Source organism: Vanellus vanellus, assembly GCF_965231255.1.
Source record: "Vanellus vanellus genome assembly, chromosome: 2".
Classification (NCBI taxonomy): Eukaryota; Metazoa; Chordata; class Aves; order Charadriiformes; family Charadriidae; genus Vanellus; species Vanellus vanellus.
This window is the reverse complement of record NC_138906.1, coordinates 46,086,479-46,212,816: the sequence shown is the minus strand read 5'-3', so window position 1 is coordinate 46,212,816 and position 126,338 is coordinate 46,086,479. Positions and strand designations below refer to the sequence as shown.

At 43.1% G+C, this 126,338-nt stretch overlaps 1 protein-coding gene across 2 annotated transcripts; it reads right to left on the bottom strand.

Annotated features, from left to right (window-relative positions):
• Window positions 1-8,394: 8,394 nt before the first annotated feature.
• TGFBR2 (transforming growth factor beta receptor 2) lies at window positions 8,395-74,835 on the bottom strand. 2 transcript variants are annotated; one of them, XR_014270554.1, is made up of 8 exons: window positions 74,471-74,835; window positions 46,720-46,891; window positions 44,891-45,081; window positions 27,613-28,412; window positions 22,571-22,712; window positions 14,445-14,572; window positions 10,026-10,929; window positions 8,395-9,531 (listed from the first exon to the last, which is right to left on the bottom strand). XR_014270554.1 is itself a non-coding variant. In XM_082499341.1 (7 exons), the coding sequence occupies exons 1-7, from the start codon at window positions 74,562-74,564 to the stop codon at window positions 10,750-10,752; spliced, it is 1,707 nt and encodes a 568-aa protein (XP_082355467.1). In that variant the 5' UTR covers window positions 74,565-74,835; the 3' UTR covers window positions 8,395-10,749. The 2 variants fall into 2 exon arrangements, 1 of the variants encoding a protein (XP_082355467.1); XM_082499341.1 differs by having other exon boundaries at window positions 8,395-10,929.
• Between the last annotated feature and the right edge of the window lie 51,503 nt (window positions 74,836-126,338).

Below are 126,338 nucleotides of genomic sequence, written 5' to 3'. Positions count from 1 at the left end.
ATTGGTCCTCAAGTAGTTGGACTTCGGGTTGGTTGTGGATGGAGCTGAGGCTGGAGGGTGCTGAAAGGTCTATTGGGGCTGCGTGCCCGGGTGGTGATGCTGTGGGAAAGCAGGGGTCCAGGAAGGCGAGGTTAGGCAAGCATCGAAATCTTGTCTCGTTACAGAGCCACGAGGTGGCTGGGATGCGTGTTTGAATTTGGAGCCAGACATGTACTCCCGTTTTATGCAGGAGAATCAGAGTAGTCAAAGACAAGCATGAATGGATCTGGGATTGTGAGGGTGAATTTCCTTCATATCAGTCAGGCTGAAAAAACACAATCTATCTAAGTGTTTTCCACCCTGTTCTTATCCTGTGCTAGTTTGAGAATTAAGCTTTTATTGCCTGATTGTAGTTAGAGAGGAGACTGATACATCCAAACAAGTACTAAACATTTTGGCCTTTCCAGCCACCCTTTTTTCAGTTGTGCAGTTCTTCCTGAAGGAATCTATTTTCTTTTCTTTCTTTTTTTTTTTTTTTTTTTTTTTTCACAAAAAATACTCCCAGTATTTAGTTTGCTGTGTTTCTTTAGCGCTGGAAGACAAAGACATAGTTCTGGTCCTGGAGTACTGAGCCCGATGAGACAATCATGTAGGAGATATTTGCATAGGACATTAAAAAAAAGAGCTCCTCCCCCTTGCCTGATTAAGAGCCCTTCCCCCATAATTATTTTCTTAATGAAGGCAATACTTACAGCTTACAATACCTATAATTTCATTTTAATTACTCCTGGAAGACAATTAAAGCAGTTATTTAAAAATGCAATTCTTACCATAAAGTATAGCAAAATGGAGTCACAAGCAGAGACAAGTTATTCATCAGAGCACTTAATATCCTCAAGTTAATAATTTTATTATTGCCAAGATGTGTTGTTCAAGCAAGAGATGTGGTGCTATGATTGTGAGAGCAGTCATTTGCTCTATAGCACTCATGGATTCCAACTGCTAATGTACTGGCTGCACGTATAGAAAAGGAGATGAAAAAGACGAACATCATCATTTGACCTCTCTGACCCTGTATCCAAAGTTTATTTCATGCATTTGTCCATGAGATAAATTTCCATCTCTTCTACAAGTTGATAATATTGATTTTGCCCATCAGGGCAAGTAGTGCAAAAACACAGAGCTCCAGCCTAACCAACCCACACGGCAATCAAGACTCACCAAAGATTGTCAAAATGCTCATGGGAAAATTGAAAGGCAAAAATTTCTTTCTCAAAGTCTGTTGTATTTCTCCCTAGGATTTTCGAGCCTGCTACTCTGTATCATGAGCAGCAACATGAAGGCACGTAAAGAAAAGAACCACCACAAGTTAAGCTAGTCTACGAGCACTTTCTGTATGTTGGCATGAACAGCACATTATCCATACTAAATATCTTAGAATCATAGAATCATAGAATGGTTTAGGTTGGAAAGGACCTTGAAGATCATCGAGTTCCAACCCCCCTGCCATAGCCAGGGACACATCCCACTAGACCAGGTTGCCCAAGGCCACGTCCAGCCTGGCCTTGAACACCTCCAGGGATGGGGCCTCAACAACTTCTTTGGGCAACCTGTTTCAGTGCCTCATCACCCTCAAAGTGAAAAATTTCTTCCTAATGTTTAATCTAAACCTGCCCTCTTCCTGTTTAAAGCCATCCCCCCTTGTCCTATAGCTATGTAAAAAGTCCTTCCCCAGCAATTCTGTAGGCCCCCTTTAGGTACTGGAAGGCTGCAATAAGATCTCCCCGGAGCCTTCTCTTCTCCAGGCTGAAAAGCCCCAGCTCTTTCAGCCTCTCCTCATAGGAAAGGTGCTCCAGCCATCCTTGTGGCTCTCCTCTGGACATGCTCCAGCAGGTCCATGTCCTTCTTATGCTGGGGACTCCAGAGCTGGATGCAGTACTCCAGGTGGGGTCTCATGAGAGTGGAGTGGAGGAGCACAATCACCTATCATCTTGCCTATAATCCGTAGACATAACAGGTCAAATTGCGGCAGTCAAACCCATTGACCTCAGCGTTGTTACAGTGGGACGACGGGATGGGCTTAATGTGAACCCATGGAGGAACATGGAGCAGGCTTCATCTCTCCAAGCTTCAGCTATCTGACTGTTCGCTGCCCGTGCTCAGCCTCCCTTGTGGCTCCCGACGGGGAAGGGCCTCCCCTGCTTTAGGAGCCAGTTTTAGGCCAAGCTGCTGACGTGGTGAAGGTGGCGAGACACTGCTGCATCGCTTGCTCGCTCTCGGGAGAGTTTTCCTGAGAATGTTTCACATTGAAAAGCAATCTGCTTTCTGCCAAAATGTTTTCCTCTAGAGCTAATAAAACCAAATCAGACTCTTTCCCAGATCAGGAATGAATTTTGTCTGGTTGTGTGTCATGGATATAATAAACAGTTTATACTTGAGCAAAGGCTGTGTTTAAGTATGGCTGAATCCTGTTTGGTTTACTGTGATTAACCTAAACAATTTCCAAATGGATGAAGTAAGTTAATTTAAATTCTTTCTTCCATTTCCTATGGCTTTGTTAAGATTAGGTTCTTAAAGCAACCATCCCAGAAATTATTTCAAGAGAAGCAAATTAATGTTAACATTCCTACATTAAAGTGAAATCGCCTTTTTTTTAGGGTTTTTTTCCTTATTTAATAAGGCTTACATATCCTTTCCAGAAGTACTTAGGCTAAACAACCTGCTGCTTAATGGGAGATGCCATTAATGCCTTAAAACACAGGAGCTTTTTGCTATGCTGTTCAAAGCATTACAAGAAAAAATTCAGTCTAATCCCCTGCAAATTCCTTCTGCAAACTCCTCCTCAGTGGTGAGGCTGAAGTGTCGGTGACGTTGTCATGTTACAGAAATATCGCTCCTGCTTCTCACATGGGGATTAGATGAGCAAAAGGAGTTGTGGCCAAAGCACATGAGCAAGTCTGTGTAAAAGTGTATGAGGCTTAACAATTGGAAAATTAAAATTCCTGCTATGAGATTTATGTCCTGTTCAAAACCCTTTAGCTAATTAAAGGTATGGTCTACTTTCTTCTGCCTCCAGGAGCACTGGGTGGCTGACGGAAAGCGAGTATCTCAGTTGAAGAGAATCAATACTCTGGCTTTAATTTCACCAAAGAAGGAAACCTCGGCTTTCCAGAAATAAGGCTGAATTCAAGTATCAGCAGTTATCATCTTTCACTTGCTAAGTGCCTCTCTTATGGACGGGCTGTTCCTGAATAAGCTGTCTGTTAACCCGTGTGCTGCAAGTTATAAGTCTCCTTGGTGGCAGCACCACGGAGCTGTTTTTCTTGGTAGTGTGGGCAGATGGGCTTTGTGTTTTCTTTTACCGGAGCCTTTCTCTGACAGCCTTTAGTTCAGTGCTGTCGCATCAAAGATGAAACACTGGTTTTGTTGTTCCAGGTATTTACATATCCTATATAAAATGCTTTGCTCTTTCAAAAAATAGTGTTTTGCTTTAAATGATTCTCAAACCGTCGTTGCAACGATGCACTAAAAGATCCCAGAGTAGGCCTTGTGTTTTCATCTCAATGTCTGAAGCAACAACCCTTGGCATTTCTGAGTCTGGGGAGGCATTTCTTTTATGTTGCCAAATGATGTATTCCCCATTTAATATCAATATTTTTGTAATCTTATTTTACTGGGTAGTCATAGCATCGACAGCCTCACTAGATGAGTGCAGAGATCCTCTCAGCATTCACATACATGTGTATGAGGAAGTCGGTAAATAAAGACCAGCTTTTGAAAGCTAAACATTTGCAGCCACAGACAGACAGATGTTTATCTCGGGAGAAGTTTGTACTGTCTTCTGTTTGAGAACTAGAAAGACAGTTTTCACCTTCCAGCAAAAGCAGGAATTAGCTGCAATCAATATCTTCTGTAAAACATTTTCTGACCTTAAATGCTCTCCTGCAAGGTTGGAGTGTGAAGACCCTGGCATATTTCTGACAGAAGGAAGTCTACTCTGGAGCTCTTTGTGTGAGACAGAAAGCGTCGGGTTTGGGCTTTGTTGGGGGGGGTGGGTGGTGGTGAGGAGCTCCGCTTCTGTCGCTCACCATACAGCTCTGATAACATGTCCTGCATCCCATGTCGGTGTAGCTCATCCTAAATAAAGCACTCCCCTAAAGCTTGCACGCAGGAAGCCGGTGGCTGAGGCACACTGCGAAAATCAGGACTTTTCAAAGGTCCTTACGATACGCTGGCAGGCAACTGAGCTGTACACTACAGAAAACCCTGCTGCAGCGGGGCTGTAAATGTTGTAGGGGTGGCTTGATTTCTGGCTTTTAGGGGTTGGCAGTTAGAATTGAGGGTGAAGTGAGGGGTGGGTAATGCGAGTCGCGTGTGTGGGTGACGCACTTCACCTGGGGCTTGTGGTGGTGGGGGACAATGTGGTTGTCTTCTCTTTCTGGAAACTAAGGAGACAGCCCTGGTCTGGGGACCCTCATGCAGCCACTCAGGCTGTAGCAGAAAACCAGTGAGCCTGGCCTGCGACCTGCCTGCCATCTCCGTACAAGCTGGTTAGAAGCAGGTTTGATGTGTTTGTCTTTTGGGTTTTTCTTCCTCTGCCTCGCTTCTGCCCTAAATAAGCAAAGTGACAGTGTATTAAACAGATATATGCAATGGGTTTATTTGGGCACTGTTTCCAGGGAAGGGCAGATCCTTGCAGTCAGGACAGTCCCTGTCGAGGAGAGGAGGCAGCCGGAGGGAGAGGGACGCAGGAAGAAGGGCACAGCTCCGGCCTGAGCAGAGGTGATGGTGAGGTGCCCTTCGGGAGGTCGTACAGGGCTGAGCTCAACACTTAAACCCCACTATTTGATGCAGGTCTTGTTCTGCAACACAAATACCGCGTGTTGCTTTCATGAGAGAAAGACCAGCGCCCCGATGCAAAACCAGAGGCAGGAGGGAGGGCACTGTGCAGCCCCCCATCAGGCACCTGAAGGTGCCTGGGAGGAGAAGAGCAGCAGAGGTGGAAAGGTGGTGGCCTGGGCTTGAAGCCACGGATGAAAAATGAGAGTGGAGTGAATCGCTTTTTGTTTCTTCTTCCACCGAAAAGCCTTGCTGCAGCGGAGGAGGAAGCGGGGGCGGGGGGGGGAGCGTTTTCAGCTGCGAGTGGTCCTGTGTGGACACACACGCAGTGGGTAACCTGGGAAGAAATGCCAGGGCGCTTTGCCCTACCTGCTTTCACGTGGCAGCACGTTTGCAAACCGGACATTTCAGCAGTGGGCATTTAATCTTGCCGACTTGATCAGGTGGCCATTTTATTTTTCAAGAATTTAGCTACATAAACGCAACTGTCTGAAGAGATTGGTCTGTCACTATTATAACTGAGCAAATCACTCACAGCAAAAAATTTATGAGCTGCCTTTTGCCTTTGCCTCTTCATGAGGTGATTAAATGGTGCTCAAAGCATTCATTAGGCAAGAGTTTTAAATCTATTTCCTGGGCTCGATCCTCCCAGGAGCCTCACAGTTTGGCCGTATTTCACAAAACCTCTGACTTTGTCCTCAGCTTTCCATCCGTGAGAAAGGCCTTTCAGCTGCTGGAGGTCAAAAAATAGGTGAGAGCTGCCAATAGGTCAAGGCACTGTGAGGAAACAGGGGCCGGAGAGCCGGGCTGGGACACCATGGGCTCAGGCCAACTGGGTCTTGTGGGTCACACTGGGAAATGTAACCCAGTAGGACGCAGGTGCCTGGCAAAACCCCACCAAAATCCTCCAGTGAGGTGCATCACTTATACCAGCCCAGGCTGAGACTGGAATTTTTGGCACACCCTGGCATGAGCCTTCTGGAAACACATGTGGTATGCACCCACTTGCATGAATGTTTGCCAAGAAATAAGTAGCGTAAGCACAGCCAAACTACATTCGGGAACAACAAGCAGACAGTCTGGAACAGAACTCGCTCCATCTTCTTTGTGGCCAGAGGGAAAAATTGCCATAGGCAGCGTTTTATTAAAAACATAATGCCAAAAAAAAAAAAAGCAAGCAAGAGAGAGTGAGAGAGAGAGACAGAGCTAGGGATCAGGAAATAAATTAATCCGTGTTCCCCTGGAAGAGAAGAAAGCCCTTGGGTCCCAGCACAGCTGGCTTGACAAGAGGACAATATTGCAGGTGCTCTACATGTGGCTCAGTTTTTTTATTTCCAGAAGCATTCAGAATAACGATGTCTTAATGCCTTTCTTTTTCCTTCCCTCCACCCCTCAGGAGCCGGGTCATGATTTTTTCTTCTTTTATAGTTCATGTCTATTCCGGTGGCAGTTGAGAATAGCCTAGAAGGGAGTGAAATCCCAATTATGCTGGGAACTGTATGAACTGGTAACACGAAGGCACTCTGCGCTGAGAAGTTTTGCCATCCAGTTTAGACCATTGCTAGGTTCAGTAGTAAAACCAGGGATTGCCTTCTGCATTGCACAGCTGGAGCCTCCTTGCTGTGTATCTTGGTGATAAAATGGTGATTGACATGTTAATAAAGAGCTGCTCACAGAAGGGTGTTGAATACCGTAGTTGAATGCCGTATACAGGGTAGGAAAGGTGGGCAAAAGCCTTTGTTGAAAAAATATTAGAAGGATATAGTGTACTTTATTTCAAGAATATTGTGTGCTTCGTTTCAGGACTGAAAGGTCTCTGGAATTTGCCTGCTGCAATTTCTTAACATGCTTTTTGTATTTCTTTTTGCAACGCTTGTTTGCCTTGTTATGCCAAAAGGCCTTTGCCTTTGAGCCAGCATAAACAGAATGTCAGGGCTTGAAGATCTCTGCCAATATGCGGCCAGTGGTGGGGACTGGTGAGGGGTGGCCACTGCCATCAGTGTGCCACCAAACGCTGGGGCTGACCACAGTGATGCTGGGCTCGCCTAGGGTTCGGCAGGGTGCTGCTGGAAACCACAGAGGTGTGGGCAGCGAGGCTTTGCATGCCTGTAGAGAAGCCAAGAGCTGTTCTCTATCTGGCCTTCGCTGAAGGAACAGCAGAGAAGCGAAGGCTGCACTCTTAAGGCTCGCTGGGGAGGGGGGAAGCTGTCGAGCATCCCACCATCCCTCAATGTCAGGGCAACTACAGCAAGGCTGGTGCTGGCAGTGCCACCTTGCAGCTGGCGGGGGTCCTGTCCTGACCCATCCCCACTGCATCCTCGGCAGCGGCGCTGCAGCACGGCTCCCTGCAGGGGCCTCCGTGCTGTCCCCAGGCAGCTGGTTTCAGCTGGCTGCGGAGCATCTTCATCCTGCAGCTTGATTTATAGTCTGGAGATATGGGGCAGAGGGTAGCTGGCTTAAAGGAAGAGCTGGTCACCTGCAGCTGCCTGCCTAGAGGGGGACACCTGGGCAAGGCCTGCTTCACAAAGCCCCCGTTTGCCAGTTTGAGGTTAGATATGGCCGTTGTGCTCTGCACCACACCTGACATCGGCTCTGTGTGTTGCTCTGTTTGGAGCACCAGGTGCCCGGAGAGGCTGTGAAATCATTAGTGTTGGACATACATACTCAAAATTCAGCGAGGTCTTGAGCAACCTGCTCTAAGCTGCCTGTTTTGAACAGGAGCCTGGACCAGATGAGCAGAGCGCCTGGACTGGAGGTCCCTGCCAGCCTCAGTTATTCTGCAGTTCTGCTTGACTGAATGAATGAAGACCCCAGGGTGCCTGTTTGGGGAGTCCCCATTTGAAGGTTCAGAAGCAGATATTCAGCACAGACAAGCTTGAGCTCTGGTGGAGGTTTTGGCACCAAAATACGTTCCCTGAAAAAAAATGGTGATGATTGGAGAGTCTCAGATGCCTACATCAGGCACTGGTGGACTGCATCCTGTGTAAAAACCGAAGTGGCACTCAAGGTGGGGAGGGGGGAGAGGGCGGTATCTCGCTCTTTGTTTATGTGGTGCTTGTGTTCTGCACATCTTCCATGGGAGCTTAAAAAGGTGAAAGCTCCAAGTGGAAGGCAGTAGCTGTAAGGCACAAGCACATTAATCACACGCTTCTCAGTGACACAGATTTAGTGGGCTGTCTTCTGGCTCACTTTAATACCAGCACCAAACCGGCTGAGGTTTTAACTAAGGCCTTATCTGCACTGAGAATTGAGCAACCTAAAAGTAGGAGAGCGTCAGCTGTGAACCCTCTTCTCCCTCCCCTCCCCTGAGACTAGTGAAGGTTTTACAGCACAGGGGCTAACGGGCCACCAAGTTTGGGTATCTGCTAGTGCTGTTCTGCTGAAGGGCAGGATGGAGACTGGGGAAAGTAGTCATCAGGAAAGCAGGACACATGCAAAGGCCACGGGACACACTGAGCATGACACTCACGCCTCTGGTGGGGAGGAACGGGCCTGAATCATTTTAGGATAGGGTTCATTTTAGGAAGAGCCGTCTCCCTATTGCGGACGCTCCAAAGATGAAAGACAAACTTGAGTCAGTGTTATTTTATTTGCTCCAATAAACATTTGATTTATACAAAACAAAACAAAACAGACCCCCAAATACCCCAAAACTGTTTACAAAGCAAGTTAAGTGCTTGAAACATTTGATATACAAGAGTATATATTGTTCACATTCCTATTTCATACATGATGTACAGGTGAAATATTCCTTAAAAGAATAAAAATTTTCCTTTACATGTAGTAGTGAAAAAAACAAACCAAAACAAAACAACAAACCAACCAAACAAAAAAACCCCATCAAAATGTCAGTATTGTTAGGAACTACCGGACGCCATTCCTTGACCTTCAGCGTGGATGGAGGAAGAGAAACGGGGCGCGACATTCCATGCCCCCCTCCCGCCTCCCCCCGGCGGCTCCGGGCAGCCGAGGCGGCGGCGCGTCGCTAGAGGGCAGCGGGCCCCGCCGCCGCCGCCGCCGCCAGCAGCTCCGCAGCACCGCTTCCCCGGGTTTTTTACCCCCCCAAAATAATCCCTCCCCTCTATAAAACTGGACATAGCATCCTCTGAATTCCACTGTAGTTGTTGAGGCTTTGCCACGTTCGGTTTAAATATTTCTGAGTAGTTTGGTTAAACTGAAAAAAAAAAAACCAAACAAACATACAAAAAAACCCCCAATGAATACAAACCAATTTCAAATAAAATATTTGCCACCGTAAACCTTAACTCCTATTTGAATAAGCATGATTCCTATTGGCTTACACAGCAATGTCTTCTAGAGCTATGTTTGTCTGTCAAAGGTGTTTAATAAATGGCGCCTGATACATCAGTACAGGCCTGGTTTGTACTGGCCGAATTTGTAATTTCCAAGACCCGCTTACATGCCGTGGGGAAAGAAAAAAGTGAAAAGAATCACTGCAAAACTCTTAAAGACAAAACTGTTAGCACTTTCTAAACACATTGCTGTCATTTATATAGGCCCAATGTGATGTCAACTGTCTTAAACATTCTGAAGAACTGAAAGAATGTAAGCAATGTCTGAGGGATCCTTTAGGAATAAAACATCTTTCTTGGGTTTGGGGTTTTTTTCTGTTAATTGCTGACTGGCTGAGGGCAGCCCTATATGCAAGCAGTGCCCAGGGCAGGATATGCCATTAACCTAATGCTACGGAGCCTTCCCTCACATCCAAAGTCCTCTTGCAAAAATAAGGGCACTGGCTGTCGTCTCTTACTTTTCTCTAGAAAGCATGGAACCGAGTCAGACTGTGGTGTGTCAAGCAATTAGACATGCTGTACAGGGAAAAAAAAATTGTTTGTTCTTCCCGTAACGCAATCAAGGTAAAAGGAAGGGGAAAAAAAAAATCGTACTGCCTGCACTGAGAATGCACAGCAAATATAAAACATCTGCTGGGATTATTGCTGGCCCTGGCTTGTTTTGTATGGTTTGGGGGTGGGGATGGGAGGAGGGGATACCTCATCCTGCCGCTATTTTGCAACCTGCTTGCAAGCAGCACGAATTCAAAGCAATAAACACACAACATTAATGACCTCTGTATGGAAACACAAATGGGGGGGGGGGGGGACGACGACAAAACCTCCTCGCACTCCCGTTCTGGGACACTGTGAGGACGTTGGGGTTAAGGTGAGAGGGCAAAGGCATCCCTGAACCTTCCAAAATGTGCTGCAGACAGGACCGCCTAGGTACAACTGCAAAGCCAAACTGGCCGGTCTGCTGCGAGACTGCTCCTGCAACTGGGAACTGCAGGGCCACAGCTGGGTGGTTACAGCACATGCTTTGAAAGCCATCTTCTTATCACATACTATTTCTATCTTTTTGGCAGAGCGCTTATTAGTGCACAATTGCTGGTGTCGTGCTATGCGGGCCTCCCCAGGCTCCTTCCCTAAAGGGGAGGGATCTCTAATGCACCAGTAATTTCCTGGAAGCACTTTTTTTTTGTTGGTTTTTTAAACTCTTTTTTTTTTTTCAGAGCATGGCTGTTTATAGAAATATAGAGATATATATACATACACACACACTTTTTATATATATATGTATATATATATAAAAATAGCAATTTATAGTTATATACAGGCATTAATAAAGTGCATAATGTTATTGGCTATTTTCAAATCTCATTTCCTGAGGAAGTGCTAACATACATAGCTCCTCCTACGACATGATGCCGGCAGCCAATGCTAGGGTATGACACCTACTCCCCAGCTTTTGATTCCCACGAATACATCTCCCTGTCCAGAGCCGGAGCCTAAAGGGAGTAGTGACAGCCTCAGTCCTCCAGGAAGCAAGTCAAGGCACCGATCGAGACTTCTTCCTTTGCCAAGGTGGATGCGTCTAGGAGCGACTTCCCTCTGTTTCGGAGCTCTCGGGTGCGCGCTACTTGCTGGTGGTCACGGAGCCGTCCTCGGGGATCTTCTCCTCCGAACAGCTTCTTCCTGAGAGCTTGTCGTGGTGCTTGAGCTCGCTGAAGCGCTCCGCAACGCACTGCGCCGTGAGTCGGGCCTCGGGGTCGTGGTCCCAGCACTCAATAAGAGTTTCACACACCATCTGGATGCCCTGCAGAGAGCACAGAGAGAGCAGCCGTGATGGGGGCAGTCACCACCAAAGCCCGTGGGTGTGAGGGTTTCTTTAGTGCCCTCTGAAGATTGGGGGGGGTTATTCACATGTGTCCTGGAGGTGCTTTATGGTCCCTGCTGCTATTGTCATGGGGCCATGCTTTTTTTTAACAAAGAAACCCTACTACAATATTTTCAGCACTTTGGTCGTTACTGTCATTGTTGGGCATATATTCTGATACTTTAAAACAAGAAAAAATGACGCTTTGGACTAGTGCTATAGAATCAAGTAGGGTTTGGTTTTTTTTTTAATAAATATAACCAGAATTCTTGGATAACGTGACTTCCTGCTCAAGCCATGCCTTTGCGTGCCTGAATTCTGTTTGGGTTTTTCGAACAAAATTCTGATTGCCAGCAATATCAGGCCCTACATCAGCCCTTTATGAATTCCTTGCAGACTAACTAAATCTAAGTGCAAATATGGGCCACAGTCCCACAAACACTTAAACATGTCACTCACAGATGTAACTATTTAACCTTCATTTCAATGCTGATGCACATGTTTACAGGAGCAAAAAACAGTTGCATCTTTGCAATGCATTTTATAAACATGAGGTATTTGCCAGGAAATTGTGTGCTTTGCTTTATGACACTGAAAGCCCATTAAGTAGGATTTATCTTAAACTTCTTATTTAAAAAAATAACATTTCACAACACTGCATTAATTGCATAATTTACCTAATTGGTGATGTTGACTGATGTCAATGTTAATAGCAGAACGTTATTGTCTGTATACAAATAACATTAGTTTTCTGCTGGCATTGAAATTACAAGCAGTAAATTAAATTAAATATTAAACATTAACTTGAAATCAATAGTGCAACAAATCTCATTAACTGGGGGGGGAAATTGTAATATGTAAATCCATTCCTGAATTTTATCATGATGAATAATGGGTTCATTACAAAAACATGACTGCAGAGGAAGGAAATGAATATGGAAGAGCTATTACAGTAAGAGCAACTTCTGTGGAGTTCAAAGCAGATCCTCGGCTGCTGCAAACTGTCACAGCCCGCAGAAGCCAATGCGTCACTGCATTTTAGATAGTGCAATGTGAAACACCGATGGGATTCAGATGAAGGGAATTAAATCCACCTTCATCAAATGTCCTGTGAGTGTGTTATCGGGCATCCATTTCCCTCCTTAGACTCTTAGCTGAACCCATTCGGAGCCAGGTGTGCCCATCCCAGTGACACACAAGCGCAGACATATGGTCCTCCCAGTCAGTGGGGTGCCCTGTACTGGGGGCAGACTGAGGTCTGGGTTTTACATAGGTAAGAAACCTCTGAAGTCGAATGCAGGACACCTAGGCCCACAGCTGCGACCGTTTTACTTGCTGTGTAAACCCAGAGGGGACAAAATTCACGGTGTATCTTACAGCTCTGCTCCAGTCCCTTGAGCTGCAGCCCTCCACACACTCAGGCTTGCTGCCACGACAGCAGCCATGGGTCTGCCCCGTGCCTGAGCACCACAGGGATCCCAAGCCTGGTCCTTCCCTACCCAGGCAACCCGGGCACGCCGGCACACCTACGCCTGCCGCTACAACTGGCTGTGCATGAAATAGGCTCCTGGACACTTCTCTCCAAGGCCTAACCAGCGGTATTGCCCGTTTCTGCTGCCCCGTAATGCAGTGCCCCACTGCAAGGTCCGCAGGAGTAGCCCTGTCCCGAACGTAGACAAGTTTCTGGGCCACCTAACACTGCCTCAGGCCTGCTTTAAGTGCCGATGACTTTTACTTTTAGGGGCCTTCATCAGCTTCTATTACGTGTACATCATCTAACACTTCCCAAATGCAGAACAGAAATACTTGCTGACCACTTCTGCCTTTGCATTAGCATATGCAGTGTCTTTCTTTCATATCCAGCAACAGATTGGTACTAAGATTTCCTTTGGCTCTTGAGAAAACCCTGATTATCCTCAAGTTTGCTGACCACAGATCTTCCTGTTGTTCCTCTGTTTCCCTAAGCAGTTCTCCACCCTTCTTTACTTTATTTTTTTTCATGTGTGAGACCATTTCTTTTGAATATCCCGAGAAATGTTTTCGCACTGTTCCTAATTCTAAGCATTTTCTACTATTTAATTTTTTTTCTCCCAAATGATCTGGCTCAGGATTCTTTTCTACTTTGCTAATTGGACTCTAGTTCTAAAGTACCACATATGTATTACCAGTTTGGACTTCATTTTGCCTTTGTGGAAAGCAAACAACTGCAGTCAACTCATGATCCCCTTTGCTAGCTCATCCACAATTTTTATAAAATTTCTGCAACGAGTTCTTTTCTATAAAGATAAGCATCAGTATAATCTCTCCTTCCCAGCTCAACTTGTCATTTAGAAGACAGTTGTATCTATCACTCCTAAAAACATCAAGGGCTTTTTAGTCCTGGTAATACCCGATATCCAGGCATCCCTCAAAATACAGCTTTCTTCCCCAGTTAAAGGCCCCTCCTCAATAACCCTACTCATCACAGATGACTATATAAGAAGCAAGTCCCTGTGGTCCAGGAAGGGGCTGCACTCTGCTGTAGTCATCAGGCGGCAGATGTGTTCTTGGTTGGAAAGATGATGGATTTTGGCCACTCACTTGGTCTTTCTTAAGTAGGTGTTAGACTATGATTTTAACATCTCAACTGGAATGAAAAAGGGAATGTTACATTGCTCCTGACGGAAATACTAGCTGATCTTGTTTGCCGGGACTTGTAGAAATGTTCACGATGCTGTCCTTTCGTCTGTAAAGACGACTCAATATATTTCATCGACAAGCGGAACTACCAAGCCTCACTTCTTCTCTGATATGATTCTCATTTCATCTCTACTGATAAAACAGCTCAGAGCAAAGGTGAAGAAATTCATGCCTTTGGCTTGTTTCCATTCAGTTTCATCTACTGTCGCTTAGTAAGTGCAACCATGGTGTCCGTGAATGGGGAAAGCTGACAGAGTGCTTCACGACATGCAAGGGAAATGGACTGCTAATGCGCAACCTGAATAAAAACAGACTGGCTTGCTGAAGACTCATTTCCTATTTTCTTAAAGCTGTCAACAGCTGGGATACAACTATGACTGGTGTCCATGATAAAGTACTGAGATTTGTTTTCTCTGCTGAAGGGGCCCATGTGCGAAGTTGTTCTCTTTGACCTTTCAGAGCCTGCACACAGTATGCTTTAAGGCTCTAATTATTCTGTGGCTGCCTAGATGATTGTCGGATCTCAGGTTTCCAATTGTTTTTTTTAGATCACTTTTAGATTACACTGGTGGGCAGCAGAAATCTCAGGGCTTTAGGGTAGGCACGGTGCAGAGCGCTGTGGTGTCTGAACCACGGCAGCACCGGTGTCACCATGTGACAGAGCTCTAATCCGGGCAAAAGAGAGGTCCAGCCTGTCGGGCAGGACACTGAGTTAAGGCTCAGGCTTCAGGCAGTGTATAGTGCAGGTCCCAGCTGCTCACATGTGGTGCTCTTACCTGATGGTTAAGCCAGGAGCTGGGGATCTCGGGTCGCCCTCTGTCTCTTAGGACATTGTCCTTCATGCTTTCCACGCAGGGGTGTTCTCGCACTTTAGAGCCGAACGGGGGCTCATACTCTTTCACTTCTGCCAAGAGAATAAGCAAACACAAGGGTATTCAGCTGGGCTGCGCTGGTGCCAAGTGAGAAGGGAGCTGGCTGTTCTCTGGAGGAGTAGGAGCTACTCATTAGCTGCTCAGTGCCACTGTTCTGCTTGACCAGCTCCAAACAAAGCAAAGCCAGTTGGCATTTTCAAAAATGTTTCAAATGCGTTTCTCCCACATGCCCTCTCCCTCCCCTTTTCTTTCCTAGCCAACTAAACGATTTTCATTTAAACCCTTTAGTCCATAATCATATTAGCAACAGTCAGAGCAGCAGAGTAACCGATAATGGTTTGTGAGCCTTTCAATCTGTGCTGAGGCAAAACACACAGGAGCTTCAAGGTGAGTTTTGCTTGAGCCAAGCTTGCAAGAACTGGTCGCCCTTAGGTCCCCTGTAGGCCACACACATTTACCAGGTGAAATATAAACTGCCATCTATCTAGGTCATGATAGATGTTAGTGTGCCAGATTGCTAGGAGGAAACAGTTGCTTGAAAAGGACAAAGATACAGTAAGGAGCAGTGCTGGAAGCTGCCATGCTGCCCTTGTTTATTACTGAGCCGCGTTCCTTTGTAGAAAGTAGTAGTCTGCTCTTATTTTAGGCTTCTTTCCCAAAATGGGTCAGTTTTGGCCCATGATGTGAGGGGCACAGCTTCCTGAAGGGGCTGCTGCCATTCTAGTTTTTGATTGCATGTTGCATATTTTCTTTGCTTTTCTTTGGAGAGAGAAAGGAAGAGGCAGACATATGGGACCTTTGGAGAAAACTCAAGAAATCTCTGAGAGCGGAAATATTATAGTAGATGCTGACACAGTGTAGAAAATGCTGTGGTTTCTTTGGGAACAGATGGAGACTTTACTCACAGGCCTAATGACTTGCTAGTATTAGATAAAGATTTATGAAGTTGGCCTGTTCTGCTGCCTCTTATTTCTTTCTAGGAATTAATTGAGGGCAAGAAAAACTGAAGTGTAATCTACAAGGCAGTCTGAAGAATGCATGTGAGTGCCCAGAAGATGTGTGAAGAGAGATGAACGAGACGGGAGACACAGTAGTATTGCGTAATGTTACAACTAAAGTTCAAATGCAGTGTCCAGTGCTGCTCACTCCTCTCAAGGGCCATTTTACAGTATAAAGAAGCTCCGAGAAGGGTGATAACAATGATTAAAGGCCTAGAAAAAATGGGAAGAACCTCTAAAGCTTGGCTTTGTTTACTTTGGAGAGAAAGGTAAGAGGTCATATGATAAAATATTGAAAATAACTAATGATCAAGATAACACAGGTCAGATCCTTCTGTCATGTCTCATGATAAAAACAAGATAGTATTGAACATTAATAAAAGGTGGAATTTTCTCCAAAACCTTAGAGTCAGGCTGTAGATCTCGCGTCTACGTGATGGCCACGAGATGAAGAATTTATCAGGCTACAGAAAAAGAATTTCTAATGCTTAAAAATAACAGCCAGGTTATGATAATAAACATTTTGGAAGGGATCATAGAATCATAGAATGGTTTAGGTTGGAAAGGACCTTGAAGATCATCGAGTTCCAACCCCCCTGCCATAGGCAGGGACACCTCCCACTAGACCAGGTTGCCCAAGGCCACGTCCAGCCTGGCCTTGAACACCTCCAGGGATGGGGCCTCAACAACCTCTCTAGGCAACCTGTTCCAGTGCCTTACCACCCTCAAAGTGAAAAATTTCTTCCTAATGTTTAATCTAAACCTGCCTTCTTCCAGTTTAAAGCCATTCCCCCTTGTCCTATCTAATACTAAAATATTAATTATATTAATATTAAGGATATTAAACCTTGTGCTTTAAATGTTCAGCGTTTAGAGATCCAGCTGCAAACAACTGCGTGTGCAGTGCAGCAGATGACCCCACAGATGCCTCCTACAGAGCTCTCCTTCCTTCTCCTGAACCATCCGGTGCCGGTGCCGGCTCCACACAATGCTCTGGAGAGTGGCTATAGTCCTGAAACACAACTCCTGTCTTCTCATATGTAAATGACTTTCTTTAAGACTCAAGGGCCAAAGTCTGCTTTGCTGTCTTTCCTCTGCAAGAAGGCATACCAGTTTCACCCACATTAATCTGAGTTAGAGATTACTCAGCCAAAGTAAATTTACAAGACTAGCCCTAGAAGTTAATTGGGAAGTTGCCATCCTGCTGGTCAGACCTGGATTACTATGCAGCGGATGCACAATGATTACAAAGCAGATACCTCTACTTCCAAAGTTAACCAAAATATTAAAGTTTGCTGGGGAAATTTAAATAGCATGACTTAAACGGCCGTTTCCTACACCATCTCCATCAGTCATGGTTTGATTGTGGTAGTGGTCATGAGCACCAGCCAAGGCTCTGAGATTTTTTTGCAGTATGAGTCAGAGGAGTCCAAATGTCCAAGAGAGGGGCGCCGGTGCTGCGGTCCTGACCTGTTCCCTCTTGATAAGCTTAATCTGAAGGCCATTCATGTTCATGGGACGGTTCAAGTCAGGGAAGGGAAAGCCTTCCTGCAGAATTGATAGGTTTGTAATACATTTTCCCTGTATGACAAATTCTTTCTATGCTATGATCATTCCCTTTCCAAATATAAAGATTGAATAGGTTTTTCAGGTTTGGGTTTTTTTTTTGTTTTGTTTGTTTGTTTTTGTTTTGTTTTTGTTTTGTTTGTTTGTTTTTAATGGCAAAGAAAGAGAAATTGAGGCCAGATGCCAATTCACTGTACTGACTTTATAGTAATACAGTTGTGCCATCCCTCAGATTGAAAAGCATGCAGCATTTTCTTGCTATTTATTATCTTGCTTCTCTTTCCCTTACAAAGAAAAGCCCACTGAATCCTCTCACAGTAAATCATCCTTATGCTGTGGAATCTCAGGTGTCAGACACATTTTGCAGTAATAGCTAGGGTTATTCATGGATCATGTTGACGTGCTACAGTAGATGTAACAGATGTCAATTCGAGGTAGGTTAAGATGTTTGTGCCCAGCTGCTTTTGCATGGCTGTATACAGGTGCTGAATCTATTTTTCATGCCTTATGTGTTTCTTTTGATGGTTTTTAGACCAGTCAGGCACTAAAAGTGACAACTGGCTGAAGTACCATAAATACCTCAGGAACCATGAACTACAGCACCTTTACCGTTCAGTAATGGCAGAGTTCTTTCAACTTTAACCTCCAGCATTTAATCTTTATGGTTGTGAGCTACCTTGCACTAATAATCACTGTACCTCTGGTTTCCTTTGACACTGGCCCGGCCATAGCTCTCAAAAAGGCTGGGACTCAATTTTTAGCCCTAAGCACAGACACTACTGAAAATCTATTTGTTGTGCCTGATGAATGCTTTGGAAAATTTGGCCATGGGTTCCTCATGAAAAATACACCTTGCTCATATGATCTTTTTCTACTCTAAGCTCTTTTCAGCAAGATTTTCTTCCTTTGGGTCAGAACAACATACCCACAAACCCTGTTGACACTCCCTCATGGGATCTGTCTTACTGATTTCTGTGGGACAACTTCTCATGCTGGAAGATGAAAGCTCATTTGTAGAATCAGAGCAGGAGTGAGGTGAAAGAAGGACAGCAAAAATCAACTGTGAAGCATAGTCCAAAGCAGTGGGAACTTCGAGGTCCTTTTGAAATGCCACTCCCTTTAGAATTTACAAGGGGAGAGCCACAGAAGGCATAAATCAATTGATGGGGGAGCTACTGTTACAGCTCATGCACACATACACACCTGTGTCTTTCTTCATGCTAGAGGAATTTGGGTGGTGGACCTATTTAGTTGTTGCACAAAATGCATAAAGCAGAAGCTCAAAAGCCATTTTATGGCCAAGTTTACGAAGTTGTCTAGCGCTTACTTCATATTTTCCCTAGGTTTCTCCATTCCAACCCTTCAGAATACGGATGCTAGCTGGGAAGGGTGAGGGTGTGTTGGGATGGGTGAACTCTGCAGTTTCCCTTGTACAGACGTGTTTTAAGTGACTTCGCATGTGATGACCAAAGACACAGACACCCTTCCAAAGGTTTGGGGGTGCATGAGCTCTGCCATCAGTGTATGGTTACAGGCTGCTTAGTCACTGTGTGCTGGATCCTGAGGTGGGAAAGTAGAGGAACACAGAGCACATCAGCACCCAACACAGAGTATAGTGCAGCGATCTTATCTACTGCTACCCGGGCTTGTTGAAGGACAGCACTTGTTGTCCATGTAGTACTGTGGTGACACTTAGAGAATTTCTAGGACATGAGCTACTGTCATGGGGTGACGCTGCACTGTGTGGATGTACCAGCTCAGGGTTATATGCCACCACAAGGCAGTGCAGTCCAGGCGTGCCCTAATTGGGCTCTGCTCCACAGAAGGAGAGGTTTAAATCAGGCCCCAGCTGCAGCCACCTCAGGGCCCAATGTGCAGGCACAGCTCCACCATAAAGGCTATCAAAATGCTCCCTGCTGCCAGAAACTGTCACCTCCTCCACGTCAGTATGATGAAAGCTGAGCATTTTACCAGGTACAGGATGCACAAATGTTTAGTTACCAAACTGTGGCTCTTGGCTGACTCTTCCCGGGTAAGCATAAGATTATTCAGTGATTTTAGTCACATTAAACACAGCTCTGGTAAAGCAAGGCTGCCATTTCGAACAAACTGATGCTATACCGAAGCCAGCCACCACTCCAGGCAGTACAATACTGCAAGAGCAACGTCGCCATTTTCTGAGGGCTTTCTCTTCTCCCTCTTCACCGACCCTGTGTATCCAGAAGCTCCCTTTCCTCTCCTTCTCCCTTGTCACCCCCAACAGTCCCCCACCCATAGCAGCTCCGATACAAAACAGATGGTTTTCTTTTCTTTCTAGGAGGCTGTCAGAGAAATTACACTTGCCTCAGTCACCAAAGCTGTGTCGCTCTGAAAGCAAGTGGTTGAGATGAAAATTATATTTCTTGCAACGTGCAGCATCTGGTGCACAGCTGTTGCGCTGAATGAAATACCAAGTTAACGGCAGCATGGAGCAGTTGAAGTTCTCCCCAAAGCAGTATTGCTGAGTTTCTAAATATGCCTCTTAAATTATACTCTGGTGAAAAATCAGTCAAACTCGATCTTTGCCTCTGTCTCCCTTTCCCTCGTGCCCCATTTCTGCTTCTCCGTATTTAGCACAACAAAGTAACAATGAACAGCATGGCCTTTCTCGAAAGCCGATCCCCACCTGCTTATTTACTACGGCGGCTTCACAGTATGGATTACGCTGCCGGGTATTTTTGTTTAAATGTCTGCTGACTGAAAAGGCCTGGCATAGCATGGAGGCCGTGTTTGACAAAACTACTGTAGTGAAAGGACCTGCCTCCATCACCTCCCACACTCACCGAACACCTGCGCGCTGACAAATGAATCCTGAGAGCTCTCTTTGTAAAAGAAATAAGTCACCATACCTTTAGGTGGCTGAACGGCAATTAGCCCCCCCCCCCATGCTTCCCTCCCTAATTAAAGTTGCTAATGGTGCTGCCTCAGCTTAGACTGCCACTCCTGCCCTCTAAACTGCCACAGGTTTCTCTAGGGACAGGGAGCTGAGACCACAGTCAAGCCTGCCCTGCAAAGGCAATGCCTGCATCTTTTGGGCTCCTTTGGGAAGGCTGGCCGCAATCAGGTCACCCTACTCCAGCTTATATGGGAGGTCATTTCCCCCAGTGTCCAACAGTTTAGGAAAAAAAGAGGGGTTTGCGTGAGGTGAGGCAGATCCTCGGGAAGGCTACGAGGAGAGGAGGGAGTCTCACGAGTGACAGATGGAGAGAGAAAGCAGAGGGGGAGCTGTAGCCATGAATCACCGTAAGGATATTTCACCAGCTGGTTGCAAAGATAGCTAGACTGCACGAACCAGGGGAAAATCTAAGAAGGAAACGAGAGAAATCGTGCAATGCTGCTGCAGCTCAGTACCAGGGACGAGTTAAGGGAGCTACATCCTGGGAGTTGCATTTAACTGGTCTGGATGAAGACACTAAGCCCAAGTTCCACGCCCTACAGATCTGCCCAAGTACTCCTGTGGTTTTGCTGGGGACTTCAACCCCTGGAAAGACGACTGAAATAGGGAAACGAAATTCAAGAAATGTGTTTCTGGGGATGAGGATGACTGAGGGATGAAACGAATAGGGGAAATCAGGATGTGGGCGGGTGTTAAGCTCCACCTTGAAAGCAAAGGGGATGCTGGGCCAGAGAAATCTTTCCTTTTCCTGAAATGACTTCAGTTCTTCCTCTTGAGGTTATAATGGGTCACTCTCTTCTAGCTAAACATGCTGGTGATTTTCCTTCCTTATGAAACTCCCTTTATATCCTCTTTTAGGCAGTTGCCTTCTGAGAACAGCAGCAATAAGGTTTGCTCCTGCCACAATCTCCATTTCACTGTACTCAGCAAATATGAACAGGAAGGGGCTTGGGCATCACCAAAGATAAAAGACTCCACAGTGAGCAGCTCATATTTATATTAATAAGGTGAGTTCCTAAATGCAAGAAACAGAGAGAGCTCAAGAGACAGGGCAAAGATCCTTTTTCTCGGGTTTTAAATCTCCTCAGCCACATTTACAAAGTGCTAATGAAAGGCTGAGGTTGTGCCAATGCATTTCGAAACAGGCATGACCACGACAGTTAAACGTGGATAGGTTTGCCTTGGAATATGCCAGACTGAGGTTCAGTTCCTGAAGCACCAAAGCCCTTTTCCCTGAAATGTTTGACTAGAAAATATTTTTTTTTTTTTCATGCTTTTATGCTAGCACTAGCTGTTTGCACACATACTGGCTTTGTAGCTTTCCCGGCAGGGTGCAAACAGGGGCAAATCTGTTGCCCACAGTCCAGCCCACCCAGCAAGACTAAATGCTGGTCAGACACAGGAGGAGACTGAGGTGGAGGCATTCCTCCCGCCTGCACATGGACACTGTGATGCAGCCACACAACTACTGTGCAGAGTGGCTTCACAGACCTTCACGGACACCCTTGTGGTACCCCACAAATGTTAGCAGAGAAACAAGGAGCAGCTATGCACATGTCCCCATGGGACATTGGTTTCCCTCCTGTACACTGTGTTCCCCACACTGTAGTGCTCTAGTCTGCAAGTTTGTCCTGTCTCTGTGGCAGCCCTTTGAGATGCAACCATGCCAAGTCCGCTGAAAAGGAAGCCTCTGAGGTTTTGGAAGAAGGGTAACAAATCAAATCATAGCCGCATATCTACTATAATATCCACATTAGTGTTACCTTTGACAGCCCCACTCTTTAGACTGCCTGTGAGAGTCCTGGACTGTGCAGCAGTTTTTGTTAGAATGAATGTTAGGTAATACCAGCAGACTGAAGAATTTTATATGTAACTTAGTCTCATTTTAGTCCCTGAAGTAAGGTGAAAATCTTCAAACATAGCAATATGTAATGCAGATATCTCAACAGCAACTTTTCTGATTTCTAGCACATACCAGTGCTGCACACTGGGAATTCTGGGGCAGCTTTAGGCAAAGCAGAAATGGAGATTTTGTTTCAGTGAACAAACTCAGAATATGAACAAGCACAGCAAAGATTCCCGGAGCTGTTCTGATAGTCAGTTCCAATCATTTTTATTTTGTTACTGCACTTCGTACAACAAACATCCCTTGATTTCTCATATGAATGACCTCTTGCAACATCAAAAAAATGATGAAGAGCAGCTGGGGATTTTGGGAAAGCAGCAACGTTTCTGTATCACTATGACGGCTCTTACTGAAATGATCAATTAGTAAATGTGACACTTAACTGGCCCTCATTAGGTTTCAGAATTAACATTCCATGAAAGTAAATGGGAGGCAGTTATCACTTCTTGGTCTGAGTATTTCAAATTTTCTTATGTTTCCAATCATTCTGGGTGACGTCAACCAGACTGAGTCAATCCATGGTTACTCAAGATGTTACAGGAAAAAACAGGCATTAATTATCTTTAAAAGTGGTCTACCTAACAGCAAACACACTTTTAGAGAGAAGAAAACCGATGGCACTTACCTCCAACACCGTTACAGCGAGATGTCATTTCCCAGAGGACCAAAGCCATAGAGTACACATCTGTTTGTTTGAAGGACTCCACATTCTCCAGGTTCATCCTGGATTCCAGAACCTCAGGGGCCATGTACCTTGCTGTGCCAACCTACAGAAGAGGAGACAGGGGAGAGCTCAGGAGCTGCAATTGTAATTCATGTTTTGGATTCTCCTGTGATTTAACTTCAGCTTTCACAGAAACGATGCCATTTGACATGTATCCAAAAATTCAGGCCATACTTGGCACAGGTCATACTTTCTTCTGCCAGGGGAATCTGGCATTGTCCCGACTACCAACTTACTCGCACCTCCCTTGGTAAATTAAAAAAAAAAAAAAAAAAGCAGCCCTTTTTAGTTCCTTAAGCAAATAATTTTGACATTAACAAGCTTTCTCGCTCTTTGGCTGTTCACAGATAAACTCTGTCCTTTGGGCCCGAAGCAATTGCTGCTGACCCGGTGCCTTTCAGACGAGCACGAAACACACTGTATTCTTTTGCGCTGCATATTACAGTGTTAGCTGTTTCTTTTCATGGTAGGCTTAAAAGGAAAGTGCTAAGTGCAGGCCTGGCAGAAGAAAGCAAATACACAAATACTGAATGCAGAAGCACACACTTGAATCAAACCCAAAAATCGTCCCCTTTGTTTGAAAAACCGTTCTCGTAAACTTTATTCATACCGAGCAATTTTCAGCAATGATTTTAGCAGCTTTGCTGAGATCTAGATTATGACCTTGCATTACAGAAAACAAAGTTTAAGTGGCTGGTTTTATCACAAGAAAGGTTTTAAGGAAGAATTTTTGGGTCACTCAACAGTTGCTCTCAAATGACAAACTCTTCACTGGGTAGGTACAAAAAATTTACCCCCCTTGAAAAACTGCAAACACAATACATCTTTGATCAGGCAAAGACAGTTTCAAATTGGAGACTGGTTAATCACAGAGATGAAAAAGCATAAGTGGGTGATGCAGTAGGACCTGTGATTCAAATGAGCTATTTGTAGACTCCACTACAGCAATCACTCCAGAGCCCAGCAGCAAGCACGACTGCAAAAGATCATTTCAGTTACTGAGTCTGCAATTGCAGGCAGCCACATAGTAAATGTACAGTCCCCGAGAAAGCCCTACAACACCCGTTTTACAAGCTTCTATAAACACATCTTATCACCCCAGGCTCAAGGCAAATGGGAAGAAGGGCCACAAAAAGTGCAATGCACCATAAGGAGACAGCAGGAAAGATCAAGGACATCGCTTTGTCATAGGATCCCGCAACAGCAGAGAATTTCTGTGCCAAAAATATCCACATGGTTGTAGGATCAAAGTCTTTATAAAGAGAGAACAGAAAAAAAAAAAACCAACCCTGTGCCATCAGTCCCAAAGTTAAATTCCCTATTACGTGGACTCTGTGATGAATTTAAGGCCAAGCATGTGAGCAACAGCCATACACTGAACAGACACTTGGGACAATCATGTCTCAGCACCACTGAGTTGACCAGCATCTCCCTCCCCTACAGAACATGAATGTATGGGAACTCTGCAGCAGAGGCTGTTCCTATCTCCCATCTGTTCCCCAACGTGCAACTTCTGTTGGCGTGCAGAGATGCAGTTAGAAAACAAAAGCTCAGCTTGAATTGAAATTGGCCAGAGATGTAAAAAACTACAAAAAGGGTTCTTCAGGTACATAAATAACAAGCAGAAACAGAAGGAAAATGTTGGCCTACTGTTAAACGGGAGAGGTGAAATAGTCACCAACAATGCTGAAAAGGCAGAGGTGTCAATACTTTCTTCACTTCTGTCGTTGCCAGCATAGTCGGGCCCCAGGCCTTGGGAACAAAAATCCAGGTGGATGCAAACACAGACCCACCACCAGTGAAGGAAGAGTTGGTATACAAACCATTACAGGAGCTTGATCCCTACAAATCGATGGGCCCTGACAATATCCACCTGAGGGTGTTAAGAGACCTGGCTGACATCGTTGCGAGGTGGCCCTCCAGTCTTTGAGAAGTTGTGGAGATCTTCCAGAAGACTGAAAGAAGGCTAATGTCACCGCCATCTACATGAAGGGCTTAAAGGAGGATCCAGGAAATTATAGGCCCATCAGTCTTACTTCAGCCCCTGGGAAAGTTATAGAATGACTCCTTCTGGGGACTATCACAAGTCAAATGAAGCACATGGTTGGGAAAAGACAGCACAGATTCACCTAGGGCAAATTGTGCTTGACAAGCCTCATTGCCTTCTATGACAAAGTAACCTGATCAGTTGATGAGGGGTGAGCAGTGGACGTTGTCTACCTGGATTTCTCCAAGGCTTTCGACATGGTTCCCCACAGCCTCCTCCTAGAGAAACTGATGTGTTCCGATCAGTTCCGAGTAGTCTGTGTGGTGGGTGGGGAACTGGCTGACAGGCTGCACCCGGAGGGTGGTGGTAAGTAGCTCCTTTTCAAACTGACCACCTCTCACAAGTGGGGTCCCCCAGGGATTGATACAGGGCCCAATACTGTTTATTATCTTCATAAGTGATCTGGATGATGGGACCAAGTGCACCCTGGTGAAGCTTGCTGATGACACCAAAATGGGTGGCGAAGTGGACACTTCGGAAGGGAGAGCCACCCTGCCTGAAGACCTGGATAGGCTGGAAGAGTGGGCTAACAAGAATCTTACGAAGTTCAACAAGGAAAAGTGTAAGGTCTTGCACCTGGGAAAACATAATCCAGGAGTGCAGCACAGGCTGGGATCTACCTGCCTAGGGAGTGGCTCTGCGGAAAGAGATCTAGTGGACAACAAGCTCAATATGAGTGAACAGTGTGTTGCTGTGGCAAAGAAAGCCAACGGGATGCTGGGTTGCTTCAACAAGGGCATCGCCAGCAGAGATAAAGAAGTCATTACCCCAATCAGCGCTTGTCAGGCCACACCCGGAATACTGTGTTCAGTTTTGATGCTCAATATACAAAAAAGATGTGGACAGGATGGAAAGAGTCCAGAGAAGGGCCACGAAGATGATCAAAGGACTGGGAAGGCTGCCATATAAGGAAAGGCTGAGAGAATTGGGCTTGTTCAGCCTTGAGAAAAGAAGTCTTAGGGGAGATCTTATCACCATGTTCCAGTATTTAAAGGGTGGCTACAAAGAAGATGGAGACTCCCTTTTTACAAGGAGTGACACGGAAAAAACAAGGGGTAACGGGTACAAGTTATTCCTGGGGAGATTCCGATTGGACACAAGAGGAAAATTTTTCATAATGAGAACAATCAGCCATTGGTATAATCTCCCCAGGGAAGTGGTGGATTCCCCGTCATTGGACACTTTTAAGGTTCGGTTGAACAGGGTGCTGGGCTATCTTGTCTAGACGGTGCTTTTGCCCAGAAAGTTTGGACCAGATGAACCTTGAGGTCCCTTCCAAACTGGTATTCCATGATTCTAAAGTTGGCATGTTGGGGAATTTAAGTGGGTTGTGCTTGTGTGCCCTGAAGAATTAAGGTGGAGGTTGAAGTGGAGTCACTTCACACCGTCATACTCCTTGTCACAGAGAAGAATGACACTGGCTGTGTCACCCCCAAACAGATTCACTAGAGCTAAACAAAATAAAACAGTGGGCCTCAAGACCGGTGCTCAAGGACACTGACTCCGAAGCAGTAACCTGCTCTGGGCAGCACTGTACTTTGTTGTCAGTGTCGGTGTGGACTGTGGAAGTGGCACTATCAATGCTGTCCTCCTACTTCCAAGTGTCTGTGAGCAATGCCAGAGATATCCACTTGAAATGTGGGTTGCCTTTAAGCAATCAAAGTATCTGTGGGGTTGAGTTTCAGAGCTCCTGCTTTACACTGCTGGATACTCTGTTTTCACTTTACTCCAAATGGGATGAGTCTTATGACTGACAATATGGAACTACTTCACTGAACTCCAAAAAGGTCTCGCATGCTGGAGAGAAATGCTATGCAACTGTGAGTGGGGTTCATGTTATTTTAAATACACCTTCCCTGGTTATCAATTCACTCCTGGCAATGGTTAATAAACCCTCTCAAAATGAGATCAGGACAGTTGCCTCTCACTAAGGAGACTTTCAAAGCCACGTCTTCATTAGATAAACAACAGCAAAGATTCCATGAACTCAACTGAGCTGTCCCTGAAAACATTCTAAACCAAAATATTAGTTCAATGTGAAGTAAAAGTCAGTGTAAACGGACAGGCTTTGATGGGACCTATGTATAAAAATATAAACATAAAAATACATGTATAAGTAATATATATGTATAACTAAATAGTTAGGAATTAATTAACAAATGGTCTGAATTTATACTACAGGAGTTTTCATTACAAAAGCCGATATTTAGAGGTGTACTTGAAAAATTTCATCTTCAAAACATTCATAAACATCCTCCTGGCATACCTGTGAAGTAGATCAGTATTATCCATGCTACTTAGTTGAAAAATCACAAGGCAATTATTTTTATTTGACGTTCTTACATTTACTTACATGTGGAGAATGTACCATAATCTTAAACAAGGGGGGGGGGGGGGTGTTGCCTTTTAAAGTGATTATTTGTCACTCTAGTTATCTGCTTACATCTCTTGAGGACTGAATACTGACTTCATCTTTGCTGGGGTACATCTGGAATGGGTTTACTCACACAAAACTGTAGCGCTGCGAGGCCTGAAAACTGTGGCACAACCTCATCATGTGAAGCACACCATTACCATGTATGTATGTGAGTGTGTATTGCAGCAGCACCACAAACAATCATTAACAAGCTTATACAGGCTTAGTATAAGTGTATAGAGAGGATGGTTGCATCGTATACATACGCAGCTCTCCAATCATAACACCACATTCATTGCACTGCTCTCACTGTTGCTTTAACGTTAAGTTTAAATCCTCTTTGCTTATAAACACTTTCACATTAATTTTTAATGATTTAATGATATAGGACAGCATAAGTTTGTTTCCTCTTTTCACCCCAGGAACTGACATACCAACTGGTACAACACTCCCCACCACCCCTTCAAAATTATCACTTACCTGCCCGCTGTTAGCCAAGTCATCCACAGACAGAGAAGGGTCCAGCCTTAGGGATAACCCAAAGTCACAGAGACAGCAAGTTAAATCATTTTTCACCAGGATGTTGGAACTCTTTAGGTCTCTGTGCACGATAGGTGTTTTGGGGCGACCACAGGGTGTGTGATCACTATGCAGATGGGCAATCCCTCGGGCCAAGGACCCACCCAATTTCCAGAGGTCCTCCCAGCTGATAATGTGCCGTGTCAGATATTCCTGCAAGTTTCCTCTAGCATGGAAGGCAGTGATCAACCAATACTGTTTACCAAGATCTGTCTTACGCTCCTCTGCTGTCAAGAATTGGAGGATGTTCTCGTGTTTGAGGTTTACATCTGAAAAAATGTCTTTCTCAGTTTTCCAGGATGCATATTCTTCATAGGGGAAAATCTTGACTGCCACAGTTTCATACTGCTCCGATGTGTTTTGCTTCAATTTGGCTTTATACACTTCAGCAAACCTTCCTTTGCCAACAACAATGTCCAACTCAATGGGCAGCAATTCTGTGTTGTGGTTGATGTTGTTGGCACAGGTAGAGCTGATGTCTGAGCGGTCATCATCTAACATAATGGCACAAACATCACTGCAGTCCTTATGTTTCCTGGGCTTAACATTCTTCTCCCATGCCTTGTTGAGCTTCCTCTTCTTATGAGTGCGGTAGGCATAAAAGATAACAATCACAGCAACAGAAATCACCAGTAATGGGACAAGACTTATGATTGTGACTTTGGAAATTTCATCTTTCTCCTCTGGCTTATGAGGGTCATCTGTAAAGAAGAACAGAAGGAAGGCATACATTAAATGATATCACAGCTTTATGTATACAGGAAGCTGTCAATAATTATAATTTTTATCTGGAGTGCAATATATGATGTCCTCCCCTAACAGTAAATAATAAAAATTACCACTGCTTCCTTACCTCAAAATGTTGTTTTGTATACAGGCCTCCACTTACCAGGACTTTCCTGTCTGCTTATTTTATAAAAAGCCAGAACCGAAGGAGCAAGAACCTAATGTAATTTAATAGCTTTGTTCTTCTCTCAGGCTCTTAATAAATTATGGATGAAACCGTCACTTTGCTGAATACAATAGCCAAAGTCTCCTGCATTTACCCTGTTGATGTATTCTTGACAGATCTGCCCCTTTAACCGGTAACTACTACAACACATTAATTTTTCTAAGAACTGGATTGATAAATAAATAGACAATGCCGCATGTGAATTCCCACCTACTCAGTTATCACTCCAGATCCAGTATATTTCAGTGGGATCCATGTAAATACATCTTTGGGAAGCCTGTCCACACACAACTACCGCAGGCCAATAGTCAGGCACAATACGTATGTCTGCATACACATCTGAAAAACAAAACTCATTCTCATACTTTGATGTATATGAAAGAGTGTTGCTAGAACAAATTAAAACACCTGCATGTATATGGGTGTTTGAATCCTGCGGGCACAATCAGGCATGTATGACACATCTTCCCCCTCCCATGTACTTTTTGCATGGATTTATGTAACTGAAAACATCCTCTGTGTGTCACTTGCTGGCTGCACACTGGCTGCCCTGTTGTAAAGCAGTTGACAGTTCACTCCAAACTCCTTAGCTGGTGCAGTCCACATACCACCATATTCTTAGGTGGAACCTATAGGGATAGGGGATAGAAGAACAACAGAGACATATTCTATAATCGGGAGATGTTCTGGGAATGGCACAGAACATTATTCTAGAGGCGAGAGCTGCCCTATCACCTCTAGATGTGACCCTTCTAGTTCAGTTTCGGGTATTTTTTAGGGAAGGTAAACAATTTAAAAGAGAACAGTTTTATTCTGAAAACAGATTAAAGAAGGAGGGTCAGAGTTTATCTGAACCCGATTTGATTGTACACATGGGAATGTACTCTCCCAGCCTATTTCTTCCTTTGAGTCAGAGCAAATGTATTACCTTATCTTTCCGTGAGGGAGGGGATTGATTGGAAGAAGCCCTGGGAGTCTAACCTGAATGGACTAAACCAACTGAAGCTGCAACCAGAGTTAAGTAAGTGGGTTGTGTTGGCAGCACGATGCTCTGGCGGATGCTTACGGCACTGTCACTGACTCAGGTTCTGCATATCAGGCCAAAAAAGCCAAGAAGAAAAAGAAAAGTTTAATAAGCTCTGAAGGGAAGTTGCCATTAACTACATTAGCCACAAACCTCTGCTTCCCCTACTCTGTGCCTCTCAAAACGAAGGTGAGCAATGCTGAAAGGGGTGGGGGAAAGGAGTTTACCATTAGAACAAGCAATACCTCTGACACTCCAATTTCACATATAATCACTTTTCCATTGGAAACACAGTTAGCTGGCAAGTAGCAGGAACCATCAGCTATTCAAAGGCAGGTGACGGGACATCCGAAGAGTATATTTTTCTTTATTTGGAAGAAGGCCTGAATCCTGAACCAGGATGCGCTTCCTCTGTTTGAAAGGTTCATCAACCAGATGTAAAGCAAGTAATTCAAGCCCTGCCTCTCTCATAGGGTTTCAAGGAAGAGGAAGTGCCTTTCTAGCACTGACATTCCCGGCTAGCACAGGTCAGTGGCATTCACTACCAGCACCTACAAAGAATGTATTTCCTTCATTTATGCAAGAGGACCGTTTAAGCCAAGCCCTTCTTCCACACCTATGCAAACCACAAGTCCTTATTCTCAAGTGATTTCCCTTGGCAGAAAATATTAGTAAATTTTAAACTTCGTAAATTTTAAACGAAAGAAATACGTAAAAGTTCATCACAGATTACAAGCACCCCTTCTTCTTCTCAGCATGTTGAAGAGGGGAAAACAACTCAGTTATTGCGTGGCCCTTACTGGAGGAATATATTTAGAAACTCCAATGTCACTGTCAGCAAACAGAAGATTTGCATTGTTTATTCCCATGTGCATTCTTCGCTCTCAGAAAATCTGCTTTGTAAAGAACTCAGGAAACACCCCAAAGGAAGAGAACTGACTACATTGTGGGACGGCTGTTTCGGAGTTTTTGCTGCAAGCAGGCCACAACTGCATGAATGCAACTGTGATCTGTAACAATCAGGTAAAATAGTTTTGATGAACATTTGGGGTTCTGTTTTGGTTTTATTTCCTGACCACAGAAAAGCATGCTTGAATTTTGGACTCTGCTCTGGGAACTGAGTATATGTCATCTATATCATACGGTGTACTTTTTAACGAAGATGAACATGCCTCTTAAGGGCCCTTTAAGCCGTTTCTCTTTGCCACAATGCTGCAGTGTGTAGCCCAGATATTTGAAATACAAATGTCTTTCTAAATGAGGAAGAAAAACCCCGAGATGTATTAGTTCTCTTTCAAATTTCTCCCCATGAGTCCAAGCAGTTCTGCTCACCTCTAACTGAGCAGAAACTCACCCGAAGCCTCCACTCCTTGGCTGTTACGGCCACCTGTCTGAGGGTCTCCGATCATTCCTATAATGCCCTAGAGCAGCCTGTATTATCTGGACCTACAGCTGAGAAGTCTCCAGCAGACTTCACTGCCCCTTTGGCTCTTCCTCTTTTTGCAGGAGAGAAAGCTCTGCTTGTGGTGCAGGGGGATTTCTGGGTGGAAGGGAGAAACTGTTGATGTTGCAAATGTCACTTGAAAAAGAAGGAAAAAAAAAATTAAATCAAAGCAGAAGCTGAGCTGTTTGGCCACTTCCCCTGAGCACTCTATCATCCTGCACCCCTGCTGCAAAGTGACACATCCGCTTTGGCATCGTCCCTTGGAGGAAGTAGGGAGGCAGGGGGAGAAAAGCATATGGCCGCACATCCCCACCTAAAGCAGCAGGGACGAAGGGTGTGCTCGTCTTCAGTTTTTAAGACACTAAACAAGTCCCACTCAAGGCTTGGGAAGGGCAAGAATGAGCGCCAACAGGGAGAACTGAGTGTCAGGACTGACAAGGCTGAACCCTGAGCTTAGGAGGGGACCATGCTGCCTGCCATGAGAGTGAAAGGGGACAGCAGCAGCAAAGAGCTGGTGGCACCAAGGGCTGGTCCCAGCAAGGCACTTCTGGAACTGCCTCTGATATTGACTGCTGGTATGAATAAAACAAAATCAGCCCTTCCTGCACAAGCTAAGGTTGGGGTATTTCTCAGTTGAATCTGTGCACAAAGTCAGGGCAGGATCAAAATTCAGAGCGTATCTGTGTGTTTGCATAATGGCTGGCCAACATTTTCTGGCTTGACTACAGGAATCTAAGAATAAATGTGTTCATTTGCTTATAAATAAATAGCTATGACTCAAACCCCCGAATTTCTAAAATGGGAGTGCAGCTTCCTCTTTTTTGAATGCTGCAATGAGCAAAACCTGGCTGTGCAGGCAGGCAAGGAAACAGTTAAATGAAACAGCCTTTCAGGTTTTGCAAACGTGCTCCTAAATAACTTTCCCCACCCAGAACTATTATTTAGGCAGGATCAGTCCTTTCTTAAGCTTCAAAAGAGCCTATTAATATAGCATAACAATAGAGAAGTTGAGCTAAAAGAAAGCTTCCTGTCTGTGGTTTAAACTAAGCACAAACCATCTGCACAACCCTTAACACCACCTAAGCCTTTGGGGAATATGGCTCAGGTGCCAAGGAAAATGGAAACACTGTACAGCCCCTGTTGGGTCAGGAAGCTTCAAAGCACAACAGGGCTCTGCCTGCAAATTCTCGAGGTTGGATCGGGTGCCTCTGACTGAACTTCGGTGTCGCTGAACTTTGGAAACAAGAAATGAAACAACGGCAATAAAACGAGGACCCGCACTCGAATGCACCGGGCAGCAGAAATGCACAGCCAGTCCTGACAGGACCACTTCGGTGCCGTTTGCTGCTCCCGACAGTTCTGAAGTGGCTGCCTGTTCAACTGCTAGTCGAAGCCACACAGCAGGGCAAGAATATATTTGATATTGGCAGAACTCAGCTTAAACGCACCGACGCACCGCAAGCTTGTCGAGCGCCTCAGAACGCCCCAGAAACACAGAGTCACAAAATTACGGGCCCAGACCCGGGACCGTGATCTAGTTATTTTGCAGGCTCCTGAGACACAAAGCAGCCATTTGAGCTGACTGGAGGACAACTCCGTTTTGCAGCAATTCTGAGGTTTCAAAGTTTGGTTTCAATTCCACACTGGAATGAAAACTAACGCTTTTTGAATGTTTTTGCATAAACAGAATTTTGTTCAAATGTTGCAATTTGGCAAGAGATGTGAGTGCTGAATCCCCACCAGTGAGGGGACTAGTCTGGGGTATGGGAGCTCCGAGTTCAAGTCCTGCTCTTGTTTGATTCGGGGAAGAGCTTTTCATCTCCGATTATTCTGAATCAGGCAAAATGTTTGAACCTTATGTGCGTACTGATTTCTGGGCAAGATACTAGGCAATAAAATAATGGAAAAGTCTGCCCATCTCTTTAGCGCTACTTTCTGGATGAAAACTAATTCCATAACATACTTCATTTTCAGTGAAATGAAGTTTCACTCTGAGCAGCTGTTTGGGGTAACTTAGTTTATCCCTATTGAAGAATCCTCAACTGACAATGAAATTTTGTAGTTCAGTGTCTCATATCAAAAACGTGTCATGACTTTGGTCTTTTTAGAATTAAAATGGCTTGAAAATTTTCAGCACAACATTTTTAGATGGGAAATGTTGATTTTCAAAACAGAAACTTTGTTTCTTACATTCCTGTACTTACTTTTCCCTGAAATCCTATCTTGAAGACAAAAGTTGCCTGAACTTTTGTGTTTAAAAACTTCTGCTAATCTCTAATTTTACAGGCACTTTTTTTTTTTTTGGCTTTGTGGATGGGGGTAGGGAGATTTTTTTGGGGGGGGGGGTTGGTGGTGGGGTGGGGGGGGGAAGAAGCTTTTTCCTTAGGAAAAGGGTTGAACCTGACACAAAATACTTGGAAACAATCAAACTCAACGGCTGCACCTCAAACTAACCTGCATTTTTTTATCTTGACAGTTTCCTGGAAACATTTTAATTTTCCATCCTTGCTGGAGAGGAAGAATTTTTTTCAACTTAATAGTTTTGTGGGGCGGGAAATCAGTTCCAACCCTCCCTCAGCTCTATGCTGAACCATCTGATGGCAGTAGACAGAGATTACTAGATTTTAAAACCCGAGTGGACTCTATCTTGCTATCCAGTGGAGAATAAACCCTGAGATTTCTCGTAGACCTTCCCAAAAGTTAAAATCCTGCAGCCAGTTCCTGAATTTGACAAGAGTAAACCAGGTCCGTCAAGGCCAGTAACTTGTGTTTGTGCTGTACGTCTTCATCTTTTAGCCTAAAGAGCATATTACCAGGGTATCCAAAGCATAGCATCTTCTGAAGCAGCCTCCTGGAGAGGCACGAGCTCCGGTAGTTAGCAGGTCTGCCAGGGCTGCTGTAGGGGCTCCAAGATAGTAGAAATTACAAGGTAAAGCCATCTCTAGAGCCTGTTTCTAAAGCTGTCTTTCTAAAGCACTGCCATCCTCATGGCTCAGAAGTTGGGCCCTAAGGACGTTTGGCGAAAAGTGTGGAAACTCATTCACTTGACCTTTTGGTTATTTGCCAGCCTGAATGTTGCTCTGCAGTCAACATACGGCTGGCAAACCAGACCCAGCCTTCAGAGCACTTAAGGCAAGGCATTGCCCAGTGCCACCACTCGCCTCTTTTCCTGGGACCTAGTAAGGCAAAGGTATGCGCGGTTTTGGAGAGCTGTGGCACATTCACTGCTGCTCTCCCCTGGGGGCCAGCAGCTTTGCCCTTGGCACGTGGCTACCCAGGATCAGGTAATCAGGACCCAAGACACCTCTGTTAGGCCTGGGGAAAATCCCCAGTTACATGTGTTACATGTTGGAAGAGTCATGCATAACGCATCTGTCACCTGACGGGAATGGCTGCATCTTAGTCACGGGGGCGGGAGGCAGGCAACTTGATTGCCTCTGGGTGCCTTACTTGAGTGAAAAGGCTGGGCAGCAATGATGTCATGGATATTTTATCTACTGCAAGCAGAATTTCATTTTTCAACTGATTGCCAAGTATGCTATTCAGCACCCAGGAGATTTAAGAAACTCTTAAGCTCTAAGACAGAACAAATAGTTTTGTTGCTGTTTTATTCCTTCACTGCTGGCTAGAAAGTGTAATTCCTCAGTTTGTTGGCACAGCACCCATTTGTTTAAAATCTCCCACTCCTGGATGCATTCCCTTCTTATCTCTCCCATTCTAACAGGCGACTTCACTGTGTGTACATGGCATCTCTCACACATTTTAACTTTTGTAGCTGAGCTTTCCTACACAGTGATTTGAAAGCCAACACGTTCTAACTTTACATGATGTGACTATGTTTCTGTGATACATGCCTCAGTTATACAACTCGGTGTCTGCTGCTGTTTGCTGGTGGTTTTCTGGAACAAATCAATCTCTCCAGTTTCAATATGTTCCAACAGATGCCACACATTAACCACTATTTTTATTCTCAGCCTGAGTTTCACCCCTCCAACCTTTCCCAAAATATTATGTTGCCAGTGTTAGTTACAGTTTGTTTCTGTCTGTAATTATTAAAGTCTCTTCCATGACAACCTGATAAAAGGTTGGCCACGTTCCCACACTTATTAAGCTCTCAAGTGATGCAAATTGTAACAAATATGCCAACCAGACTGGAAGAGTGCTGCCTAGTTTGTTTTTACACAAATCTGTAACTGAGCTCTGCACGGTTATTTTCGTAGGAAGCAAACAATATAAATAATACAGAGCAAAACAAAATTTTGGCTTCTTTTACCTCTTTCCATTCTACTTCCTTTCTATCCCACTAAGTGAATCAGACATTTAGTATTAGACAGCCTCTCCTTTGGTTACATACAGCTGCAGGCATTGGGTGGGACTCTGTGACTGGGAATACCTAAGAGGAAACATAGGGAACAACGCCAACGGACAAGCGGTGTGAGGCTCTGTGCAACATTCTGTAATGCCACTGACCTCTTTTACGGAGCAGCTGGAAGACAGTTACCTTCTGAACAAGTTAGCTGGGTAACAGAAAAACAGATTAATGAAAGCCTTTGTTAAAATCCACTTGGAAGCAGCCCAGCTGCAATCATCTCCCTTCTGCTGCTCCTTGAGCACTGGACAACTCATCACATGAGTATTTACAGCCTGGAGGCTGTTTGTAAGCAGGTCTTACGTCTGCTCTTAAGTCTGAGATCCTACTCCCACCTGTATGGGCCAGTGTCTCAGCTATTAGGAGCAAGCAATTCTCTGCTCAAAAGAAAGAAATAGAGAGGGTACACACCACAAGGCATCCTGTGGTTTTACCTGCGTGAACACGGGGATTACGTAAGGAACTAGGATGGACAACCTACCCCGATCCTACAGGCACAGGTACATGAGCTGCAAGGAAGAACAATTACAAATGGGGATCCCTCCAGGAAAAGTGCCACTCCAGCGTCCAGCGGGCAGTTCCCCAGACAGAGTAGAAGGCCTGATCTTACTTCCGATCCTCTTGAAGGGACTTTGAAGTCATTTTTGCAAGTAATGAGTACTATGACCAGGATTGGAGGGGCCCTGTCTCCAGCCAGGTGGGGGAAAGGGACAACTGGGTTTATTGGACTGTGTGGATCTGATGGCCTGGCACATCAGATCCACAGGGGTATAAGGCTCTAGTGGACACCGGTGCACAGTGTACTCTAATACCATCAAGCTATAGAGGGGCAGAAGCCATTTGTATTTATGGAGTGACAGGGGGATCCCAGGAGTTGACTGCATTGGAAGCTGAAGTGAGCCTAACTGGAAATGAGTGGTAAAAGCATCCCATTGTGACTGGCGCAGAGGCTCCATGCATCCTCGGCATAGACAACTTCAGGAGAGGGTATTTTAAGGACACCAAAGAGTACCGGTGGGGTTTTGACATAGCTGCATTGAAGAGAGAGGGAATTAAACAGCTGTCTACCTTGCCTGGTCTCTTGGAGGACCCTTCTGTTGTGGGGTTGCTGAGGGTCGAAGAACAGGTGCTGATTGCTACCACAATGGTGCATCGGCGCCAATATCGCACCAACCAAGACTACTTGATTCCCATCCATAAGCTGATTCGTCAATTAGAGACTCGAGGAGTGATCAGCAAGACTCTCTCACCCTTTAATAGTCTCATATGGCCAATGCAAAAATCTAATGGAGAGTGGAGGCTAACAGTGGACTATCGTGGCCTGAATGAAGTCACGCTGCTGCTGAGCGCTGCCATGCCGGACATGCTAGAGCTTCAATATGCACTGGAGTCGAAGGCAGCCAAGTGGTATGCCACAACTGATATTGCTAATGCTTTTTTCTCAATCCCTTTGGCAGCAGTGTGCAGGCCACAGTTCGCTTTCACTTGGAGAAGCGTCCAGTACACCTGGAATCGACTGCCTCAGGGGTGGAAACACAGCCCTACCATTTGCCATGGACTGATCCAGACTGCACTGGAACAGGGTGAAGCTCTGGAACACCTCCAATACATTGACGACATCATTGTATGAGGCAACACAGCAGAAGTTTTTGAGAAAGGGAATGAAATAGTTTGAATCCTTCTGAAAGTCGGTTTTGCCATAAAATGAAGTAAGGTCAAGGGACCTGCACAGGACATGCAGTTTTTAGGAATAAAATGGCAAGATGGACACCATCAGATCCCAATGGATGTGATCAACAAAATAGCAGCTATGTCTCTACCGACCAGTAAAAAGGAAACACAACCTTTCTTAGGTATCATGGGTTACATCCCAGATTACAGTCTGATTGTGAGCCCTCTATATCAAGCGACCTAGAAGAAGAACGATTTTAAATAGGGCCCTGAGCAACAATAAGCCTTTGAACAAATTAAACAGGAAATAGTTCATGCAGTAGCCCTGGGCCCAGTCCAGGCAGGACAAGATGTTAAAAAATGTGCTCTACACCGCAGCTGGGGAGAACGGCCCTACCTGGAGCCTCTGGCAGAAAGCACCAGGGAAGGCTCGAGGATGACCCCTGGGGTTTTGGAGTCAGGGATACAGAGGATCTGAAGCCTGCTACACTCCAGCTGAAAAAGAGATATTGGCAGTAGACGAACGGGTTCAAGCTGCTTTGGAAGTGGTTGGTACAGAAGCACAGCTCCTCTTAGCACCTTGACCGCCAGTGCTGGGCTGGATGTTCAAAGAAAGGGTCCCTGCTACACATCATGCAACTGGTGCTACATAGAGTAAGTGGATTTCACTGATCACACAGCAAACTCAAATGGGAAACCCCAATTGCCCAGGAATTCTAGAATTCATCACGGACTGGCTAGAAAGCAAAAATTTCAGACTGTCACCAGAGAAGGAGGTGATGCACGTGGAAGTAGCTCCACCACATAATAAACTACCAGAAAATGAGAAGAAATATGTCCTGTTCACTGATGGGTCCTGATGGATTGTGGGAAAGCATCAAAAGTGGAAGGCTGCTGTGTGGAGTCCTACACGATGAATTGCAGAAGCCGCTCAAGGACAAGGTGAATTCAGCCAGTTTGCAGAGATGAAAGCCATCCAGCTGGCTTTAGACATTGCTGAACGAAAAAAATGGCCAGTACTTTATACTGACTCATGGATGGTGGCAAATGTTCTGTGGGGGTGGTTATAGCAGTGGAAGCAGAGTAACTGGCAGTGCAGAAGCAAACCCCTCTGGGTTGCTGAATTGTGGCAAGATATTGCTGCCTGGACACAGACTCTAGTTGTGTAAGTATGTCATGTAGATGCCCACACACCCAAGAGTCAGGCCACTGAGGAACATCAAAACAACCAGCAGGTGGATTGGGCTGCTAAGATTGAAATGGCTCAGGTGGACTTGGACTGGCAATATAAGGGTGACTTATTCATAGCTTGATGGGCTCATGACACCTCAGACCATTAAGAAAGAGATGCAACATATAGACGGGCTCATGACCAAGGAGTGGACTTGACCATGGACATTATTGCACAGGTTATCCATGAATGTGAAACATGCACTGCAATCAAGCAGGCCAAGCAATTACAGCCTCTTTGGTACGGAGGATGATGGCTGAAACATAAATATGGGGAGACTTGGCAGATTGATTATATCATACTCCCACAAACCTACCAAGGCAAGTGCCGTGTGCTCACAATGGTGGAAGCAACCACTGGATGGCTGGAAACATATCCTGTGCCCCATGCCACCGCCTGGAACACTATCCTGGACCTTGAAAAGCAAGTCTTATGATGACACGGCACCCCAGAGCGAACTGAATCAGACAACAGGACTTGTTTCCAAAACAGCCTCATAACACTTTGACCAAGGAACATGGCATTGAGTCACATCCCCTATCACACACCAGTCTCTGGGAAGATAGACCAATACAATGGACTGCTAAAAGCTACACTGAGAGCAATGGGTGGTGGGACCTTAAAACACTGGGATACACATTTAGCAAAAGCTACTTGGTTAGTTAACACCAGGGGATCTACCAACTGAGCTGGCCCTGCCCAATCAAAATTTCCCCGTACAGTAGAAGGGGATAAAGTCCCTGTAGTGCACATGAAGAATATGTTAGGGAAGACAGACTGGGTTAGTCCTGCCTCAGCTAAAGCAAACCAATCTGCAGGATTGCTTCCACTCAAGGACCTGGGTGCACTTGGTGGGTGATGTGGAAGGATAGGGAGGTCTGATGCATCTCTCATGTGGATCTGATTTAGGGTGAGAATAGCAAATGAACCAAATTGTGTGATGTTAATTGCTAAATAACCCTGCCACTATACAACAAACAATTCTAATAATGATGATATCAATTGTATTACAGTAATAATCACTCAAACTAATGACAGATGGACCATGATGAAACCGAGGAAAATGCAGTGGTGATGGGATGAGAACTGACCTCAGCAGCTGGCACCCAGCAACTTCCTTGAGATCGACATCTTCAACCCGTGGACTGTGGGCATGGGACGCACCAGATACACCAGCCGCGAGCTCCCAGTGCAGCATGCAACAGGCCAGCACTACACACCATCTTGCCTGCCCTGAGAGACTGTTCTAACAGATGGAGCCCAAAGTCATGGATTACATGAACTCAACGAACATTTTAGACAGATGGCCCATAGACTAAGGGAATTATATTTGTATGTATATGTATGTACCTATATATAGAAGACAGGTAAAAGTGGCAGTAATTAACTGGAAACTCTAAGATCTGGGAATGACGTAGACGGCATAGAATAAGGGGTGGATAATGTCCTGGTTCTGGCAGGGATAGGGTTAATTTTCACAAGAGGCTGGAATGGGACACAGCAGGGAAGGGGGGGGTTGGCTGACCCAGACTAGCAGACAGGTATTCAATTCCATGTGCTGCCATGCCCAGTATATAGCCCAGTCTATAGCCAGGGGAGCTGGCCAGGGGAAGGGGCAGGAGGTCACTGCTTGGAGTGGGCTGGGGCTTCCTGGGTCTGGTAGGTGAGTGCTGGTACAGTAATCATGTTTTGTACATTCCTCTATCAGTATTATTGTTGTTTTCCTCTTTCCTTTGCCGTTCTGTTAAACTGCCTTTATCTCAACCCAGGAGTTTTGCCTTTTTCTTCCGATTCTCCCCTCATTCCAGCAGGGGCTGGGGAGGGGAGGTGAACGACGACCACATGGTTCTTTGATGCCAGCTGGAGTTAAACCACAACATAAGGAGAAGAAGAGGAGAGAAAGAAAGGAAAAGACAGGGGCAACATGTTAGAGACAAGCGAAAGACACCAAGTTAAGGAAATTATAAAACATTATCTGTATCTCCTGCAATCTGGGCACAGGACAAGGCACCATGCAGGCATGCTTGCGGTGGTTTGGGCAGCAGAACAATACTAGGTCTCCCAGGTAACAGCCGTACACAGTGAGCAATCAAAGCACTTCACACTGCAAATCCATAGGCTGTCATTTGTTTGGGCAAATGACTCACCCACAATTGATTAATCAAATACGCCTCTTACACTCTCAATTAGCAAACTCAAGTAAAACCACGATCGATGTGAAGATTATTAGCAGCACAACACCTTCCCCCCCTCCAACACATTTCCCCAATTAGCTTCATTATTCTCATAAACCCTTGCCGGCCTGTCAGTCATCTCTATCACTGAAGTTCTGACATTTCAAGGCAACTGTTTGAATGATTCAGATAATCATTAAAACTTGTATACACTGTTGCTGCTAAAGGTTTCTCCCATATTACAAATGGGTGCGGTGGGAATGACCTCGTCTTGCAGTACATGAGGAATAAACAGAGACTATCTGAACAATCCCAGAGGCACCTTGGCCGCAAACCGCATGGAGATCTGCATTGCATGGCAAGCCAGGTGAGGATGAAAAACAATCACCACATAAATTATTAGAATGAAACGACTCTAAACCAAATAGAGCTGGGCTACAGCTCTGCAAATCCTGTTTCCAGATTTTGAGATCTCTGCATTTTTGCTTGGATTTGAACTTGATGCCCAGGATAACAACTGCATATATAACAGCAACAGTATTTAAAGGATTTCTTTTCCTGTCTGCAGCCTCCAGTGCTGGGGTCACCCCTTTGCATGCTGCTGAACGAATGTGTCTGAATGAGCCCGCACAACAGGAAGAAGTTGCACTGAAGAGCAGGGAGGTCATGCACCGAATAACATGCAGGTATCCTGTTGCCCCGGCCACAACGAGTGCCTGGTCATCTCTGCTCGTGGAGAACAGAGAACGGGTCAGACATGAGGCTGGACCACAGTCCCTTTGGGTAGACAAGCCTTGACCAAGCTTAGGATTGTTAATAAAGAAGAACTTTGTTAGGCATTTGTCATGCTCACACTGGCTGACGAATAGAGGCTGGGAGATGGTGCGGCGAAGGGAAGGCTGAGGAACAAAGCTGCCCAAACACCAAGGGAGGCCTGGAACTGTGCAAGCAGCTACAGACAGACCTGGTTCATCACAACAGGTCAAAACATAAGGCGGCAAAGCAAGATACAGAAGATCCACCAGACATCAGGGAGGAAAAAACACTGGTAGTCCAGTCCTGCACTCATCTTTTCCATGACAGCAGGACCAGGCCCCTGTCTGCCACCTAGCCAACTTGTAGCCAGCCAGGGCCTTTTTTGCCCCAATTTTGGCTAATCTTTTCCAGTGGTTTTGCTTCCTGGCTTTGCCTTCTGGTCATACTGACATTAGACATTTGAATAAATAATAATTAAAACAGACTGGCATTGAGTTTTGCTGTGAGAAGCATTTTTCCACCACAGGGGTGCAAGCTGCTTGCCAGTCACCCACAATTTTGCTTGGCAAAAAAAGAGAGGGATTAAAAAATAAACACAGAGTAGTCAGATTTGCAATGGCTACCTGTCCCCTGTATATTATTTCTCCAAGAACCACAGAACATTGTTTGGAGTGATTCTGCACACAGTATTTTCCACCAGCTGCCTGTGGCCTGAAATGCCAGGGATCTCAATCAGGGTCAGAAGCCCCCTGACGGAGCAGAACTACAGGCATGTTTAGGTACATGTCTGAGTGTATCTTTCTTACTTTGCAGATTGGCAATTTAAATGAAAGTCCATACAAGAAACAGGCATTTGATTTGGATGCAACTACTTCAAACATTTCCAAAGCCACCCTTGGGTGAGTCACAACACCTCCCACTACCCAAAACCTTTAGATGTTTGTGTCTAAAACCAGAGGCAGCAGATTTAACCTTCACAGTCAAGACTGATACAAGCCAATAGTGCTATAAACCAATTTTTCTATAAGCAATAACAGCTCAGCTGTGAATCACTGGAAAACAGTGACTAACTTCTGTTGGAAATTAGAACTTGTTGCCTTACTCACAATTTTCTTTCTTACCTCAGAAACACCAGGAACAAACTAAATCTGGTCTGTCTTAAGTCTGCACCCAGGAAGAAGAAGAGCTAGAACACTGATCATTTATAGCAATAGCTTGAAAGGAAAGGATGTGATTAACAGGTGAAAAGTTACAACCTTTTTTATAGTCTCAGTTTCTGCTAATAAATGAGTAAAATCACTTTTTGATCAGGCTTTTTTAGACTAGCTTTTTTCTACTCTCTAAAACTATAGGATGTGCAAAAACACTGCAAAAATTCTTTCTCTGGTGGACAAGAAACGCAGAGAGAAAAAAAGGCAAGAACAATGTACAGAATAGATCTGGATGACAGTCATTCCAAAGGCAAAATTATTACAGGCTATTATCTAGTTGTCTGGAGGAGCCGTGGACCAGCTGGCTGTGATGTTCTGCTCAAAGTTAAACACAGACAGGAAACCGCATGTCTGATACTGTAAAAATCGTTTGTCTTCCTGCCATGGCTAACCAGGCAAGCAACCCAAAGGGGCTGTTTTCATTTAGAAGAAACACTAATCCACAACAATAAAAAAAGGAATGACAAAGCCTCAATTCTCCCTCCTCCCAACTGGAGTTAATGCTTGTGTTTGTGAATGAACTGCAAATGTTACAAACTGGAGTTTTACATTACTTTAATTTTTATCTGTAGTTATTCACTTAGTACATGTGAATGCAAGACAGTTTTCATGAGTCGCCTAGAGTACTTACAGCACATGACCTAGAAAGAAAAGCTCCACTCGGAAGACTGAAAGGAATTAGGGTAAAAAGACTGGGTTTTAATTTATACTACAGCTCCTTTTAGGCTGCTCTGGAAGTGTGAGGGGGGCTGCAAAGTTAATGGGAATGAAGGCACTTGGTGTTGAATTTATAGAACGGTTTTCATAAACGTACACACAGAAGACAGATTTGTCAGAGTGATTGTATTCAGCTACATAGCTTCAGAAGAAACAGCTATAATATGACTAATTTATTAAAATGTAGCCAAAATCCAAAAGGGTGTGGTTCGCTTTGTATAAAAACTCTAGACAGCCCACACAGAGTAAGATCTTTTCACTGGGAACACATTCTCTTCAATAAAATCAAGGCAATCTGTTAGAATTAGGTTCTGGGTCTACCACCTGTGCTCACATCACCACCAGTATTTACTCCAACTCCTTTAAAGCCTACCCAAGTAAGGGTTGGTCATACAACCATGGATCAGCAGTCAGGTTGTCTGGTTTCAAATGAAGCTTGAGAAGGAGAGGAGGAAGAGGGGAAGACGTGGCACCAGATATGGATAGCCTGGACCAAGGAAGGCAAAGACTTTCTAGCTTGCTTTTGGCTAATCTGTTGTGGTTTTGCAACCTAAATTAGTTAGCCTTCTGGGAGGGCTAGGAAGTGAGACCTAAAAGCCACTCACATAGTTGTCCACCTCAGTGCAGTCACATACCATGTTTCCCAGGAGTGGAAGCAGTGTCCCACCCCTTCGTTATCTCAGATAATGAGGATTTGATGATATCTTTTTCTGAGGAACTTACAGGTGATAAGGATGTGTGTGCCATATTCATTTAGAAGTGTGTGCACACAAAGTTCCCCACAGGAGGTATCACACTTGCCTGTGAGAGACATTACTTAGTCTCAGTAAAAGGATCATTGTGGGATCCAGCAGGTAGGAGAAAATAAAGCGAGGTGTGTGTGCGTGCACACATGGACATCTGTGTGCGCAGCATGAGGTCCACCAGCACTGTACACACCTGTACTGCTTTTTACTCTATTTGCAGTGGTCTATATAGGCATTCGTGAAGTAGAATGAGGACAGGTTAAGCACTTGTGATTTGGTCTATGCTCAGATTTCACTGGTTTAACTGAACTCACATACATGTCCTTGTGCTGTAGTAGGCATGAGGTAGCATATCCACCATTGAAGGAACCTTAGCTACTTCACGCCCACCACCGAACAAGTGCAGAGGGTCAGTTACAACAGAGAAGCTGACTTTAAATTCACATCCTGTCAAGTCAGTCAGTAGTATCTGCATATACGTATGTCACACTATGGCAATACATCCTTTTAGAAGAGGCAAGATCTTAAATGTGGCATTTGCCTCTTGTTTATGTTTTATAATGTAATTAGCATATGTTGCATTTTGGTGCGTCAACAGAACAGCTCTAAACATCTTGCTTTCATCTTTCTTTTCATCAACTTCTAAGTGCAATGTCTTGAGCTGAGTATCAGACTTACTTCAAAGGGAGGACAGGCTGGCAGGAAGAAATAACCCCTGAACACAAAAAAGGTTGAGATTTTGCAAGACTTGTAAAAGACCAAAATAGCTCCTGCCACTAGAAGTTTTTCTCCACAAAATGCGATTCCAAAGTCCATGGGTATGACGCAGTTGATACCACTTGCAAGGTATAGCCTAGGAACGCAGGGTAAATTATTAAACTTACCTGTTGGAAAAATGAGCATATCATTGCATTCTTCACCTGTACAGGAACACATGAACATCAATCCCCCATCTTCTTTCTTTTCCCTCATCAAACACTGCTCTGAGCTGGAGTCATCCAACATGTGACCATACAGTGTTGTCTGGGGATCATGGCATATTGTTTCTAACGTCACATTTTCATCATTCTGTCTCCTAAAAATGAAAAGGATAAAATTGAAATCAAAGAAGGAGTAGTTTACAAAGGGCACAGACAGGACTGTGCCTGCCCGAAAGTTGCCTCTTTAGAGAACTCAAATGGGATTTAAAGAGTATCATGTGTTCTTCTCTGGCTTTCCTGAATGGGGTAAATTTGGCTGTGTCTGGGCTTCTCACACTGGGGCATTTGTACAATGGCACAGCTACTCTTGTATAATATTACCACTAAGCTCCAATGAGTGCCTTTGAAAGTCTCACCCAGAATTATTCAACTAATGCTCAATGAACTGCTGTGAGCTTCAGAACATAGTTTTGGTTTTTGTGGCCACTGTGCAGACAGTAAAAATCTGTGGGAAATTATGATAAAAACTGAATTATTTCCTCAAAATCTGAGGAATTTCTAGTGAGTTGGCCTTTTCATTTTGCTTTTGGAGTCTACAATCAGCACAATTTCTGCACTGAAGGAGTTATCCTTATAATCTAAAAACAAAAACAAATCAATACCAACCAACAGAACTGGTGCAAGACAGAGTGGCCTCACTGTCAGGGAAATAGTTACAGCTGATCGTCTGGACCATATTCCTGTGGTTTGTCCTGGTACGCAGATTTCGTTTCATTGACAGAGGCAAAGAGCATTTTAAATACAGTTCTCAACTCATTTTCCCTTTGGATAAATTGGCATGAAAAATCCAGAATGTATCTTAAATTGTACTACAGCCACTTTGCATGGCAATAATAGACACTGACCACTTACTAAAGGAGCACAGGACAAACATGGAACAGCACACTGGACTGATCCTGCATTTGAAGTGTCTACTTCCAATTATGCTGAACATTTCTTCAAGTCAATGGACACAACTAATCCCTCAATAAATGAATTAATGATGCCTTTCTCTAAGTGGTTCTAATTATGTTCCTAAATCAGCAGCAATGTTGCAAATACTCAGTTCTGCTCCTTTTGTCCACTTATGAACTCATTAAGGGTGTTTCTGGTTTTCTTCGGTAGGATTGGCTTACCATTTATGGAAGGGCAAAACCCCATTTTTTTGACTGGAATGAAAGTTTAGAGTCAACAAATCCTAAAAAAAGTGTTACACCTCATTTTCTTGATTTCTTTGAACCTAGACATATGCTATATAAAAAGCAACATGACTACATCAGAGTCACAGAAGATTTTTTTTACCATTAAGAGAAAGTATTTCTATCTATACATGGTAAATAAGCCTCCTCTGACTGATCTAAATAATCTAGTTCACTATGAAGCCTGAGAGAGAATCGTCTTTCTTCAGCAAATGCCACCACAATCCTCTGGGTCTCAAATCTGTTTCTACTCTGAGTGCTGTGGGTGGATGCAGCTTAATGGTTTGAGCAAAAACATGCCTCTTTTCCAATAACAGCATAAGCTGGAACAGAACTGCTTTAGAAGGAAAAAATCCCCAGAACATTTCATACCAGAACTGTTGTTAACCTCAGGCAACTCTCAGTATGCTGAGCACAGATATGAGTTGGAAGCAAGAGAGCAAAGCCTGGTGAAGCAGCAGGGACATTCTGAATATCAGAGCAATTGAGGAAAGTACTAAGCAACGATGAATGAGGGTGTGCTCCCCTCCCCACCCATATGAAGAAATAACTTACCATATAGCTACACAGACTTCGCTATTGTTCTCACAGATAGCAGTGATGTTGCAGTTGCTCTTGCACTGATGTTGGTTTGAGCAGGTTGTTACTTTGATGTCACAAAATTTGCATAGGTTTGGCATTTGCAATCCATTTTCCTTATTTCTGTCTACAGGTGACATAATTTCAGCTTAAGGGAAAAAAAAAAAGAGAAGGAAACTCAATGATGGTAGACTGTCAGATTGCGTTATTGCTCATTATAAAGATAAGGTTTTCATCAGCAACAAACATTCCCTCCCACCTTAAATTAGAAAATCTTTGATCTTTCACAGCTACCAATTTTCTTTACAACAGGGCAAATGCCACAGTGCCAAGACCAGGTTAATCAAAGTGAATTTGAAAAGTGAAATCAACTTCTATTGACTTCAGAAGGAAAGTTGCTTTGTAATTTGCAGAATCAATCTTATTCCGAGTCCAGTTTGCACTGAAATAACTACTCTACAGTTACCCATTTGCAGTATGCACAGGCAGCATATATGTCCACCACATACAGTATACTGCATCATGGTCTGTGTGCCAAAGTAACTGTGGATACCATAGTGGGAATGCACGTTAGGTGGGTGACATCATTATGACATGGATCATGATGAATTTTGCAAGTTTGTCTTTACTAACCTGAAGCATAACCTAGGTGTCATCCTTAATCTGATTACCATTGACATAGAAAAACACAGAGCTGGAACTGACTTTAAATTTAAGGTAGATGGTCTGCCAGAGATTGCGGGTGAAACTCAAACTGGAAATGCAATAGGGTATCTGTGCAGCTCATGTAATCTGCTACTGGAGTATTCCTAAGCAACACAAGGGGACTTGAACTCAAACTGACTTGCAATGACAGTCTGTCTTGTCAAAGTCTACTTTGACCCAACAGCTACATTTCTGCACCCAGGCACTGAAGAATTACTTCCTTACTGGTTCTGAGTCTTCGTACTCACCATCTGCTTCAGCATGGCAGCAGTAAGGGAAGAGATATTTTTTCTCCCAGTGTATGAATTTCAGGAAACATATTTTTAGTTCAAAAAACTATTTTGAAAAGCCAGTGTAACTACAAGGAGCAGAAAAGGCCAACTTTTTTCTAAAGCTAAAATGAATATGCAACTACCTGAAGTGGAGCAGATTATCTACAACAGTTTCAGTCTGACTAACTGTGTAATATATTTGGAAAAGTAGGTTGAACCACTTTAAGGAGATACTGGGCTCCATATACCACAGCCCTGCTCTTGTAGCCACCTGTGCATTAAAACTACGTTCATATTGCTCTCTGTGGCTAAATGTTGCTAGTCAACCGATAATAGGCAACCGGGGATTTGTAATTTCCTCCTCTCTCCTCCATTAGCTGAGAAATCAATTTTTTCTTTCTAAAACTTCACTATTTATTACCATTAGAATATTTTATTACAGGAATTAAATATACATGCTTTTTCCAGAAGGAAATAAAAGGGCCTCTTGCTAACATTTTCAATGGATTTCTGAGCCATTGTGAGAGACGAAAAGAAAAGTCTTCCCTCTTCATCCAAATGCCACATCCTTCTCATCACTAGCATGCTCTAGTACTGACCTAAGGTCTCTGATCTTACTGCCATTGTAATCAGTGGCAAAACTCCCAATGATTTTAATGGTATAGAAGAAGTTCCTACACAGAGGGAAGGGTTATGATGAGCTCACTGGGAGCACTCACGGATGGAGAATGCTGGCAGTATGTTACAGGCTGGCTGAATCTTAAGCCCCAATTAAGAACATTTCTTGTTCTTAATTATTTGTGTTGCAACAACTCCCAGAAGCCATGCAGAAGAACAAAGCCCCATTGAAGTAGGTGTGGTAGGAACTCAAAAGGTCTTGAATCTAGTGTTCTATAAAATATGCATTAATATAATCATCGTTATGGCAAATTGCTCTGCTCTTCTGGATGGTACCTCTTATTTACCACATGTTGAAGTGAAACTAATAGCTGCATTGATTTATCTTGGTTCCAGTAATGATCAAAGCAAGCTGATAATGAGGGACTGTCCCCCTACCCAGTAAGAGACAATCTATGGTCCTAAAAGCCTGGATGAACAGTACAGATACGTATCAAGAGAGAGGTGAAGTGACTCACCCAAGTTCACACAGGAAGCCTGTGGCAGGGTGCCAAGCAGCTCACAACTGAGCACAGGGGAAAGACATCTGCCGTTCAAACTGCAAAGACTTTAGCTGCATCTACACTGCTTTCAGCTCTGAGCTCACACAGCTCTGTGTTTCACCAGGCGGCTGTGGCGCGATGGATGCCTCTGCCACAGACACGACTCAGTCCTCTCTACTGCCCACGGCACTGGAGCCAAAAGCCACATGAAGGCGGCTCCTTAGGTAAACTGGTTCAAGCACATTATGTTTGTTGAGAGGCAGGGCTTGTTCCTGTGCCGCCCCCGGCCACGCCAGGTTCTGCCAAGACTCACCCACTGGAACAAATGGATGAAAATATGTTTGGACCTCTTCCAAGGAGAGATCTCCAATCCAAGCCAGTTGATTAAAAAAAAACACAAAAAACACAGCTATCTGGAAAAGGTCACAAACCTTAAGTTTCTAAGTCAGAGTGATAGGCCTTAATTCAATTACTAGAAAAAGTCTGGGCAGTTAGGGCCAGCTAATTTATGAACAGGTCAAATTAATGGCAAAAACTAATGGGGTTTTAGGACTTCCAGAACTGACTACACTTGAATTTTCTCCCCAAAATTCTTGTAATAACAGGCTGACAGTGCAGTGCCTTTCTACTCATGCCCCTGGCAGTTCAAGGTATTGGATAAACTGCCCAGGTGGGTAAACTTTCTTCCATGCTTCAGCATCTGATTTAAAGTGAAACTGCAGTTTACCTTCCCTAATACTGTCACATTGCTCTAGCAGGTGTTGGCGTGTTGTTCATTAATACAGCTCGGCACTGTGATAACCCATCTAGTTCCAAACTGAAGTCAAGTTTGACTTTCCCCTATCATGCTGATGCCGAAATTCCCCTATCAGGCTGATGCTGAAATCGACCTCTGCAAAGGGTCTGAGATGAAATCTGGAGTCGGATGTGAACCTCAACATCACTCTCTTCTGATCACAGTCTGCCACTAGACTCCGAGGACTTAGAAATCCAGGAAAGACTGGTCTCCTTCCAAGTCACATGAACTCAGACCTATCTCTAAGCAAAATCCTGCCTGAAAAATGTCAAGTTGGTAGGGTTCTTCCCTAGGGAAGTGTATTCACTCATTCCCCAAGGTACCCACAAGCAACGAGTGGTTCACGACCAGCAAGATTGCTCTGCTGCTTGTAGTTACTTGAGTGTCCTGCTGTGCACTTCATACCCCATAAGCTCACACCTCAAGGTTTTCTCCCATTCAGACAACCAAAGCCACTTGAATACCGCGGACAGAAGCAACCTTTCATCTTGTGTGGAAAAAAAAAAAAAAAAGTGGATATATAATAGGAAAGTCAACTGAGAAAACACAGATTTGCACATCTGAAGGAAGCCATCCTAAAATGTGTGCTTGTTTCCTAAAATTTGAGTTTTGCCATCTACTCTCTACTGTTAGTTTTCTTATTTTGACTTCTACAGGAAGCCTAATTCTAGCTTTCCTTGCTTCCTGACCCATGGAGAGGGCTCCAAATAAAAGACTGCAGTTTCTTGGCTATGAAGCTTTCAACCAACCTGTTCAGCATAGATCAGTCACTGTGGTTAAAATGCATGGAACACGCAAGCCAACGTGTGGGCTGGATATTATGGAAATGACACCAGATCAGCCACATAAGAAATATCAACTCCGTGGATTCTGGCAGAGCCAGGCTTGCAGGACACCATTTTTACTCTACGGTTCACGTCTTTTCTATGATTTCTCAGTACCTTATAAACATTAAGCCTCACCCAAAGTCTATTGACTGTCTTGAAGTCGTTTGCTTTGTGTCTGTTGTTTGTAGATGTGTAACTTTCATTGAGGCCTCAGGCTATAGTTTACATTCCTCTTATTTGTTAGTATCCTTACAGAACTCTCAAAAGCCAACCACATTTAAATAAAGCCCAAACCAACATGCTGTCTTTTGGGGAATCTCTACACTGGAAAACTTTATTTATGTCTTAGGATGGATTACAGAAACAGCAGCCAATTTCTCTTACTCCTCTCTTGTAAAATACTATTACTGCATTTCTCTTCTCTCATCCAGTGCCTCTGGCACATGTGTACATATAAGATAGCATTGCTGAGCAGATAGATCCCACCCCCTTTAAAAAAATAATTGCCGAGGGAGATGTTGGGATGGGAACTCAACTATTCAGCTGCTGTGAAATAATTCCACCTGATGGGAGAGACTTGAATTTAAGACTTCACTCCATTACATCATGGAAATCTGCAAGGAGGAGGATGCCTTTATCAGAAAGCCTTGAAGAAGATTGTCCTTGTTCTCCCAAAGGGCACAGCTCCACGACATCATATCTCAGTGGCTGGAAAGCACAGTAGCAGCTATGAAGAATGTCCAATCTGTATTACCTTCTTACCCAACAGAAAGACACCAGGTTTTGCCAGGAACAGTACTAAACACAGCATTTTTCCCTCTTTTGCCTACCACCCCCAAGTACACGACCTATAATCTCAGCAGAACTTTGATAGTGATGAGGACACTGCTAGCATCATGAAATTGGAGAGGTGATGATGCAAAACCACATTCTTTGCCTTACAAATATCGATTAATTAATTGCAGGAGGGAAGGAGTCAAGGAAAATATGTGATCCAAGCTTTGCTTCTAACACCTGGATATATCCTGATGGTTATTCTTAATTATACCAATTATGTTCAGTGCAGTAATACAAGGAAGAAAAAAATAGAACTATAATCAATCCCAAAGATTAAAAAATCATGACTTAGAAAATCACAAGGTTAGCCAGAGAGATCATGGAAATAAAGGAAGAAAAAAAACCCACAACCAAAACCCAACCGAAAAAACAACTGCTGGATTCTCCTTTATTTGCCCTTGCTGCCGGGACTCTTAGAGTGCATTTGAGTCATGTTTTGAAACTTTAGCCACGGAAGGGTGGAATTACTGTCTAAATTACAAAACGAAAAGATAAAAATAATATAAATCACTGGAATCCAGGAGCCTGATCTTCAAGAAAAATGTCAGCTATCATATGACTCATCATAAAATCACAGGATCTGTATAACACTGCAGATCACGTAGTAACTCCCACGACAACACCTTCAGGGGTAACCTTATGAAATATGTATTTTCAATTTCTCAGTTACAACTGCCAGTTCTGAGCTTAATGCCATCATGAGGTGAAAGGGAGTGTCACTCTGTGATACATACTCCCATACTCGCTATGTGAGTATGAACTCACATAGTTCATGCCGTTTTGGACCCTGCTTTGGGCTGCAGTCCTTTATCCCAACTATGACTTACCGCAGTAGGATTACCACAGGCATAGGACCTTTGTGACTGTTTCTATTAAGCTTAATAACAATGATTAGCAAGAGTGCTGAGACAGCCTCTGTAAAGCCAAATATGAGCTATCTCTTACATACAACTAAAATATGTCAGAGGAAAACAGGTTCCATAAGTGTTTAGCTCACCAGATATTTAACTATCCCTTTGGCAGGACTCCAGAAAACCACATTCCTACAGTTTTTTTTACAGAATCTCTCTGCCTTGATCGGTATCACATATAGTCACATCACCCTGGTCTGCTCCTAGCAACTCACTCCCTTTTTTCCCCTCAGAAGGTGTTTCACCTCTTAGGTTTCCTTTTGATCTTCAGCCTTCTGGCCTAGCACAACAGCTGCCTTAATCAAAGACATGCCTTTAAGTGTACTAATTGCACTTTTGTTTGCAAAGTAGTTGGGACCTTTGCGTTGCTTTCCTGCCTGATCAAACCCCATCGGGGCTCTGCAAAGGATAAAGACCAAAATAACTTCCTTTTTATTAAGACACTTCTTTGTGAAGTAGCTGGAGGTGATGCATGTCATGACTTCTCCCTATCACGTAATAGCTCTTGTCTGTCATATGAAAAAAATGCAAGTCACACCTAGCAGATGGCAACAACACAACTGTTCATGCAATGAGACACGCGTGCAGCCCTGCAACCCATCCTATCACAAAACAGCCACTATGAGATAGGGGGAAAGAACCGTCCGGCAGGGCCCACAGGCCTTCAAACAGTTTGTCTGGGCTGTGACCTGCTCTTCAGCCACGACCAAGAAGTGTGCTAGGAAAAAAGAGGGCACACTAGGTAAGCCATTCTGACAAGCTAGACCTAGCCAAAAGTAGTTTGGCCACCCCCAGCTGAAAGAAGGCCAAAGCAAAACAACTGGTTCACAGCGAGAAGGCCACTGATGAATGGCACTGAAATGTGGAAAACCACTATTTTATATATTTATTTTACATATACATATATAAAATATGTATTTTATATATGTACATTATACAATATTCATATATTTATAGGGAAACCTGCCTACTGGCAGGCAAGGAGCAGGGGAAGGTATGTGTAGAGGGAGAAAACAAAAGGAAAAGGAGCAGGAGTTAGAGAACTTTGTTTAACTGGTCTCTGCAGTGGAAATGCCTCGCTTTTAACAGCAAGTGGAACTGGCAAAACTTTGCTTTAGGGGTTGCTGCAGGCACTGACTCAGAAACAGAATCAAATCTGGCAGGAGCTGGGGGGAGGGACACAACCAGAGAAAATAAGGGAGGGAACAGCATACTAAGCTGGAGCTCTTGACAATAAAAATCATTCTTGTATTTAAAGCATTAAAATAACGCTATTTTTATCCACTACTTCCAAAATGAGCTAGCATTGGCAGTTTTAATTATGGGCTGGGCTCTTCTCACTGGTGCAGGGCATGGCAGTGAACCGCCTCAAACACGCCTAAGAACGCAGCTCGCTGCCGTGACTCCTGACTGACATTAGTGCAAGTATGAGAAGACTCCAGCTCAGCACTTACAATAGAAGCGTGAACACGTTCTGAAAACAGGGAATAAAAATAACATTATTGTGTTGCTTCAGATAATGAGATGGATTTTTACCTGCGGATTTTTAACTTGCTGCTCTCTTCCACATTTTCTGGCCACTGTTTAGCACTCCATGGTAGGCGGAACAAAAGAATACTGTCTCCAGGCAAAAAGGCTGAAAAAAAATCTAAATGATGGCTTCTCATAGGGCACTCAAAGGGACATTTCATCTTCTGACTTTAACCCGCAGCCTCCTTAACACAGCCAGTAAACAGCACATAGCACTGGAGAACAGTATGTGATATAACATGAAGATCAATTTATTCAGTCATGACTACAGGGTCTAGTTTTTTTCTGCATAATGCATTAAGTTTGGAATTTACTGGAAGCTGTCTTTGGTGGTTAACTCCTTCTGCGCCTTCAGATATACAGTGAGTATTGAGTACAGCAATACTCATCTGGTTCACAAGATTAGGGAAAACAGCTTTCCTGCTTTGTTGGAATAAGCATGATTCATGGTTCAGAACTGACATTTGCACAGCTAATTCTGACCTCTCCATTAAAAAGCATATCCTGCAACTTCACCTCCCTTTGTATTTTTGCCTGCCCAGTGAAAGCTGCCATTACTTCACTTGAAACAGAGCTGAAAGAATATAAACACTTCAGCTTTCTACAAATATTATTTTTCCAACTTACACGCTCTGAAAATAGACAGCAGTCATTCAAGCATTATACAGTTATTTCTGTGACACAGAAGGAGGCAAAGATTCTTTCGTGACAGAAGAGTCTCTGTGGCAAACCCCCCAACATTTAAAATATACACAGTTAGGAACAATTCTGACTCAGAAAAACACAAATGTGCCTCCACTCTCAGCTACAGAGCCTCACCAGAACAAAGCCATAGACTTGAATCTTCCAAGTAGGTTGAATGCAGTTTCTGAACCCATCGTGCCTTTCCCTTCAGCTAGTTAGGAAAACCTGTTTATAGAAACAAGCCTTTCTCCACTCCTGCCCCCTCAATAGTCACACCATCACCCTACTTCAAAATACGACGGGGCTCTTCATACTTCATAGTGGCGTTGGGGAAGGTGAATCATTTGTCCTGAAAGAGGCACATATTCCTTCCAAAAGCTTAGGTTATATTTCTTCCCTTTATCTAGCTTACTACAAGAGAAACGAGGAATGTCCACCTTCGAGAGTCATTCAATCCTATTTTCAAGGGCCTATTTATTAAACTCCCAGTTTCCAACAGGGAAATTCAGGAGTCCCCCCAGTACAGGTGGAACAGTACGTAAGGACATTTTTCTAATAATGTCACGGCCGAGCTATTTCTATTAGCCGTGAAGTATTCCACGGAGACACATCCTGGCTCTTCAGTTTATTTGCAAGGCTACCGAATGTGCTCAGTGCCACACACAAACTGAAAAATCCATGAGATCATAAAAAAATGAATCATATTCTTAAAGTATCAGCACTGCTTATCTAAAGGCATCCCTCTATTATTTACTAGCAGTCCTAAGTCACTAAGTCCTAGTGACTGCCCTATCACTTAGGACAAGATATCATATTGTCTTATGATACCTGCTTAACGCAAAGACAAATCTTGTCTGCTTTTTTAGAAGCATTCTCACTGGACAGGCTACAGGTGGGAGGAAGGCAGAGAAGTTTTGAAGTCTACATCACAGGGCAAGCGACTGCATCTTCTGCTAAACTTCTGGGCAGCAGAACACATTAGGATCTATGGTAGGGGCAAAGAGGCTAACTTCCAAAGTGTTATGAGCTTCTTGCTCTATTGTATTGCCAAACCCTGCCGTCCTTCCCATGGGGAATTGCAGTTGTGGTACCCATGATGGACAGAGTAGGTGGGCACATGGGTACAGTTCCAACTTCTCCCTTACACAGACAACTGTCTTGCCGGCCCATCACTGCGACCGACACCAGAGCGGGCAGCCACACGGCACGCTGTGCAGATGGAGCCCTGCCCTCAGCTCCCACAGACCACTGCATAACCAGAGCCTCACAGAAATCAAAAATAGTTACATACTTGTGTGGCCAAACACTCACAAATGACACTCGTTACAGGGCTCTACTCATATTTAGTATCTGGCCTTGTCATGCTTAACTTTCCGAATGGCTTCAGGTAACAAAGTGCTGGTCTGGCGCACACACACACCAACCACAGGAGTTTAACTGATTAAATTAAAGGGGTAGAGGTTTTACAGTTTTGCATGCTGGTCTTCAAATCCTTTTAAAGCTGATTTGCCTCAGTAGAGGTTATATTAGGAACAAGTCTAGCCAGTGTCAGAATTGAGAATTCCCGCACACAAAGTTGTTGTGGTTTACTCACTTACTTTTAAATCAACTATAAGCTCAAGATGTGTGAATTCTGTACGTGGGGAAAAGCTTTCATGTTACTTGACTATCTACCTGCAGCATTTTCAAAAGGAATAAGGAAGGCTAGATAGATGGCAAAATAGCAATGATTTAAAGACTGATCTCTACGCTGGCAGCATGCATCAACTGAGGTGGCAAAAAGCCAAATCTTTCCCCTGAAACTACAGTTAACTCTTGCTAACATTAAGTCTCGCTACAGTTAAACTCCTGCTAAATGTATGACCGCTGGACTCTAGTGTATTCAAAGGAGCAGACTAAGATAACTAAAATGTAGAGGAAACTCTGTAAATAATACCTAAAAGCAGCTGCTGTGCCTTATGAAGAGTTAAAACAGAGGAGCAGATGTTTATTAACAGTGTTCCTTCACTCAGGAGACTGGTGGGCACTTGCAAACCCTCTCTGGTCTCACAGAACCTCCAGGAAAGGTCATGAAATACGTTAGTTTGGGGGTAGATTTTTGCTTGCTTTTTTAAAGTAGTGAAAATGAAGCATAGACATTAAGACCACGACAAACCACACAAAACAGGAAATTCAAAGTTACGTCTGACTCCCCCAGGTTCCCTTTGATACAGCAAGGTCGCTTAGTCAATCAGAAAAAGTATCACTCCTGTATTTGCCATTTCATGCTTTTATTTTTCATTTTATTTGCTTTAGTAATAGCCCCTTAAAACTACTGACACACTTTCCTGACAGGTTTTAGAACTCTCAAGGCCATACCCATCTTCCCTTTTGAAAGGCTCCTGCCACTCGCAGCTTTCAAGAGCCCTCAGCAGATCCCTCCTTTGGGGGTGCCACTGCAGAGCCCCCTTCACGCTCACACACCTTTTCTGACACCTCATTTTTAATGTCCCTTTTTGATGCAGGGAAACATATTTTGAGAACAACAACTGCCTGCCTCATGGATAAGTCCTCAGACCATTTTAAGAAAAACAACTAATTTGTTTCTTAAGCATTGTGAACGCAAAAGATCTTCCCTTTTCCTTTTCTCTCTAGTTTAGGCCATACGGAAAATATCTGCACACAGTTTCAGTTTGCAAAAAAACAGCAGTCCTGCCCCTCTGCTCTGGTTATGTGTTCACATCCCTCATTGCACTTTCTCCTCCCTCCCAGAGGAATCGGACCGCACCTTACCACACCTCTCTCCCCCTCCAAAAGGCCAGTTTGACCCAGAACAGTACTCCAGTCTAGACAACGATCTGACTACACAAACACAATAAAGAATGTGGTATGAGGAGTGGGAACCCATGGCCTGGGTAATGGAACACTGTGTATTTCAACAGCAGCAGCACTGCTGAGGGCAGAGAAATGTCTCTGTGTATCTACGGCTGCACTTACTTCTGGGGAAAGGTCAGGCTGCCCACTGCCCCAGGGACATGGGGGACCTGCTCTCTGCTGCTGTCTCCAACCTGAGCACAGTCTGCTTTCAAAGGCCGCTTGCCCTGAGACAGGAGATGTCACGGCCCTTCCTGGAGAGGAAGCAAGGGCTCTGCAGCTATTCTTTTCTGCCAGGCGTCGTCACTGTAAGGGCAGATGGGACTCGCCTAGGACTCATCCACATGGGTTATGACACTTTGGGGAGCACTCCAAGGATTGATGTTCCTCCCCAGAAATACTTGCGGAGGCACCTCAGGATGGGCCCCACAGCTGTTTAAATCCACTATGAAAGTAGACAGAAGGTTATTTTGAAGTGTAGAAAAAGTGCTTTTGGTGTTTCAAGTCATTTAACAACAATTATGGAAGACATCTGAGAAGACAGGTTTCCTCAGCAGTACACACACCTAGCAGATGTCTCCACAGGATGCTGAAAGAGTCAGAGTGGTCTGGTTTTTAGAATACACTTTTTTTCAAGAGAAAGGACTATATAGAAGGGGCAGATAGTACTGTGAAGCACAGATATCCTCTGTCTGAAGTGAAACATGACTTTGCTGCAGATCTGTAATGTGAACACAAAAATAAAACTCAGCCAGTCACCCCAGTTTGGCTTTGTTTCCGGGGAAGAGTCTGATGAACATTTACCTGAAACCACCACTAGTCTGGGAAAATGCTCTATAAACCCAGACAAAAGTATTGCCCGGGTTTCACCTTTTGCTCTTAAACTTTTGCTGAACTTTAATTGCCATCTCCGATTTCAAAGGGCCTGATTCTGACTGTACTTCCTTTTCTCAAAGCAAGAGCCTGTGGACCAAGGAACAAAACTTTAGTCAACTGAAGCCAAACCTAAATAATGGATTTGGCATTTTAAAAAAAAATATCAAAAGCAGTCTCAAAATACAACACAGTAATTAGAATGGGCTGCATCGGTTCAAATATTGGTTTGTGTCACATTCACAAGTAGGAAATACTTCATAATTATGAAGCACAAGAGGCACAAATAGCATAAGGAAGAAATAAAAAGATTTTAGGTACAATGACATGGTTTGAAGTACACAAATTGCAGTCCTGCTGTTCAGTGTTTTATTTTTACCTAGGTAGAGGAATTCAAACTAAAGTTCCTCCACCTTTTTCCATGCACAACTCCATATTGCGCCTCTGTACTGACCCTTCACAAGTGCACCTTTTGTGTGAACTGCTGGAGCATGTTCAAGTCATGAGTTAGGGGGTGCTTTGTGCCTTTGACCAGGACCCACACATTCTTTAGGCATGATCTCAGCAACCTTTACAGCCAGGATTGGAAGTGACTGAGCAAACTGGCTTCAGCCACAGCTCTTAAGTCCACCTTAAGCGAGGATGTGCTCTGCATGGGGAGAGTCTCTATCTTATACAATAGAAAACCATATGTGTGTACGCCGGTTGCTACTGAACCAAACCAGAATTTCCATGGTATTTTATAACACACCAGTAAGTATGGGGAGAAGCTGTGTGCACACAAAGACTCACAGCTGTCCATTCAAAATAAGCATTTAAATGGATTAACCAGACAACTGTGCTTTCAAACTTGCAATCGTTACACAGTTACATGATTCAGAGGGATTTATAAATATTTGTTTTTCCAGATAAAAGGAGGGTATTAGTGGGATTTTTTTTTTTAAGTGCATTCACTGCCACTATCCCTCCCTCCCAGCCATAAACAAACAAACAAGGAAATGAAACAAAAACAAGGATGCGTTTAGGGTGCAAAATTTGTAGTCACAATTTAAGACTTGGGATTTTGGTTTAAGCTTAATATAAAAAGACAACTGACTAATGTACGGACCATAAAAAAACCCTCATTTTGCTTAGCTTTTTGAAGACCTCTGAACTTGAGGAATATTTGAAAGAGCTGGAATTTAGGTTAAGGCACATCCCCTGACCAAAGGATGCTCCTACTGCAATACTACTTTACAATATAATCTTCAGATTCTGGTAAAACAGAATTCTATGTAATTTCTTTCTCTAGACCTGAATATAACCCATCCTTCCTAGTCTATTTGAAAAACTGTTTCCAAATAAGAAGTCTCATTTAACAAGTCCACATCCTTAACACACACAGAGGCTTCTCTGTCAGTCACTGATGGGCAAACATGTTTATGCGGAAGCTCTGTTCAGAGCTCCTTTTTACTGTGAGAAGCCATTTTCCTCCAGGAAAATAATGTTTATGAAGCATTCTGTCCCCACACAGCAAGCTTTGAATGACAGATTCAGGAAAACAGTATGAAAAAGAAATTACTCTCTTTCATAATCCATCAGCTCAGTTAAAATAGTAAATCAGAGGGAAGTTGGACTCAAATGTAATCCCTTGGGAGTAGAATCACTTTGAATGGATTTGGGGAAAAATACACATCCTTCTCAAATTCAGTAGCTTGGATGGTTATATTTGTCTCTGTCAAGTTACATGCAAAGAAGCAGAATAACAGAATTTAATACCCTGGGGATATGTTCTCTTGATAGATGCATCTAACTTCCACAGCCATTAATGGGAATAATATAGTGAGTGTTGAGAAAAGGGCACATACATAAAAATACACACTTCTAATGATATTCAACCTTAGGAAAACTTTCTTTTGCTGATTTCTGTTGCAGAAATCCTACTGCTGTGGCATGCTGTTAAGAGAGTTATCAGATTTCTTGGTAAAGAAGTATCTCTACCAACAAAGCAACATCTCCTTCATCTGCCAAAGGTAAATTTGCTAACATATCCCCCAGGTATTAGCTGTTCCCTTTAATGTGTTTGCAAATGACTCCCTCCAGTTACCTTTGAGACTATGAATCACTAGCTGGCAATACCATCCTGCTGAAATAAGGGAAAGAGTAATCAGCTCCTTCATTTCTGTTTGAGGCCGAAATTTTACCGAGCTTCGAGGAAAATAAAAGCCATCGCTAAAACCTGCCCATTCTGAAATAAAGGGGTGTTTCGCCCCAAAATACATCCCTTGAAAGTTCACTGAAAGGTCCTTATCTTTGCCATTATTTCTATATCACATGCGAAGGATTCGTTCACTATACCGTAAAATTGAGCACTTTGAGGACAGTCTCTTCTGCACGTGTTCGTGGTGCAGTAGGCGAGTCCCCACGTTAAAAAAATTAGACATGGACATTAAAAGATCTGCATGTAGGAACACAACAATTCTCACTCCATACGACGATACATTACTCGCTGCTTGCAGCAGCCAGCCCCCAGCAGGGTTGGCATTACAGCCTAAGGTGAGGACATTCCTGCATTAGGCACAGCTCAGTGGGAAGGAACTTGCTAGTGTAAAATGTTTAGTCTACCTGCCCGAAGATGTGTGAGAGACTGCAGGCCCTTATTTGTTTATGATGAGGCAGAATAAAATTGAAAACGTGAAATATACACACGGAGTTGGATTTCTAGGGTTTTCCCCTCCCAGTTGCTCTAGATATAGTCGTCGTTTCTGTAAACCCACTATTTCAGTCCTCAGACTATATCTTAAGTCATTCTTAAGACCATAATCTTTCACCAGGGCTCCAAGACAGCATATAGACTTACAAGCTTGTTTAGAAGAGCCATTGCAAAGAAGAAACTAATTTAAGTGTCTACAAAACAATTACTTCTATTGAAGGAATTGTTTCAGGGAGAAAGCTGGGAAGAGATAAGACAGAAACACAAGATCGTGCGTATCAAGCAGCAGCTCAGAAGCAAACCTTCCATTGCCTCTTAATTTTCATCTGAATTTCTCAAATTTCATCCAATTACTTCAACCTTTTTTTCCAAACAACTGAGAACTATGAAAAGCAAAATATGATGACACTTCATAAACTTCTAAATGGTGCAGTTCATTTCTGGCAACAGCATAACATGCCTCATCCTGCTACCACAGGACAGAAGATGTTTACTGTCACATGTATTCGTTAAATGTAATAGGATAAGACCTTCAGCAGATGCTAATCTGTGATTTCTGAGTGCTGCTATGTCAAATTATACCAGCTGATGTTTAACAGTTTCGAGTCACTGAATGTTTCTGGATATCGGTCATAGCACATCATCATCCTTCATCTGGAGGGCACTTATTCAACTGTAGAAATCAGTAACAGTCCACAGGATATCTAAGGGCTTCTATGAAATGCCTTGATCATTTTAATCAAATGCCATGTGGATTAAAAATTATGTCATGAAAATACTATTTCAACAACTGTCATTGAGGCTGTGCATAACACGGCCAAAGTAGCTGAACCACTCAGCATCCCTTTAAACATCAGGAGCCAGTTGCATGCTTTGTTATGGTTTCTGGCGCAACTGTTCAGTGACATGGGCAGCTCATTCTCTAAAGCTGTCACTTTGGCATTTTCCACAAACACTGCACTTATGTGGAACACAGTATGTTTTAAAAAAGCATTCTCACAAAGCACAATAATTCCAAGATTTCCGAATGCAGTAAGAGCTTAGGTTCTACCAGAAGAAGGTGCTCCGTTGGAATAGAGACATTTTTTTAATTCCTTGGATGCAAAATTTCATAACTCATGCATATTTGAAATATCCACACACAGGCTTAGTTAGCAGAGTAGCTTAACTGTTACTTCTGGAGATGCTAGTCCTAACTCGGAGAGAGATGTGAGTGATACCAGCTTGGTGGTGGTAACCTGCTGCATCACAGATTCATAGGTTACAGGACCTCTCTGTCAGTAAGAGCTGGGATTATATTCCCAGTCTGGCCTTCTGCGAGTGAAATCATTTCATTCAGCTAGTTTTGCAAAGCCTTAACTTCTCTGGGTATATGTTTAACAAGCAAAACCCTGTCTTCATTTAGAGATTTGCATTGGGAAGTCCATCACATCCCTTAGCAGTGCTCTAATAATGAAATTACCCTGTTTGCTAAAAACGCACATCTTGCATCTCAAGTGATTTAGTTCACCTACAGCTTTCATTTGTTGGAACAGACGCGTGTTCACCTTTCATAAGCTCATCCCCCGCAGAGTCTAAAATATCAAGTTAGCACAGCTCAACACCTTATTCTCCATCAACTAGCTATGGTGAACTTCCCCGTCAGCGCCCCTACCCACAGTTTAGCATTCCAGCAGAGCAGATTTAGCTAGGCTGCACTACCTTACATGTGCCTTGAGGCAAATCCTCCCAGTTACTGGTGTTTACGTGATCTGTGGTATCTTATTAAGGCATGGCAAACTGCCTGCGTATCTGACCAAATCTGTATTCAGTCAGGGAAAAGCAGCTGTAGATACCATTCTTTGGTTCTTCGTATGTTCAAAACCACAACACTCCATCATTTCCAAAAGGCAGGCAATCATTAACATTAAACTCTTATCTGAAAATGCTAAAAAGGCAATACGGTTCTCTAAACAAACATTACCACCTCCTTCCTAACCCACCGCGGGCCTAAGGACAATCAAGTGGAAATTACTGCTCAAATTACCGCGTCAAAGCTATTTACGCCTCTGTTTCAAAAGCACAAAATGGAAACTTAAAAAAATCCACCTTTTAAAGGGAAGAGTGCTGATTGTAGGAGTAGTCTAACTACTTATGCTAAGCAACAGCTTGGAAAGGCAGGTGTCAGTGTTTTCTATTTCTAGGTATGTGGTTACGATAGTGGTAAATGTGCCCTGTCATTAACTTTCAAGGGTAAGATACTTCAAATAATTGGTGGTTTGCTTCTAGCATTTGCTACCCACCTTCACCCATGAGAAGGCCAATACGTTTCTGATTTCAAACCACCAGTAGGTATGTGCCTGACAATCGTACTACAAGTCACTAGAAGAAAAAAGCCAAGTTAAGGGAAATGCAAGTTGGCTGAACCATGAATAATACATACGTAGACAACCGAGGGAAGAGTTAGGCCTTAAATGGTCAAACTGACGGAAACTACCAAAGCCCCCTTGTGCCTTACCATTCCCTGGCACACAGCCTCTTAACCAGAAAAAAAAAAAAAAGGGAGAAAAAAGTGCTAACTGTATCTTATTGAACTTGGCAGGGTATTTAAGGCTGACAAGAATTTCTGGATACTCTGAAGGTTTTAATCCAGAATTTCTGTTGAGAAATAACAGTGGTATGACTCTCTTTGAACTTCAATTTCCCAATCACAATAGACCAGTGTTGAAACAATCTCTGTTCATTTCCCACAAGTTCTATAATTGTCTATAGAAACTGTAATTCACACATCAATGCATTAATTTTTTACCACATGTTAAGCAGAACTAGTTGAAACTGTGGAAAATCTAGCACAAATAGCTGTACTGAAGTTTAACGGTGGCATCAAAAATACAATGGATGAAATCGTGGGAAGCTGGAGATCTGGGTTTGGGTCTCCAGCGACTACGAGACTGAGCCCAGGCTCCTCACTTCCTAGCTCGCGGCTTTAACCACGGGTCAAGATGCAAAAGCTGTTCTTAGTTATAAGTCACCAACAAGTCTTGCCTCCTCCTCTCTTGTAAAAGAATGAGCCTCTAACCTCCTCCAACATATACAGGAGGAGCTTTCCTGCTTCACACAGATACTTCGAAATCTTCCTTTTAGGGTCAAGTGCCTATTTTTTAAACAACTCAAAATCTACATGGGATATGCCCGAGTCCTCATTCTGAATCACACGTTCCTGGATTTTGGTGTTTTAATTTGAATCACATTTTTATCTTCCTTTATACACATTAAAGGCAGGGGACATGCACATATGGGAAGCTCTAGGCTGCTTGTTGTTGCACTAATATTTGTGGTACCAGTGTGGCCTCAAGGCAGAGTGGGAACACCAAAGTCCCTAGCCAGGCAGAACCTTCAAGGCAAAAGTATAAAATGTGAGAACTAAGGACTGTGTGAGAAAGGAGTTGATGGAGAAAGAAAAAAAAATAAAAAGGAAGAAACACTTTTTTCTTGTATTCCCTTTTCCAGACTAGTTCTCCAGTCTCTTCCCACTGAATGTCTTCCTATTTCTGCTGTCCAGAGGCAAAGACTGAGCAGATATGGCTTTAGTTACAACCAGACAATGTTGCTGTTTACACGCAAACTTGGGCCATGCCGGCTTTGCAAGCCTGATGGCCTGGCACTGCACATACCACATGAGAATACTACAAATGCAGTAACAGGATCAACTTCCCAGATTTTTGACTTAAGGCATTCCCTTGTGGTGAAGTTGGGTGAGGAAATGGAAGAACAGACTGAAGGGAAGAGGGGAAATTCAATAGCTCAGAAGCACGTATCACTGACCTAGTTACTTTGTGAAAGCTTCAATAAAGAGGCTTACCAAGTCATGACTATTACATGGTCCTCTCTGATCTTTTCATGAGGATGAGAAACGGTTGTTTTCAGTTTAAAAAGGAAAAAAAGATTCTGTATGTAAAGTCTCTCTTTGTTGTGCTGTGAACTCCCTGGAGAGAATATCAGTCACCCTGCAGGGGCTGGAATAATGAATGAATCCATCAGGGAACAGGCTTTCTTCTTCTCTGACATGCTTCGGGGGACCACCCGCACACATGTCAACCCTTTCTCTGTGGAGTGCCGCCTCTAAAGCCCTGCCCAGTCTCAGCCAGCAAGGATCCTTCCTCTCAGAGCCCATCACTGATGGAGTTTAGATACTCTCAGGCTAAGGAGTGACGGGACCATGGGTTTCCCACTTTCTGGGCAAAGGCTCTAACCACTGTAGGAAAAGGAGGCAATGCAACCGTGAAAATCAGTAATGGGAACTGTGGGGAGGTAGAAGGTACACAGCAGGGCAGCTGGCCAGCTGCCACAGCACAGTCACTGCAGAATCACAGATCTCCTTGTATGCAGGAGACAAATGAGAAGGGCAATTGCTGCATGCTTGCGCACAGAACCATCCAAAGGAAATAAAGGATCGACCACCACCTGGATATGACAGCTCTTCTCTTGAAATCTTCACGGGTTCCTGATCACAGATTGACAAATCTGTGCTGTTCAAAACCTCATTAAATTCTTCCCATTAGTGAAACACACAAAGATTTACTTCTTCGTTTACTTCTTCATTCCTGCACTCTTTCTATGAGTTTCTCAAGAAGAATGGGACACCCTGGAGTCACTACCCAATCATGAAAAATAAGGAAATAAAAAAATAAGGAAAGCTTAAGAGAGCTATGGAGCTGAGGGGGGAGCATCCTGAGAGCAGGAAGCGACAAACTGTCATGTGAACTCCGGAAGCAACTCAGTGCTGGTCAGATGCTGAACTCCTGCATGTGATTTCATTGTCTTTCCATCTTATCGCTATTGACAACATAATGAAAGAGATACATCCTTAATTATGTATATTTTTACAATTCAGCCCATTTTAGGGTAAAAGGTAAAAAAAAAAAAAAAAAAAAAGCAGCCTTGCTCAGGATAATGGAGAAGTGCTACTCCATGTTAATGAGTAGCTTTACAGTGAGCTGAAGTAAAATAAAGTAATATGTAGCTACAGACCTCTCTTTAGCAGTGGCCTGAAATTGCACAGTGGATACTGTCTAATGAGGGAATATTTTAAGAGAATAGACAGTTAGAGGAAAAAAAAAAAAAAAAAAAAGGAAAGGGTAGTTACATCTACCATATTTCCCCAAGCATGCACTTTAATGGACAGAAGTTATTCACACACACTACTCTCCTGGAGCACTCTAAGCGCACAAGGTATGCTGAGTCCTGATGAAACTATAACTTCAGATTTCCTCCAGCCACAGAGCTCCCAAAGCATATGGAAGTTGGTCAGAACAGCCAAGTAACACTAAAAACAGGGGAGCAGTAAAAATGGTAAGAAATTTCAGCTCCCTTTGAGCACTAAGACCTTTCTTAAACTGTTGCCTAAGCCATGCTATCAAAACCACTGCTGTTCTGCAGCTTTATACAGCTAGTTGTCAACAGTATCTGAGCTACTAATTAGATCTCAAGGATCAGAGTAGATCAGCATCTCAAGACACACAAGAATCCTGGAGAGCTGCTTCTGCTTCCTTCCCTGAAAATAACCAAAAGTGATAATCCATTAGTAATCATCTGTGGTCTGTTTCAAAGTTCACTCTCTTGTACAGCAACATTAAAAATGTGCTTATATTAGTTAGTGAGATGAAATCTACAAAATTACCACATTATCATCCAAAAGCCCCAGGCACCACCTAACCACGCCAACAGGTGACGCATACGCGTGATGCACTTACTCCCATTCTGGGCTGCAAGAATCCACAGCAGGATTAATACCAGAGGGAGGAGGCTCACCTGCATCTCACACCTAAAATATTTAGATGCAGGAGAAATACAGGTTAACTCTTGGAAACTCTAACTGAACCCCCTTTTCTTTCTAAGTCAATAAAATGAGTACCATCTCACTTATGACCCTCCTGAGTGAAACGTTAAACAAAATTAAAAACCACATCCACGTTCTGAGGTGGAATTTGCCCCTCAGTCTTCATTTCCCATTCTCCACCTTGCTTCCTTATTAATTATACCAGCACTAGCAGCTTATCAGTGATGAGGGAGCTTCAGTTTTCATACAGCTTGGGAAACGTGCACGAGTACTTTTGAAGGAAAGGCCTGGTCTTGATGAGAAATCATCCCTCTTACACATTTCTCTTTTTTGGGGACTACCTATCCCAAATCAATTCATCTCCATCCTCCCAAATTCTCCTCCCATGATTCTTCCTGCACAAAAATCCTTAGTGATACATTACAAGAAGTTCGGAAGCATCTTCTTGCCCTCAACTGCCTGAAATCTCTCCTTCCTAACATTCTGAGGACTTCAAAATACCACAGTCAAATTACTCTTTCGCACCAAGAAAGAGAACCGGATCACTCCGGCTTCTGTAAGACTGATATCACAAAAGCCCCCTCAAGAGAAATTACAGCCTCAGAACATACAGTTGGCTATTATTTATTCCGTGGCCAGATTCTCAGCTGGTATAAATCAGGGCAGGTTCCTTGCCTTCAACAGAGTAAAACTGATTTATGCCAGCTGACAATCTGGCCCTGCATGCGTTCCGCTTGCACAATGCTAGTTTTTAAAGAGGCCCATTAAAATGCCCCCAGGCACGCAAGAACCACACTTGGGTCTTTACTCGGAAAATGTTGCTCCGAGGAGTAAGACTGTGAAACCTTTCCACTGCTCTCCGAGTTTGTACTGTTCAAATTCACTTGCTTTTCTAACAGAAGGAAGTCTCTAAGCCCTGACAGAATCACCACGACCTTGGGAACACGAGATGGATTTTCTAATGTCTTCTGCGTAGACCATTTTTTTTAAAGCGAGTTTAAATGCCGAATTAAATGAAGTCCACAGGTATACCAATGCAATGTTTTGGAGGAACCGATCAACTGCACAGGGGGCAGAGGCTATCTTTCAAAACTTGTATTACTGGTAACTATAAACAAGCCAGAAAGAATGTGCTGTAACTTTCAGATCACTGGCGGAGCTTACGGCTTTGGCTGCTTGACAAGCCTTTCTTTTTCACCTTAAAACCTCAGATGTCTACTTATGGAGCAGGGCAACAGCTCTTTTGAGGGTCTGGGCTGAAGTCCTTGGGTACAAACAGAAGGTAGGTAGGAAATAGAAGACAGCTTTCTAACACCTCTGGTTCCAGATTACTGTTTCAAAGGCACAATGTTAACCCCAGGTGTCATTGCAGTGATACATCTGCTGGGCTGAAAACTGAAGGATGCTTTAAGTGTGAGGAAGCAGACTCCTCTATCTGCTCCTGAAATCTATTAATTTCAGTTGAATTTTTGCCAAAATTCTACTCTGGGCGAGTGGAAAACAGGAATCCTGGAATCAGACTGTCAGGACTGGTACTAATAAAAATTGTGGTTCCTTTGCATGACAGAAAGTTCTGAATACAGCTTGTTATTATGATACGAAACAAAGACTAGAGGACACCAGTCATTCAGAGGACTGCTATTCCTACCCAACAAGGAGAAAACGAACACATGGCTACAGGTCAACTTGAAAAACACTGTCAGGAAAATGTTTTTCCTGCCCCACAAAGTGCGGTAACATTTCATACATTTTTCATATTCACCACCAGAGTGAAACCAAAATAATGTGAAGGTGGTGGGTGTGGGGGAGTTTGTGCATGCATGCAGGAGGGAGTGACAGCCCTCCACTATCCTGAGGAGAGTGGATAGGGGGAGCTCCAGATTCAAATGTGCATGCTATGAGTCAGACCAGGCACGTGATCCTGCCTTCCTTCCACACTCACCAGTGATTATTCTAATTATTGATTAATTTCTCTCTATATCTTTCTATATCAGAAATTCCACCCTGGACTCAGGGGGGAGGGAAGGTTTCCTGATGAAAGTTTAATGGAAACTGGTACATTTCCACAAATTGTTTCAGTTTTGACAAATCAGCATTTTCCCATGAAAAACAGTGTCAAAAACTCTCAACCAACTCTAATTCTAACCAGATTAACTCAGGGATGAATGCCAGCAGGAAGTTCTTGCTAAATACCAGTTGTTTGAGCAGAGGAAAACTACTCCTTCCCCAGACGATCTTCCCAGAGGTGAAAAGGCTTTAAAACCCATATGAAAAAAAAAGGACAGGTAGTTCCAGCTGTAACAACCACATTTGGAGCAAGAGAAAGAGCAAGGAAATGTCATATTAAAAAAAAAAAAAAAAAGTAAATAAATGCACAAACACGGACAAATCAGCAACTAGTATTTCTCCTGCCACTGCTAATGTTTTTGTTTCTTAAAATCTGAAACAGTTGCTCAAGTTTGCAGCAATGCAAACAAACGGACATAAGTCCCTGACTCAGGGATCTGTATGGACTGCAGGGCAGACCCCTTAATACATGCTCCCATTTAAATTCTGCCTAAATCCCTAGAATTTAATGGACACAAACAAATGATGGCGTGGTGTCACGAGCAGAAATAGAACTAGGCAACTCCTGGTGAGATTTGTTAGTTCTAACTGCTACTTTGGATGAGTTTTTCATCACTGGATGGTGTTTGAAGTGGTTTGTTTTCTCTACGTATCTTATCCTAAACATCTGTACACTAACTAAATCTGTGTTCTTTCAGGCTGTAGGGTATAAATGGTTGTACTCAAGCGATGCCAGTGCTGCTGGTCTGTCTTTATGCCAGAATGAAGACACACTATGGAAAATAATTATTGAAGACTTAGCTGGGTCACCGAGAAGCCAATCTTGCAAATATTTAGTACCAACTCATTCCTTACAATGGCATACAGATCAGTGGCATTTGCCTTTACTACAATGCTGTGCCCCAGTGTGTATGCCCACTCCTTGCTGTAAAAGTAATCTACCCCCTGTAGTAAGAAGTTTCTCCGCTGTTTCTTAATACAACTCGTATCACTTCTATCTGCCAGTGGATTTAAACTTTAAAAGGACTTATAACTACTCTGTCAAAAACAAGGCATATTTTTTTCTGATTTATTTTGGCCTATTTTAACCCTCCAGAACTAGAGTTCATAAAAAAGGCACAAGTATTTTGTTGTGACCTTTTATTTTATTCGGGATTATAAAAGTTTAAAAACCAGTTCCCATTATCCTACAGGAAAAAAGAAAAAAAAAAAAAGAAAAAAAAAACCAAACAAAAAAACCTCTAACCCCAACAAAATTTAAGGCTAAAGGCCTATTAAGTAAACCAAAGCCTCAGCACTAAATCTCTTAGACTAGGACTCAGCCAACTTTCTTTTTCATAACGGGACTGGCTCTCCGTTACTCCATGCTGGAAATCCCTTGCACTCTCCAACATCTGCACAGAACTGGTTGATACCTTAGTCCATTCTACTGAGTTTGAAATGCTCCGCCAGTACAAACCAGCTCATGTCCCTGGGAAGTGCCTACCTGCTAATTTCCCCTGAGTCAAAGGGCTCCTATTTGGCAAAGGAGACACTGCACCGCTGGTCTCCCGCCCACCTCAGGACATCCCTTCGTTCCTCTGCTCACCAGGTGCCAGAGGGGCTGTGGGGACCATGGGCAGACTATAAAGACTCACCTCCCTCCTGCTGATCCCAGGACCATGAGGCCACAAAGGTGGCTGGAAGCCCTGCCTTTCACTGTACCACCAACACTGAACTGTAGCCATGCCAGCCAGTGTGGAGACTGCACGGATCACTTTCAGATCAAAATCTGTCATTGCACTAGTGATGCTATTTCGTACCTGTGCATCCTGTTACGCAAAATCCAAGAGAGTGACAAATTGGGCCCAACCAGTTGGTTTCACTCACTCTTGCTATACTGTGAGGCACAGCTCTTGAGTGACAGTGATACAACGTGCATGTTAGCAAAGTGAATACAGCACAGATACATTATTGAGGAAAAAAAAAAAAGTTCCTATGCCACAAATGCAAAAAATATCACTGTAGGGGAAATATAAGCATAGGAAACTCCAACAACTGGTGCTATGGTGATTCTACGGTCTTTTTTCTCCCCTCAAAAGAGGAACTCCTTACTAAAAGCCTAGTCCTGAAAAGAAAAATAACACACACACACACAAAAAAAAAAAAACACACCAAAAACCAAACCATGAAGAATTTTCCTGCTGGCAAGAGCCTGACACCATCTTTGCTCCTAAGTTCAGAATTAACCTTGTCACAATGACAACTTTTATCAGCCACCATTATAGCACACTGCATCTTTGAAACTGTAACAATTCATCCCAGAAAGGAGTATTTAATTTTGAAGCAATGATGTTTGCCTAAACGTAGGTCATATAATAGTGTTTCTAAAATATAAGTGAAAAAAAATTATTAATATGAAAAATCTGAATTATTCCATTGCCCTTTTTTTGAAATCACTTTTGAAACAGTTTCAGGAAACTTATATGTTATAACTCTATGTAACTCTACTGATGCTAATGTAACTATATTCATTTGCAGCAGCTTAAGATGTGGCTCATCATTTTTTAATAGAAACCATTCCTAAGTGGAATTCACCACCTGAATATTATAGAAGCATGTTAATGCCAAGGAGCTCAAAACAGCAATTAAATAAGTGTTTTTCGAAGTCTCAGGTATAAAAGTCTTAGAATTCAAGGATACCCCATAAATAGAAGAAAATGCAATAATGCCTCTGTTCTATTCCTGCTTCTCTCCTGAAATAACTGGAATTTTGCCAATTTTAATGGGGTGCAGGAATGCATTTTAGATTTGATCATGTTACAAACATGTTCCACCATGTTACAAAGATGTTTGTTCTCATACGTCCGTCTTGCAAACATCGGAAACTCTAAATTTGATTTTGTTACTATAAAATTAACTGATTATGATATAGCTTTTTAATTATAAGGAGACACTAATGCCCGTAGAGTTTGGCTGAATGGAGAAATTAAGTTCCCGATGTTCAAAAATTAACAATTATTACACAGATTATTCCAAGGAACAAATTTCTAGTTTTGATACCCCAAAGATAAATTACAGATTCATATTCACTTGGTCAGAGCAGTGTTGATTTCTTATGTGGGCAACTGTTGGCTTGCATTGCCATTTATTGATTAAATGCTCAATTTAGCGTTCACAATCATTCAAAAAAAAAAAAAAAATCACACCTTGTCCCTTTACTCTGTGGCAAAAATTCAATTACTTGCATGTAGTAGAGGACATCAGAGCATCTTTTTCAAAGTAGATAGCTCCTATTGGACCTGCGCATGATTTTGTGGTTTTGTCCAGAATCTTTTTAGGAATGTGCCATTCCTGTCTAATGTGAAGAATGTTAAAATGAAAGTTTAGCTGGGGCTTTATTAACCTCTTCACCAACAAGAGCCAGCTGCTTAGTAGGCATACCTGGAAACCGAGATGTCCTGAGACTGGTATCTCTCCTGCCTCATCCTCACCAAACTGCTGAGCTATTGATCATTACAAACTAGGTAGCTCTTTCTTCTGTTTTGTTTTCCCCCAAGCATTTGGCAGGTCTAGCTTTCATTTTGATGCCAAACAACAACCAATATCCAAACCTCACACTTTCTGCCCCCACAGAACTGTTGTTTTCTGACCACCTCTTCCTGTTATACACACATTAGAATCTGATGGTGATTATTAAAACAACTTTTGGAGCTATAGGATAGATTATCTGACAAAAGGTCAACTCAGTTTTATTTATCATAGGATGTAGATGAAGATCAGTATGAAAAACTCTGAATTGTAACCAATCTATATATTTTTTTCCTCACTGGACCTACGAAAAGAAAGAAGAACAAACTCTTAAGCTACATCCATTTTTAAAATCTACCTATAGTTTGAGACTATACTTGCTGAGTAAAAAAAAAAAAGCACAAAAATAATACAAGATTAAAAGAAATGGAGCTTTTTCATGTAAAGGTTTTTGTGATGGGAATCTGCAAAAAAATTGGGGCTGGGGTCAAAATAAAAGCCATCACTAGTTGAATATGATTTATATTACTCAGAAATAATAAAAATATATATCAAAATCAACAAGAAGCTGCACACCTTGAATTTAAAATAATATCATTTTGAGCCTTGGGATACCATAGTGTCTTACTCTTAAGCTGTTTTTTCATCTGCCCTAAGCTTCCATGAGTAACTTTGCAGGTATGTAAAACCTGTTGACTTTGACAGGATTATTAATGAAGCATGAAGTTATTCATACTGTACATAGCCATTGGCAGTAGCTATTAAGAGCTATTTAGTCTGTTATTATGCTTTAGTAACAATTTTGAGATCATTATTGACCATGAATGGATCACAAGGGAGAATGAGAGGACACAGAGCAAAGTTTGTAGAAGCTCAGGTGTCTGCACATCCTACCTGAAGACTAAAACCAGACACGTGATATCACAAGACATCTCAGAAATCTACTTAATTGTTCCAAACTGTTTGAGATGTAGTTTCGCTGCAATCTGATGTTCTCTTTTTAGGTTCAACAGTTGCACTACAACATGATATAGGGCCTAACCTTGCAGATACAGATGTTAGTTCACGTATGTGGTTTGTACTGGTAGGATGGAGACTGAAAGCTCCTCAGGGCAGGGACCTTGTTTTTACAGCAGCACTTTAAGCTCTTAGTACATTCCAAATTATCCTATGAAGAATAATGCAAGCCACAGCCTTAATACCCTGTCTAAAGATGTCTTGGTAAAAACAGAATAAGGGGTGTAAAGTGTCATTAAAAGTGAATCGAACAACATGAGCAGTTAAGTGCCAGAGGAATGACTGCTGCTCTCAGTCCAGCTGCTCGCAATCACAGCTTAACGCCGCTCCAGGCAGAAACTCACATGTAAACCAACTTTTTGGGTAAGCAGCCGCCGATCCGCACAGCGGCGAGTTCTGTGGCCACGCACAGGCCCGCAGCGGCTCCGGCCATGTAGCACCCGAGGTACCTTCCAGCCCCTCTCCCGGCGGGCGTGCGGGCCGAGCTGCCCCCCATCCCGGCGGGCACCGCAAAGGCTGTGCCGGGAGCTGGATCCCGACGCCGAAAGGGGGGCGGGAAGCGCGGGCCGCGGCCGGCCGGTTCCCCTCCTCCGGGCCTGGCGCCCCCCCCGGGCAGCCGGTGCGGTGCGGCCCGGCACCAGGTGCGGGAGCTGGTGCGGGGCCGGGCAGCCGCTCCCCCCCCCCCCCACGCCCCGGGGACGGCAGTCAGCTCCCGACCTGCCCTCTCCGGGCTCCTCCGGCCGGACCAGACCCTGCTGCGTTTCCTGCCAATTCCTCTCATTTCTCCCCCATCTTTCCCTCCGCGGGCGGACCTCAGTTTTGGTTTTGTTGTTGGTGTTTTTTTTGGGGGGGTGGTTTTTTTTGGGGGGGGTTTGTTTTGTTTGGTTTTATTTTGCCGCGAAACCCCCCGATTTCCCAGTCCTTTCTTCCCCGCGCACTTTTCCAGCAGGGCAATAAACAAACGCGCTCACCCCTCCCGAAGTGTTTCCAGCCTCGAAACTTTCTTAGCAACCGCGTCTCGTCCCCCCCTCCCCCCCGCCCTTTCCCCGCTTTCCCCCCTTTCCCGCGGCGGACTCCCGCCTCCTGCCCCGCTCCTGCCGCCCCCGGCCCCGCTCCTGCCCCCGGCCCCAACAACTGTCAAGCGGCAGCGCCGGCCCGGCGCGGCGCGCACTTACCCCGAAGCAGAGCGGGGACCCAGCTGCCCATGAGGAGCCAGAGGGAAACGCGCAGAAGCAGCCGCCGCAGGCTCCTGGGCAGGCGGGGAGTCATCGCGGAGCCGGCTCGGCGGGGCGCGGGGGGCGGCCGGGCAGCGGGGGAGGCGGCGGCAGCGGCGGGGCTGGCAGGGCGGGCGGCGGGGGGGAGCGGGCTGCGCGGCTCCGCTGCTCGGGACTGCGGGTGACTCACTGAAAAACTTCACTTCGGCGCTGCAGGGGAAACAGGAAATCTTAAACTTCGCAAACAGCTGGGCAGGACTTTCTTACTCTTACAGTAGTTCCTTCTCCCCCCTTCCCACAGTCACCCCCTCCCCTGCGCTCGCCCTTTTTCTTTCTTTTCTTTTTTTTTTTTTTTTTTTTTAAACCCAACAAAACCCATGAAACCTCACCCAGTTTGGTGTCAATCATCTGCCAGAGGCCAGCCCCTCTCAGGTCTGGCTCTCCCACCACAAGCGCGCCGGGGCCAGCCCCGACGTGTAGCCCCGGATCGCTGCGTCTGCCTCCCTCCCTCCCTCCCGAGGCGGGGACCGAGCACGGCCACCCGCCCGCGCCGCCGGGCCCCGGAGCGGCGGCGGCGTGGCTTGCGAGGGGGGCTCAAGGTCGACGGGAAACCGCCAGCTCGAACGGGTCCTTCTCCCCGCGAGTTGACAAAGGCCCCAGTCCTGTCACCTGGGGTGTGGGGGCTTCCCCGAGCTCCTCCTTGCAGCCGGATCCCCGACCTCGTCGATGCTGCTGCAGCCTGTTTCCCCTCTGCAGAACCGGTGTCGGAAAGAGGGACGTAACCCCCGGACGAACTAGAGCAGGGGGCAGGGGAGGTTGAAGGCAGGGTAATAACAGGAAACGTTCACACAGACTAGCCGGGCACTCAGCTTGCAGATGTTGAAGCTGACTGCCACAACTTGTCACCTGCCTCTTTTTTTTATATTTTTTTTTTTTTTTGTATTTTTCTCCTAAAGGGGCATGAGGCGCATACCACTTGCTCCTAAATGCTGTGTGACACAGGTGAAATTCATCTCCATTCCCCTCCGAAGCAAGTTGAGCTTTTTTAGCAGAGATTTTGCCTTCTTCAGAAGGGAGAAATTGCACGTAGGATTCAGGGATTAGGACCACACCAGTGATGCCAGCTTTGTATGGCCCAGACAGAGAGCATAAGAACTATTAGACTCTCAACCTGAATAAGGCCCGAGCTTTCTGCCCATATAAATCCAGCCATTGCATAGCCAGAAGTTGTCTTGAACCTCTTTTTTGGTTCACAGAGTCTTCCTCTCTGAGTTAAATGGCTGAGCATCGATTGAAAGGTAAACTGATGCACATGACGATAATTTGAGGGTGTCTGTTCAAATTTTGGTGATTCGCTTTTTTCTCGGTTACAGCACTAGTTAAGAAGTACAGATATAGCTACTTCAGAAAAAGGGCTAGGCCCTCAGGGAGAATATATGTAGCCATGCACTGAATGTCCCAGATCTACCCTGTATGAATTTGGAAGTGTTTGCGTAATGCATTTAATTGCCCTATAACAGACATAAAAAAATCGCATTGTGATTTTATGTAAATTTAGTTTCAAAAACTCCCATAATGCGTATTTTCACAGTGTGGTTCCACTTTATGGTGCAAATTCTCATAAACCTCTCCAAGAGCGTTTTCCTCTCCCCCAGCCCCTTTAAATACAGTCAAGATTCACTCAAACCCAGTCGCCACTTTCCAGAGGTAAGAAGAATGTTGGGCTCCCCTTTGAGCACAGACTGGAGTGTCCTTATCAGTTCCTGTGCACCAGCTCTGTGCTAGAAGCTGGCTGCGTTTTCAGTAATCCACTTAAACGCAAGCATTTCTCAACCCCCATCAGTGTATACTATATGCTGTATGCACTTCTCTCTCTTTGTAGCTGTCAAGCTGCAGGTGCCAAAGAGTTGCTGCTGTTTGCTTAGAAAGTTGGCTGTGTCTACTGAACTCTCCTGTTAGTTTTTGGTGACTAACTTCCAATACGAAAAGAAGCTTAAAAGCCATCAAATACAGATTTAATGTTACTATTCAAACCTGTCACAATCCAGGTGTGACTTGGCAAGCTGGCCTCTGCCTCACTCGCATCGCCCTCCCTCGCACGAGTGCCATGGTTCTTCCATGGTTCTTCTCCCACATGGGCACCTTCTGACCAGTCTCTCTCATCTGGGGTCTGGCAGTAGGAGAGGAGCTTATAAGCTTATAAGTCCTTTTAAAGTTTAAATTCACTGGCAGATAGAAGTGATACGAGTTGTATTAAGAAACAGCGGAGATGGAGGCCTTGGGGAGGCCTATACTCAGGCCCCCAGTAACCTCACGTCCTTGACTGCAGCCTGGCATCACAGCCCCTCTCTGTCACATGAGGTGATACAGCGCTCATTACCCAGTAAGTGAGGAGCCTACTACAAGTGGATTTCAGAAGTCTGACATTTCCATATAAGCATTGTTTTTGTTTCTACAGGCACGTCGTGCAGCGAGGACTGTGCTACAGCTGCACTTTGGATGTTCAGAGAGCCCATGAGAGTGGTAGATGCTACTAGAAAGTTTTTGGGTGGAAGGAATATATCTTACCTGGATATCCTCAGTGGAGGAGTAACTGTGTCACCAAAAGTCAACGTGGAATTTGAAGTAAACCCCAATTCGGTTCACAGATTTGTCCCAGACAGGCTTATTAACCGGAGCTCACGTCCTGCCTTTTTGGGTACTATAAGCTTCCCTGTTAGGGCCCAAATGCAGCTTAATCAGGATTTCCTGGACAACCAAAATATATAAAACAAGACTAAGCTGGTCATTTCTTTCCATTTCCTTGTTCATAGTTCCCAGTTCCCTATTTGCAGATGGCAGTTTATTACTTACTTCTAAATTGAAACTGTGAATATTTAACCTCAGCCTGACTGAGGTAAGAAAAAGCCCACTTGGAAGAGCCGCAGATTAAAGAGGTAAATAATTAACTCCAGCCTGACAGGGTAAGGAAGGGTCAGCTAATTTCAGTTTGCTACCCAGAAAGGCAAAAAATATCAAAGCACTTAATATTGTGTTGTCTTTCTGAGCCTTAAAAAGAGATACCCAGAACACAAACAAGCTAGTACCTCTTGCATCTCAGGGCCTCCTAGTGAAGACAAGCAAAGTGCTTCTTGCTGCAGGTTTAGGTACAGCTTTTTAAAGAGTCCATAAAAACTACTAAGTATGAATGATCTCTCTTTAGTATTCCAACCATTTCTCAGCTTGCAATATCATATTTCTGTCAAAATCCCATGCAAACTACAGCGTTATTCTCATATGAAGAACACTTTCAAGCTTCAACAAAAACCTGTCGTTTCACTGCATGCACTGTTAACCCAAAATCGTTCCACCCACAGCCAAGAACTGCTGATGTGCCCAGTAAAGCCATTATTTTGATTAGTTTATTAGCTCCACTGTTGCTTTGTTTAAGAATCCCACAACAAGCTACTTCCCAGGTCCACTGACTCAGAATTAAATAAGGCCTAACTCACTAACACAATGGGATGTTCATGCCTATATGCAGCTGACATGTGTGGCTTAGGGTGAAGACATCTCACCTTACTTCAGCTGTCTAAAAGTTAGCCTCAGAGTAAAGTTCCAGGAGATGGCTGAGACAACCTCACACCTTTCCTGCCATCTAAAGGAGCCGTCTCATTTGTTTGATTGTGGTGAGTTAGTTCCAGATCAGGTTCAAGGACCAAAGGATGGAGGACAAAGGCTGGATGAACAGAACTGCCGTTACAGTGGCAGCAAGCTGTTAGGTCACCCACATTCCCTCAGTCATCAAAGGATGGAGAGGAGTCTAGATATTTTAAAAATCTCTAGACCCACGAGCTGATGACAGAGAGCATAGTTAGCCCAGACATCTGCTTTCGAGGTATCTGATGTTAGATGACATGAACCCTAAAGAAAAAGTTCTTTGAATTGTATACATCATATAATATAAGCTACAAGGTGCTTTACTGACTGGCAATCATTGGAATTGCTGCCTGTGACTTTTGTTTGTAATGAAACAAGGCAATCAGGTACATAGTATGTTGACATTGCCTTTACAAAACTATTAATGACATAACCGGAATAAGTAGTTTGACCAAAATAAAAACGTTGATGACTCTAAATAAGTTTTGACATAATTTCTTTAAAAAGAAAAATAGGAAATCTGCTTTGAAAAGTTGACATGCCCCATTTTGATATTTTTGATGCGATACAGATTGGGTTTTGTTTTGAAGCAGCCAATTAGTTTTAAACTTTTTTTTGGTTGTTCTCTCCATGTTACATATAGAAACAAAACATGGGCGCAACATACAACACTGTTTTCACTGCAGTGAAGGAAGAGGTTTATTTTCAGGGTAATTTTGGCATTTCAGTTCAAATCAAAGTAAAATTTTGTAACCCTGTATTGTTTGCAACCCAGGTCTTCCTTTCACCGCAGTGCTCTATTCACAAAGTTGACGTCTGCCTGCTAATTTTCAAATTGAGGGTGCTTGGTATGGAGCGTTGGCCTTTCAGCATTCTTGATAAACATTCTGCCCATCTTGTGCATCATTCGCTGAAGAAGAACGCATGTTCCTCTTCGGAGCAGTGTTAAACTATTGTGCCTTGTATCACTGCTTGCATCATATTTCTCTCTCAATTTAGGTTATCATAGGGCACAGAATTACAGCTAGTATTAAACGCAGTTTTCTTCTTTTGCATCATCACTGGTTTCGACTTGTTACTAATAATTTGCACCATTATGAGAACACATACAGCCTCAAGCAAGGACATTTAGAAAAGGTTATATTCATTGCAAAGTGTTTTGAAACACTCATAAAAACTGTTTGGACTTAACACAGCATTATGCTTATCTCACAGACATAATCAAATTAAAACATCTGTTGTGTGTAGTCATCCGTCAGAAGGAGGCAATCAGCTTGTTATCAACTCCTGCATACATCAGAGGCAACAACAATAATGTTATCTTCAAGATTAATCTTAGTAATGCTTTCTGTACAAATCTCCTGAATGACACTTAGCAAAATAATGTTTAGAAATATTATTCAGATTAGCACTAAACTCTCAGGGCACTGCTGTTCACATGATCTCTGACTTTTAGCTATAATGCACATCAACCATTTTTAAGCTTCACTGAATTGGCTTGTTCTGTGTTTACTGTGTAGGTATAAATACCCACAATAGTGAAAGCAGAAGTGCGTTAGTGTCAGAAGATATATCGTTCCCACAGTGCTTCTGGCCCTACCAGAAGCGGGAAGCACCACACAACCTTTTACATGAAGAATTCCATTCGGATTTTCCAAAAGCAAAAGATATTTGGAGAATTTTATACTCTTTTCTTCAGTTTCTTGTACTTCTCACAATGGGTATCTGAGCTGGGGGAAAACCTCGCACATTTCTGTAAGCATGTTCTATGGTTTGTCTTAACTTTTTAATATGTGCAAAAAACTAGTAAAAGTAAGTCTAGGTGAAGTGGCATTTTTAAAAGACCCGGAACCAAATTATTACAGATATACTTTGGAGATTTAAGCTGCTAAAAATATGGTTAGCCGTGGAACTTGTCTCCATTACCACATAATTTGTACTAGTTATTATCATCAAAGCTTGTTATTTTAGGCTCTTCATTAGAAAGAATTTGAACATTGGATGCCAAGCCTCAGAAAATATCTCTAGCTATCAAAGGACCTAAGTAGCATAACATAGAGACCCTTCTGTTTCATTTTTCCCACTGGAACAAAAGGGAGTTGTCAATCTATGATAAAGTGTATCCCCAAATCTAATCTGAAAGAATCCCAATACTTCAACCGCAAAGCCCCAGAACCGAGGGAAGTATACTCCCTCCCCACCGAGGAGAAGATCATGTCTGTGTTATTCAGGAATGCGGTGTGCCGATGGTGGTAAACTGACTCATTTGACCAGGATCTTTAAACAAATTTATTTGTGATAGCACAGCTGTTCCTCTCAGGAAGGAAACGCATGGTTCCATAATTTTTATCTGCAAGGCAACTTTATGATCTGCGGTCACAGGAGGTGGCTACTGTGCTTTAGAGGTCAGAAGCTGTACTGCTGTACAGGAGGATCCAGAATGCCTCGGGAGCTGGATATTGTTCCAACAGAGCTGACCCTGGAACAAACCAGCTAACTGTGGCTTGCAGCTGAAATCATTCACTTTTGCTATTTTCCTTTTCTTGTGACTGAAACCATCACCAAACTAGCCTGTGCGCCCCATTCTCAGGCTGTGCACGCACAGTCTCCCACATCTTCCAGCTGGCACGACATCTCCCCAGTTGGAAGACGCTCTCAGGGCAGTCCTGCCCAGCCCTGAATGTTGGGCAGGCATTTCCCTTCACAAGTCCGGCAAGACTAGCCAGGCTACCATCAACAGCTTCAATTCTTGGCTGAAGCTGTCTAATACTGGGCAGTGAAAATTACACAGTCCTCACCTGAAACTCTCAATAGGTGTGAAGGGCACCAACTCCATTTGGTAGATGGGGACAAGCCTTGGGGGCATTAAGGACTCCTGCAGGGATCAGGGAGAGGTTGTTAGTGCACAGCCTCAGCGGTAGTCAAGGCTCTCTGCATCCCTATAACAATATAGGGCCTATTAGAGAAAGCTTTAGTGCAATTTACATCCATTTTATTACCCTTTTACAATATTAAAGTGTTATAAATAGTCCTTAATGTAACAGAATTAGATGCTTTGCAGTTCATAAAAGATGCATGATTGACTCCACTGTCTATGGAGAAATAACGCTATGCATTTTCTGTCAATTTGGCATTTCTGGAGTGTCGATTCCCCAGGTTCTACACCCAGATATTGACTGCAGTGAGGGAACAAATGAGCATTGCTGGTTCAAAGTCAGTCTTCCCTTCTATACCAAGGTGCGTAACATTTCTCACTCAACTTTGCCCTGTCTGTGAGAATATTTTTGTGTCTCTGGTGACCTATGGCTGGAGAAAGTGATTTGGTAATACTCCTGCCTACTACAAATCGAGGTGCAATTGAGACTGATGAGGGATGAGAGTGTGAGTGAATACTTGTTGTCTCTTCACGTGCTTTGAAGTATAGATAAGGACACGTTTTGTCCAGCGCTACCACAGTTTGAGCTCTGAATCATGCAGCAGTTGGAGCTTTCCTGTCCTGAAGGACTACTGCCCATCTAATATAAAAACTGCTTAGAAATTGAGGAGTTTGTAGGCTTTAGGATGAGGTAAACAGGACAGCCAGGCAACAGGGTGGGAAGTTGTACAGAAAAGTATAGTGATGCTCATTAGTGAGCGAGGAGATCCTGTTCAAGTCAGATTGAATTTTCTGAAGAACTTTTCTAGTACTTGCATGTATTTGCTTGCCATAAATAATAGCCTGGTTTTCATCTCTACCTTTCTTTGATGATTTTTTACTGTGATTCAAAAATAAGAAAAGATTGAAGAAACAACTTTAGTTCTCCATCACATCACAAATGAAAAGTAATTTACAGCTGTCTGCATGACGTTACTCTTGTAGGATTTCAATGTTTTTCCTTTAAAGGCCATGCTGTTCTGAATTGGCATGTCTTTCTTTTCTTCATTTTGTTGCCCATTTTTTGCCTTCTTTCTTTGGATTCCTTTCCCTTATTTCTCCTATTCTCTAATATCTCTTTCCATCTTTTCTTCCAGTTTATTTGTTCTGAGTGTTTTAATCTGTCCCCATTGACTTTTCCTCTGGGTGTCAATTACAGACCGCTATTTTAAAAATAAATTGCCTTTTTAACATCTTTGCAATTACTGCTATTTCAGACTGTGGTACTGTTAGCCTTAACAAGCTGCTGCTTCAAAAGTTCATCTGCTTGTGTGTTTGTACGTGCAGAAGAAATTCCTATTAATTTCACAACTAACAACAACCACACTCGGTTAATTTATCAGCGGTAAAACTTCTGGGTGTCATATAATGTATTTTAGTCAAAGCCCAGAATAAAGGGCATTGTGAAATGGGAGTGACATAATATATTTTACAGCTCTTTTATTTGCCCTGTTAAGCACAATGAAGAATTCCAGCCCAGGCTGGTGTCCCCATTCCATTACCGCTCTCAACAATTTCTTCTAGTTATTCTCAAATGTGCTGACAAGCTGATATGTACACCCCTGCAAAAAGCCATAACACTGAGGTCCACTTCTACCAGTGCAATCATATACACGTGTGTGGTGCTGTCGGGGTGTAGCTGAACTGGGGTTGGTGTTGCAGAATGAGCTTGGCCTCCTATACAGAACCTGTTTCCACTCCTCTCTGATCTGGTCATGAAGCTTAGTGGCATATTGGGGAGTATAGATCCTATTTTCACTGCAAAAACGTGCTTAATTTGCAGTAAGGACACAAATTGACTCATAAGAGCACTGAACATCTTCTGGTGCCATCCCACAGCTTGCCCTGGCTGTGAGCTCTTACACTCTTCCCAGGGACCGGATCATTAGCTCAGACAAACACTGCACCGAGACGCACTCCCAGACTTGCTGGTCACACACTCCCTGGGAGACCCAGAGGGAACAAGGGTAGATTAGGCTAATTTACACACTCAAATCCAGGTTACCAGAGCCTATGCTGACTGCAGCGAAGACCTATCTTCCATGTAACCGAACTGGAAGCTAAAACACCCGCAGACTTTTACCATAACCCAGGGTTGTAGCAGGATGTTTCCATCTCAGAACACCTCCTTTCTGGCCTGCCTTCCCCGATGCCATCAGTGCATTCTCTCACCTGCTTCTTCCACTTCCTGAGTCCTCTCTCTCGGCCTGCCCGCTTCTATTTCTAGCCTCTCTGAGTTCCTGCCAGCTGCCACCGCCTGCTCGGCCCGCTCAGCCCACTGCCCGGCTTGCTTTGGGTTGCTGTGCCCCTTGAAGGAATGCTGGGGTACGTGTCCCTGCCCATCCTGTACGGCTCATCCTCCACGGCTCTTGTGGAAGTTTTTACATGGTATTTCATGTAAAGTTTCTTAAAACCAATAAAGATTCAAAAAAGAAAAGCAATCTAAAACACTGACTAGGTTGTTGAATTTCTTTCCTTACTTAGCTGCAGTGGGCAAAAGAATTTATAAGGTAAACATGATTTTTAGCACTGAATTGCCTTTAGTACTGTGATTAAAATTGGCTGGTGCCACAGTCATATAATCATTGACAAGAGGCTTTTCATCACTGCCTTTCAACACCAAGAACATTGAGTAAGCGCTGTCTCGGACTTTTTAAGAACTTGGATGTCTAGCTGCTGCTTATTGATTACTTTTGATGTTGTTCATCCTCTTGGGTGTTGGTGAGAACAATAAGAATCTGGCAAACAACAAATTTACACAGACAGCTCAAGTATTGTTCTTTTCCTTCCCCATACCAAGCCAGACATGGCTGTCAGCCCAATCATTTAGTACACAGGCTCCAAAAGTGTTCGGTCATGCAGAACATCCCTTGAAAGCCACAATTCCTTCCACGTGCCATGACAAATGGGGCCAGCTGCGGTCATACTGCTTGATATAGCTGGAGCATGGAGCCCATATTGCTTGGTACAGCTGAAGCATGGAGCCAAACTTCATTACCTTCGTGTTTTCTGCTTACTGTCCACCCAAATCATGGCAAAAGAAGCCATGCCTTTGAAGGGTCTTCACTGGCAACCAGAAGGCAGGCAGCTCATGGAGGTGATGAAGGGAGTAAGGTACCATTTTGCCTGTTTTACATAGACATGTAGACCTTTACCTCACTGAACTGCAGTTAAGCAGCCGTACGTGTAGCCCATAATCTACCACTGGAGACAACGACTGGAAGTAATCACTAGAAGGACCTGAGTCTTTTCTTTCCCCCACTCTTTTTTGCAAAAAACAAATTTTTTTGCGCATTGGAAAAAAACACTCAAGCTACAAATTATCACAGTTGCACCATACATGCCAACAGCCCGCACCTCTCTCCAGGGAACCATACGAGCTTTCTAAGAATCAGAGGAAACCCAATGATTCTCATAGACGAACAGACGCACTACTCCCTGTGAAGCGCTCGAAGATCCTCAGCTGGAATGCATGGTGGAGAAAGAGACCCCTGGGAAGCACAGGTAAGTTTCTTTTCTCATGAGTGATCATTATGACCTAAAACAGGAAGTCCCTTTTCTTACAGCATTGAGCAGATTTTTGGACAAGGATATATATCCATTCTTATTTCTGTTGTCGACATTTGTGTGGCACATGAAGGGACAAGACGGGGGATAACTCATACCTCTGTGGACATGTTTTCTCATGTGTGACATGGAAGTAATAATTACTACCCCACAGTGTGGATGAGACACATATATTAGGGTATACAATGGATATTTTACTTCCCAGGTGCAAAGCACCATAAATTATATATGTACTCTCTCTGTATCTCTCTCTCTCTCTCTGTCTCTTTAGTATGTTTTCTTCTACATGGCCTTTCAGGTGCAAACATCATTCTTTTTGCAGTGTTCATGTTGCTGACTCTTAAGAAGACACCTGCAGTATCAAATGTGATTCATCTGGGGCACGTTAACATCACCACTTAGTTCTTGTAACTCGGTGCCAATCGTAGACCGGCAACGTGAGCTCCCAGGTGTGAAAGCAGCAGTGACAGCTGAGAACTGGCAGGTGCTGATAGAGCACGTAAGCCAGGCCGTGATAAGCAGGAACCAGTGTGAACTTCGGTTTCAAAGCCTAACACATATTTTGCAAAGGCTGCATTTGCAGCCCTAGACAGGAATTAGAGGTTGTTTTGCAGCAGCCACAGAATAACCTTCTGCTATTGTGCTACAAAGGATGCACACCACTTTCAGCTTTTGCAAACCAGTTTACCACAGAGACTTCCTTGTGGGCTTACCCCTGCCGTGCCGATACTATTGTACGCAGGCAGCTAGGCTGCTCAGAGAACGCAGCTGGTGGGGGGCCTTCTGCCTCCTTTTACAGCAGGCAGCCATTTCTGGCCTTCATCTACTCCATTTTAGGAGATAGGCCCCAATTTTTAAAGTCTGAACCTGGATCGAGACACAATTTTCTTCAGCGTTCACAGGAGATCTCACCCTAGGTTTGGGCTTGCGCCATTCAGATCGAAGCCCAACGGCAAAGTTTGTCTTCCATCCAGAAGCTTCCTCAAAGCTTTGGGGTCTGGGGTTGTAGTTCTGGTTTAGCTCCTCTTCTAGATATTTTTGAAAACTCTCTATGTAGAAAATACTAGGCAGACCTTTGGCCCATTCAAGCCAGTAGAGTCTTGCTTTGTCATCACTGATTTAAAAAAGGGATTTAGGTCACATAGCTAAGATCAATGCCGACTGGAATTTTCAGGAATTTTTCCTACATGCCTAACATTTTGTTGCCAATTAGACACCTTAGGTCTGTAGATATCTCTATTTTCTGATCACATTTTTTATTAGACGCATGGCCTTCTCTATTTAGTATTAACAAACATCTCCAAAAAAAAGCGCCCTCATTTGGTTTGACCTCGTACATTCTAATAGCTTCTTCTGGGGTGGTGGGTTGTTTCTTCTAACAGATTTAGCACTGAGACAAGATAACAGATGTGAGTGGGCTGCCAAGGCTTTCCAAGGTGATGATTTTTATGTTTCTGCCATTGCGTAAAGCCAAGGTCTGACCCAAGCAGGTGACAGCTAACAGTGCGCTGAGTGGCTCAGAACACCGGTTGTCCGAAGGAGAGGACAGCAATGGATGCAGAGCACAGCACTCCCCAGGCTCTCACAGGAGTTTTTAGAACAGTTTTTGCTCTTAGCTCTATGTTGGAGAGGGTTTTGGAAAACATCTTGCTCTAGGAAAAAGAGTCTTTCTAAAGCGTATGTTATTAGTTATCTTTGTTTGTTTGTTTGTAACAAAATTAAAATTGAATGGGTTGTGCTCACTGAGCAGCACAGAAACAGCAGTTGGCTTGAAATGGAATGAGCTCAACTTGAACATGCTCAGCTTCAGATACATGTCAAACAATTTCCTGGTAAAAGCGTGATAAAGGTTATTTGTATAAACAGTTGCTTCTCCAGACCTGTAGAAAGAAACACTATCAGTAGCAGGAGGTGGCTGTGGTCACCGTTAAGCAGTCTCAGTGACCTCTGCTTACTAACCGAGCACTCCTCCACAACGTGGTACGGTGCTCTTGGGCTGTTGTCAGCCTCTGAAACACACCAGCCCTTTCTGTTCAGAGTCTGTGTGAAGCTTCATCGTGTTGGATGAAGCAAATCTTCATATATCTGAATTTCGTTTCAGAGGCCCAAAAATGACAGCTGGTTTTTAAGTGCTTAGAAAAGCAGCAAGAGCAAAAAAGAGTCTATCAGACTTTAGAGATCAGAACAGAGCCCTGGGAAAATCTGCAGTTGCAGCAGCACCTGTCAAATCAAGCTACTATGCACGTAGGTTAGGCTGTGTAAGAGAGGAAAGAGGAATAAATTAGTGTGGTTACCTATGGTCACTTCTCAGTTCTGTTACTGTTCTTACCATGTGACTATAGGCAAGAGATTTAAGAGTTCAACACACACACAAAAAAAAGGTTCTGCAAGGAATGAGCTACTAAATGGTCGTGTTGCTGGAAAATGAGACACTTAGAATTCTTTCACGTTTATGAAAAGGACAGGGAGCATTTTTGAAGGGGTCACCCTCACAGTACAACAGCACTGTGAGGCTCACATAACTGCTTGGGACACTTTCCAGCATTTGGGAAGTGGGCAGAGAAGTACCTAGACGAAGTGAAGTCCTTTGTTACCAAAGTCATGTTTTTAACTCTTTCCACGTGTCAGCCTTTCTATAAGCAGAGGTTGACCAACACTGTGCCATAGTGAAATGCTTCAGGCTTTTATCCAGAAAACAGCTTTATTACAGTACATGCACAAGTGACGTAAATATTTATCACAGTACATGAGGACTCTCTTTGCCATTTATGGACTGCCTAGATATTTGCCGTCTAAATGAAGTAGTCCTTAATTAAGGGAAGAATTGAATTCTGTAAGAATCCATGATGGTGAATTGTTCCCTGAAGAGAAACAAAAGTGCATCCCTGGGCACCCCTTCCAGAGCCGTCAGAACAGTCCTCTGGGCACCTGAAGAGAAACAAAAGTGCATCCCTGGGCACCCCTTCCAGAGCCGTCAGAACAGTCCTCTGGGCAACCTCTGTAGAACAACCCCACCACCACAGGGCAGAGGGAGAGGTGACCCCCTTCCAGTCCATGGAGCTTCTCCTTCGGTTGTACATTGCCTTTGCTAGGAGAGTTGGTGTCTACATCTTCTACTGCAAAAAGACTGTTCAAGCAATGGCAATACTTCAGTATGTGTATGCATGTAATTAATGGAAAATTTTTTCCCTACCTTAAAATTGAAAAAAAAAAAAAAAAAAAGCCAGATTTTAAAGTTCTGTGAGCTGCTGGATATTTGGGAACATGCTGATATTTAGCTTATTTTCTCTTCCACAAACCACACCCTGTCCTGCCTTTTATGTCATATGTCTTTTCTTTCCTGTACAGTACCTTCCAAATGTGCTTTAAAACTTTTAGTATGTATCATTTCTTTCAGTAAACTAAGTTCAGGCAAAATGATCTGCAATGGAATTGTTTTAATTAGGGAGACAGTTGTTGGAGAGACTGCCAAAGGAAACGAGAGAAAGAGTCCCACCCCTTTTTAACTGTGTGGAAAGATGTTTGTGGAGAGTTATGTGCTGAGAATTCATTCGTAGCATGATGTCTTGGCACTGTACAATATTTTGTTTGATTGCTGTGGCAGCAGACTTACCTACAATGGTTTCACAGAGAGATTAAAGCCAGGAAAGCAGTTTTTACTGGTGAGAACTAGAAAGAAACGTCTCACCAGTGACAACAGGCAGTTCTTCAAGGCCTACCGGTTTACACACGCAGAATTAACAAGAGTTTTTGCAACAGTGCCATCTGGCCTTTCTTTGGAGGAGAAGAGTGCTGTACACATATGACTTGTTCAGATGGAGCACTGCACGAATGCATTGTTTAAAACTCACTGATATTTGTAACGAGGTTAGTGTTCAAGTTCAAGCACTTTCGCAGTTTGGTTAGTAGAGTTAATTCCACAGGTTAGTGGGTCTCCCTCTGAGCTGTGGAAAAGAATAAAATATGGGCAGTCAAATTCAAAGGTGTTCAACCTTCTTTGTCAAACAAACCATGCCTTTCTCAGAGGTTCCTGAATTGTAATCAGAACCAAATAGATTAAATCAGTGTCTTAAGAGAGAGATTTGTGGATTTATTTATCTTTGCTAATGTCAATCTACATTGGACAATCAGGATTCGGTATGGATCTTTCTGGAAATGGTGAAGGCATTAGCGGTCCTTTAGCTCAACTAGCAAGGTGCTACTTTTAATATTAAAGCAAAACACTAAACCTTTTCCCAGGGACTGTAACTATTTTACTGTTATTTACTCTAGGTGATTTTATAATTTCTAACGTCAGTGATCCTAAACTACTGAAGTCTTACTGGGTAGCAAGAACTCTCACACTGGAAGCGTAAGAAATTCATATTGCTCAGCCGATCAGGAATGTTGTTTTCCTTCAGTGTGAGCTACAGCCGTTGGATCCGTGCATTCATTTGTTGTGACTCCCCTGAGAAATGACTCCTCTGTGCTGCACTTCCACAAAGGGAGGAAAACAGGGAAGCAGCAAATATAGCAGGTTTCCCTGATCTGAGGAAGTTGCAGAAGAAACATTCTTTTTGATTTCCCTAGGAGGATCTGTTGGATCAACCAACTTAGTCCCATGTTCCCCAGGAGTTCCCTTTATCCATGCATTAGAAAGAACTGAAATTTGGTGAAGAGTTTTTAGAAAATTTAAAGAAATAAAGATTTTGTATGCTTTGAAAGGCATTTAATTCCCTAAGAATCATCCATTAAAATATTTTTAAAATGTTTAGAATTTTCTCAAGTGTTTATATTTCTGTTTTTACTGCCACTCCTCTTCCCCCTGCACACCCCATTTTGCGCCTAAAACGATCAAATGGAGGAATAATTAGAAAAACACTAAAGCTGAATTTTAGACTGCCCTGAAGAATCTTCTCCAGATTTGAATAAAATAAAATAATATAATTTTAAAAATAATGCAACTTTCTAATTAAAGAAAACATGCAATTTATTTTTTCATTAACTTTTTGGGTTTTAGAAGCACTGGAAATAGCTATGGTGACTGTTATTACTAACCAGCTATACAGAACACAGCAGCTTTTGTGGCAGGGTTCAAAAGATTAACCAGAACAGCTGGAGGTGGAAAGAATGACATAGGTTACCGTAAACAATTGCCACATTAACTTGTTTTCTTAAGTTATTTTTCTTGTTGATGTTTTCCACATCCAATAAAAGTGGTCATATGCAAATGAAAAGTATGGCCAGTGGTTAGATTTGAAGAGGTTACAAAGCACTGGCACTGCCATATATTCCCACCTGCAGAGACAACGGTATTTCCTTGTTCTCGTCAGAGCTTTCTCATCAATTATTAGTGTTCACTGTTACAAAGACATACAAATGAGATCAGGACATTGGTGCAAGCTATTGTACAAAAATAAATGTAAGTACAGTGAAAGTATAGCTATCACCCTGAAGGGTTATAGTCTTTACAAGGCTGGATGAACGGCGAGGGACAGAACGACATGTCCATGGTCATACATTAGCTGTATTGTAGCAATGTACAAACTCTCTAGAGAAGGATGGTGATGAGGGAGTCTTCTGTGCTAAATGAAGTACAAAACTGAAATTAATTATTTGAGTTAAACCGATGCTGTGTCTCTGTGGATGCTGTTAGATAGCTTTACTCCTGGCTTATGTTGTTACAGATTTATTCAGGTGGAAAGTGACCTTCACAAGTAGGAGAGGGGTACCTAGAATAAGACTGGTACATCTCCATTAATTGCCCTCATCTGGAGAAAATACCAGAAAAAAGTCATACATAACCAATGACCAGAAGCTTAAAGGAGATGCCTTTGAAATGAGGTATTTCCTTTTAAAAATTCTGAGGATGACCGATCATTGGACAAACTGGTGCAGGCGGTGGTGGACTCTGCATTTCTTGATGTCTGCAGGTTGAGGAGACATGTTGCAACTAAACACAAGTTACTGGAGTAAGTCAGAATAAAAAAATGTGGGACAGACTAAATTAACTTATAGTACTTTCTGGCCATAAATTCCAGGAACGTCTGAAGGAGTATAAGAATAGTATGAAAAGTGTGGGCAGCAACCCTATCTATCTAGCTCCAGCTGCTTCTTCTCACTGGCACTTCTTCTCACTTCTCAGGGCACACACTTCTCTAAATAGTGGCTACTATGAAAATGGGATTCTTTAGCTTTCTTGTTTTGGACTAATCTTTCCTTCTCTCTGAGCTTCTCTGCCATTTGTACCAGGCTCTTTTTACATGTATAAACTTCGATTTCTTGTAGAAAATCCTCCACGTATGGCAGAAAGGAAGAGCCATGGCTTCAGCTTCATGGGGTCTGCCTTTGGTCAAACAACTTCAGTCTGGCAGGGATGTAGAAATTTATGCGAAAGTATTTGTGTGAATTTTATTAATTAACCTCACACCAAATGCCTTGTCTAAACTCTCTGGGCTGCACATTCTCCATAGCAATAATTCCTATGAATGGGAAAATAGGTCTTTCCATGAATGGCTCCCACAAGTAACATCTGTGCTGGATGTGCCTGCCTGCCTACCTACCTACAACAATTGCTGTTTGGAATGATTATTTCTCTTTTTCTTGCAGTTGTAACATACATGAGATAGAAAAACCCATTCATTTAATTATAGAATCACAGAATAGCCCAGGTTGGAAGGGACATCAAAAGATCATCTGGCCCAACTCACTGAATGCACAGAACCAAAAGGCAAGCCCTGCTCCCAAAATATTGACAATCATACATAAATACATATTTTGTACCCGCCTTTACTTCTTCCACTTTGTGAACTAATTACATTCATCAGATGTTCAGTTTAGGCTGTGAGGTTGTCCCAAAGCATAGCAAGCCTTTGTTTTCCCATTGTATGTCCCTTAGACAGAAATTAATGTAACCAGAATGGTGATGGAAAGGGAAACTGGGGGAGAGTTTTACAAACACACAACTGCTCTCTTGCTGTACGAACAACCGAGGCAAAACTCCCTGATTGGTGTGAATGAGCTTTTAATCCTCTTCTCCATAGAAATCTCTGTTAGCCACAAAATTACAGCTGGCTTTGTGTCTTATGAATTCCAGTCAGGTCTATTGCCTGGTTTAATTCAAAGCATCTCCCTCTTTCCCAGCTGGTGCTTCACAACTTAGGCTTAAGCACATCTCCAAAATCTGAGCCTGGTCCATACAGCCAGGTAAAACTTTTGGCCATGGGCCTCACAGATCTACAAGATATTCGAAAATGAAACAGGATGGAGGCAAGCCAGTTTGCCCGTGAATTTTGCTTGTTGCGGGAATACTGACTCAAGGGTGATTTATACTTCAAAGATCAAAGGCATTTTTGCGTTGCAATTTACATACTCTTGCATGAATTTTGAAGTCTTGGCCGCAGTGCAGTAACAGCCTGCGTATGCTCACTTCCATCTAAGCCTTCTGCGTCAACCCTTGCTGTCCTGCTCTTCCAAAGAAAAACATGGGTTTTGATGGAGTATTTCTTTCAGTTTAGTTTACTTTTAGTCACATTCTTCACTAGCATATGAAACTGACCCTCTCTACAGTGGTTTAACCTGTACTCCCTTGGATTTAGTCACTTGTCAAAATAACCCTAAATATTAAACTGTTTCACTGTTCTAGAAGCAAGCTCTAAATACTACCTCTTTCCACCCTGCTTCTAAATGAAACAGTTGCCTTTACTTGACTAATTCCAACGTTTTTGTCATCACATGAGAAACACAACACCTTAACAACTTCAGATTGATTTTGAAGCAGCAGAAAACATCTCAGTAACAGATAACCAAGTGAATAAACCACATGAACTGACTTTTGCCCTCAAGAGGTCTCACTTACGGAACTTCAGAATTCAAATTGTTTTAAAACTCAGAGTACTTGAAAACTTTTATGGCCTCCCTTGAGATAAAAGTAACCAAAGCTGGAAAGAGCCTGAAGGTGAAAAAATGAGCTAGTGAGATTTAAATCCTAAACAGAACAAGGTACTATCTGAGTACCTTCCACAGAACATCAGAAACAATAGTAAAGTCCTTGGTTGCCTGGATGGGATTTTTTGCATATGGTCTGTGGGATCAACATTCATTTAAGTTTCTTTTTTTTTGTGGGAGAAAGATGGGAGAAAGGAGGAAGGGATTATGGAATAGAAACAGCTGTTGAGTTGTGTCATATATGGTAATAAGCTCTCCTCCTCCCCTGCCCAATCACATAGGTAAAACTGCAATGTTTCATGAAGATGATCAGAATCCAGCAGAGCATTCCACAGCAGGATTACCTTGGCAAGAGGTGCAGACGCAGCAAAGCAAAACCAGATTCATATTGTGAGTAGTTCTCACACATTTTTTCCTGAACCTCCTCATCTAAAACACATCAGAGCTATGCAGCTGTCCCTGACATTTCTTCAGTTGCTTTGAAAATTATGGCCGAGGCTGTAAACAGGTACTGAGAGAAAGTGGAAGCCTGCTGAGGAACTTGAGTTCAGACATACTGTGCTAAAAGCACCTTACACTATGGAAAAAGTCAGTAGTCACCTGGATCCATGCACAGGTTTTGGATTCCACTCCTGTTACAGGAGTTCAGGCTGGAGGTGACAACTGCATGAATCACTGGGGTGAGATGCCCATCTACAAGGAAATGACAGAGTTTCCTCGTGAGCTGAAGGTGAGAGAAAGTATTTCTGGGAATTTCTGCAAATTTGATCATCCAAGTCTAGCAAGGAGTCAGCCATAAATTTGATGAATAAGGGCTGTATATCTTTGAGGAAGGGTGGTGAGAACATTTTGGCCAGCTCTTCAAAGCGTTTCCCCTTTCAGCCAGACACACTTCAATCTTGCCTGGATTCAGCCTGAGCTGACTGTTCTTCAACGAGATAGTTCCTAGTAGGCATTTTGACATGGTACAAGTGATGGTGGTTGCATTGCTTGACAGCGGGTGTACCGGAAGACAAGACAAGGTAAGTTTGGGTGGACACACTTTGCAGTAACTGTGAGATAACTTATACTGAGGCAGAATTCCCTTCTAGGTTTTTCACTAACACCCTGGCAAAATCTATAGCCATTCCATATACTCTGAACACTTAGCTTAAGGTGCCAACCCTGGTGTCATGGTAGGAGCTCACCCGCAAGACAGAACTGAACCAGAGGAGCTGGGCTAACGGGGATTAATTGGCAGAGCCTCCTAGTGGAGACCTGCTGTATAACGCCTCATGACACAAAATACATCAGAAGACACCCTTTTCTTTCATCTAGCTGTGCCTACCTTGTGTTGATGGTAGGTTTTTAACAAGCTGTGCTGGCTAAGAGAGATTTTCTTCCCGCACTTCTGGTCCTGTATGAATACGCATGCAAAACACTGCAGTACAAGCTTGCCTTTCAGAAGGGCTGAACATTCAAATAAATGACCAGATTTTCAAAAGCCCCAGCACCCATGCAGGAACCAGATAGAAGCTTTCCAAACTGAATAAAACAAAACCCACTTTGGCACCCATGAAAGCAATAGAAATCTTGGACAGTCTGTGACTGAAATGGCCCAAAGGAAATGAGCCCCAAAAATCTGTCTCTGCACGGGGCTGCTAAGTCCCTCCAGAATAGATCCTTCATTGCTGCAGACCCATACTTAGGTGTGACAAAATCACCACTAGATGCATTTAGCTATTTATATGATATAGATGAAACCAGTGGGTTCTCAGATTGTAAATCTGTGACTGCCATCTGCTTGGCACTCCTGCTTTCCGAATGCTTGCTTGATATTCTTTGATTCTGCCTAACACACACTTCGCGCTGCCACTGAGGTCACGGGGAGTTTGTTGTTACAGGTGGCCACAGAAATTGTACCTACAGAAGATGGTAGGTTGAGCACCCATAGTGCAAAGCTGCTTCATAATGAATCAAAGAAGTAAAAGCAAGGTTTAAGAACAACTAAATACATGCTGGTCAGCACTTTTCTGCATTACACTATTGCTGAGAGGATGTATGTGAAATACACATAACGGTGTTCAAGAGTGCTACATAAACTGTTCTTTTGCTTTAGCTGAAGATTTTCAAACTGAAAATAGTGTCCCTTTCATGTGAGGAAAAGTGCTCTAGATTGGAATGATTCAAGAAAATCTGCACAATCTCAAACTATTTCCGAAGACAGAGAGCAACTCGCTGAAAAAATTGTCCCTAAAGTCACTATGCTGATTGCACTTGCGTACTACTTCATTTTCTCCTCTTGCAGTTCATCCATATTCTTCAAACTTGCAGTCCCAAGGATAATCAGTGTTTGCTGCTCAAGAAACTGTGCATTCCACAGTGCGTGTAAGCAGTATTCTCTGTAAGACTTAGGAGTATGCCGAAAAAAGGCAAGCTGTATGTTCAGTTGTTTGGTGGGCTGAAAGTTAGTCAATGACTGCTGTGCATTTCCAGTTTTGGAGGTTTCCTTTCTGTCTTTGTTTCACAACACAGCCTGGAATTACTGGATTCAAATGGGTATCCATACTTTATGGGTTCTTAAAGAACAATTTCATACTTAAAGCTGAGACATCCAACCACAAAGACAAAAAGAGCTCTAATTTTATTTATGGATAGATTTTTTTCAAATATCAGATAATATAAATTGGAAACCAGAACTATACCATATCAGTGATTTCTTTTACTTGGTGTTTAAGACATATGTAGGCAAGAAAGGGAGAGAGATGGGGGGACTGGACAGATGATGGGAACTTTAAAATGTCTGTTACATTTCTAGAATTCCTTTCCTGGTAAGACTTTGAAATCTCACAGCTGCTGCCCTTTTGCTTGTATTATTATTTCTCCAGCTGTGTGGAAATGCTGCAAAACCATTTTGTGACCTGTCATAGAAAATATTTCGACTCAACAATCAATCACATAGAAGTTCCTGCTGAATTGTATCGCCTAACTCTGTTGTTAGAGTGAATAAAAAAATATTGTCGATTCTTAATAATTGTATTTGGAACTGAGGTATTTAGGATGCTTTTTCCCAGCAAAGTTGCATTCTTTGTCCTTTTAAGAGTTTTGAATCTGGTTCTTCGTATCTCCTCTATGCTTTAAAGCCCTAGTTAAGGAAAGGGTTAAAAGGCAGTTAAGGGGGAGTCTTTCTCCTCCAGTGGAGACTGATTTCTGGCCCTGTACTATGTGCAGGGATAAAACCCATGCAAATCAGAAAGATTTTTTTTTGAACAATAGACCTTAGGGTGGCTACCCAAGTACTTGAGAAAATGAAGATGGAGGAGAGGGAAAAGTGATCTAGGAGAGCTATGAGGCAGGAAAAGTCTGGGAAAGTACTACAGAGAAGTGATTCCAGTTGCTTTATAAATGCTTCCCCTGATGATTCTGGGTTCTTTTGCAAAATATCTCAGTTATCAAGTCCCGCAAAGAGATGCAGTTCAGCCATTCCTCAGACAGAGCTGACTGCTGGCCACCTGGCGAAGTGGGGAGATGCTCAGTGAAGGTGAGTGGCTGCTGAGCTGCCAAGTAAGGCCAGTGGTCTGCCTCATGGTGGGGGACAGAGGCAGGATCACTTCAGCTCCCCATGTGGCCGTGAGAGGACACCAGAAGTCTTCATAAGTCTGCTTTCATTCAAACCTTTCCTTTTTTTTTTTTTTTTTCCTTAAACACTTCTTGCTTTATAACCAGTAGGCTGTTATGTTAAAAAAAACTTTTATGCTTTCTCATGTTTGTCCTGTGTGCACAAGTTAAAAGAGCCAAGGTCCCAGACTCTAGCACAAATGTGTATTGTCGGCCTCGACAATGCTTGACAAAACAGTGATTAATCCTTCAGAGTTACACAAAGAAAGAAAAAAATAAGAAAAAGAAATCAAGAAAGAAGCCTGACTACTTGCCTCCACAGCCAAGTGTTTGTTTTCTACCATCTTGTGATACTGCCCCCACAAGATCAGCCTATGACCTAAAAATGTTGCTTCTCTTCATAGTGAGTCTTCAGGGCATAAGCTAATGGTTGGAGAGATCAAGACACAAAAGAACACACACAAGAATATGAACAACATTATATACCTGGCTAAGTGCTCAGCCGTATTCATTATCCTAACTTATATCTCAAAATGTTGTCTGTGTCTGAAGGCAGGAAACTAGGCTAAAATGGATGAATTTTTTGGAGAGGAAATTAGGCAAAACTACTGCTGGCAACAACTCCCCGCAGATTTCCCAGCTTGCCTTTACAAAGATATTGAGGGAGGAGACACAAAATTTGGCATAAGAACTGATTTTCAAACAGATGCTTTTCCACCTCACTTAAGAATGTCTGTAAGAAGCACCATACAACCCTCTCAGAAAAATGGTGCTGCCTGGCTTCTCGTTTCCCATAAGAAAGGGCTCCCAAGGGTCACTTCTTTTGACTCCTTCCAGTAAAACTTGCACATATAAGAAAATCCCAGGGTGACAGATTCCAGACTGACAAGGCACATTCTATGGTTACATTGTACTAATTTCTTAGTAAAACATCACTTTTTCTGTAATTTGTTTCATAATCTGGCATTTAAGGTCAAATATTTAGAAAAGGAAGGGGAGAAGAGGGAAGGGGACGGGAAGGGAAGGGACGGGAAGGGAAGGGAAGGGACGGGAAGGGAAGGGAAGGGAAGGGAAGGGAAGGGAAGGGAAGGGAAGGGAAGGGAAGGGAAGGGAAGGGAAGGGAAGGGAAGGGAAGGGAAGGGAAGGGAAGCCAAATTTGTGGAGGATTTATACTGAATTCATTGGGGTTTCTGAAGATATTAGTGGGTGCAGAATTAGGTTGTTGCCACTGTTTTCAAAGCCCTATTTATTTGAAGCAGTGCTGAGCTTCACAGTCACTCTAGAGTTATGGAGTTAGGGTCTAGGACAATAAAAAAGGTATCAGAATCTGACCTGGTGGTGCTCTTGTTCAGTCTTTCAGACTTAGACCAAAAACTCCTGACTGGGCTGCATTTTCACTGGAAGTCATGTGGGAAAAGTAAAAAGAAACAGGGTTATCAGAGACTAGAAGTGAAAATCACAAAATGAGAAATAAAGATTTAGTGCTACAAGTGGGATAAAATCCTGAATGCATATCCTTCTCTCAGACCTCCTATGAAAAAGTATGATGAGGTTAACCAGGATGTGGATTCAAGTATGGGGCTGTCTTTCTTCAATATCCTGGTGGTAAATGTGTTTTATCAAGGGATAAACCTTGATGTGGCACAATGACTTACTCATCTTTCTGTGACTCTTAAGTATTGGAAGTTGATACTGTGCAAAAAATTTTCAAGGGGAACAATGGCTAGAGCTTCCCAGGAAATCTATATGCCAGAGAGGAGCCACTTGACAGGTTGCCTTGTGCCTGCAGACTGTGTCTTTGTCACCAGAATAAGTTGTTATGCCAGAGAAGAGGAAGAGGGGCCAAAAGAAAACAATTTAGTTACCTAAACACAGTCAACAAATTCAGTTTAAATGTCCTAGAGTATCTAAGACATCCTCATATGGCCTTATGAGAGATTTCAAAACGGACAACTGGAGGCCTTAGGGAATACCCTGACTGTCTCTGGACATGTATGTTTAGATGAGTCAAATGAAACAGTGGAAGGGATCTGGTGATCAGAGAGACATGTGACATGGAAGGACAAGCCCTACAGAAGACAGCCAGAGTATACCCACAACAGTCTCGTCTAGAAAACCTGCAGGGTTAGACAGCATATTACAGGAAAGAAAAGACAACAGTGGAGAAGATGAAGAGAAAAAAGAGATGAAAAACTTTGTTCAGAGTATGGACAATCTAGCAAAGCATGAAAACAGGCACTAGAGAAACATGTCCTGGAAAGGGGATATGAAGGGTGAGGAGCAAAGAGAAAGGGTAGATCTAATTTGGACAAACATGTACAATCCACTGATTTCAAAACAGATGAAGTAATAGACCCCGCTCCATAACTAGTTTCAAGCACTTTCTAAAGAATTTCCCTTGAAAATGATAAATCACTAGTTTCTACAGCAGTGTAGAGCATGGTCTCTTAAAACTTTTCCTAAGTCTTCCATAAGATTTCAGAAACCCTCAATTTCTTTTTGTCACTTCCATACCACAGCTAACATGTTCCCAGACAATGAAATTAAAAGGACACGAAGCTGACAGTCTTTAGGATAAAGAAAGAAAACACACAAGAGGGAAATGGGAAAAAATGTCCAGGTTTTTCTTTTTTTTCCCTGAATAACCCAGTGGGCAAAATTCTCCCAGGAGTTCTTTCTCTGCAGTAAGGACAATTGCAGTGCTGTAATTAAGACAGAAACATTACCAGTTGCCTCTAATTACATTTTGATTTCTACTGGTTTTTATGGGTCATTTTCATTTGAAAGCTATTATTCACTGAAATAAGCCTGAACAGCTGTGAGCCTTTCTGGGTGATGCGGGTTAGGCAATACTATCATTTAAACTGATTAAGTGCACACATTCCACTTGCCTTTATCTCATTAAATTGTAACACGGAATACACTGTACACACTGGAAAACAGACAGATCACATGCATACTTGTAGGAGAGTAGCACTTGATAACTAGAGACACCAGGCTTGCCTAGCAGTCACCTGGGATTAATTCCCACATTGCACAATACATATCAGTTTCATAGACCTCATAAAACCAGGATTAAGATTTCAGCCCTGTATTAAGGTACATGACATATTTTCAGCTGTTTTAAAAATGAAAGAGAGACAGAGTGAAGAAAATTTTCTTAGGAGAAAATGTGGGGCACAATTTACATTACAAAACCCTCCTTATCTAGGCAATATAGTATTTTGCTCAGTGCTCTATGTCAGGAGGCAGCAACCTATCTGAAAGGGTTGGATCAGGATGTAATTTTCTTCCCCCAAAACAGATTAAAACCTGCCTAATAAAAATACACCAGAATCCGGGACATGTTGCACCTCTAAGAGAGAAAGTTTTACTGATGGCATCTCAGTTCTTTATATGACAATCCAGCTCGATTTAGATTTAAACAGAAGTGGGGAGGTGTTGCCTTTCGCAGGTCTCTCTTTTACAATGTTGCTCCTACCTCTAAACCGCATAGCATGAAAAATTGCCTGTGTGCCATCTTTGGCTTTCCTGTCTTTCTTGCTGATCTCTGTTGTGGAGTATTGCAGCTCTTAGATCTATTCTTGGTAAATGCAGTGACTCAGAATAAAGTTTTATTATGCACTTATAGTGTGTTTCCTATATGAATAACAGAAAAAGACAAACTCCTGATACACTCTGTATCCCTTATGCCACTCCCATGTTCGGTTTGCTGAAGCGATGGGGACTAGTCAAATATTAGCAATCTTTAGAGCCTTTGCAAATGCCAAGGCTGTTTTGCCTTAGGCCAGAAATTATACAAAAACATTTTCTTAACGAAAAAAAATACTTTAAAAGCCTGATGGAGTGCCACATATGTGGAGGTTAGGTTATTCTCCAGTGAACTGCACTATTTAGTAATGCCCAGCCTGCCTCTCTTAGCCTGGGTCAGTTGCCATGGCATCTGCAGCTCTTTGAAAAGAAGCAGAAGCCAATGTGAGCTACATCTGAGTCAGCTCTGTACCCGACCTAACAAAAATACTGTTGCCTAAAACTGGGAGTTACTAGTTGCTTTTGCACGAAGCGTACTCGTTTAAGCCAGATCGTAACACTACCAAGGCAAGATGGTGCATGTAACAGTTACGAGCAATAAAATAATTCATTTAGCCACTGGGCTTGTCAAAGAATTAGAAGGTGCCTCTGTGTGATAACACCAGGTGTTGGAGAAGCTGGCAACTAAGGATAAAATAATACACCAATGCTCAAACAAACACCTAATACCCAGAGTAAAAGGACTCCACGGCTTCTTTGTATTGGACAAGGGTTAAAACTTCAGTTTTGTCTTCTCTCTGATGTTTCCAAAAATACACAGATAGGAAGAATAGGTTTACTAGGAAGGAAGGAGATGACAGGCACTGTGGTCACACAATTAGTGCTGATGTGGCACATTTACCTCCGGTCAAGGGATGGAGAGATGCCTGTTCAGGAGAGGACCATGTTCACCTCCGAAGGGACATCAGGGTCTCTTTCTATTACCTGTTCATTTCACAGCATGTGTGGGACCTCGCTCAATGCTCAGGCTTATTATAGGTTTTGTGAAGGCAGGAAAAACAACGTGAGAATCAGACGCCAACAGTTTTGTTTCTCAAGCCTCTGATCAGCCCCTGTCAAACTAACTTTCCTGCCAATGACAGTAAAAGAGGGTAGTACTTGAGTGTGTAATACCGGGAGCCAGAATTCATAAGTACATGAAGAAATTCCTCCTAAGCTTTTAGGAGCTACTAAAGATTTTGAACACCACCTTCCATGCAAAATACTGAACATCTCCTATTTTAGTGCAACATACTATCTCTTCCTAAAGCAATCACTGTTAAACCTTCTTTGAAGTACATGAAAGAGAAGGGGAGTTTTGTCTTGTAAATTATCATTTTTTTAAAATATCTTGGAGTGCTTTTTTAAATCTGCCTGAAGTAATGCCTATTCGGGGGTTGGACTAGGTGATCTCCAGAGGTCCCTTCCAACCCTGACCATTCTGCGATTCTGTGGTTTCTTCAGTCATACGTAACTACTACAAAAATAATAAAAAGTGTACGTAGACACAAAATGGAAATAGTAGGGAGTGTCCCTGGGTCATTTGGCCATGCTCAAGACTCCAGTTTTAAAACACAGGGACTGGCTATATTCTGCTACTAATTCTGCTTCTGTTAGCATTTGGGTCTAGAGAGCTAGAGGTGAGTGACTGCAGCTGATAAGGAACTCTCTTTTGCCCCCCAGGCCGTCAAAAACACAAAAGACGCTCCTAGCCTTGCAGCCAGGGCTCAAGAAGGAAGATTATCTCAGATGCAATCTAACAAGTTTGCAATCTAGGACGAAGATAATCACATTATGTGAACCAAACACTGCCCCTTTGGCCCTGTGACACCCAAGCCGTCTGCACGCCTGCTAATGGAAAGAGCACACAGGCAGACGCACGCAGGTTCCTTTGGAACATTCTGCCCACTGGAAGAGAAGAAATCTGCCTTTCACATGAAGTCATTTTGCCAGTGTTTTGAATAGTATTTTCCGCATGTTTTTTCTATGAGGTCAGCAGTCATGCCCTACTGTTCCACATTATCAGCCTTTTTTTTTTTTCCACCCTGTGTTTTACATTAGCAAATCAGCCAGCTCTGAGATCATATTACGTAAGTTTCTTGTTTTCTTTTTTCCCAGTTTCTGTGTTTCTCTAATTAGTAGGAAGTGGCTCTCCATCAGGGCCTAGAGATGACAAATGGCTTCCTTTCCTCCTTTGTGCGCTGCGCAGCTACGAGCCCATTGTTCCTTGAGCCGCCCCTTCCCAGTGCTGCCAGCCCCAGGGCTGCTGTGCTTCGCAGAGCAAGAACCTGCTCCAGGGACATGACAACCATGTCACCAACGCATTTGGCCCTCACCAGCCAGAGGCCCTCACTGCAAAAAACTGCATAATGTAAACGCGTTTACTGCACGCAATAAACTTTGACCTGTACTTTCGGCTCCTCCTGGAAGCTAGGCCTTCCTGAAAGTAGGATCCATCTCACCTAACATTAACCTACTGGAAGGTAGTTGTCTGAGCTGGCTACTGAGGCTTCATCTGTAATCAGTGTGGAGGAGTATTCCTTGAGGGGCCTTTTTTCCACAATCTCTAAACTGCTCTGCAACAGGGGTTGGCCCAAACCTGCCTTAGCACCCCGTGGTGCTACTTCTCCCACCGAGGGGAGCTCCTGGCCACGCAGCGTGATGCTGACCGGAGCGTGGATGCTCACTCTGCACAGGGCACTGCAGCTGTGAACCTGGGGCCCAAGCGATCTGGTGGGCTCAGCCTCCCAAGTACTGGGACTACAGGCGTGCACCACCACCCCTGGCTTTAGATACTGTCTCCCACATCGTTCTCATAGGCAAGCTTAGGAAGTGTGGGTTGGATGAATGGACAGTGGGGTGGATTGGAAACTGGCTGACAGACAGAGCTCAGAGGGTTGTGGTTAGTGGCACAGAGTCTAGTTGGAGGTCTGTAACAAGTGGTGTCCCTCAGGGGTCAGTACTGGGTCCAGTCCTGTTCAATACGTTCACCAATGACCTGCATGAAGGGATAGGGTGTACCATCAGCAAGTTTGCTGATGACACAAAACTGGGAGGGGTGGCTGACACACTGGAAAGCTGTGCTGCCATTCAGTGTGACCTCGACAGGCTGGAGAGTTGGGCAGAGAAAAACCTTATGAAATTCAACGAGGGCAAGTGTAGGGTCCTGCACCTAGGGAGGAATAACCCCATGCATCAGTACAGGTTAGGAGCAGGACAGTAGCTCTGTGGAGAGGGACCTGGGAGTCCTGGTGGACAACAGGATGACCATGAGCCAGCAATGTGCCCTGGTGGCAAAGAAGGCCAATGGCATCCTGTGGTGCATCAAGAAGAGTGTGGCCAGCAGGTCAAGGGAGGTCATCCTCCCCCTCTAATCTGCCCTGGTGAAGCCATATGTGGAGTACTGTGTCCAGTTCTGGGCTCCCAGGTTCAAGAAGGGCAGGGAACTGCTGGAGACAGTCCAGCAAAGGGCTACAAAGATGATTAGGGGACTGGAACATCTCTCTTATGAGGAAAGGCTGAGGCACTTGGGTCTTTTTAGTCTAGAGAAGCGAAGGCTGAGGGGGGATCTTATCAATGCTCATAAATACTTAAAGGCAAGGTGCCAGGGGGATGAGACCAGTCTTTCTTCAATGGTGCCCAGTAACACGACAAGAGGTAACAGGCACAAACTTGAACATAGGAAGTTCCATCTAAACACGAGAAGGAATTTCTTTACTTTGAGGGTGGCAGAGCAGTGGAATAAGCTGCCCAGAGAGGTTGTGGAGTCACTTACTCTGGAAACATTCAAAACCTGCTTGGACGTCATCCTGTGCAACCTGCTGTAGGTGAACCTGCTCTGGCAGGGGTTTGGACTAGATGATCTCCAGATGTCACTTCCAACCCCTATCATTCTGTGATTCTGTGATTCTGTTATTCTGTGAGTATTCAACCCATCTGAAGTGGATGGCTTTTCTCGGGAGGCACCTACTTGCCACTGGCTGTAGAGTGAACTGAGGCTGCTACTCAATTAAACATCTACTTTCCAGATGAATGAAGTGATATGCTGTGAATTCCATCTTACACAGTTTGCTGCACCAGCTGAAGCCCAATCTGTATGCACAAACCTCTTCCTTACACTGTAGCCTAAGACATTCAACACTACTTCCATTTTCTATTTTGAAGCTGTTGTACAACTTTCCTTTTCTTCTCTCTCTCTCTCTCATTGGTGGAAATAGTAAATAATTTGCAACAAATCACATACTTCAATGAAATAAAAATTTTGGAAAAAAATCTGTGAGCACCTTCCATTTTTCCTCCAATCCATATGATTTGCAAACTTCAGTGAGTGCATCATTTACAGACAGTCGGGCAAGAATATTCAATACTTAAAATTCAAAGACCGTGGGTTAGTCTGGTTTGGATACATTGACCACAGAATATTTTTCCTGTTCTGTGGCAGAATAACAACTAGCGGTTATTTGCAGTAACTCATTTGACTCTGCTCAGCACTGGTTTAAAAGCGTGGCGATGGTCTGTTATAATGACTCAGTTGCACGGCAATAATTTTGAGCTGCGATGGAATTATTTAAGCTGCTGAAACATGATTGCTTGAGATTATTTTGTCTAAAAATTAGGTTTCATGAGTCAAAAATTTATTTTCTGCAGATGATCCCTAATATGCACTTAAAATTCATAGTTTCTAAGATTGCCATTAGTCAATTTATTTGCTACAATATTCCTGAAAAAATATGTAAAGAAGAAGGATATATTGGAAATACATTCACTACTTTTATTCAGCAAGTTAGAATCTGAGAATTAACACTAAACTAGTAACAAGTTTTCCAAAACAAAAGGAAATGTGAATAGTTATTGCCATATAATCATTAAATTTCTTCTCAAAGGAAATGTCTCTGGTATGTAAGAAGTTATCAGGGAGTGGTCATTTCAAGCCTAGCAATTCTTGCTTGCATACAGAAGTCTGAAGATAATTTCAGATTTTGGCTTGGGAAACAAATTTTTGGGTCCTGCAGTTATTTTTAAAACAAGGCTGGAATAGTTAGAGCTAGGTGGTTTCACAGAAGAGAACACAATTGTAACAACTGTTCAAATGAGATGCCTTATTGACAAAGCTCAAGAGACAACAGCCCGTAAGAAAACAGTCTACATTACATACATGATCTTCTCTTAGCATCTTCACTGAGAATCCTTTCCTGAGAGTCCTGGCTACAGCACCCTTCCAAAGAATCTGGAATCTCTTTTGCCTTCCTAGCCTTGTCCTCATGTCTTGCTAGAAAGTGAGTTGCCTTCCAATAGGCAGTTCTAATGCATTACTTCTTTCTTGTCCTTTCTACGCTTAGATTTTGTTTTTCTGTATTTCTGTCCTGCGTGGGCTGGGATTCCTGTGTTCCTTGCAACTGAACAGACTGATATTCTCTATCCCCTATATTAATTGGTCACAAAGCCCAAAAGGTAGAGCTCTGGACCTATTTCAGTTAGTGAGATGAGTAAAGGAAATGGGATGTGTCAGAACTGATACTTAGCTCTCTGGCAGCTGAAGGTTATGGCAGCACATGCTGATGAGAGATATTAGACAGAGGATCTATTCCATGGAGGTGTGCTGGCAAGCTGGTTTAGAAACCGTGCCTAGACACAACTCCAAGCAAACAGGGATTGGAAAGCTGGCTCCAACTGATCCCTGGTGACCTGGTGACCATTCAGCTAGGCTTAGAAAACATTTTGTTCTAAAGCTTTTAGTGATTTCTCTTTTCTTCAGGAAAATGTCCACTTAATTATTATTATGCGGGTTGCACTCAACAGAGGAAAAGATGTGGTGATTTCTTTGTGGTTGATTTAATACTGAATCCTTGTTGGTAATTTGGCAGTGCTACTGACAAGCTTCCATAAATTTCAGACGTGACTGTTCAAAGAGGATGACAGGCATTAGCATGCTTGGCAAAAAAAAACCCCACTGATTGCTCAGCACATTGTTCCCTGTTTTCCTTGTCAGGTTTTCAGGAGACAGCATGTTGTAACCACAGTCACAGAAATTCCATTTTGGTTGCAAGACCTTTGCCCACTCTAGAGAAAGCTACGCCAGCGTTGGAGTAGAGTTACATCCAGAACTGTAAGGGAAGTAAAATATTCAGAAACATTCATCTTTCAAAAAATATCTGTAAGAACAGCAGGCATTGTCCCCTAAGGTTTGAAAAACCTCTGAAATGCCTCTTTCCAAAATTTCTGTTGCGGTTGCTGAAGCTCCATCTCTCCAAGGCTCTGTGTGACTGATGCAAATCTGTGAGATCACATATGTTTAAAGATTTTCCTTAATAAAAACTATGCCGATAATGCACTGTCCCCAACAGGAGCACTTACTGGCTAAAAGAAGCTTCTTCAAAAGTAATAGTTTTCAGGAAACCCCAGAAATGAAAGGCAAGTTGTTTTAAAATATATGCCTAGTCCAAATTATTAGGCAACCAAAATTTCCTTATTCCCTTGAACAGGAATGTCCATCAGCCTGACCACTGCTCAGATGCAGCAGGTCTACCTTCTGATTGAGTAATCCAGAGATTTACATGATTAATGAAGTAATTCTGAGGTTTTAGGTCACTAGCCTTTATCTGGCCTACTTGGTAAAGACTAGAAAACATCATCACTGAAAGTGATTGTGTTCACATTGATGTCCATGTCGGGTTTATACAACATTAATGGAATAAGGGTTTTTTTTAATGGAAAATGGTGATTTTCTTACTCCATTAACTGGAGAAGGCAGACAGCTACAACACAAAGAAATCAAGTCAAACAAGAAATATGATCATAGCTCAGAGTGGAAAAGCCCAGACATCAGGAGTGTACAAGATCTGTGGCAAGACAAATAAGTATTTTCCAGGCTTATCAGCCTAGTATCGTTCACAAGTGTAGAAAAAGTCAAAACAAAAAGGAAAAGGAGGCTGGGAAAACTTCCATCCTTACTATTGTAAACCGTGCACAACACCTGGAAATGCTTAGGATTCCAATAACGACTCAGAATATAGTTTTTTTACGAGCAGTACTAGTACAAGAATTCTTCACTCTATTGTTAATCTGAGCAACATGGACTGGCAAATATTCTAAACATTACTGGAGGTATTCACCCAAATTTTGCTTCACCCAGACTTAGAGCATTTCTATTTATTTTCTTGGGTTACTTTCTTCCCTGGGGACAGAACCAGCATCAGAGTGAACGTCACCCTCTGAGAATATTATATGATTGATAACTAGGTTATGTCTACAAAGCAAGAGAAAAGGATGCCTAACTAATGTGGCTATAATGCCCCAGTAATACTCAAGTATCTGTGTGTACCACTGAGAAGCGGTTTTTTAAGTCAAACACCAAAACTAGGAATTGAATATCTGATTCTTCTGGACCCATTGCACGTTTCCTTTGTTTCATGTTTCTGTGTTTCATTCTTTAAAACAGTTATTACACAAAGCAATATAAAACAATGTATTCAGGACTTATTAGAAAAAACATACTGTAGACTCTCCTGAGAAATTATAGTATTTTAGTATCTTGTCTGGGGTGGCCTGTCTTGAAGCGATGACTCGTTTTTTCTGGACAGTCAGTTTTTCTTCTAAAGCCTGCTGAAAACTTTTATTTGCTGCAATGCTCATGATGGTGCAGCGTAGTAAGAGCAGAGCTGTTCAGAGCTACCACGCCACCCTGCAGCGCTTAGTTGTGTCCTCGTGCTCTCCTGCCCATCCACCCCTTACACTTGGACAAGGAGGTGTCTGCTGCTGGGCTGCCTGTGTTTGTGTTGGGTTCACACAGTGCCTACTCCCACAGCGTCCCTGTCCATATGAGTACGCCTGGGCTCCCTAACCTATAAATCTTACAATAATAAAACCCAGCTCACCCTTCTACTTATACATGAAAGGCAAAGACGACTAACGGAAACAGTCACCTATAAAATATTCACAACAGGAGACCTTTAAGGTTAATTTTGAAGACAGGTGGAGTCACAGCTCCCTAGAGAAGCCTTTAGCCTAGAGAAGCAGTTACAAAGGACGAGGGACGGTCCTTGCCAGTCCACACATTTTGTAGCCAGGCCAGCCAGATTTGATGGCAGCTTATTCTGGCAAGCTGAAAATTCTGTGCCAGATAATTTCAATAGAGAACAGAGATTTTTACAAAATGAAACAGAAAAGTTACCACCCACACCGCTTGTCTTCCTGCACGATTTACCAGATGATATTGTCATTTGCAGTTTACAGAGTACTACAGGTTTCTGCACCTATGCCAACTTGCAGCTGTTGCAAATGAGAAAAGTGAAGGTATTGGGAGCTCACTACATAGCAGGTGGGGCAGGTGAGTCAGGGGGTGAGTAAGGAGGCAGTATGGAGCTGTGTCACATTCACAGTAACAGTTCAAGTGAAATAACTGGCGGTACGGATGCTTACGCAGTCACTTCAATGGTCAAAGGTTCTGAAGCGACTGAAGTAGATCGCATCTGAAGCTTTTGCGTTAGCCTGTCTACACATCCAGGAAAATGCAAGACCCAGGTCTTTTTCTTTATAACCAAGAGCTAGAATTGGATTTGAGATGAAAGCCCATATTTTGGAAACCAGTTTTGTGCCATAGAGCGCTCTCCACAACCTGTGCCAAGGCTGCACGAGTGCAGGTCACCTGCAGCTGCAGCTCTGGTATTAGACTACTAAGTACTCATTTAACAACCAAACATGCTGTGACCGTGCCTTTGAACAGGGCTTATTTCAGCATAACATTAAAGTTTAAATTTCAAAACAGCATATCCCTCTGTTAATGTTTCCTTTAGCCTTTGATGTCTGTTTACTCTTCCACATACCTGTTTCTATTTTAGGTCAGAGAGCATTTGTACATATCTAACAGTATACATTTCTACGAGACTATTTCTGCATGGATAACCCAGAGGGTAATTTTAGGTCTAGAACACATACTGAGAAGTGGACAGGCTGCCAGAAGGGTTATAAAACCAGTCGTGTGTTTTTCAAATCTAAAGGACAGGTTTCAATTAAGCAAAGCTAGGTTCAGCTGTAGCAGAAATCAGTGCCAGGTAGACGAGGCTTCTCCAATCCCTCTCCCGCCTCCACCCACCCTTCCCATTTTGTTCTCTTGGCCAGCTATGAAATGAACATTTGTTCTGAACTTGCAGAAACCCTTGCAGCATGACAGTCTACAGTAAGGAGTTCTAAGGTAATGGATTTCTACAGAGCTGAAAGACTAGATCGGTGCAAGAGGCATGTCAGAGGCTGGCCCATTGCCAGGAAGATAACCTACCAGTTGGTATTCTGGAGCTCACTTGCGTTAAACAGGCAGGAAGATGCTGTGTATTTTACCATTGTATAGGCTCTGACGCTGTGCCAAAATAAGCTCCTGAAATGGATGCACAGCGCAGCATCTAAAACACTGCACTGTCCCAACTGCGGTAAAAGGAAAACACTTTTTCCCCTGTTGCTATGTACTTTGGCAGACATCCCATCCAGAGAATTGTGCTCAAAGTACTCTGGAAACACCTGCCAGGAGACTACTTGGGAATGTTGTTTAAACAAGCGTACCTGCCAACTTTCCAGCACTGTTGACTTTGCAGTACCAAAAACGCGTCCTATTTTAAAACAGACTTGATGGATAACAGGAACTGGGCCATAAGGACGAAGCACAGAATGTGCTTAAAAATTTGCTTGTAATTTTTGAAGCTGCTCAAAGAAAGTAACTGTCTAATGTACAGACATTTCAATATGCAGCAGTACACGTGGTTGGACTCGAGACAGGAACACATACGTAATAATGGTATGTGTTGATGTTGTGTGGGGAGAGGAAGGATATGTTTTTCCTACAGTAATTTACTCTAAAAGGGCTTCCACATTATTTTATGCTGATAGGACATCTTTTTAAGTGTGTGTGTACAATATTTTTAGTAAAGCCATAAAAATTTGCAGGGGAAAGCTTTCACATACAGTGTTTGTTCCCAGGAGAGGTCATGCAGAAGCAGAGGTAAAGGCAGTAACCACCTGTCAGATTTGTCCACTGAAGGGAAGAGAAGGTGAAGAAAGATAGAGAAAAATGTCCTTTTTACACGCACAGGCTTAGCATGCACAAACACACCAGCAGAGCCAGAGTTACCGGGCAATGATGGAAATACAGTCTGCTTCATTAACATCACTCAGTGCACGACACATGCAAGATCTTCTAAATGGGGAAACCGAATTTCCTGCCATCCCCACCACGCTCATACTTCTTCTATTCCCCCATACAGTGTGTTTATTTCCGGACGTGGTTCTCTCAGTGTCCATTTACTTAAATCCTACCTGGTCCCTTTGAGGATTTCAGAGATCTGTTGACACCATTGTTCTTGACCCACTCCTAACATGTCCTTGTGCTGGAAAGCTTGAATCCCATAGCAGTTTTCTAGCTGTTAACATCTGTGAGGGTCTCCCACCTCCCTCCACTAGTTCTACCAATTGTGTCACTCCTCGTATTTAATTTCTCCAGGAAACTTGAGCGAACATGGAAAATAGCTCTCTAAAGCATCCTCTCAGGCACAGGGAGGAGGCTCAGCCCCTCTGAATCATTCATTCACACTATACAAGTCCAGTCCTGCAATAACTGCAAGAAAGGCTGCATTAGAGTTCTGCTGACCCATGGATGTGCTAAATCCAAAGTTGCAGTTAACCCCCAAGAATATGCAGCCATTTAGTGAATGACCATCAACACGGCACATGGCAAGTTCTCTCAAGCTGTTTTACTTTCCCATTAAGTGTTTCACATTGACCCACAGTAGTAAGGAATACATCTGCAACATGTAATGCAGTATTTTGTGAATTCTAAAACTCTGCTCTAACCGGCTAAAATCCAGAAGTTGTCTGAAGTGCTCTTTATGTCCAGATAAAAAGAAACTGTCTGCTGCGTCAGCACAAGGATATAGCTCCGTCCTGAAATATTTACAGCCTTTTTGGGCTGCTTTTCTCCAGCTGAAGCCAAAGGAGTTTTGCCCAAACACTACTGACTCTGTAGGTCTATCTATATCCAGCTTCTCCCGAATGTCAATGGAAAGACTCTTGTTGACTTCAGTAGGAGCTGGATCAAACCTGAAGTCATAATTCATGAGACAATAGGCTCTCAAAATTTAGCTGCAGCTATTCTTGCACTCATCAAATGCTGTTATGGGTAACGTTTATTGCTGATCTTTCCATTGCAAAGGTGCCTGTGCCATCAGAAGAGTGTCAGCTGTTATTTGAAAACATTCACAAATGTTATACATCTTTTCTTCATGGAAGGTGCTATGGCTCTACCACTTCATCTTCCTTGTTGCACAGGCACAGATATCACTAACGATTAGAGCAGGGTGAGTATGGTACAACCAGCTCCACGGACAACACTGAAATGCAGAGCTCCAAGCTTGGCTTGAGGATGTTTGGCATTTCTTTTTACAAGCATCCATGTTTCATGTACGGTATACTGTCAAGGAGACAGTTTATGTTCCCAAGAAAGCAGCAGACCCATGAAAATGTAAAAATCCTTAATCAACTATTGAAATCGATAGATGTGTGGCAGTGACGAGTAAAGCCAACACAATGGCTGTGTACGTTTAGGTTATCTTTTTTATTCTACATAGTGGGATTGACTTAGCTTTAAATCTGGTTTCCCTTTCCTAATGTGGCATATGTGATTCTCTTCACTGCCATTACAATCTTGCCCTGGATAGCTCAGTACATCTTTCCCCCACAGTGGTTTTTTGTTTGTTTGTTTACTTTTCTACAGGAACACTACATCATTTGCTCTGCTTTCTGGCTTCTGCTTCATCAGATTTTCTTTTCTTCTTTGGAACAATATAGAAACCAAAACCACAATTGTGTTTTTTAAAAATATTTTTAGGAGGAATAGTGCTCTAAGTAACGTATTTATTTTTAAAAGCCTCTATGGTATTTTCAAATATTTAGTTTAGTGCACAGAAAATATATGCAGTACTTTGATATTCCTGCAAGGTTCAGATCTCTGACTTCATGGGAGGAAATTTTGTTTTAGTTATTATAAGCTCTTTTATCTATTGTCTAATTCTTGTTTCCTGTATTTTTAAGTATAGGAGATTGAAGAATTAAGCTGATTAAAATCAGAAAATTGTTTTTTTAAAAAGCTAAACATAATTCTGAGGTGAACTGTCCTATACATAACGTTCTTAAGCATGAGATTTTTGCAACACTGACACTGAAATGCTTTCTATTCCATTCTAGATATTGTGCTTACAAACCCTGAAACATGCTTGAGATATTTGACTTGGATTTATCTGAATATAATGAAACCATTTAGGCAACAGATATTAAATTTCTTCAACAAATATGACAGAGAGGTGGAGGCTGTATTCAGTGCTGTTTGTGATGAAGATTAGAAACTCACCATTCATATTCTGCCTATCAAGAACTCAAGCAGCTATTATGTTTCTCATATTAAATTTTGCATTTTAAATTCTCTTATCTGTGTCCAAACCTACGGTATTGCAGTTGTATGCAAAGCCCTTTCCTTAAAAATGGGGCCATTTCTTTTTCCCAGGAGGAACAATATCGTGCAAGCAGTCACTGAAGACAATTGTAACCTTTCTTGATAATTTAGTCAGGAAAACTTTACTCTTTCACATAGCAGCACACTGAATTTTCTGAGTGAGGTCTTGAAGAAATGGGAGTTTGGGAACTAAAGACATCTAACCAAAAAGCCCCTCTAGCCTTACCAGAAGTTTGGTAACTAATTTAAGAATTATCATAGAATCATAAAATGGTTAGAGTTGGAAGGGACCTTAAAGATCATCTAGTTCCAACCCCCTGCCATGGGCAGGGATACCTCCCACTAGACCAGGTTGCTCAAAGCCCCCTCCAGCCTGGCCTTGAACACTTGCAGGGATGGGGCATCCACAAGTTCCCTGGGCAACCTGTTCCAGTGTCTCACCACCCTCGTAAAAAAATTCTTCCTAATATCTAATTTAAATCTACCCTCTTTCCGTTTAAAACCGTTACCCCTCGTCCTATCACTACAATCGCTGACAAAGAGTCCCTCCCCAGCAATCCTGTAGGCCCCCTTTAGGTACTGGAAGGCCGCAATAAGATCTCCCCAGAGCCTTCTCTTCTCCAGGCTGAACAGCCCCAACTGTCTCAGCCTTGGCTCATAGGAGAGGTGCTCCAGCCCTCTGATCCTCTTTGTGGCCCTCCTCTGGACTCACTCCAACAGGTCCATGTCCTTCTTATGTTGGGGGCCCCAGAGCTGGACGCAGTACTCCGGGTGGGGTCTCATGAGAATGCAACAGAGGGGCAGAATGACCTCCCTTGACCTGCTGGCCGCGCTTCTTTTCATGCAGCCCAGGATATGGTTGGATTTCTGGGCTGTGAGCACAGATTGCCGGCTCATGTTGAGCTTCTCATCCACCAACACCCCTAAGTCCTTCTCCTCAGGGCTGCTCTCAATTCATTCTCCGCCCAGCGTGTGTTTGTGCTTGATATTGCCCTGACCCATGTGCAGAACCTTGCACTTGGCCTTGTTGAACTTCATGAGGTTTGCACAGGCCCACCTCTCAAGCCTGTCCAGATCCCTCTGGATGGTATCCCTTCCCATCAGTGTGTCAACCGCATCACACAGCTTGGTGTCATCAGCGAACTTGCTAAGGGTGCACTCAATCCCACTGTCCATGTTGCCGGCAAAGATGTTAATTACCAAAGGTTCCTCCGCTTTATTTCTGGGGTGTCAGTTTTGCTCCATCACAAATGCTTTTATTTTCCTCCCCTCTTCTTTCTTTCTCTACCTTTAGTAGTTGAAATGGAGCTACTAAAGATCTGGTCACTTTATTCAAGCAGCAACTAGACCCTAGTGTGCCTTTCAGAATTGACTGTACTTGACTTCAGCCATAAACCTGAAGTCCAAAATGCTGGCTGAGCTTGCTAACTTAAAAACCCTAATAATAGGAAAAAAACAGATTCATCTAGGAATTGCAGAGCAAGTTGCTGGAACTTCACCAAAAAATAGTGTCAGACCTGTCTGCGCTGGGCAACCACCCCTGCAAGAGACTGTAGAGCCCTTTGGGGTAAATGGGTCAGAGCAGGATTGCTGCCAGGTTAGCAAGAACTGATAGCTCTGTGACAACTTGCTCGGCATGGCAAGAAGGAAAGAATATAGACAGCAGTGTGAGGAAGTGTGACATATTGCTGGTGCACAGGCTTTTCTAATGCTAAACAAAAAACTTTTTGGGATTGCTCCAATGTACACTATTGGTTGGTGTCTAAACTTCACCCTACATCATTTGAGATATCTTTGAAGGACAGGAAAAGTCTGCGCTAGATTTCATATCTCCATAGCAAAGAATTGAGATGAGTGGGTGTAAGAGCCATCTACCTCGGCCTTATGCCATCTGAGGACTTCTGGATGTTATATACAGTTTTGGTTTGAGCCAATTACAGCCACCTCAGTAGTAAAAAAGAAGTGCGGTGGAAAAGAACCTGTTAGTGTTTTTTACTAATTTATTAGAAATAATAATAATGAAAAAATGATTTGCAATATATCCCATAGAAACAGAGTGATAAACAGCTGGGAACCAACCATACATACACAGCAAAAGTAACTCTCTCCTACACTATTACTGACCCAGTGTTCCTCTACCAAGGCCAAGAAGCAAAGGAGCAAAGCATCAGACCCAAACTCGAGCATACATCTAAGGATCATTCTGGGCCGAGAGCAATATCCCCAGCCAGCCAAATCAGGTGAGAAGAGCATACATGTGAAGGGACCAGTCTCAGCCCCCACACGTACTGCGCTCCTCCCCATCACCTGCCTCTGCTACTGGTTGTGCTCATGGCAGAGTGGCTGTGGCATCTCTAAATGGCAGGAGGAGAGAAGGAAGGAGGGAGAGGGAGAAGGGGATCCTGCGGCAGTACCAGCAGCAGATGCCTTGTGGGTCCAGGACTCCCTGGATGGCATCCAGACAGGGCACCCCTGTCTCCCTGCCTGTGCTACCACCATTATTGTGGCATGTAGCCCAGGTGACATTTCGGTGACTCCTCACATGCCTGATAGTGTCACAGAGTTTTGCTGAAGTCACAACAGTTTGTTCTTCTATTAAAAAGCGCTAATCAGCTTCTTTTCCAGCAACTAGCTCCAACAGCATTGGCAATCACCTTTTCATTTATGGCCACTAACCCACTTTCTTAAAGTACATTTTATTTAGCAACCTGCTGTTTTGTAATGGTATCTGTTTCATTCTGATACAGGTGCAGATGCAAAATTTAACAGTTTTATTTATTCACAGATTTCACATCTTTAGCGCTTCCTCTATTTTCTGCACTCTGACAGGCAATATTATCATAGTTTACTGGGCATAAAATACCAGTCTTGAAACAATTCTGCCATTTTTTTAATGAAGATACTAATGAATGTGGAAAATGTCTCAAGTTAATCGGTTCTTCTCAGAGGGACTGGAATGGGAAAAGGAAATGACAAGGGAAATAGGCATAAAAATAAACCATTCTTGTGCTCTAAATTTCCTGATCTCCCGGAATTTTTCATATGCTGAAGTAAAGGAAAAACCTCACAGCTGGTGCTTTTATGCATTTTAGATGCATATGAATAGGAATATTTATGCTTTAAAATACCAACATAATTTTCAACCACCATTTTCTAATTGCAGCTGATACATGCTTCATGTGTTTCTTGGCGGCTTCATGTGGAAAAGACACAGGGACCTCAAAAAGTGTAGGATTTCATTAGAAAAAAAAAAAAAAAGCAGCACAGACTGCTGTATATATTGAGGAGCTTGCCAAGGCTCTGGAAAATCAGAGGAACAGATAGGTCAGCCTCCTTCCCCCAAGCTCCACCTCTATGAACTAAAACCAGGAACATTTGCTCCCTGGGACGGGACTACTTTATTGAAGAAAACCGTATGTGCCTAGGTAAAAAAGAACAGTATGTGCTTAGGATAAGCCAATCGCCCAAACTCATTTTCCATAAACAAGGCTCTGCTACGGAGACATAACTCTGTTTAATCCTGTCTGGATGACTTCATTTGCTAAGCACTCCAGAGCTTGCCATAGACCATGTGATTCACCCAGCTCCATTCACTCTGGAAAGCGGCTCTCCCTTCGACTCTGAAGCAGCGAAAAAGGTCGTTTATCAAAGCAGGAGAAGAAGTACTTGTCCGACTGGATCATGAACACCGTAAAAAGTGTATCTCTCTTCCAGGAAAAATCTTTCCAAACCACTGTATATCACGGATTTTTATTCTTTTCCCTTTGTTTTAAAATAACCTCAAAACCACTTTCAACGTGGATTCACAGTTATTTAGTGATTCCAGCTACTGGGTACCATAGTGAAGAGTTTCATCCAGAATATAAAAGAAATCCATGCTTTGATTTCTTACCGATGTTATATTTCAGGTGCATATTACATAACTGCTTCATGCAGCAAATAATGTTTAATTAACTTCTATGCATTTCTTTCTTTTTTTTCCTTGCCCCTTTTCTGCACCCCCTTACTCGCAGAGTAAAACGTTTTTTCTCTTCCTTAAAAAAAAATTATTTAAACACTTCTGGATTGAATGTAAAGCTTGCTGACTTGGAGCAGAACTACAGACCAAAGGCCTTTTTCTGTAGCAAATGTTGAATTCTGGCAGCACTGCAGCAAGTTTTCCCGACACTATTCCTCAAGCTCTCTTGGAGTGCAGCGGGTTGGAGATGGGGCTGGGAAGCAGTGACTTCTCCGTCCTACCTCCCGTGGTGACTGCTCTCAGCTGCCCCACTGCGCATCCAGTAGCAAAGCAGAACAAGCTGGATTTTGAGTGCCTTAATGCCTTGTGTCCTAACCCTCTGTCAGCTCGCTCTAGCATGCAGACAACGTCTCAACTCAGAGGTCTGGACCGACTCCAGGACAGTGCAGGTTTTGGCCTTGAAGGTGAGGCTTTCAAAGCAAAGAATGTGAGGTGCCACACGGGTTTCTTGGGCTGAACTTCTTTCCACCAAGTCCTTGAACTAGAAAAGCAGGCCAGAGAATAAAAGTCCCTCGAGTCTAGTAAAAAGATCCCGGCTTGCAGTGTGGGAAATGCCTCAGTACTATTCCATCACAAATAGAGCTTCACTGCACTGAGCAATCTGTGTAGAACCTGTTTCTTAAAACACAACATGGATGCGCTGATTGTAAATTGTGGATCTGTTTTTGTTTTATTTTTTACTGAACTAAGGAGTTCTGCTACCTGATTATGAATAGGAACTAGGCAACTCATTAGAACTATTCAAGAGTGGGCTCCAGCAGTAATCAGAGGGCAGTGACTATTAATGTGAAAACAATTCTGATCTTGAACATGATGTGAAACTCAGCAAAATCTTCAAAGCCTGAATGTGTCATATCTTTGCTGTACAACAGAGTGCAGTGCAGGGGGCCCAGAGCTGGAGCAGAATAAGGTAGCTCAGAAATAGGCACCACGGTGCTGCACCAAATATTGCTTTGGATGGCTCGACCGCATTTTGCCAATAGAAAGTCATTCATGTTCACAGTTTACACCAAGAGGCCTAGAGCAAGTTTTCTGTTAGTCCTAATCCATTGTCAGGTTCTTTTAACATATCAGGAAACCAAAATAGATACCATGCCTTAAATCTGGAAAAAACTGTGATCTCTTCCAAATAAAACCTAGACTGAAACAATTTGCTACTCTCACACTTGGACCACAAATTCCTGGAACTGAAAAATATTTTCCAATTAAAATATTGTTATAAGTGATACATTATGGTTAAAAATTTTAGTTTCAGTATTAAAAAAAAAATAAATTCCCAATCAAACCTCCAACAAAGAAAAGCCTTCCCATAGTTGACTGGAGTGTGTGGATTTGGGGGACAAGTTTCTCAGGAAGGGGGGGGGATGGAGAGAAAATACAGGCGTTGACTACTAGAAATAGCTGAACAAAACCAAGACCTAACATGTAAGGTGCTTTGCAAAATACCAAGATACGGTCACCCAGGGCTAAGGAGGTCTTGTAATATAATCTATATCCATTTAGATATCGGAGGCAATTTTCTTATCAGTTGCAATATACTGTAGCTTCCTCAAAAATTTTGTTATTTCTCCCGTATTAATATGGCTTTCAGAATGGTTTTAGTTTTTTTTATGATCCCAACTATTGTAAGCTTTGTTGTTTTTTGTTTGTTTGTTTATTACTGCTCAGATGAGCTGATCCCAAATTCTGGGACAGTGTCTCTTGCAGAAAGATCAGTATCTCATTTCTGCATTGCCTTCTTTTGTAGACTTGGCTTTTATTCCATTCACTAATCTCACTGTAAATCATTCCCATCAGGGCTGTTTTTCTCATTTTCTTCTTTTGTTTCTAGGGTATTTTACTGGCTGCCTTCCTCTAAGGAACAATTCCTGCAGCCAGACCAAAGAGCTTCTTCAAAAGGGACTTATTTAAACACCTCTAAAAATTGAAAGGAAGAAAACAAGGTATTCAAACTTGAAACTGTCTTACTCAACGTAGAAATAAGGAAAGGGAATGAGAGGTGGAGATGCCTTAGGAACTAAGCAGCACCACCACTCAGCCTTGACAACCCACCAGCCCCGCTGCCCTTGTACAGGTTGGCATTCAAGGAAATACCTATTCAGCTGCCAACTCTCCCTTGATGTCACAATAGTTAATTTGCTTTCTTTTCAGATGTTACAACGCAGACATCAGTACCTTCAGATAGCATATATAGTCCAGTATCTCCATAAAGCACCATGCCCTCTCACACACTAGAATTGTATGCACGTACATATAAGTATACATGTACTGCACGTATTTCTTTTGATGACAAATGCTGTCATCAAAATTATTAGAAAATGCTACAGCTTGGAAAAGAAAACATGTCACATACTAAAATGTGAATTGTGTACTAACTGGATCTCCTGTTAGGTGAGGATCTGGAAGAGTTCCCCACCTACAGTGTCACAGGCTGAGTGTATTCTGTGCAGAAAGATGTTTTTAAATCAGGTTCTGCAGGTGAAAAAACCCAATAAAATCTATTTCTCTTTTTCACGCCTCAAAAAAATGAAATCTGTTAAAAAAAATTGGTAACAGATGGAAAAATAAAAGTCCAGTTTCTGAAGCTAATAAAAAATAGTTACGATTCCCAGTTAACCCTGCATTTCAGTGGCAGGAGGTATCAGACTTGCCTAAGCATTTTGAAACTCACAAGCAAAAATGCTAGAAAAAAAACATGGGTTACGATCCAGCCATCATCACAAAATGGATATTAGAAGGAGAGGAGATAGAAATAGGTTTTTTTGTTATTCAGGTGAATATAATGTTCACGAGTCAATTCCACTCATCACTGCAGTTCTTCAGAACAACTTTATTGCAGTTATTGGGCTGGACCTTAAAGGCCTTGCAGGAAAAAACTCCAGCAGTTTATGCCCCAATTAACACTCCAAAATATGTTGTCCAAAATCCAAATTTTAAGAACTTGGCCTACTTTATAGATTAGCTCATTTCTCCCATCCAGCTTTTCTTACTGCTTGAATAAGAAAAAGAAAGCAAAAGTCATTTTTTGGGGCTAACGATACGTCTTAGGACAAAGAGGAAAAAGAAAGACCTGCATCTTGATTAAAATTTACTTGTCACTTGGGTTGTCTCTCTGCAACTCTTGTGAGTCTACCATGAATCAGCCCAGTTAAAATATCACCCTACACATCTCGCTCCTTGCTGCTGCCATGACATTTTGATTTTAGGAGAATAATGTCAACCCATGTCAGCCGGGTTTGCTCAGTAATTTCTTTTTTCCTTTTTGGTCTGTGTGTCTGTCACTTTCCCAGTGTCTTGCTGATGGAAACTTTTGTACTTTTGCCTTTTCCCCTAATGTTTCCTGTAAGTCTCTTTTTTTTAATGACAGCTGATGTTGCAAATAAATGAGAAAAGGATATACTGTAAATACCACATTTTGGATAAAATCATGTGTCTGGGAAGAGCTAAGACCATTTCATAGGAAAAGTGACACTGTCCCAGTCTCACAGCTGGACTGAACATTGATGAGAAACCGAGCTCTTAGCAACTGCTGGGGTAAGACGAGGTGAGATCCCCAGATATTTTCCTGGATAACTAGAATGGACAGCATTGTAAGTCAGAGGTCCCTCCATCCTTACCTCTCCAGTTTGCTTCCTTCATCTAAAACTAATCTGCATTGCCCAAAATGTGGGGCTTTTATCTAAAGGATTGAGCAGAGACAGGGTGGGGATCCTGTTATGGCAGGGTGTGGTTTTTCTGTAGCTGAAAAGACTCATCCCTCCATTGTGTTTACAGGAAAAGAAAATCAATCTTTTGAGCATGTCCTCATCCTAACCCAGTTGCTGCACACACAGATAAGAATGAAATCCAAACTCCCCTCCTCCCCTAGGTTTCATCTAACTGACTGTAAACCTGCTGTGTACTCTAACACTGAGATATTACTTATAGCTTGGGGAGAGAATCCTTGAGGAAGAAAAATCTTTATAAAATCATGGATAAATTTAGATCAAAGTATTACAACAGATTTAAAATCAGACATCTGAAATAGGTAATAGAATCTATTTAGCTCCTAGGCACTACTGAAGGCCAATAAGTTAAAAAAAAAAACAACTCAAAACCCTACAGTAAGTTTTAATCTAACTCTAAACAACCCTTATTAGGAATATGAAAATATATCATCTCCAAAGCTGCTCCTCTCTCCCAGCTTTGACACAGAACTCATACCCAGACCTTTCTGTTCCCGACTTTTGCTTGGTGTTCCTGACTTTTGCTCGGTGTTCCTGCCATAGACGTAGAGGAAGAGACTGGAGAGTCTCACAGCAGAGAGGAGGGGGCAAGGAACATGCGCTGGGGCTAAGCTGCGAGGGGGTATTAAAGCTGCAGTCCAGGTTCATCCTCTGGCAAAGGGAGATACCTAATGTATAAATGGGATGTACGAGAGCTTTGGGGGAGTGGAGCACTCCTCCCAGTCCCAGCCCTCAAGAAAATGATTCAATTTTTTAGTGCTAACTATTATTGACAAACTGATCCCAGTTTATCCATGGACTACACCTCCAAAGCTCCTTTCTCCAGCTCCACCAGACTTCGTCCTCCTCACATGTCATCTCAGATGACACCCAAGAGGAGGAATCCCATTCTCAGTGCCAGATGGGGCAAGGAGAAGTGAAGGACCCCTCCACAGGTGACAGGGCTTTTTGCCATGCCTCCCACAGCATGGGCTCTGCTGAAGGGTTGGTGCACACCAAGAGACAAGTGTGGCTCAGCAGCCACCGTGCCAGGCTGTGTCCCTGCAGAGTGCGGCTCAGATTTGAAAAGGCAGCTTGATTTCTGGACTCTCATGTGACATGCCCTACAGAAAACCTTTTCTGTCATGGGGGCCCAAATTGCACAGACTTAGAGAGAAACAGAAACCAGATAAATATGGAAAGAGCGGTATGATACTTAACTCTACAGAAGCTGTCAGAATACAGTTCTCCTCATGTGTCATAGAGCCACCACAGAACAGGGGTTAACAGACCTCCTTGTTGACAAATTTTCCTATCTTTAGGCTTGTTATTTTAGGGTACTAAAAATAGTTTCTATGCTAAATGGAAGTTTTAAAGTGTTTTTAGCTTATTCTTAAAAAGTTATTCGAGTAATTATTTTTTTTTTTAAGAGGGGAAGAAATAAGAGAGTGATAGAGTTCAGGTAGTTTTCTCAAAATGGTGGAAGAATTATGGGGAAAGCTCTTATATGAACTATGTAGCGGTAGGTACGTCATTACAGCTATGGAATAAAGCAGGTAGATATGACCATTTTTGACAGGATATTTTGAAAAAAAAAAATTGTATCATGATTGTTCTCCCTTTTTTTTTTTTTAGAAATGAAAATGATGCCTTTTTTATATACCCACTCCTTTTTCCTTTACAAAATGAGTGATTTTGACCATTATATGCTTTTCCTATGAAAAAAATTCCTTTGGTCAAAACGACATTTTTGCTTTTGTTGAAAAAATGTTTCACAAACACATGCAGAATAGCTCCAGTCAAGAATTTGGTTTCACTCTTACAGTTAATGCTACCGCATTATTTCCCCTGACACGTAGTGAGTACAACCATTAACAGTGTGGTTATGGTATATGGAAGATATAGTTTCATACTGTTCCATACAGCGGCATTCCTTACCAGAACTTCACTACCTGGAATATTAAAAATTAAGGCACGACAAGGTAGAAACAGCCAGGTAGATGCTACGGAGCCAGAGAACAAAGCTGGGAGGACTTTCTTTTTCCTGAGGCACTGTGCAGATGGAGGACAGGCAACGTGCTTGGCAGAAATGAAGTGGCCGCATTTTTTAAAGTGTGGGAGGAAGCTTAAGTGAAGGTACACAGCCAAAAGGGGGATGAGAAGATGGAGGGAGTTGTCCTGGGGAACAAACACGCCTGCAAGCTTTCAGCAGCACTGCCTGACTCGCAAACTCAGCACTGTATAGCCCATCTATAGTGCATTTAATAGCACTGGTGTATACATTAGTGACAACCCCTGGAATACAACCCTTTTTCTGCTCTGTTATCATGTTAAGCCACCGGATGGACGTGTTTGCATAAAAACACTAAAATACAGCATTGAAAACATGCAGTATTTACCAGGAACTGTCAGCTCTCTATGTCCTACAGCCATTTTGCTTCCTCACATATACATATATTTACATCATTTTCAAAATGCGTATTATTAAGCTGACTGTTATGGCTCCTCTGGAGTGGTTACCGTCTATTATGTAAACATATCACTGCTACAATTTATAACACTCCTGTTATTTACCCAATAGAACGTGTAACTGTTCCAAGTGAGCCATTACCGTCTGCCGCGTAAAGTAAATCCATCTTCAGCTGCTTTTGCTAGCATGAATTATAACGACACTTAACATTTCAATAGTGCCATACACGCTGGAAGATCTCAGTGCGCCTTATAAACATTAATGAATGAATTTAGATTTAAAAGCAGTCCCGTGTGGCAAGAATTAGAGCTAAGCCAGTAATTCACAACTGGGTCCCGATTCAGGAAGGGGCTTAATCGCAGGCACCGACTTCAACGCGGCTGCCTGTGTGTCGGAAGCGTCACACGTGCCCAAGTTCCCAGGTGACTACGAATCCGCAGGGTCCACAGCATTCATTTTTCATCTTTTTCTGTTTGCAGAACATGCTCAGCTTACAATCTTAACACAGGAGGTCTCTCTGCAAACCAGTCTTAATTCTGTAAGACATTTGGTTTGAATTTCATGCGCACACTCCCCCCCTCCCGCCCCCAACCACACAGTCAGTTCATTCTTTTCAGGTTCCTTGTATTTTGTGCTAACTCTTCCCAGAAGAACGTTTCACCCGTTAGTCACCCCACTGCACGGTGTTCTTAGAAGTGCTGGGGGGAGGGAGACAGCGAAGTCAAGCAGAGCTTTCACCAGTTGGGCAGCGAGGACAGAGCTCCGCAACTGTCTCCGGACATTTCTGCTTGCTGGAGGTTTGGAGTCTTGAAAGCTGTTAACAGAGAGGAGAGCTGAAGGTGTCCAGACCAGAATGTTAAAAACCCACACGTGCCCGCTGCAGGACAGTGCGAGGACAGGGACGTGGTAGGGAATAATAAACAAAAATCACATCCGGTTACCGATTTTTCTTCATTTGGAATCCAAGCTTTTGGGTTTCTTAGGTATGCCATGACCAAATGGTATTGCCCTGAACTTATTTTCTCATGACAGCTCATCTGGGAGTAAGGGAAATGGGAATGAAATTTCACATTACTTTCATTAGGAACATAAATACAAAAAGTTAAATTGTCTCTGAATTACACTGGCTGTGGAAACGCTAAAAGCAGTGGATTTACAGTAGCACAAATAAGTAAGAAAATCATATGCTTTTATTTGATGTAACTAAAAAGTCCAAAACTCTTGATAAAATGTCTTAATAACTACAGTCCCTAAAATAAATAGCGGTAAATTAATTTAAAAGGCCTCATAAGCGACATCAATTTTTTAAGGATACCGTTGATGTATATCTATGCATGCTCCTCTAACAGTGCGCTGAGGTAATATGGCCTTACACTTGAAGGCATTTCTCCATGAGAGAAGGCACGGTGGAGTGAGTCAAGTCTGTGCACTTTAAGAAAAGGAATTTAAGCTCTAAAAACTATCCAGGTTGCTAGCGATGCGTTATACTGGATTATATTTTGTTCTGAAAAACTGTCCCTAAACTGCATCAAAAGCACGTAAACGTTCTCTAGGCCATATACGCTGTGCAACTACTCTAAGTAGCAGCCACCCTACAAGCCTACTTTTGATCATGGACCAATTTTAGAACCGAAACTCTGGTACCAAAAGTGTTTTCAGGAGCAAATTCCTACACAATTTGCTGCACCTATATCAGATGGTTTACTGTGTTTCCAAAGACGCCAGACCGCTGAAAGTCTCCACGAACAACATTTCAGGTTCATATGCATAAATATGTGCCTTCTTACATGGTACGTGGAAGCCAGGTTGCACGTATACAGTGCATCAAGTAAACACTGGTTGGAGAATTGGCAGATGTGCTAAAACGGCGTGTCTTGCTTGACATTTTGTGGGCTGGCAAACCATCTGCAGGGGAAAGCAACGTGTAGCAGGGAAACAACTCACAGGAAGGTTACAGTTAACCTCCCCCCCCACACACACACACTTTGTCATATCCTCTTCTGTTATTTACTGCTGCTTATAGCTTCCCATTCACCCTGCAATGATACAGGAAAATGCAACGTCTGGAAAATTGGTGGAAGTCACTCCCTTAGCACTTAATGAACCCGGTTCTTTTCTGGCAGTTGATGGACCTTGCTGCACCTCCATTTAAATCCATGGAGCTTAGTTTTGATTAACACTTGCGTAACTAAGGTGGGCATCATTTCCATAGTCTCTCACACCTGATATTTAATTTTCTGCAGTGACTGAGCAGGGACTTCCATGTAAGTAGCACTCCTTGCACTACAAGCTGAATGCTAGGCTCCGTGAAGGTGATGACAAAATGCTCACCGCTTCTGATTTTGTCTAGTTTTTCAAGGATATGTAAGCAATTTAGAATGGACAAGTGCAGAGTCTTGCAGTACAAAGAGACACTGACGTGACAGATGAAGATGAATGATACACTCATAAAAACAGAGAACTTTGAATATCCCTTCTTCTGTAGATTTAATTTAAGTCGGATCCTTCAATATTGTATGGATGTGGTTTATATTAAAGAGTTTGAGAACAATCCCTAAGCAGTGAATTGAACACTTTATCATTCAAAAATGTAATACAAAAGTGAGTTAAAAAATACAAGATATGAAAGACCTGGGAAAAAAAATTAATGGTCATGCTCTTATAGCTCCTAATGATAAATGATGTCTCACATGTAGATTGAAAATCGCTTGTCTTTTGCTTATGATGAGTTTTTCCATTTTAGATTACTGAAATAGAAAAAGAGGACTTGAAATATTTCTAATTACAGGGAAATTCTGAACTGGAAAGTATAACTCATTTCTTTACATGCCTCTTATTGGTTTTCTGAGAGATACATAAAGTGCCAATTTGAAATCCAGCAGATGTGGATGGATTCCAACTCCCTCCAGATAGCAGAGGTCTGTAGCAGACGCAGCTGGGTCCTGGGTATTAACAAACATGGTTATTTGAAACGTAAATGTATGGGTCCTTTGTACTATCTCTCTGAGTACAGCAAAAGGCATAAGAAAGGTTTACATTTGATCTTTCAGCGTGAAAGGTACTGTGGGACTAGGCAAAGGAGCCTCCTCCATCAGCACAGGTTGTGGGAACGACCCTATTCCAGCTCTTCTCTCAGCTCCCACTGTAATGGCACTCCTCTGAAATGGGAACAAAAGACACAGGCAGAGTAGGGAATGCTAAAACTGTATTTTCTTTCTCACAGCCCATTAACAAAACATACTTTAGAGACGTCTCAATTTACAGTGGGAGCCAGGCAGACCCAAGAGCACAAAAATACAGGAAAATCAAAGAGGTGGTTTAAAATCTCTCTCTCCCTCGTTCTTCAGTCTCTACACTAACCACGGTGACTGACATCAAAGAACACGTTTATGCCACTGCCAGGAGAGATTCTGAAGTTAGAAATTCTGAACTTTTTCATTAGCCTTCTCTGAGCAGCAGTTTAATCAGTTGACTTCCAAGGGTCCTTTCCCTTCGCAATTAATTTTTTCTATGTCTCTATGATGATTATGTAACAACAGATCTACCAGTGAAAAGAATTGAGTGACATCAGCTTTTTGGAGCTTTTAATCATCTTTTATTTAGGAAGCTAACTTCATGCATTTCAGGAAGTAAAGTTCAAATGAGAAGATGCAGATCAGAATAACTTTCAAATGACCAGCTTCCAGAAAACCGACCTATTCTTCCACGTGTTCCCATAATGGTGAAGAGATTTACAGAGTCTATTTTTCCTCGTTTTGCAATCGTAAAACTTCAAACTTAACACTAAGGCGTCCCTGAGTGGAGCCTTCCCATTTCATTCTTGCTCAAATGCCTTTCAGGCCACACAGCAGTTTAACCGCTTCTTTTAGCCATGTAGTTTTGCAGCCTTGATTCACAGCACTATTCCCCTCTTCAGAAACAGATCGCGTTTCTG

Coding starts and splice junctions, on each gene's coding strand:
- TGFBR2 (XM_082499341.1), bottom strand. CDS start 74,564: ATGACTCCCCGCCTGCCCAGGAGCCTGCGGCGGCTGCTTCTGCGCGTT. Junction 45,082..46,719: donor GAAGTCTGTGTAGCTATATG/GTAAGTTATTTC, acceptor TTTCATTTTTAG/GAGACAGAATGATGAAAATG. Junction 22,713..27,612: donor ACTTGGCTAACAGCGGGCAG/GTAAGTGATAAT, acceptor CCTCTTCTGTAG/GTTGGCACAGCAAGGTACAT.